General features: G+C 45.8%; 1 protein-coding gene, 1 long non-coding RNA gene and 1 pseudogene across 2 annotated transcripts; 1 reads left to right on the plus strand and 2 right to left on the minus strand.

Moving 5' to 3' along the window:
* The first annotated feature begins 19,413 nt into the window (after nucleotides 1–19,413).
* Nucleotides 19,414–62,065, plus strand: LOC132380987 (uncharacterized). Its single transcript, XR_009507890.1, has 3 exons — nucleotides 19,414–19,565; nucleotides 48,523–48,672; nucleotides 61,255–62,065. It is a non-coding gene; the product is annotated as an uncharacterized LOC132380987 (long non-coding RNA).
* Nucleotides 48,323–65,755, minus strand: fmoda (fibromodulin a). Its single transcript, XM_059950034.1, has 3 exons — nucleotides 65,667–65,755; nucleotides 53,838–54,879; nucleotides 48,323–48,590 (listed from the first exon to the last, which is right to left on the minus strand). Exons 2-3 carry the CDS (start codon nucleotides 54,751–54,753, stop codon nucleotides 48,439–48,441), a joined length of 1,068 nt encoding a protein of 355 aa, XP_059806017.1. The 5' UTR covers nucleotides 54,754–54,879; nucleotides 65,667–65,755; the 3' UTR covers nucleotides 48,323–48,438.
* Nucleotides 65,756–91,892: 26,137 nt separating this feature from the next.
* On the minus strand, nucleotides 91,893–126,953 carry LOC132380881 (decorin-like; annotated as a pseudogene).
* Nucleotides 126,954–144,179: the final 17,226 nt, after the last annotated feature.

Consider the following 144,179-nt stretch of genomic DNA (forward strand, 5'->3'; position numbering starts at 1 on the left):
AGTGATGTTTATTAGTGATGTCATGACCAGAGTGATGTTAGGCTCAGTGGGACTCCTAGATGGGGACAGAATGACTGCCGGGATCGAAGACGAGGAGAAACCTGAGATGAGATATGAACCAATGAGGATTTTGCCCTGTCCTTGCACCCTTGAGGAGGCAGCTAGAGGACCTTGCAAGCCACCTTCCCTTGAGAGCTTTCTTCCACCTTCTTATTCTGGTTCTTCCAACCTCCTTTCCAGTCTTGATGAAGAGTCTTGGCCTGAAACTTTGACTGTTTATTGCCCTCCATAGATGTTGCCTGAACTGGATCAGAATCAAAATCAGGATTAATATCACTAGCATATGTAGTGAAATTTGTTGTTTTGTGGCAGCAGTACATTGTAACATTGAAAATAATAAATTACAAATATAAATTAAATAGGTCATGTAAGAAGAGAGCAAATGAAAAAGTAAGGTAGTGTCCATGCATTGATTCAGTGTACATTCAGAAATCTGATGGTGGAGGAGAGGAAGCCGTTCATAAATCATTGAATGTGTGTCTTAAGGGTCCTGTACCTCCTCCACGATGGTGGTCATGTCCTGTTTGAGGGATCACCTTTAGAACATGTTCTCATTGCTGGGGAGGCTAGTGCCCATGATGGAGCTGGTTGAGTTTGCCAGCTTTCTTGGATCCTGTGCAGTGGGTCATACCAAAGTGTGATGAAACCAGTTAGAATGCTCTCCATGGTACATCTGTAGAGATTTGCTAGAGTCTTTGGTGACATACCAGATCTCCTCAAGCTCCTAATGAAATATAGCCATTGCCATATGTGCCTTCTTTGTAATTGCATCAATATGTTGGGCCCAGGATAAATCTTCAGAGACGTTGAACACCCAGGAACTTGAAACTGCTCACCCTTTCCACTGCTGATCCCTAAATGAGGACTGGGTGTGTCCCCTTGATGTCCCCTTACTGAAGTCCACAATCAATTTGTTGATCTTACTGATAATGACTACAAGACTGATGTTGCAACACCACTCAACCAGCTGGTCTATTTCACTCTTGTATGCCTCCTCATCACTGCCTGAGATTCTGCCAACAACAATGTGTCATCTGCAAATTTATAGATTGTGTTTGAACTGTGCAGGCCACGGGTGTAGAGAGAGTAGAGCAGTGGGCTAAGCCCCCACTCTTTGGGGTGCACCGTTGTTGATTGACCTGCTGAGTTCTGCCAGCGTTTTGTGTCTGTTGCTCAAGACTTCCAGCATCTGTGGTCTCTTTGGTCAATGGAGGGGAGGCAGGTTCCTGTGATTTGCTGAGCAGTGTCCACAACTCTCTGCCGTTTCCTGCGGTCACGGGAGAGCAGCTGCCGTGCCAAGCTGTGATGCATCCAGACAGAATGTTTTCCGTGGTGCATCGGTAAAAATCGGTGAGGTTGAATGGAGCAAGGCAAATTTCTTTAGCCACCTGAGAAAGTAGAGGTTTTGGTGAGTTTCCAAGGGCAGTGTGGTTGGATCAGGATAGCTATTGGTGACGTTCACTCCTGGGAACTTCGAGATCTCAACTATTTCAACCTCAACACCGGTGATGTAGATGGAAGCATATGCACCACACTCTTTCTGAAGTCAAAAACTAGCAGCCCGTTTTTTTCTGTTGTTGTCATTCGGAGGGAAACATTGCAACTTGCTCCATATATCCACCACCTCTATGTGATAGATCTTTTCATTATTTGAAGAATTTTCCAACTGGACCCAGCTGTTAGATTGTGTTCCTTCAACAGTCTTTGCGGTGACTGTGCTGAGCTTCAGTGAATCTATCAGCAGGTACTCCTGCAGCCTGGGATGTGCTAGTCAGCAGCGTTCCCTTACGGACATCTCGATGTGCTCAAAGTTTCGGACAGACCAGGGGGTGTCCTTCATCATGTTGATCTTCCAGCGACATGGTCCATCTCCATGTGAGTCCCTGGGAACAGCTCACTGACCAGAGAGTCTGAGATGAACCAGGACACAGGCCCTTGCCCCCTCTTGGGTCTGGTAAGATGGGCCCTCCCAGTCAGATCTTTCCCGTATGTCATCCCATGACACACTGCCCTTGGCAGAGTTATGCTCAAGGTGTGATGGTCAATCACCTCTTTTGAAGAATGCCATCCAGCATCAATCAGTTCTTCATTAGGAGTTTCGGTACAACACCAAAGACTCTTGCCAGTTTCAGTAGGAGAGTGGCAGAGAGCCTTCCCCAGCTTGGGCAGGAAGCTCCAAAGCACAGGGTCGCGAGAAGCTGTGGGCATCTGTAGACCCCGCCAGCTCCGCCACTGGCACATCTCCCCATTGTCGAGGAATCTTCACGAAGCGGTGCTCCAAGACGACGTCATTTATCACCAAGCGCCCTCCCACTCTGAGACACCTGCTCATGACTGAGTGGGAGGGAGGGGTGGGGCTTGTTTTGCTGCTGTTGTTTTTGTTGCTTGTGTTGCTCTGTGAACACGGCAGGCATGCTAGGCTGGCACCGGAAAAGGTGGCAACATGGGCAGGTTGCCCCCAGCCCATCCTTAGGTTGCGTTGGTTGTTAAAGCAAATGGCATATTTCACTACATGTATTGGTGGACATGTGATAAATAAATGAGACTGTATCTGAACTGGGAGATACCACTGGGTAAGAGGAGGTGGTCGGGCAGCATAGTGGTTAGCGTAATGCTTTACCGTGCCAACTATAAGATTGGGGTTCAACTCCCACTGCTGCCTGTAAGGAATTTTTTATGTCCTCCCCATGATTGCGCCGGCTTTGGGCCACACCCAGCACAATCCTCGGATGGTGTTGGCTGCTGATGCAAACAACTGAGTTCACTGCTTGTTTCAACATATGTGAAACAAATAAAGCTAATCTTTAAGAAGTTTGCATTCCCACACTCGGAGTTTCAGGAGCAGGTTTGTCTACTCTGTTTCTGTTGCCTAATCATGTGGAGTTTAAACCCATCAGTACTCCTGCCATCAGCTCTGGAATTCCCCTTCCTTTCCTTTATAAAGCTCATTCCTTTGTATGAGCTGTAGGTGATTTGCCTCAGTATCTCCTTTTAAGGCCTGTCTTTTGATTGTACTCCTGTGCAGCAGCTTCAGGGGCTTTCTAGTTTCAACGTGTGGTGTAACACAATTGAGACTGGCTTCATCAGTAATCCAGTCCTGAAGAATCTTGGCCCAAAACCTTGGCCCACCATATATAATGCCTGACTTTCTAACTTTCTCCAGGATTTTTTTTTAAATATTATTTAGACACATGGCAAGTTAACAAGCCCTTCTGACCCAATAAACCCATCATGTGACCGATTAACTTCCTAATTCATATGCCTTTGGAATGTGGGCGGACACTGGAGCACCCGGGGAAAACCCATGTGGTCTTGTGGAGCATGTACAAGCTCCTCACAGAGAGTGGTGGAATTCCGCTCGGGACGCTGTCACTGTGATAGTGTTACACAAAATTCCACGCCCCACTCCCCCCATTCTGGTTACTCTCTCACAAGTTGTGTGCCTTGATGAGCCATTTAGTTTAGCCTAAAGATTTGTGCATCCTGTCCTCAGGTTCATGAGGTCCGGATAAGGTTGTCCTGCGTTTATTTGGCTCTTGAAGCAACACTTTTACCGTCTGACTGATTCCTCAATTGTTAGTTCCTCAAGATCACAAGTACAAGAGAGTCTGCTGATTCTGAAAATCCTGCACAACCCACACAGGAGGAAGGTACTTAGGACTCACAGCACCAGGTTCAGGAACAGTTATTACCTCTCAACCAGCAGGCTCTTGATCCGGAGGGGATAACCTCACTTGCTCCATCATTGAAATGTTCCCACAAACAACGGACTCACTTTCAAGGACTTTTCATCTCATGTTCTCGATATTTATTGCTTATTTATTTATTTTTGACGTTTCTTCTTTTTGGATTTGCACAGTTTGGTATCTTCTTGAATGCCTTAGTCGGGTGTTCTTTCATTGATCCTGTTGTGGTTATTATTCTACAGATTTATTGACTATGCCTGCCTGCAAGAAAGTGAATCTCAGGGCTGTATATGGTGACTTATATTTATTTTGATACAGTAATAAATTTACTTTAAGCTTTGAACGTAAAGGCTCCATAGGTCAGGCAGCATCTATGGAGGGAAATGAACAGTTGACACCTTAGATCAAGATCTCTACTGTTGCCTTCCTGTTCCTTTTCTTTGAGTTTCAAAAAAACAGTGCAAAGAGGGTCAAATGGTTTCCAGTACAATGGCTGGAGGTGCCCTTCCATATCCACAGGCAAACTCTCAAATCTATTTCTATTTGCATGTTACCCTACTGGCTCCCTCTGTGCTTTTAAGCCTGGTGTGAAGTGTTCCAAGGTTTCACAGTACGTATTCCGTATAAAACCCTGAGATTAATCATCCCACTGGCAGCCACAGAACAAAGAAACAACATGGAACCTACTCAAGAAAGCTTCAAGCACCCAACACGCGAAGGGAAAGAACAGCCCAGGCAAGCAGCGAGCAAATAACGCACAGAGTATGAAACATAAGACCGTGACTCCCCGAAACAGTCCCACCAAGTCAGTTCAGGTTAGCGCCCCGTCAGTGGCTGCGAGCCTCAGCTGCAGAGCTATTTCTGTGCTGAAGTGCCTCTATCGAATCACGCAAATAGCAAAGCAGGTGTAAGCAGAAACACATGGATCATGGACTGCAGAGTCCTCCAAAAATGGGTCCACAACTGCAGAGCACATTCAGCGTTAAGCAGCAAACCGCAAAGCCCCAAAGAAGTGTCCCAAATCCACAAGCTACAACATGTCAATCCTATTCAACGATTCAGAATTCAGAACGAATTTCTTCCCATACCCTTCTGTGGACAGTCTCTCACTTTCAATTCTGATTCCTGATAAAGGGTCTTGGACTAAAATGTCGACTGCTTTTTTCTCTCTCTGCAGATGCTGAGTTCCTCCAGCATTTTGTGAGTGTTGATTTAAATCTTCTCTCCACCTGTATAAGGGCGGGATATAGATACTGCCTGGATTCGAGGGCGTGTGCTATGAGGAGAAGTGGGACAAACTTGGGTTGTTTTCTCCGGAGAAGAGGAGGCTGAGGCGAGACCTGATAGAGGGTCCAGCTGGCTTAGGACATTCCCATTAATTGATAATCATGTTCTGGGCACCAAGCATTGAGTATTTAAGGAAGACCTGAACGTAGGTTCAGTGTTCAATCGTCTAGCTTTTTTTTTGTGCTCAGTTTCTTGATCCCGTTTGAGACCGTGTCTCGATCCCAGCTTCGGATACTCCAGCATCCGGGTCCAAGCCGTCCCCGTCAAGGAATCTCAACACGAAGAGAGGCTTAGAAAGAGTAGACAACTGGTATTTTTTCCCAGAGTTGCAAAGTCTAATACCAGAGGGCATGCATTAAACGCGAAGAGGATGAGTTCAAAAGAAATGTGCGGGCAAGTTTTTACGCAGAGGGAGATGGGTGCCTGCAAGTTGTGTTGATGGAGACACATAGAAGTGTTTAAGAGGCACATGAATGAGCAGGGAATGGATGGATGTAGACATTGTGTGGGCAGAAGGGATTGGTTTAATTAGGTGTTTAATGGCTAGTTTAATGAGTTGGGCTGAAGGGCCTGGTCCTGTTCTATATCTTAGGTGAAGATGCTAGATGTGAAGCGGCAGAAGGAGGTGAGAGCGTTTTGTTTTTTAGGCTGGGGTTTGTCCCGTGACGGGTGCTACTTCAGACACCGACAACACTCCGAGCAGGTGGGAGGCAAAATTATCCTCATGACGGCATCGTCAAGGTGAGGTTCAGTTTCTGCTGTTGACCCTTGCAGGTGGCTGACACAAAACTGAGCCGCTGTGGTTACCATGGGGAAACAGCTGTTCCCCTCACCAGCCAGCCCAGAGTCACCTCAAGGCCCCCGTCTCTATTGATTTAACTGAATTCACTCGCTTCAACGCTGAATATTGCCTGCAGAGCACTGCCTGGGGAGAAGCTGGAAGCAGATTCAAGAGGCTTTTAGACAGGCACATAAACGAGTTTCTATGTGACTCCTTTGTCTGCGCGTCCCTCCCCACTGGTGCCAACGCCCAGGATCAGAAAAGGCTGCAGAGGGTTGTGGACTCAGCCAGCTCCTTCACGGGCACAAGATGTCCACCATTGAGGACATCTTCATCTATTGTGTCTGGAGCTTCTGATGTGCCCCCCCCCCCTACACTGGCAAGACCTGTCATAAATTGGGGGATTATTTCACAGACCATCTCTGCTCCATTTATCAAATTGGAATTTACCAGTGGCTAAACATTTTAATTCCCATTCCCATTACAGCATGTTGGTCCATGGCCTCCTCTTGTGCCATGATGAGGCCACCCTCAGGATGGAGGAGCAACACTTTATGTTATGTTTGTGCAGCCTCCAACCTCAATGGCATGAATATTGATTTCTCCATCTGGGAAAAGAAACTCCCTCCCTCTCCCCTCTTCTTCTGTTCCCCTCTTACCTCTTCTCACCTGCCTATCACAGCCTCCTGGTGCCCCTCTTCCTTCCCTTTCCCCCATGGTCCACTCTCCACTCCTGTCAGGTTCCTTCTTCTCCAATCCTTGATCTTTCCCACCCACCTGGTTTCACCGATCACCTTCTAATTCTCCTCACCTTTTTATTCTGGCATCTTCTCCTGTCCTGAAGAAGGGTCTTGGCCCAGAATGTCGACTGTTAATTCATTTCCACAGATTCTGCCTGACCTGTTGAGTTCCTCCAGCATTTTGTGTGTGTTGCTTTGGATTTCCAGCATCTGCAGAATTTGTCGTGTTTATGGTCTTCGAAAGGTAATGCCTTAGGAAGGTGACATCCACCATCAGGGACCCTCACCATCTAGGGCTTGCCTACATCTCATTGCTACCATTTGGGAGGAGGTACAGGAGCCTGAATACATAAGACCTTAAGACCATAAGACACAGGAGCAGAAGTAGGCCATTTGGCCCTTTGAGTCTGCTCTGCCATTCAATCATGGGCTGATCCAATTCTTCCAGTCATCCCCACTCCCTTGCTTTCATGCCATACCCTTTGATGCCCTGGTTAATCAAGAACTTGTCTATCTCTACCTTAAATATACCCAATAACTTGGCCTCCACAGCCACTCGTGGCAAAAATTCCACAGATTTGACACCCTCCGACTAAATTAATTTCTCCGCATCTCAGTTCTAAAAAGATGTCCTTCAATCTTGAAGTCATGCCCTCTTGTCCTAGAATCCTCTACCATGTGAAATAACTTAGTCGTATCTAATCTACTCAGGTCTTTTGACATTCAGAATGTTTCTATGAGATCCCCCCTCATTCACCTGAACTCCAGGGAATACAGTCCAAGAGTTGCCAGACATTCCTCATATGGTAGCCCTTTCATTCCTGGAATTATTCTCTTGAATTTTCTCTGAACCCTCTCCAATGTTGGTATATCCTTTCTAAAATAAGGAGCTCAAAACTGCACCCAATACTCCAAGTGTGGTCTCAGAAGTGCCTTACAGAGCCTCAACATCGCATTGCTCTTATACTCTTTACCTCTAGAAATGAATGCCAACATTGCATTCGCCTTCTTCACAACCGACTCAACCTGGAGGTTAACCTTTAGGGTATCTTGCACTAGGATTCTTAAGTCCCTTTGCATCTTTGCATTTTGAATTCTCTCTCCATCTAAATAATAGTCTGCCCGTTTATTTCTTCCACCAAAGTGCATGGATGTACACTTTCCAACATTATGTTTCATTTGCCACTGCTTTGCCCATTCCCCTAAACTATCTGTCTTTCTGCAGGCTCCCTGTTTCCTCAACACTACCCACTCCTCCTCCAATCTTTGTATCATTGGCAAATTTAGTCACAAATCCATTAATACCGTAGTCCAAATCATTGATATACATTGTAAAAAGCTGCAGCCGCAACTCCGACCCCTGTGGAACTTCACTGGTAGCCGGCAGCCAGCCAGAATAGGATTCCTTTATTCCCACTCTCTGTGTTCTGCCGACCAGCCAATGCTGCACCCATGCGAGTAACGGAAGTAATTCCATGGGCTCTTACCTTGCTAAGCAGCCTCATGTGCTGCACCTTGTCAAAGGCCTTCTGAAAATCCAAGTACACCAAGTTTACTGCATCTCCTTTGTCTACCCTGCTTGTAATTTCCTCAAAGAATTGCATTAGGTTAGTCAGGCAGGATTTTCCTTTCAGGAAACCATGCTGGCTTTGACCTATCTTGCCATGTGCCTCCAGGTACCCCCATAATCTCATCCCAAACAATTGATTCCAACAACTTCCCAACCACTGATGTCAAACTAACAGGTCTATAGTTTCCTTTCTGCTGCCTCCCACCCTTCTTAAATAGCGGAGTAACATTTGCAATTTTCCAGTCATCTGGTACAACGCCAGAATCTAATGATCTTGAAAGATCATTGTTAATGCCTCCGCAGTCTCTCCAGCTACTTCCTTCAGAACCCGAGGGTGCATTCCATCAGGTACAGGAGATTTATCCACCCTCAGACCATTAAACTTCCTGAGCACCTTCTCAGTCGTAATTTTCACTGCACAAACTTCACTTCCCTGACACTCTTGAATGTCCAGTAAACTGCAAACATCTTCCACCGTGAAGACTGATGCAAAGTACACATTCAGTTCCTCTGCCATCTCTGATTACAATATCTCCAGCGTCATTTTGTATTGATCCTATATCTACCCTCGACTCTCTTTTACCCTTTATGTACTTAAAAAATCTTCTAGTATCTTTTTTGATATTAGTCACCATCTTCCTCTCATAATTTATCTTTTCCTTCTGAATGACCTTCTTAGTTTCCTTCTGCAAGTTTTTAAAAGTTTCCCAATCCTCTGTCTTCCCACTAGCTCTGGCTCTTTAGCTTTTACTTTGGCTCTGACCTCACTTGTCAGCCACGGTAGTGTCCTTCCCTTTGAAAATTTCTTCTTATTTGGAATATATCTGCCTTGTACTTTCCTCATTTTTCACAGAAACTCCAACCATTGTTGCTCTGCTGTCCTTCCTGCAAATGTCCCTTTCCAGTCAACTTTGGCCAGTTCCCCTCTCATTTCATTGTAATTTCCTTTATTCCACTGAAACACCAACATATTGGATTTTGTTTTTTCCCTGTCAGATTTCAATGTGAACTCAATCACATTGTGATCATTGTTCTCTAAGGATTCATTAACCTTAAGCTCTCTTATCACCTCCGGATCATTGCACAACACCCAATCCAGCACAGCCGATCCCCTAGTGGATTCAACAACAAACTGTTCTGAAAAGATATCCCTTAGACATTCTAGATATTCTCTCTCTTGAGGTCCAGTACTCATGTTAAAGTCAGCAACTATTGTCATGACATTGCCTTTCTGACACGTCTTTTCTATCTCCTGCTGTAATTTGTAATCCACATCCTGGTTGCTGTTTGGAGGCCTGTATACAATTGCCAATAGGGTCCTTTTACCCTTGCCATTTCTTAACTCAACCCATAGAGACTCTACACCTTCCAATCCTACGTCATCACTTTCCAATGATTTAATATTATTCCTTATACACAGAGCCACACCGCCCCCTTTGCCTACTAACCTATCTTTCCAATACACCATACGTCCTTGGACGTTCAGCTCCCAATGGCAGCCGTCCTTTAGCCAAGTTTCAGGGATGGTCACCACACCATTTTTGCCAATCTGTAGTTGAATTTCAAGACCGTCCATTTTATTCCTTATACACACACTTAACATTTCAGGACGGCTTCTTCCCCTCCGCCATCATATTTCTAAACAGACCCATGAACACTACCTCATTATTCTGCTCTCTTTTCCCATTATTTATTTATTTATTTTTATATATTCTTAGTGTAATTTATAGCAACATGCGTATTGCACTGTACTGCAATTGTTCGTGAGTGTTTACTTCAGTCTGGGCTGATCTCCAACAACAGCAGTTCTTTCCTTCCTTTTCACCTTTCATCAAATAAAGGTTTTACGACCTAATTTTTTTCAAGGATAAAAAGCAGCGGAGACAGTTACACCCATCACCTACCCCTCGCCCGTTAAAGGCTCAATTAAAGGCTGAAACCAGAGGTCTCCCGGTTGTTGAGTCATTACAGTGTAGTCTGCTCAGGTGGATGTTTTTCACTTATTTTATTGAGATACAATTCAGAACAGGCCCATCCAACCCTTCAAACCATGCTGCCCAACAATCCCCCAACTTAATCAGGGGACAACTTACAATGATCAATTAACCCACCAATGGTACGTCTTTGGACTGTGGGAGGAAACTGAAGCACCTAGAGGAAACACACACGGCCACATACAAACTCCTTACAGACGTTGGTGCACAGGGCTTTTTAAAGATAACTTGAAAAGAGCAGAGAAATTCTGTCTGTTACTTTGGCCCTGAGTCCACCATGCTGGTGTGAGAGTATCTAGCCATTTTAAAGTTACAGTATTTCAGATTTTCAAATGGGCTTCTTCCCACTTCCTTTCCAGTTCTGATGAAGGGCTTCAGCCCTAAACATTGCACTTCTTATTCCTTTCAGTGGATGCTGCCTGACTTGCTGAGTTCCTCCTGCATTTTGTGTGTGTTGCTCTGGATTGCCACCAGTATCTGCAGAATCTCTTGTGTTCATGTATTTCATAGCTTATCCTGTGTGTCACGGTTGTCAAACGATAGAACCCAGGTGCTGAGGAACGACAGACTCTCATGTTGAGATAAAACCAAGAGTTTATTTATAGGAATTCCAAATGAACATTGGTAGCTTGACAAAATCATCAACAAAACATTTTAGCTTAATTGGACTATTGCAAAGCATCAGCACCATTATGCAATTAAATGTATTATATTTAATATACGTTAATTTGTTGTTTCTCTGAATTCCTACATGATACAAGTCATCTGAAATTGTATTTGTTTTCAGCTTCAAGATCATAAACAAAAAAAAAATTCTGTGGAAGCAACACTTCTGGAAAAATTTGTCCTCCAGTGTTACCAGAACATAGAACAGTACAGTGCAGGAATACGCCCTTTGTGTTGAACTAACGTAAGCTATTGACACCTCATGCCTGACTGCTGAGTTCCTCCAGCATTCTGTGTGTTGTACTGAATCCTTTCTGCCTGAAAAAGGTCTATATCCCTCACTCCCTTCATGAGTTTATCCAAGAACTTCTTAAAGTCCTCCATCATATCAGCCTCTACCACCATTCCTGCTAGCACATTCCAGGCACCCACCTCTAATGTGTAAAAACTTGCCCGTATGTCTCGTCTGAACTTTCCCCTCTTATCTTAAAGGTTTACCCTGTATTTCAGTCCCGGATAAAAGATACCAGCTGTCTACTCTATCTACGCCTCTACTCTATCTATGCCTCTCACTGATAAACTTCTATCAGTATCCATTGATGCAGGTGTCACGGTGAGCGCTGGCAACGACTGAACCCAGGTGCGGAGGAACGACAGATTTCCAGGTAGAGACAGAAGCAAGAGTTTATTCATTGCAAATTCCAACAAAACATGCATGGCTCGACCAGGCGACACAGCGAGACAAATCATTCTCAAAACACAAGGACCCCATGATCAGTGCTAATTGGGAGTCCACTTTAAATAATCAAAGTACACGGAAACCCCGCGCAGACCAAATAAACTTGACAAGATTAAACAGAAGCACAAGGGCTTAGAGGTTCCACAGGGCCACAGGGCTTGACCCTGTGTAAATGGTTACTCAGCTCTACAAAATGTGACAGGTTCAGAACTGCTTCCATCCTGCTGTTGTAACACTACCGAATGGACGTCTTATATGATGAAGCCCAACAAGTCTGAGTCTGCTGCGGAAAACGGCCTGGTTTACGTGGGTGGGTGCAAGGGTTTATTTGTTGTTTGTTGTTTATTTGTTTGTTTGTTGAGATACGATGCAGAATAGGTCCTACTGGCCCTTTGAGACATGCTGGCCAACTTACAGGACAATTTACAATGACCAAGTACATCTTTGGAGTAGCTGGAGGGAACCCACGAGGTCACGAGAGAACGTACAAACTCCTTACAGACAGCGGCGGGAATTGAACCCATGTTGCTGGTGCTGTAAATCATTGTGCTAACCACTATGCTACCATGCCGCCCCTTTCTTTTCTGTTTTTGCCTGTTGTGCTCTGTGTTGTTCTGCTGAGCACTGTTGGCACCAGAACGTGTGGCAACAGTTCGCAGGCTGCTCCCTGCACATCCTTGGGTTTGTTGGTTGTTAATGCAAATGACACATTTCACAGCATGATTTAATGTACATGTGATAAATACACTTGAACCCCAAATCTCGAAATCCTGAAATAAAGATGCACTGTTTTCCTCACAATCTACCTCATCATGGTCCTTGTACCTGCACTGCACTTTCTCTGTCACTGTAATGCTTTATTCTGCATTCTGTTATTACTTTTCCATTGTACTAACTCAAAGGGGCTCCTTAAGGTTGTTATAGCTGGGGGTGGTAGTGGGGATAAGCTCCCACTACCGATTAAATGCTCCCAATGACGTGCATCTCAAACAGCCTCTGACAAGCAAGTCCAGCTCCTGGCCTTCATGTCTGGCTTAGCCCCTAAGCCTGGTGGAACTGTTTCTACTGACAGGAGAAGGAGCAAAGTTGGGCTACTGGTGCCTTAAAACCCGTCGCTTTGTGCAGATGGGGCTCGTCAGCTGTGGTTGGCAGCTCATCAAGGAGAAGGAAAACTCTGATCTCAAACCTCTGCTTCCATGTGGCTGGACCCACTCAAGGGGAAAGGCTTTGGGAGCAAACCCCGAGGGAAAATCCGAAGCTGGGGTGTCTAAGGCAATCTTACACTGAGTTCGATGCTGACCGGCAACTCCTGTGATGCTGCTGGTACCAAGCTGCCCTGCTTTCTGCCATTCCTTTGGGCATGTGGTGAGATCAGATGCCTGGTGAGGGGGGGTGGGGCCTGCTACATGGGCGGGGGGGGGGGGGGTTGCTCTCCAGATTGCTAGCCCTATTTGCTCATGAGTGGCCCACATCCCTCTAAAGCAGGGGTTCCCAACCCTTTTCGTGCATGGGGTCCCAGATTGGGAACCCCTACTCTAAAACTTTCCTCTCCATCTACCTGTGCAAATGGCTTTTAAATATCGTTTTGGTACCCAACTCAGCCACTTCCTCTGGCTGCTTTTTCGATATGCACACCACTCTCTGTGTGACGAAGTTGATATCCCGTCCCCGGATTGCTTTTAAATCTATCCCCTCTCATCTTAAAACTCGCCCTTTACTTTTAGGTTGCATTTTTAGGGGAAAAAGACTGTGTTAATTCACCCTAGTGATTTTATACACTAATCATGTGGGCGTCACAGTAGCCTAGCAGTTAGCGCAATGCTATCACAGTTTGAGGCATTCCGAAGTTCCAGAATTCAATTCCAGTACTTTCTGTAAGGAGTTTATCCGTTTTTCCCCTTGAACTGTGTGGATTTCCTCCAAGTGCTCCTGTTTCCTTGCACACAGTCCAAAGACGCACCAGTTGGTAGGTTAATTAGTCGCTGCGAATTGTCCTTGTCCTTGTGATTCAGCGTGTTGCTGGGTAGTGCAGCTTGTTGGGATGGAAGGATGTGTTCCGAGCTGTATCTCCAAATAAAATAGTTTATTCATAAAATTAAATATAAGGGAAACATCATAGACTGAGTCTTCTTTTACATAAATTGTACCATCAAGTGGTTCAGAGGCTTACAGAATACCAATGACATGTGTGTGAAGTTTTTGAGAGGCTGTTAGAGAGGCTTCAGCTTTTCAAAACTGAACATATTTTGTAATAAAGAATATATGCAGAAAGATCTACTGGTTGTTCCCCAGGACACTGATGGAGACGGACATCGAGTAGCACTGGCAGACCATCAGCTCACTGAATGACTTTCACTCATTACAGGTGTAATGATGAGGTTTTCTAAGGCACTGGTCAGAACACACTTGGAGTATCGTGAGCAGTTTTGAGCCCCTTATCTGAGGAGGGATGTGTTGGCATTTGAGAGGGTTCAGAGGAGGATGGTTCCCAGGATGGAAGGGTTAATTTATGAGGAACGTTTGATTGCTCTGGGCCAGTACTCACGGGAGTTTAGAAGAATGGCGGAGCAGACTCAATAGGCCAAATGGCCTATTTCTGCTTCTATGTCTCAACGGGCTTAGCCTGAAACTTGGAATGCTGTCTGCCAGCTGGCCCATTCCAGAACATACTGAGGGAAGCACTGAAGCCCGGTCCAGCCACCGCAAGGGCTCGGTGGGGAAACACTACAGTTATAGGGTCCTTCTTACTGGAGAGAGAGGGGCTAGGTTGGACGAGGAGGCCCCTCAATTATTGTAGTAGTGTACCACCCCGGGAGGGGGGGACGGGACACGTATGAATGCCAACAGCCCTATTGGTTTTAAGGAGTGTAATAAGATACTACTTGATGCCTTGACTGTAAATATAAAATTGTAAAGCCTTGTAAATAAAATTCGATTATGGATAATGATTATTTTTATTTAAAAATATATACAGAAAGAAAAACAGAGTATGGATTTTTTTACTTAAATTTAACACGTTGCGCCATTGCCACTCAGCTATCTACCTGATGTGACGCACCGCTACCGTCAAGGTGGAAGTACAGGAGCCTGAAGACACACACTCAACGTTTCAGGAGCAGCTTCTTCCCCTCCGCCATCAGATTTCTGGGTGGAGATTGAACCCAACCCATCAACAGTACCTTAATACGGGAGTGACGCTGTTTCGTTTGTCTGTGTTCATGGTTAGTCACGTATAGTTGAATGACAATTAAACTTGATATTTTTCTGCCCTCTTTTTATTCTACTTATTTGATTTATTTAAAAAAATATAATTCTGACAGAAATTTGTGGATTTTTATTATTATGTATAGCAATTTACCGCCGCCTCAAAACAGCACATTTCACAACATAAGCCGGTGATCCCAAACCCGAATCTTGGTCTGATACCGGCCGCCCCCCATACCGCACTCGGGGCACTTCAGCCGGCCTTGACTCAGGTGGAGGCCCTCGAAGCTGGGTGCGTAGTAACCCCCGGCCCCTGCGCTCCGAGACGCGGAGCCCTTCGCCACAGACCGGGGTTCTGCTTTGCATACAGGTGCGGCGGCAATAATAACTGCGCCAGCAGCCTGCCTGCCTGCCTGCCAGCTCCCTCCCTGAATGACTTTGCTGACTGCAGTGGAAAAAATATATAAAAACACTATCAGCTTAAACTGGTAAATGATCAGCCAAATGAAACAGCTTCAAAGTGGTGCACTTGCGCGCTCAGTGTTGGATAGGATAGCGCCCAACAATGGAACCTTTCACCGCTTCCATTTGGCTTCATGAGATCTTACACAGCTTCTTTCACTCTAGCGCCCTTCCCCCCAACACCTGTAGGCTACAGGCAAGAGTTTTAACCGCAACCTGAAGCGGCAGTCCGATTAAATGCTGCAATGACACTGTGGTACTTGGGAATACTTTTTTCCAAAGGACCCTGGCAAGGTTCCCCCTGTAAGCTTCAGCTGAGACAACATTAACCAGCCCACGGAGCTGGCGGTGCTTTCTTTTGTACATTAACAGGTCAGCTACACTTTAAAGCAAGAATCGCGCACGACCGCCGGGATCTCTGAGGGTGCTTGTTTCAGCGCCGAGGTCAGACGCCACTTAATACAAGGTCAAAGTTCAAAGTGAAGTTATGATTGTGTCACCATGCACTGCCTTGACATTCCTTCCTTTGTGGGCATTTACAGGAAAATAAAGAAACACAATTGAAAATATGAAAAACTATACATAAACAAAGACCAACTAAAAACCATTGTGCAAAAGAAGACTAATTGTGCAAATTAAAACTTTAAAAAATTCTGCTGAGGTTGGGTGAGACTACAGCTGGGGTCATGGGTTAAGGGTGAAAGGTGAGATGTTTAAGGGGAGCAAGAGGGGAAACTTCTTCACTCGGGCTGGTGAGAGTGTGTGGAGCGAGCTGCCAGCGCAAATGGTGGATGAAATCTTGATGTCAAAGTTTAAGAGAACTTTGGATAGGTACACGGATGGGAGGGGTGTGGAAGGCTGCCTTATGTGATTAGGCAGTTTGAATGGTTCAGCATGAATTGGATGGGCCGAAGAGCTTGTTTCTGTGCTGTAGTTTTCTATGTCTCTATGACTCTAAATCAATAAATAATACTGAGAATATAAATTGCGGCATCCTTCAAAGTGGGCCACTTTGTTCTGGAGGCATTCGGGTCTGGAGATCAAGACACGCAGGTGTAATCTCTGGAAAACCATCTCTCGGGCTGACTGGAGATTCTGGACTAGACTGGAATCAAAGAAGGTTAATTTACAAGTTGAGTCTGTGGTAAAGAAGGCAAATGCAATGTTGGCATTTAGTTCAATGGATAAAAATATAAAAGCAAGGAGATAATGCTGAGCCTTAATAAGAAACTAGTCAGGTCACTCTTGGAGTATTGTCAACAGTTTTGGGCCCCATGTCTCAGAAAGGATGTGTTGTCATTGGAGAGAGTCCAGAGGAGGTTCACAAGGATGATTCTGGGAATGAAGGGGTTAACATATGAAGAGTGTTTGGCAGCTTTGGGCTTGTACTCACTAGAATTTAGAAAAATGCAGGGGGATCTCATTGAAACCTACCAAATGTTGTAAGGATTAGATAGGGTGGATGTGGAGAGGATGTTTCCTCTGGTGGGGGTATCCAGAACTAGAGGGCACAGCCTCAAAATCAAGAGGCAGTCTTTTAGAACAGGAGTAAGGAGGATTTCTTTAGCCAGAGAGCAGTGAATCTGTGGAATGTTCTGCCACAGACGGTGGTGGAGGCCAAGTCCATGGGTATTTTTAAGGCAGAACTTGACCATTTCTTGATCAGTCAGGGTATTAAAGGATATGGCGAAAAGGCAGGTTTATGGGGTTGAGTGGGATCCAGGATCAGCCGTGATGGAATGGCAGAGCAGACTCGATGGGCTGAGTGGCATAATTCTGCTTCTACGTCTTATAGTCTTATGGTCTTAAAGAGAGATGCCTGACAACTGTGGCAGGGTGTGAATGCTATAACCTCCTATAACATTAAATCTTGTGACATAGGGGACAGCAGATCTTTGCTTCCAGATGAGCCTAATGCCTTCAGTGCTCACTCCCGATGATCCTGTGGTCTCAGTATCTGAAGTTGACATGCCTTCAAGTGAGTGAATCCAAGGAAAGCATCCAGTCTGGATGGAGTTCCTGACCCAGACCTGAAGACCTGTGTCGACCAACTGGCAGGAGTTTTCATGGACATCTTCTACCTCTCGCTCCAGCAGTGTGTGGTACCCGCCTGCTTTGAGCAGGCTTCAAACACACCAGTGCCCAAGAAGAGCATGGTAACCTGTCTGAATGACTATCACCCAGTGGCACTTACATCCACAGTGATGACGTCTTTTGAGAGGCTGGTGTTGAAGCACATCAGCTCCTGTCTGAGTGGTGACTTGGATCCACTCCAATTCATCTACTGAAGCAACAGGTCTACAGCAGATGCTACCTTGTTGGCTCTTCACACAACACTGGAACACCTGGGCAGCAAAGATGCATCCAAAAGAATACTCTTTATTGATTATTGCTGGACATTTAACATCATTATCTCCTCAAAACTAATCTGTTATCTCTAAGACCTGGGCCTCAATACCCCTTTGTGCAACTGGATTTCCCCAGTCAGTTCGGATTGGCAAAAACATCTCCTCAACAATCTCCATCAACACAGGAGCACCGCAGGGATGTGGACTTAGGCCCCTTCTCTACTTGCTTTACTCCCTTGACTGGGTGTAGGGGCAGGTGCAGGTGCAGTTGCACTTGTTCTGCATGCAAGGATAAGTGCTAGGAAAGAGATCAGTGGGGAGAGATGAACGGACAAGGGAGTTACGTAGGGAGTGATCTCTGTGGAAAGCAGAAAGTGGGGGAAGTAAAGATGACCCACCAGCCTCCACATCTAGCACATGATTCTCCTTAACTTCTGCCATCTCCAACGGGATCCCTCCACCAAGCATATCCTCCTCAACCCCCATCACCTCCCTCTGGTGCTCCCTCCCCTTGCCTTTCTTCATGGCCTTCTGTCCTCTCCTATCAGATTCCCCCTTCTCCAACCCTTAGATCCATGTACCACTTCTCTTATTCTCCCCACCTCCAATCACCTACCATCTTGTATTTCTTCCTCCCCCCCCCCCTTCTTACTTATCTTTATTCTCCAGTCCTGATTAAGTGTCTCAGCCTGAAACGTCGACTGTTCGCTCTTTTCCACCGATGCTGCCTGGCCTGCTGACTTTTGTGTGTGTTGTTGAGTACTTATCAAAGTGTTTTTTTAAATGTTGTTATTGTACCTATCTCAACCACTTCCTTTGCAACTTGATTCATTTGCACATCACCCCCTCTGTGAAGACGGCCTTTCATATCCCTTTTAAATCTTTCAGAATCTCATCTTAAATCTCTGCCCTCTAGTTATAAAATGTTCACCATGAAGATCACATGATTAAAGCTGAACCTATTTGCCACATGTACACCGATACCTCAGAACGTATAGAGAAACGTGTAAGCACAAGAGATGATGCAGATGCTGGAAATCCAGAGTTACACAGGTAAAATGCTGGCGGGACTCAGCAGGTCAGGCAGCATCTATGGAGAGGAATAAAGTGGAAAAAAATTGCCGGCTTGTAGTTACCCTAAATACACCCCTCACCGTTGTTCTCTCTAAAGTGCGCGGGGGCACAGTAACTGAAACCACCCCGCGCACATATCCTTTGTTGCAGCGCAGTTTGTACTGGATGTTTACCAAACATTTGTATTTCATTATACCCTTCAATTAATAAATAAAATCAGAAGTATGTGATCTTTAAATGCTCACTCTACATATTCATTGTATGCATATTACAAAAGAAACATCTGGAGTGCGGCACAGTTTAACCCGTGTTAAAATCTCCTGCTCAGGCCAACGTTTGGTCTGCGCAGTTGTAAACAGGAGGGAGTAATGGCCGCCATCATTTTGTATACCTATCAGATCTCCCCTCATTCCCCGACACTCCAGGGAATGAAGTCCTCACCTATTCAACCTTTCCCTATAACTCGGTCCTCAACATGCCGCGTTGTTGCCGTTAGTGTTGGCGAAGGCTGTGGCTACGGTGTCCACTGCTCTCTGGTGTGCTGGACATCAACACGGCCTTACAGTTCTCTGCCTCTTTCTAGAAAACCTACCCTGGTCCCCTCCTCCATTTGATGGAACTGGTCCCCATACTCAACAATTGCTCTTTGCACTTTCACAGGGTGTAGCCATGGGTATCGCCCCCGGCTCCGCCTGCCTTTTCACTGGGTACGGGGAACCGTGTTCCGTACTGGCTTGCCCTCATCCTACAGTGAACTGCGGTCAGTTCAGCAATTACCGTGGTGAGTGTTTTTTTTCATTAACAAACTGCCCACGACTGTATCCGAGAACAAGCTAATTGGAAATGAATGCTCTTGAAGAGTCACGAATTCCCCTAAAGAAAAATCCCCTGCTTCACAGACAGAGATAAGAGTTTAAAGATACACGTCTGGGCCGCACAACAAAAGGATTACAGGTATTTGCAAATCTCAATGTCCCTCGGCTTCTAACAGAGCCTGGGTGATCTCTCACCGGGAAGGATACTGCGACGATAAGATCTAAAATTAGAAGTAAACTTTTTTTCAAAGTACGTTTATATCACCCGAGGTTCTTCTTGCAGGCGTTCAGTGAAAATTGATACACAAAGGTGGAGAAACAGCCGCTGTGCAAAAGGCAAAACGCACACATTTTAAAAAAGTAAATAAATAGTACTGAGATAATATTATCTGAAGTCACGTCACCTCAGAGAGAGAGAGAGAGAGAGAGAGAGAGAGAGAGAGAGAGCAGATGCTTCAGGAACAGTTATTATCCTTCCTGAAGCATCACCAGGCTTCTGAACCAGCGTGGATAACTCAATAACAGGAGTTATTGAAAGCGAGTCCATAGACTTAGAATCGATTCAGTGCTGAGGTGGGTGAAGTTATCCCGCTGGTTCAGGAGCCTGATGATGCTTCAGGAAGGGTAATAGCTGTTCCCGAAGCATCTGCTCTCTCTCTCTCTCTCTCTCTCTCTCTCTCTCTCTCTCTCTCTCTCTCTCTCTCTCTCTCTCTCTCTCTCTCTCTCTCTCTCTCTCTCTCTCTCTCTCTCTCTCTCTCTCTCTCTCTCTCCCTCTCCCTCTCCCTCTCCCTCTCTCTCTCTCTCTCCCTCTCTCCCTCTCTCTCCCTCTCCCTCTCTCCCTCTCCCTCTCCCTCTCCCTCTCCGCGACTTCAGTTGCACAGGAACAGAATAAAATGGCAGGGATAGCGTGGGGTGGAGAGGTTGGGGAGGCGATTCATGCAGCATTCACCGAGGGGGAGTTGTATAAAACCGGCAGATTAGAGAGGTGTGCTGCAGGCAGCGCGCTCAGCTGCTCCTGTGACAGATGTCAGGCGACGTGACCGGTGCTCGGGGACATCAGCTGCTTGGATAAAGATTCACAGACAAAGATTGTTAAAATTCCCTTAAAAAACAAGCGAGGATCCTTGGACCACAGGCAACACACACACACACACACACACTCACTCTCTCACACACACGCACTCTCACACACACTCACACAGACAGACACACACACACTCACTCTCTCACACACACACTCACTCTCACACACGCACTCTCACACACACACACACACACTCACTCTCTCACACACACACCCACACAGACAGACAGACACACACACACTCACTCTCACACACGCACTCTCACACACACACTCACTCTCTCACACACACACACTCACACAGACAGACAGACACACACACACTCACTCTCTCACACACACACTCACTCTCACACACACACACTCACACAGACAGACAGACACACACACACTCACTCTCTCACACACACACTCACTCTCACACACACACACTCACACAGACAGACAGACACACACACACTCACTCTCACACACACACACTCACTCTCTCACACACACACTCACACAGACAGACAGACACACACACTCACTCTCTCACACACACACTCACTCTCACACACACACACTCACACAGACAGACACACACACACTCACTCTCACACACACACACTCACTCTCTCTCACACACACACCCACACAGACAGACAGACACACATTATATATATATTTAGAGAGAGAGAGAGAGAGAGAGAGAGAGAGAGAGAGAGAGAGAGGGAGACAGAGAGGGGGGAGAGAGAGGGAGAGGAGAGATTTAAGAAATTTATAAACTGTAAAGATCGAGTCCTCATTTTCCTCTGCGGGGTAAAAGCTTTTGCCCTATTGTGTTATTTGCAACACACACAAAATGCTGGAGGAACTCGGCAGGTCAGGAAAAGAATAAAGAATCGACATTTCGGGCCGCGTCCCTTCGCCGGGATTCTCTACAGATGGAGCTGAGTTTCTCCAGCGGGTAGTGTGTGTTTCTCGGGATTTCCAGCATGATGTGTTGTTTGTGAGCGCGTTGTTTGATTAAACCGTCAGAGTCAGAAGGCGCGGGGAAATGGTCAGCTCTGGCCTCTTGTCATCACCTAATGTCAAGGGAGCATTGATTCTATATTTGGTGAATTTTGCCAAGAGTACCCACGCTCCTCTGAAAATACAAAGGATGGGGATAAAGAAAGGGCCCACGACGCAACAGATGGTCGATTAGGGAGGTTTGAGAGCGCGTCTCATACACGGCTCTCCGCTCTTCTGTTGTGCTGCTGTCAGCCGGCGCATTCATTAAGGGGGCGAACAGGCGAGCAGCTGGAGGTTGCAGTGGCCCCTCGTGTTGTGGGAACCGGAGGCTCCTTTCCTGCGGGGACGCAACAGTTGCTTCCGTCGCTAGGAGGGTTTTTCGCACCAGGCTCTCTGTTACCAAATTCTTGACCTTCACGGGGATGAAGTGTGTTATTTTCCTTTTGTTCCACTCGGGGAGAGTTGATGTAAAGACAAGAGCTTCTCTCCATTGGCTGGAGGGAAGGCCAATCAGAGTCTTGTTGGTGGGGTTTGGCTGCAGAAGTTCGCTCTGCCTTTTAGCTTCGGGTCGATGCTCCCGCACTGGAAGATTCAAGACTGTTTAACCTGTTTCCAGAAGGCCAGCGGAAAGGAGAACTAAATAATTATTACCCCGGATCCGATGCAGACCCCCCCCCCCATACAATAAATATAAAGCAACTCACACAAAATTCTGGAGCAATAAAAATCAGATTTGATGTAAGACCATAAGATATAGAAGCAGAGTAGGCCGTTCGGCCCGTCGAGTCTGCTCCTCCATTCAATCACGGGCTGATCCAATTCTTCCAGTCACCCCCACTCCCCTGCCTTCACCCCCATAACCTTTGATGCCCTGGCTAATCAAGACCCTATCTATCTCTGCCTTACATACACCCAATGACTTGGCCTCCACAGACACTCGTGGCAACAAATTCCACAGATTTACCACCCTCTGACTAAAGTAATTTCTGCACATCCCAGTTCTAAAACAATGTCCTTCAATCCTGAAGTCGTGCCCTCTTGTCCTAGACTCCCCTACCATGGGAAATAACTTTGCCATTATCTAATCTGTTCAGGCCTTTTAACATTTTATCTCCAGCATATGTCGTGAAATTTGTTGTCTTTGCTGCAACAGTACATTGTAAAACATAATCACAGAAATAAATGAGAATTACAGTAAATATATATGAAGTGTTAAATTAAGTAATTGGTGCAAAGGTTGAAATAAAAAAGTAGTGAGGCAGTGTTCAATGGGTCCATTTAATATCAGAGAGTATGCAACCTGGAATTCTTATTCTTCACAAAGAGTATGAGTATGGGTCCAATGTCCATTCAGAAATTGGATGGCAGAGGGGTGTTCCTGAATCACTGAGTGTGTGCCTTCAGGCTTCTGTACCTCCTCCCTGATGGTAGAAATGAGAACAAGACATGACCTGGGTGGCGTGGTTCTTAATGATGGACACCGCCTTTTTGAGGCGCTGCGCCTCGAAGATACCCTCGATACTATGGAGGCTGGAGCCCGTGATGGAGCTGACTATGTTTACAGCTCTTTGCATTATATTTTGATCCTGTGTGGGAACTCAGCCGTAAGGCAGCGTCTACGAAAATGAATAAACAGTCGTGAAGAAGGGTCTTGGCCCAAAACGGTGACTGCTTGTTCATTTCCAATGGATGCTGCTGACCTGCTGAATTCCTCCAGCATTTGTGTGTGTTGTTCTGGATTTCCAGCATCTTGTGTTTACAGTAACTCTAAGCTTCTATACATAGATTGATTGATTGTATGTACATACCGTGACTCTAGGCACAGGAGTGTCTGTACATATGGTGACTGACAGGAAATGATAAAGTAGAGGTGAAGTAGGGGGAGGGTGAATTGTCTAAATTGTCAGCAAAAAGGCATTGCACTGTTTATCTTTGTAAATAGCATTTTACTGTAAATAAACTTTGTTTTAATAACTCTAAGACACCATTTAACATCAGGGACTAGTTAAATCTCACCACAAATCTGTGCATCAAATCCTTGTAGCCTTCCCTCTACAGTCAATTGGTCTAATTCTGCTCCTGTGTGTTAGGGACTCTGTCTATAGCTGGGCTGCCTCAGTAAAGCAGCCAGCATAATCAAAGACCCCTCACGCCCCAGGCATTCCTTTCTCCACCTCAAATATTTTTTTAACAAAGGTCTATTCACCTACTAAACACTAAACAATAACCAGGGCTTCATAAAGCATGGTTTTTACTGATTACAACACATTCTCCCTACTCCCCTTGACAGAAGACACAAAAGCCTGAAAGCATCAAACACCAGGCTCAAGGACAACTTCTACCCCACTGCTGTAGGACTAACTAAATCGTTCCCTAGTACGATGAGATGGACTCTTGACCTCACAATCTACCTCGTTATGATCTTGTACCTTATTGTCTACCTGCACCGCACTTTCCCTGTAGCCGTTACACTTTATTCTGCGTTGTTATTGTTTTACCCTGTTCTACCTCAATGTGCTGGGTGACGATCCGTACACTATGATTTTATCTTCTATTTATAAACTTTTTCCTTGTTACTGGCACCTTGTGCTTCAACACACTGTCTATCTGATTTGGGTGTTAGGGTGGAGAAACGTCTCTAAGATTGGAGGTAAGGTGCTCCTTCCCTCCACTGGCCCGCGGATCACCCTTGGGCAAGGTGTAGCACCTGCTTAGACCCCGATCAGGGTCATGTGAAGCCATGGGAGCAGGTGGTGGACGGTCGTATGAGCAGCCGGTGCAGATCACAAGTCCTGGTTATGTGACCACTGACACCAGGCAGACAATCTCTGAAGATTGATAATGGCTGGGGTCACCCGTCTTGTAAAGACACTGCCCAGAAGAAGGAAAATGCAAACCATTTCTGTAGAAAAACTTGCCAAGAACAATTATTGTCACGGAAAGACCAGGATCACCCATGTCGTACAACACAGCGCATAGCAAACGAATGGACTGTTCTGTACTCCATGTGAACAGGAAACAAAAGCAGGGCGACTGTGAGGATGAGCTGTAAACAAGGATATCTGGTCAAAGGGTGAAGAGGAGCAGTTTGGGAGTGTGAAATGGAAAATAAATCCGGCATGATGGAATGATAGAACAGACTTGATGGGCCGAATGGCCACATTCTATTCCTACAGCATGTCTTATGTTTTTGTGGTTCAATGGCTGCTCCTGGCTCAAATGACCAATGTGTAAAAGAAGACAAACTTACAAATACATGAATAAATAAAGAAACAAGCCAACTAATAAATAAAATGAAACTCATGTTCTCAGTATTATTTCTTTATTTTTTTACTTGGAGTTTGTTGGTTGTTTGTCATTCTCTGTGAGTAGTTTTTCATTGATTCTATTCCGTTTCTTTGTTCAACAATGAATGCCTGCAAGAAAATAATCTGAATTTCAAAGGTTCATTTCATTGACAAAGTATGCATGTACAACTCCGATATTTGTCTTCGCCATGAAATACAGAAAGACCATGGGCGTTGCTGAAAGAAAAGACAGCAACTTCCCCCCCCCACCCCAACACAAATAAGAAAAGAAACAAAACTTGCAGAACCCAAAATCGGCCCCAATCCCCCGCAGCAAAAAAAAGCGACAATAACAGTCCTCAAGTCCCCTTGCTCGCAGATAAAAACAGTGATGCCTAAGTACTTTGAGATTAAATTTACATTGAACTTTAACGTGTAGAAGCCACAGCCAAGAAAGCTCATTAGGATCTCTGCTTCCTACTTTTCCCTAGAATGCAAGTCTGGGCAGCATCCTTGTAAATCGTTCCAGCTTAAAAACATCTTTCCTGATGTGGCTGTAAACAAGCTTTACAGCTGTTTGTACATTACTTGTGCAGTTGTCAGAAAACTTGACTCTCACGGTGTTGCTTTGACACAGAGCAATGTTGTTGTTGGCCCGGGCCTTCTCTCTCTGAGCAACACCATAGCGTTACGGTTAATGCGATGCGAATACAGCTCGGAGTTCAATTCCAGCACCATCTGTAAGGTGTTTCTACCACCTCGCTGTGAACATGTCGGTTTCCTCCACAAGCTCCAGTTTCCTCCCACATTCCCAAGACTTACTGGTTGGTAGGTTAACTGCACATTGTAAGTTGTCCTGTGATTAGCTAGGATTAAATTGGTGGGTTACGGGCCGTGCGGCCAGTACTTTCAGATTAAGATGACTCTGTTGATGTTGCTTGTTGAAGGTAGGGTTGCAGATGGAGTTGGAGTGAGTGATTTGGAGAGGAGTCGATGGGGAGGGGTTGTGATGCCTGTCCTCCTAACCTGGGTGAGAGGTTGGATCGTTCCAAGCTCTGAGCCGACTTGGTGAGATCGAGAGCGGCTTCGGGCTGGGCAGCAGGTGTGTCACTGCGCCTGGGGCCTGGGTCCTAGAGCGAGGCTCTACCCGTTGCTTGGACACATTAAACGGCAGCTCAGATAGACTAGAAAACCCGAGGGTTGGGACTGGAGGCGGAGGGAGGGTAGGTTGATCTTGCTTGCTCTCCTGTGGTGTTTGTTCCTCTCTCCGTGGTACTGAGGCTGTGGAGTTAGTGGCACTTTGCCCTGATAGTGTGAAGAACTGAGATCAAGGCTTGGGCCTACCCCGGGGACTCAGTCTGGACCACTTGGCTTCTATTGCTTGCAAGTGGTGTGTGTTTTCCCTCTTCGTGCAGTAGTTATGCACTTTCTTTTTTAATTGTGTTCTTTGGGTTTCCTGCTCTGTGGCCGTCTGTAAGCAGACAAATCTCAAGGCGAATAATTTACACATTCTTTGATAATAACTGTACTTTGAATCATTGGGGCAGAAGGGCCTGTCTATCACAAATAAATTAAGACACAAGATGCTGGAGGAACTCAGGCAGCATCGATGGAAGTGAATAAACTGTTGATTTTTTGGGCCGAGACACTTCATCAGGGCCTGGAAGGACCAACTGTTTATTCATTTCCATTGATGCTGCCTGACCTGCTGAGCTCCTCCGGGGTGTGTGAGTGTGTGTGTGTGTGTGTGTGTGTGTGTGTGTGTGTGTGTGTGTGTGTGTGTGTGTGTGTGTGTGTGTGTGTGTGAGTGTGTGTGTGTGTGTGTGTGTGTGTGTGAGTGAGTGAGTGTGTGTGTGTGTGTATGAGTGTGTGTGTGTGAGTGAGAGTGTGTGTGTGTGTGTGTGAGTGTGTGTGTGTGTGAGTGTGTGTGTGTGTGAGTGAGTGAGTGTGTGTGTGTGAGTGTGTGTGTGTGAGTGAGTGTGTGTGTGGGTGAGTGTGTGTGTGTGAGTGAGTGTGTGTGTGAGTGTGTGTGTGTGTCACTGTGTGTGTGTGAGTGAGTGAGTGTGTGAGTGTGTGTGTGTGAGTGAGTGTGTGTGTGGGTGTGTGTGAGTGTGTGTGTGTCACTGTGTGTGTGTGGGTGTGGGTGTGAGTGTGTGTGTGTGGGTGTGTGTGTGAGTGTGTGTGTGTGTGTGGGTGTGTGTGTGAGTGAGTGTGTGTGTGTGAGTGTGTGTGTGGGTGTGTGTGTGAGTGTGTGTGTGTGTGTGAGTGTGTGTGTGTGAGTGAGTGAGTGTGTGTGTGTGTGTGAGTGTGTGTGTGTGTGTGTGAGTGAGAGTGTGCGTGTGTGTGTGTGTGAGAGTGTGTGTGTGAGTGTGTGTGTGTGTGTGAGTGAGTGAGTGTGTGTGTGTGAGTGTGTGTGTGTGTGTGAGTGAGAGTGTGTGTGTGTGAGTGAGTGTGTGTGTGGGTGAGTGTGTGTGTGTGAGTGAGTGTGTGTGTGAGTGTGTGTGTGTCACTGTGTGTGTGTGAGTGAGTGAGTGTGTGTGTGTGAGTGAGTGTGTGTGTGGGTGTGTGTGAGTGTGTGTGTGTCACTGTGTGTGTGTGGGTGTGTGTGTGGGTGTGGGTGTGAGTGTGTGTGTGTGAGTGTGTGTGTGTGAGTGTGTGTGTGTGGGTGTGTGTGTGAGTGAGTGTGTGTGTGTGAGTGTGTGTGTGAGTGTGTGTGTGTGTGTTTGTGTGTGTGAGTGTGTGTGTGTGTGAGTGTGTGTGTGAGTGAGTGTGTGTGTGTGCCACTGTGTGTGTGTGTGTGGGTGTGTGTGTGAGTGTGTGTGTGTGTGTGTGTGTGTGTGTGTGTGTGTGGGTGTGTGTGTGTGAGTAAGTGTGTGTGTGTGAGTGTGTGTGTCACTGTGTGTGTGAGTGTGTGTGTGTGTCACTGTGTGTGTGTGGGTGTGTGTGTGGGTGTGTGTGTGAGTGTGTGTGTGTCTGAGTGTGTGTGTGTGTGAGTGTGTGTGTGAGTGTGTGTGTGTGTCTGAGTGTGTGTGTGTCTGAGTGAGTGAGTGAGTGTGTGTGTGTGTCTGAGTGTGTGTGTGTGTGTGAGTGTGTGTGTGGGTGTGACTGAGTGAGTGTGTGTGTGGGTGTGTGAGTGTGTGTGTGAGTGTGTGTGTGTCTGAGTGTGTGTGTGTGTCTGAGTGAGTGTGTGTGTGTGTCTGAGTGTGTGTGTGTGCGTGTGTGTCTGAGTGAGTGTGTGTGAGTGTGTGTGTGTGTGGGTGTGTCTGAGTGAGTGTGTGTGTGTGTGGGTGTGTGAGTGTGTGTGTGTGTGAGTGTGTGTGTGAGTGTGTGTGTGTGTTTGTATGTGTGTTTGTGACTGTGTGTATGTTTGTGTCTGTGTATGTCTGCACATGTGTGTGTGTGTGTGTGAGTGAGTGTGTGTGAGTGTGTGTGTGTGTGAGTGTGTGTGTGTGAGTGTGGGTGTGTGAGTGTGTGTGTGTCTGAGTGAGTGTGTGTTTGTGACTGTGTGTACGTTTGTGTCTGTGTCTGTGTATGTCTGCACATTTGTGTGTGTGTGTGTGTGAGTGTGGGTGTGTGAGTGTGTGTGTGTCTGAGTGAGTGTGTGTGTGTGAGTGTGTGTGTGAGTGTGTGTGTGTGGGTGGGTGTGTGAGTGTGTGTGTGTCTGAGTGAGTGTGTGTGTGAGTGTGTGAGTGTGAGTGTGGGTGTGTGAGTGTGTGTGTGAGTGTGTGTGTGAGTGTGTGTGTGAGTGAGTGTGTGTGTGAGTGTGTGTGTGTGAGTGAGTGAGTGTGTGAGTGTGTGAGTGTGTGTGTGAGTGTGGGTGTGTGAGTGTGTGTGTGAGTGTGTGTGTGAGTGTGTGTGTGAGTGAGTGTGTGTGTGAGTGTGTGTGTGTGTGAGTGAGTGTGTGTGAGTGAGTGTGTGATTGTGTGTGTGTGTGAGTGTGGGTGTGTGAGTGTGTGTGTGAGTGTGTGTGTGAGTGTGGGTGTGTGAGTGTGTGTGTGTTTGAGTGTGTGTGTGAGTGAGTGAGTGTGTGTGTGAGTGTGTGTGTTTGTGTCTGTGTGTGTGTGAGTGTGTGTGTGTGAGTGTGTGTGTGAGTGTGTGTGAGTGTGTGTGTGTGTGTGTGAGTGTGTGTGTGTGTGTGTGTGTGTGTGAGTGAGTGTGTCTGTCTGTCTCTGGATTTCTAGCATCTGCAGAGTCTCTTCTGTTCATGATGTGCTTGGGCGGCCGGTTACTGTCGCTGCCGGGTCTGATGTTGAGGGGAAACCGGGAGATTGAGACCACAAAGCGTGCTCGCATTTAGAAATGACGTGGGCTGACAAAAACTCAGTCCCCCTCTCTCGCCAAAGCAGTTTTGCAGCTGCTCTAGTCGGCTGTTCTTAACAATTCTCCCCCACCGTCACTGCAGGATTAGAGCTGCCTTTGTTTTCGTCTCAGCTCCACTGTGGAATAAGAAGGGTGACAAAAGGACTCGGGAGCAGAATAAATAGCAGTAGCACTATGCCATCTGTCCTCTCAAGCCTCCTTCACCATTCATCGGGATTGCTGCTAATCTCAGAGCATAAAACACAGAAGGGGTTAACATACGAGGAGTGTTCGATGGCTCTGGGCCTGTATTCGCTGGATAAAGGGGGATCTCATTCAAGCCTATGAAATATTGAAAGGCCTGGATAGAGTGGATGTGGAGAGGACGTTTCCTATAGTGGGAGAGTCCAGGACCAGAGGGCACAGCCTCAGAATAGAAGGACGTCTCTTTAGAACTGTGATAAAGAGGAATTTCTTTTTCCAGAGAGTTGTCTTACAGCACAGCACAGTATGGCCCACGATGTTGTGTCAACCCATTTAAGCCTACTCTACAATCAGTCTAACCCAGCCCTCCCACTGTGGCGCAGTAGCACAGCGCTTGGCCCCGCAGTTCGGAGTGCCAGCAGTCGGGAGATTAGGGTCCGGACCCCGTCACCGTCTGCAGGTCGTTTGCACGTTCCGCCGGGTGCTCCGGGTTCCTCCCGCATTTCAAGGCGTACGGGTTAGGGTCAGTAAGCTCTGGGAAGGCCGGGTTGGCACTGGGAGTGTGGCGACACTTGCCGGCTGCCCCCAGCACGTCCTCGGACAGCTGGTCGTTGGCGCGAAACGACGCATTTCACCGTGTGCTTTGTTGTACGTGTGACAAATAAAGATCATCTTCAGTCTTCGTTCTTTGATCTTTTCACAGCCCGTGCCCCTCTGTTCTTCTTATGTCAGCCTGTCTCCGAGCGTCCGCGGTGTCCCTGTTGTATCAGCCTCTGCCACCAACCCCAACGTTGCTTCAGGCACGTTCCACTCCCTGTGTGAAGAGACAACCTGTGAAATCTCCCCGAAACTTCCCTCCACTCACTTTAATCTGAAGTTCTCTGGCACTGCCGTTGGTTTCCTGGGAGAAAAAGACAATGGCACTCCATCTGTCTATGCCTCTCATAGTCTTACACACCTCTATCAAATCTCCTCTCATCTTCCTCTGCTCCAAAGAGAAAGAAAACCTCAGCTTGCTCAGCCTCTGCTCACGAGACATGCAACGTCCCAGCAACTCTCCTCTGCAGCCTCTCCAAAACGTCCACGTACTCCCTATCCTGAGGCAACCAGACTAGGGCACAACATTCCGGAGTCCCCTTTGCAGTCTTGTTCTGGTTTTTGCCTCCTTCTTTTCCAATCCTGATGAAGGGTTGTGACCGGTAATTCCCCTTCAATAGTTGCTGTCTGACTTGCTCCAGCGTTTCGTCGGTGTTGCTCAAGATTTCCGGTGTCCTCTTGTGCCCACGGAGAGGGAGGCTGGTTTCTGTGATGTGCCGAGTTGTACCCACAGCTCTCGATAACTCCTTGTGGTCACGGGCAGAGCAGCTGGCAGGCCAGCCCATGATGGATTTAAATTTCCCAGCTGCCTTTTAAAAAAATATAAATCAATAACAACAAGGATATTTACCGATAAATGTGGTGCCTTTTCATTCTTACACTCACAGTCAACGCTTTCAGTACTATTCTCTTATGTCCCTGCACATCAGTCGCACTCACGAGTTCCCCAATCCCCCTCAGTGATTGAGGGGCTTCCTCACTCAACCCAACCCCTCCCTCTCCATTGTGTCCCTCCCCGCCGAGCCATTGCGGAGTCTGCTTCGGGCTTCAGTGTGTCCCTCAGCACGTCCTCCTGTGGCGTGGAGCATGGCAGAGTTCCTCCACAGGGTTTATACCCAATGCCCTGGGGCATTTTCTGAGGACCACAGCTGCCAGACCAAGAAGATAACCCCCAGACCCCAACTGAGTCACTGTGACCGCCCTCTAAAGCTCAGAGTAAATTCATTATCAAATACATACACGTCACCAAATACAACTCTGTTAATTATTTTCTTGCAGGCATATTCAGTAAATGCATAATGGAACAGCAACCAGCATAGAATCAATGAAAGACCGCACCAACGTGAGTGTTCAACAAGCGTGCAAAAGACAACAAACTGTGCAAATACAAAGAGAAATAAATAATGATAAATAACTAGGCAGTAAGTGTTGAGGACAGGACAGAAAGGGTCCTTGAGAGTGAGTCCGCAGGTTGTGGGAACATTTCAGTGATGGGGCAAGTGAAGTTGAGTGAAGTTCTCCACTTTGGCTCAAGACCCCGATGACTGAGGGGTAATAACTGTTCCTGAACCTGGTGGTGTGAGTCCCGAGGCTCCTGTACAGGAACAAGAAGAGAGCATGCCAGGGTGGCAGGGATTCCTGATGATGGATGCTGCTTTCCTGCGACAGACCTCCATGTGGATGGAAGCTTCACCCGTGATGGACAGAGCCATAGTTCTTGTAGGATTTTCCATTCAAGGGTATTAGTGTTTCATACCAGGCTGTGACGCAGCCAGTCAATATTCTTTCCACTACACACCTAGAGAAGATTGTCCAAGATTTAGATGTCATGCCAAATCTTTGCAAACTCCTATTCTATGTGTCAAAGTCAAAGTTTGGTAATATTCCTATAACTGACATTGAGATACACACAGTAGTAATTTATTAGGTGCCTCTTGTAACCAATAAAGTGGCCACTGAGTCTATGTTCGTGGTCTTCTGCTGCTGTAGCCCATCCACTCCCAGGTTCGACGTGTTGTGCGTTCAGAGATGCTCTTCCGCACACCGCTGTTGTAACACGTGGTTGTTTGAGTTACTGTCGCCTTCCTGTCAGCTCGAACCAGTCTGGCCGTTCTCCTCCGACCTCTCTCATGATCAACGCACTTTCACCCACTGAACGGCCACTCACTGGATGTTTTTTTTGGCTTTTCACACCACTCTCTGTAGACTCTAGAGAGCGGGAAAGTCCCAGGAGATCAGCAGTTTCTGTGATACTCGAACCACCCCGTCTGGCACCGACGATCACTCCACGGTCAAAGTCACTTCGATCACGTTCTGACGTTTGGTCCGGACAGCAGCTGAACCTCTCGACCACGTCCGCGTACTTTTTTGCATTGAGTTGCTGCCGCGTGATTGGCTGGTCAGATATCTGCAGGCACCCACCCGGCCCATGGACTGTTTGCCCCACTCCCATCAGGGAGGAGGCTACGTAGGCCACGGCAGGACCAGCAAACTCAAGCAGCAAGCAACATCTCGACCCACTAACCCGTCCCTCCACAACACCTCCCCCCCCCACATCACTACTTTATCATTTCCTGTCAGTATCATCTAATGTACAGTCTCTCCTGTCCTGTATGAACACACAATCAATCTACAGATATAAGATAGCTGGTGTTTTATAGTTATTACCTTATATTAAGGTAATAATATAAACCTAATGTTCTCTTTATCTTATTGTGTTTTTTTGGTGTCCAGCATCCGATCTGGAGTCACAATTGTTTCGTCCTCTACACTTGTGCGCTGGCAGTCACGTTAAACAGTCTTGATTCTTGAATGAACGAGCAGGTGTACCTAATAAAGTGGCCACTGAGTACATTCCTGTGTCGAGGGAGGGCTATAAAATCATGCTGTTGCTGGCTTCAGGTCTGGGGGTGTGGGGTGGGCTGAGGGCGGTTCCCCTTCCTGCTCTCAGCAAGGTATAAATGTCACTCCACAACGTTCGGTGGCCTTTGAAGCCGGCAGGGGCACAGACAGGAATCGACAGGGCCCTCCAGTAGCAACAGCAAAGGTGTTTCTCCGGCACGAGGAGGGAGCCAAAGCCTCTGCCTGCTGTCGATGGGAGGCAGCAGCAATAAAACACAGCTTGGCTCTGGAGAAGCCCTTTGAAGAGGGGAGTTTCTTCTAGTGGTTTGTTAGAAGGTGGAGTCCAAAGAATTCAGACTGTCTTGTGATAAGATGTAGGAGCAGAAATGGGCCATTCAGCCCATCGAGTCTGCTCCACCATTCCATCATGGCTGATCCCGGATCCCACTCAACCTTACACCAACCTTCTCGCCATATCCTCTGATTCCCTGACCAATCAGGAAAATATCAAATTTCAACTTTAAGGAAGGGTCTCGGCCCAAAACGTCGACCATACTCTTTTCCATCGATGCTGCCTGTCCTGCTGAGTTCCTCCAGCACTTGGTCTGCATTTCTTAGGGTTTCCAGCATGTGCAGGATCTCTTGTGTTTAAAGAGAATGAGACCGAGGTGTTTGTGAACAGAGCAGGCAGCAGTGCCGTCTAACACACTCTCTCCGATGATAATTGAGGAATAAGGGTTGGTCAGATCCTGGCGATGAATCATCCTGATTTTCTTTGAAGTTTTCCCATTTCGCACATCTGCCTGAGAGCCTTTGGTTTACCTCACAATCGAGCAGAGCACCCCCGTTAGTGTGGCATCCCCTCAGTGGTATCCACATGAAGCTGCACCTTCGGTAACTGGATGTAAATACCATCTGTGGACTCACAGATCTCCTACACACACACAGACACACACACACACATGAACACACACACACACACACACACACACACACATGAACACACACACACACACACACACTCACACATGAACACACACACACTCACACACACACACACACACACACTCACACACATGAACACACACACACTCACACTCACACACACACTCACACACACTCACACTCACACACACACACACTCTCACACACACTCTCACTCACACACACACTCACACTCACACACACTCACACACACAGACACACACATGAACACACACACACACTCACACATGAACACACACACACTCACACACACACACACACTCACACACACACACACTCACACACACACTCACACACACACACACACTCACACACACACTCACACACACACACACTCTCACTCACACACACACTCACACACACACACTCACACACACTCACACACACACTCACACACACACACTCACACACACTCACACACACACACACTCACACACACACACACTCTCACTCACACACACACACTCACACACACACTCACATACACACACACACTCACACATGAACACACACACACACACACTCACACACACGCACACACACACACACACACTCACACATGAACACACACACACACACACACACACACTCACACACACGCACACACACACACACACACACACACACTCACACATGAACACACACACACACACACACACACACACACACTCACACATGAACACACACACACACACACACACACACACACACACACACACACACACACACACACACACACACACACAGAGCGATGAGATGGGTAACTGATCTGAGCTGTGCCTCTGCGGGATTTCCCGGGGGGAGGGTGAACCGGCCGCCCTGCCGGAGCCGTTGCCATCGGCTGGCTGATCTCAGTACTGCCGGGTGTGATCCACCATTAGACGGGACAGTCAAACACCAAACTAACCGCTCTTTAACCCTGAATGACAAGTGGTTTCAGGAGCTGTGAAGGCTGTATTTAGGACCCGGTGTTTCAGTGACGTGTCCTGCCCCGGAGGGCAGAAACCCCAGTCTCACTTCCGCGGTCTGTTTCCAAACATTACACTCAGCGAAGAGACCCTTAAACAGCCTTGGTAACCCCCGGCACTCTCAGACAATAACAGACTTTAACCCGAATCCCTCAGAACACCACCAAACCGCAAGAGTTACAGGCCATTCCGCCCACTGAATCTGTGCTAGCTCTCTGAAAGAGCAAACCCCACCCCAGTCCCTCCCCACAAATCACATAGTCTGACCCTATTATATCGACTAGTCTCCACGTTGCCCATTCACAGACCCAGACGCTCACTGTGCATTTCCTCCTGTCTCGCTTCTCTTACCACTAACTTTCAAGCTCCGTCTCTGCCACTGGGACGACCTGCCTCCGCCCAGCAGTACACACCCTCCCCGGCTTCAAACACGCGGACCTCCACCCATCACAGCACTGGAGGATACAACTTTCCAGCTCTCTGCTGCTTACCAGGAGCACTGCACATGCAGGGTTCTTAGCACAAGCCTCCCATCCACCCAACAGCCTCTTTAAACAATAACCCCCCCCCCCCCCCATCGTCATCAGGCTGAGTGCCACAGGCTGTTAGGATGGGAACTGCTTCTTGCCCCCCACCCCAAGGCTGGGAGACTACTGAACTCCCCACCACCCCCACGTATGAAACACCAGAAGCGTTATTCAGTTCCCTCCTCATCTTGTGTCACAACAACCTTCTGGAATCTTTTTTTAATATCTGTTAATTGATCTGCGGGAACATTACTTTGTGTCTCGTGTGTGAGTTACGTTGTGTGCCTTGGTCCAGAGGAACGTCGTTTCGTTTGGCCAGAGACATGCGTACGGCTGAATGACGATAAACTCGAGCTTGAACCTGCCTTTCATTCACGCTCGGAGCTCAGGGGACCGAGAGGTGATCTCGCGGGGTAGAGAGTCACTGCAGATGCTGGAAGTTCAGAGCTACACACAGACACACACACACAGTGCTGGAGGAACAGCGGCTCAGGCAGCATCTGCAGACGGGAAATAAACAGTTGACGTTTCTGGCCAAGACCCTTTATCGGGACCGGAAAGGAAGGGGGAAGAAGCCAGAATTTAAAAAAAAGTAAAATAGAGACCGTACAGCAACATCAGTACAGGCCCTTTGACCCATAGTGGTGTGCTGACCCTTTAACCTACTCCAAGATCAGTTTAACCCCTTCCCTCCCACATAACCCTCCATTTTTCTACCATCCATGTACCTACAGTATCTAAGAGTCTCTTAAATGTCTCTATTCCATTTGCTTCTACCACCATAACTGACAGTGTGTTCCACACATCCGTTAGTCTCGTGAGTCCATGGATTTGCACCTTGGAAGGTTTCCTGGGCAGGGTTGGCAGACCGGCAGTTGCCCATGCTGGGGGCCTTCCCCTCTCCACATCCCGAGGGAAGGGCACCGGGACCCAAGCAGCTTGGCGCCGGTGTTGTCGCAGAGCAATGTGTTGTTAGGTGCCTTGCTCAAGGACACAATGCACTGCCTCAGCTGAGGCTTGAACCTGTGACCTTCAGACTGATGCCTTATCCACTAGGCCACGCACCAACGCACCACTTTCTGTGTAAAATACCCACACCTGACGTCCCCCCATACTTTCCTCCAATCGCCTCAAATGGGTGTCGGGGTGGAGCTACGTTACCAAAGGAGGTGGAAGGTGCTCCTCCCCTCCGCTAGCCTGCAGGTCACCCTTGGACAAGGGGTAGCACCTGCTTAACCCCCCCGATCAGGGTCACGTGAAACCAGGGGAGCAGGTGGTGGATGGTTGTATGAGCAGCCGGTGCAGATCACAAGTCCTGGTTATGTGACCACTGACCCCATGCAGACAATCTCTGAAGTGTATTGATAATGGCTGGGGTCACCTGTCCCCAGAAGAAGGCAAAGACAAACCACTTCTGCAGAAAAATTTGCCAAGAACAATCATGGTCAATAACCACAATCGCTCACGTCATACGACTCGGTGCATAACGAACGAATGAACCGAGCAAGGACAGAAATTTACTATAAAATAGTGTGAACAAAGGAATAGTGAGGTGCTGTTCGTGTGCTCCCTCCAACCGGACCACAGCCTTCTTGTAGGGTTTGGAGGCTTGTGTGCCTCAATGACCCGGAGAGTTCTGTTGGCCAGAGTCAGGCCTTTATGCTTTGGCTCTTGGTTGGGTCACCCAGGCCGGACAGGTCAAAGGGTAGAGGCCAGACTAAGAGTGGTCCTCCTGTCCTCCGGGTTCGGGGGTTCAGATCAGGGCGAACAACCCCGACTGGTCAAACAAAACTGTTACGAAAACAGCAAAGAAGGTCTGCACCTGAATTCAACGGTATTCCTGAGTCTCCACCCAGGAGAAGTGAAAACTGAGAGGAAGCTACTGACGTGATGACCGTCTCCTGGGAGGGAGCAGAGCTACTGGGACTTGATGTTTCAATCCCGATGATAAAGTCGGCACTCTCGATGTTGGCAGTAGGCTTGGAGTGGTGACGAGGAGGGTAGCTACTTCATCGGGGTCACCAGGTGGGCACCCTCCTTCTTTGACGTTTCGTTGATAAGTCCACAACGTCTCCAGAGGGCTCAACGTGCTACCTGGCATCCCAGATACACCCCCCCCCCCCCCAGTTCTGTACCCTCTTGTCTTCATTTTGCAGCCCAGTTGTTGTCTTTCCTTTTAATCCAAATCCAACTGCTGCTTTCCTCTGCTGCATTTGACAAGGACTTGATTGCTTGTTGGAGGGAGACACTCCTCACCCCCACCTTCTTCAACAGACTGGTCGTAGATGTAGCAACGAATCCCCCCCATCCCACTTCTACAGGGAAAATCTTGGTCTTCCAGTCGTTCTGAGCACCTTCAGTCGCCAGTTCAGAGTACTTGGTCTTTTTCCTCTCATAAGCTTCTTCAACGCCATCTTCCCGTGGTACTGTCAATTCCACAACATATGCCAGCTTGGCTGCTGTGGACTACAGGACCGTGTCTGGCCGGAGCGTTGACCTTCATTGCTGCCTAAAATGCCAGCCGCGTAATGATAAGAAATTCATGGGTTCATAGAAAGTTCAGAGGAAAGTTCACACCCTTGGACTGATGTAATATTTTATAGAGGCTATGCTTTAGTCCGCTGCTCGAAACCTGGAGCTGAGGTGTATTGATTTGTTCGAGCAATTTTGATCTCTGATGAGATGCAGGGACCGGCCTCTTTCCTGATAAGCTGGTCTGTGTCGCCATCCGGTGGCCACATCAGGAATCACCACCAGGCTGATCTCCATTCCTGCAATGATGGAGGAGTCAATTAGTTCACAGCCAGTGCCGGAGTTTATGTATGGACCGAAGCGAGTGAAACTGTTGTGATGAAGTCAAAGTCAAATTCAAATCTGACGTTATTATCACATGCACACTGCATGTCTTACACAAAATCAAAATCAAATCAGGGTTATTATCATTGACTGATATCTGTTGTTCTGTGGCAGCAGAACAGTGCAATACATAAAAAGTTCTCTGATTTACAATAAGAAATAAAAGAAATAAGTAGTGCAAAAAGAGAGAAAATCAGTGAGGAAGTGGGTTCGGATTCAGATTCAGATTTTATCACATCGAAATGCATCACTTTTGTGAACAACTGACACACCCAACGAGACGGACATAACACACCCACAATAGTCAGCAGAAGAAAACAAGACGACAACAGCAACACAAGTTCCTTCCACACACACACACACACACACCCTTTTCTGCCCCAGTACCATTCAGTTATAATGCAGCGATGTGCCGGGGGCAGCTGACAAGTGTCCCCACACATTCTGACACCAACAAAGCATGTCCGCCACGTTCAGCTGATCAACTCGAGGAGCAGCAACAACGACGGACCAAAACAAGGCCACAGCAGCAGGACAAGCCCCTTCCCACCGTAACACACACACCCAGGACCCGGACTCCTAGGCTCCAACCTCCAATCAGGTTCCGGCTGAGTCTGGAAGATCCAGTGGTAAGTGGTCAGCGGGCAGCTGGGCTCAGCTCTGGCCAATCTAACCGCCCACTTAGTGGTGATGCAGGTAGCCAGGGTGGTGAAGAAGCCGCTTGGCATATTTGCCTTCTTTGTCAATCAGGGCACAGAGAATTTTAGAGTGGACGCCATGTCACATCTGTACAAGATGGTCGGCCGGAGTGCTGTGCACAGTGCTTGTCGTCCAGCTCCAGGAAGGGTGTCAATATGTTGGAGAGAGTGCGGAAAATCTGATGTCTTCCGGGGATCTGAATCAAAAGTAGTCGTTGTTGAAGACGCAAGAGACTGCGGATGCAGGCATCTGGAGAATGCCCAAGGCATTGGAGGAACTGGGTCGGTGGGCGGTGTGTACAGGAGGGGGAGGCCAATCAACGTTTGGGGCCGAGACCCTTCACCAGGACTCAAGATGAAGGGCTTGAACCCGAGTTGTCGAATGGCCATTTCCCTCCATAGACGCTGCCCGACCAGCTGGTTTTTTCCCCAGTGCTTTGTGCATTGCCCCAGAAGCTGTTGAATGTAACGGCAGGTCAGGGAGCTCCCGTGGAGACATTCACAGAGCACGGACTTGTTCCTGGCTCTGCATCTCTCAGTGCCTCCTTAAATATACCCAATGACTTGGCCTCCACAGCCACCCATGGCAAGGGATTCCACAGACTCACCACCCTCTGGCTAAATAAATTCCTCCTCATCTCCGTTCTAAACAGACGTCGCTGGCTCAATGGGTTTTAACATCTGCAGAGGCATTCTGAGAGGGCAGTCTCATTCCTGGCTCTCCTCCTTGCACGTGGGAGGGGTGAGGGCGGAGAAGAAAAGCTCTGTTGAAAATCAGATACGTGGTTGGAGACAAAAAGTGAGACTGCGTACTTGGAAAGAGAAGTCTTTCTTTTAGATGTGACAACATTCCTGGCTCAGTACTTAGACCGTAAGACCAATAAGATACAGGAGCAGAGTTTGTCCATCGAGCCTGCTCTGCCATTCCATCATGGCTGATTTATCTTCCCTCTCAATATCCCTTTAATATTCTCGAATACTTGGACTCTATAGCCAACCTGGCAAAGAAATCGGAGATTCGCCTCTCTTTGGCTAAAGGAATTCCTCCTCATCCCTTCTGAGACTGAGTCCTCTGGTCCTAGACTCCCCCACAACAGGAAATATCCTCCCCACATTCCCAGCTCATTGAAAGTGGAGGTTGATAGGTTCTTGATTCATCAGGGTGTCGAATGTTATGGAGAGAAGACGAGAATGGGGTTGAGAGGGACAATAAATCAGGCATGTTGTAATGGCACAGCAGACTCGATGGGCTGAATGGCTTATGGGTCTAAGATCTGAGAGTCACCAGGATGTTTCTGGGACTGGAAGGCTTCAGTTATTTGGAGAGGCTGGGAGTGCTTTTCCTGGAGTGAAGGAGGCCACAGTCTGTTCCTCAGGGTGGAGAAGGTCTGAAACCAGGAGCTTCAAGGTGAGAGGGAAGAGATTTAAGGGACACCTGAGGGACAAATTTTTCACACAGCATGGTGAGCTGTCAGAGGGAGTGGTGGAGACGGGGACAATTGCAACATCCTGACTGTTTCGTGGATAGGAAAGATTTCGAGGATGCAGGCAGATGGGGTTAGAATCTCGGTCTGCATGGATGAGTTGTGCCAAATGGGCTATTTTGTTCTGTATAATTCTGTTGCTACCAGAGGGGAGGTACAGGAGCCTGAAGGCACACACTCGGTGTTTTAGGAACAGCTTCTTCCTTTCTGCCATCAGATTTCTGAACGGTCCATGAACCCATGAACACCACCTCACTGTTCCTCTTCTGCATAGCTTATCGGTCTGTCTGCCTTTTATATGATAACAGGAGTAAGATATGCCAACTAGTGGAGTGGTACTGCAGCAACAACCCGGCACTCAACGTCAGTAAGACGGAAGAGCTGATTGTGGACTTCAGGGTAAGATGAAGGAACACATACCGATCCTCATAGAGGGATCAGAAGTGGAGAGAGTGAGCAGCTTCAAGTACCTGGGTGTCAAGGTCTCTGAGGATCTAACCTGGTCCCAACATATCAATGTAGTTATAAAGAAGGCAAGACAGCGGCTATACTTCATTAGGAGTTTGAAGAGATTTGGCATGTCAACAGATACACTCAAAAACTTCTATAGTTGTTCTGTGGAGAGCATTCTCACAGGCTGCATCACTGTCTGGTATGGAGGGGCTACTGCACAGGACTGAAAGAAGCTGCAGAGGGTTGTAAATCTAGTCAGCTCCATCTTGGACACTAGCCTACAAAGTACCAAGGACATCTTTAGGCAACGGTGTCTCAGAAAGACAGTGTCTATTATTAAGGATCTCCAGCACCCAGGGCATGCCCTTTTCTCAGTTACCATCAGGTAGGTATACAGAAGCCTAAAGGCACACACTTGGCGATTCAGGAACAGCTTCTTCCCCTCTGCCATCCGATTCCTAAATGGACATTGAACCCGTGAACACTACCTCACTTTTTTAATATATAGCATTTCTGGTTTTTACACATTTTAAAATCTATTCAATATGCATATACAGTAATTGATCTAGTTATTCATTTATTATTATTATTATTATTATTTCATTTTGTGTTTTATTTCTTCTATACTCTGTATTGCATTGAACTGCTGCTGCTGCTAAGTTAACAAATTTCAATACACATGCCAGTGATAATAAACCTGATTCTTCTTTTTCTCTCCCTCTCCCCTCCCTCTCTCCCTCCCCCCCACCTATCTGTGTCTGTCTATTTGTCTCTCTGTCTCTCTCTCTGTCTATCTATCTATTTTTATGATTTATAGATATTTTTCTTTTGCACTGCACGGCTGCCGCAAAACAACACTGTTCACGACGTTTGCCGGTGACTCTGACACACTTGCCGCAGCAACAGTGTCACATCTTCACCAGCAGGGGGCGACAGAGTTCAGGTTGTCGGCCCGAGGAACGAGACCTTCTTCAGACCTGGAATTTTTAATAGTATTTTTGCATTTTAGTCACATGAGTGAAGGGCTTGAAAATTGGGTTCCATATTTCATTTACTTTGGAACCAAATTTTGCAGAATGCCTCAGGAGAGACACACTGAGCTGGGGTCAGTACAGGATGACTCACTGGCTGACCCTCATTGGAGGAAGGAGAGAGGGAGAGGTGATTTGTCTTCTTTTACACATCTGCTGCTTGTGAGTCTTTATGTATAGTTTCCATAAATTCTATTGTATTTCTTTATTTTCCTGTAAGTGCCTGAAAGAAAATGAATCTCAGGGTAGTTTATGGTGGCAGTCAGTGGCCACTTTATTAGGTATACCTATACGCCTGCTCGTTAATGCAAATATCTAACCAGCCAATCATGTGGCAGCAACTCAGTGCACAAAAGCATGCAGGCATGGTCAAGAGGTTCAGTTGTTGTTCAGACCGAACGTCAGAATGGGGAAGAGATGTGATCTTTGACAGTGGAATGATTGTTGGTGCCAGGCGGGGTGGGGAGAGGGTAGTTCAGTGACTCAGTAACTGCTGATCTCTTGGGATTTTCATGCACAGAGTTTGCAGAGAATGGTGCGAAGAAAAAGCAGCCGTTCTGTGGGGGAAAACGCCTTGTTAACGAGAGAGGTCGGAGGAAAATGGGCAGACTGGTTCAAGCTGACAGGAAGGTGACAGTAAATCGAATAACCACGTGTTACAACAGTGGTGTGCAGAAGAGCATCTCTGAAAGCACAACATGATGAAGCTTGACGTGGCTGGGCTACAACAGCAGAAGGCCACAGCGGGTTCCACTCCCAAACTTATAAAGTGGCCACTGACTGAATTGGATGGTTGAGGTGGAGATACATCTCTACTAAAACTGTTGTGAGGCATTCCTTCCCTCTGCCAGCCTACGGTCACCCTGGGGCAAGGTGTATCACCTGCTTAGCCCCCCGATCAGGGTCACGTGAAGCCAAGGGAGCAGGTGGTGGGTGGTCGTATGAACAGCTGGTGCAGATCACAAGTCCTGGTTATGTGACCACTGAGCCAGGCAGACAATCTCTGAAGGGTATTGATAATGGCTGAGATCACCCGTCTTGTAAAGACACTGCCCCAGAAGAAGGCAATGGCAAACCATTTCTGTAGAAAAATTTGCCAAGATCAATCATGGTCAAGAGACCGTGATCACCCACATCATACAACACGGCACATAATGATGATGTCATATGACACGGCACACAATGATGATGTCATATGACATGGCACAAAATGAACCAACGAACTGGCTATATACGTACTTTAGCAGTAAATTTACTTTGACTTTGAGCAGGATCTGTGGGGGTTAGAAAATCATTCACATTTCAGGTTGACTCTCTGCATGAGGACTGCGAGTGGAAAGGGGAGATGGCCAGTTCAGAGAGGACAGGAGCCCAAGGAGATTGGTGCACTGAGGAGGGGTAGATGGTTTCTAGTTTATTATTATTGGATCATTACTGTCACATGTACCAAGTCACAGTGAAAAGCTTGTCTTGCATAATGTTCATAAAGATTTGGTCAGTACGCAATGTGCAGAGGTAGAACAAGATCAAACAGCTATGTAGAATGAGTGAGCTAGTGAAGCCTCTGTTGGTCAGGGTCGGCCGAGGACGTCGCATCCCAGCTGTCTACGTGATACGCAAGCCCAGGCAGTACAATATGGAGAGCAGGCTGTTGTCCATGCAGCAGGCTCCCCCTCTCCACGCACTGATGAGTCCAAAGGACCGGCAGAGACTGATACAGTTTGGCACCAGAAGCGTTGCAGGAGTTCCCAGTCAGAGTTGAACTACCTTAGGGACTCCAGGGGTTTGCTCCTGAAATCCTTCCCCATGAGTGGGTACAGCAGCAAGGCAGTGGAGGTTTGAGATCAGAGTTTCCCTTTCCTAGATGAGCTTTCGGCATCGGCTGACCAGCCCCACCTGCCCGAAGCGACTGGTGCTAAGGTGCCGGTAACCAGCCTTTGCCCCTTCTCCTGTCACTAGAAACGGTTCCGGCGGGCTCGGTAGCTAAGCCAAGGGTGAAGGCCGGGAGCTGGACTTGGTTGTCAGAGGCTGTGGAGACGCACACCATTGGGAGAGGTTAATAGGCAGTGAGAGCTTCTCTCTATTACCACCCCCGCCCTGCTAGAACACTCTGAAGGAACCAATGTAAAATAAACACCAAAGATTCTGCAGATGCTGGAGATCTTGAGCAACAGACACAAAATGCAGGAGGAACTCAGCTGGTCGGGCAGCATCTACGTAGGGGAATAAATGGTCAATGTTTTCCCTTCGTCTGGAATTGACAGTGACAGTTTCCTTCTCCCAATGGATGCTGAGTTCCTCCAACATTTCGCGTGCATTACACAAGAAAGCTCAAAATAAACTTATTATGAAAGTCTGTCACCACACACTACCCCGAGATTCTCCTTCTTGTGGCCATTTACACTAGAAATAGAATAGACTCAATGAAAACAACACAACAACAAAGATGGACAAATAATCAATGTGTGAAAGAAGGTCAAAAAGCAAATTGATAGCACTGAGAACGTGGGTGGTAGGGTCATTGAAAGTGAGTCCATAGGTTCTGGATAAATGTCGATTGAATTATGCGGGCTGCAGAGAATTTGCCATGCGGGTGACAGGTAGGGGAGTGGAGCTGGGAGTCTGGCATGGAGAGTGGAGATAGAGAAAACACTGTTGAGGGAGTGAGGTAGAGGAGGGCAGTGTGTGTCTGCACCACAGCCACAAGGGTTAATGGTCTAAGCTCACATAGACGGCTCCTGCTGTCAGTTCCGACGGTCCTGTTGTCCCAATTCCATGAGCCATCATATCCCGAGCACCTCGAGGGACTGACAGAGGGTGACCCTTCCCGAATAAAACCAACTGTGCGGATTTAACCACTTATCGCTGAGTAAATGATCAGATGTACCAGCAAGTGAATAACTGCACATTTGTGGTTTACGTGCCCTGTGTGTGATATACGCTCTGTGGCCGGAGGAACATTGTTTCGTTTGGTTGTATGCGTGTAGATGACAATAAACTTGAACTTGAATGTTATTGCATCTGAACCCCGATCATGGAGTCAGGCATCCTGCTTCGTTCTGAGGGAGAGGCCGGGTCAGCTGGTTACTCACCAGTCTTCCATTCATTTCTAATTCGTCTTGAATTTATAAATGCCAGGCTTGAGCTTTGACCGGAGACCAGGTTGGGCGCGGTGGTACCTTGGGTTGTGAGTTCCAGGGAGGTGTGGTCCACTGTTAGATACGTGATTTATACAGAGACATCGAGTGCTGAGCGGGGGTCTGGATGAAGGGCTGGAGTCTGTCTGTCTGGGTGGAGTGTAACTTGGTGGGAAACCTGCAGGGAAAGGGTGTTTCACTTCCCTCTCTTTGGTAGAAATGGACTTGTTACGTTTACATTTACATTGTTACCGGGACTTGTTACATTTCGTTGAAGGGTTTGTGGATTCGGCTCAGATAAGCAGAAAGACACAAATTACAAGTAGAAGTACAAAACGCGGTTTATTTGAACAGAGCAAGCATTACAATACTTAACGATGTATACACGCCCCCACCCAGTTGTGCGCAATCTGAGCTCAAGCCTCTGACTGTCCATCCAACCTTTCCGCTGATAGGAAACGCTGCAGTAACTGGATCAATACACTCGCCACAGCTCAACCCGCCGAACCAGAACCGTTCGTAACTTCTCGAATCCTGCCCCACCTGACCTCCATCGGAGTCGCCTCTGCTCTCAACCGCCTGGAGACACACGTTTAATTCACAACGCGAGGAAATCTGCAGCTGCCGGAAATTCAAACAACACAATTCACAACCCCCGACATGGGTCGGGTTCACTTTAAGGCGCTGGTCTGATTAATGTTGTGAATTTTATTTTACCGCGCTTTATGTCCTGTGTTTGGTTGACAATAAATGAGTTGATACGGTTTCCCTTAAATGTAAGACTAACAGCTAACTCCGTTTTATTTGCGAAAACCTACACGCTAAAGGCAACCGTGGAGCTAAGGCATTCGACAAGCAATAGATTAACCCTTTACAATACGGTGCTGTTGATGGTAAACTGTTTCCGTACATCCCGTATCCACAGGTTGTAGACACTGTGTGTGTGTGTGTGTGTGTGTGCGTGTGTTTGTGAGTGTGTGTTTGATGTGAGTGTGTGTGATTGTTGAGTGTGTTTGTGAGTATCTGTGTGTGTCTGAGTGTGAGTGTATGTGTGTCTTTGTGTTTGTGTGAGCGTGTGTGTCTGTGTTTGTGTCTGAGTGTGAGTGCGAGAGAATGCATGTTGTGTGTGTGTGTGTTTATAGTGGGGGGGGGGGTGTAGAGGTGCGATGTGCTGCTGCTGCAAAACAACAAATTTCTCGGCACATGCTGGTGATATTAAACCTGATTCTGATTCTGAATTATTTTGAAATGCTTCTTGCCCTGCTTCTGGCTGCTGTGCCCTCAGACGTTGCCTCTTGGCATTTTTTAACATCACCACTCTTGGCGAGGTACGGTTGTGTGGCACAGAGAGAAAGGGGAGTGGGAGAGGGCCATTCAGCCCCTCAGACCCCGTCTGACATTCACAGAAATCATAGGCAACCTTTCTCCATTGCCTCATCCTCCCCACCCCACGGCTGTTAGTACCTCGTTAACTGACAGGTATCAATCTTGGATTTAAACAGAGGGGTTCACCTGGTTTAAATCTCTTCTAGATTGTGTGTGTGTGTGTGTGAGAGAGAGAGAGACAGAGAGTGGTGTGTGTGTGTGTGTGTGTGTGTGTGTGTGTGTGTGTGTCTGTCTCTGTGCACATATGATCATGTTGTAGACTCACTTTGGAAACCTGGACTCTGAATTTTGAGCCACTCTCTCCGCGACCATCACGAATCGTCCATCCTGTCCGCTCACCAGGACAGATTCACAAAGCGCGGATACAGGCCCTTCTGACCACGGGGCCTGCATGGCTAGTCCCAATTTCCTGCACTTGGCCCATATCCCTCAAGGAACCCCTATCCACGTACCTATCCAAATGCTTCTTAAATGATACGATTGTGCCACCCCCTCCGGCAGCTTAGTCCACGTGCACTTGATTCCACTCAGTAATACTTTAAGAAGTGTTGTGAAGTCATGCTTGACTTCCTAATGTCTAGGAATACAACCACAGATGCTCTCTGTAATCTTTGAGTGACGCTTGGGTAAAGATCATGCAACTGGGTGCCACTGTGGCGCAGTTCTAGAGCTACTGTCTTACAGCGCCAGAGTCCTGAGTTCGATCCTGACCTTGGGCACTGTCTGTGCGGAGTTTGTGCGTTCCCCCCTGAGAGTTTCCCCAGGTGAACTGCTTCCCACTCACATCACAATGACAGTGTGTGTCAGAGGGGTAGAGAATTGATGGGAATGTGGGGAGAACAGGTGGCATGGTACGTAGTGGTTAGCACAGCATCTTGCAGTACAGGGGACCCGGGTTCAATTCCTGTCACTGTCTCTGTATGTTCTGCCCGTGACTCCGGGTGTTCTGGTTTCCTCCCACAGTCCAAAGATGTACCAGTTGGTAGGTTAATTGGTCAGTGTAAATTGTCCTGTGAGTAGGCTAGGATTAATTCGGGGTTCACTGGGTGGCACAGCTTGAGGGCTGGAAGGGCCTATTCCGTGCTGTATCTCAATTAATAATTACAAAGTAAAAACAGGATTCGTGTAGGATCAGTGTAAATGGATGGTTGATGGTCAACATGAACTCAATCGGCTAAACGACCTGTTCCTATATCTCCTTGCTGACAATGGGCATTTTTTGCCCTGCTAATATGGTGAACTGAGATGGCTAATATGAGCAGGCTTGGGCCTACTCCAGGGAGCGGAGCGGAGCCAGGGACTCTGGTTCAGAATGATGTCGTTTGTTTCTATTGTTTCTGTGATTGGTGTTTTTCCCCCTCTCTCATGGTCTTTTTTTAAAATCAAGTTCTTTGGTTTGTGTCTGCCTGTAAGCAAACAAATCTCAAGGTGTATAATTTACACATTCTTTGATAATAAAGGTACTTGAATCAGTGACTCCATTCTGGCAATAATGAGACAGGGAGGCATAAAAGTTCTATCGACACGTACAAACAAGCTGGATGAACTCAGCAGGTCGGGCAGCATCGGTTGAAAGGAGTGGTCAATGTTTCGGGCTGAGACCCTTCATCAGGACTAGAAACGGAGGGGGCAGGGGCCCTATAAAGAAGGTGGGGGGAGGGTGGAAAACCAATCAGAGGAAAGATCAAGGGGTGGGGGAGGGGAAGCAGGGAGCGGATAGGCCGGAGAGGTGAAGAAGGAATGTAAGGGGAAAGCACTAAGGGTAGTGGAAGAAGGCAGAGCCATGAGAGAGGTGATGGGCAGCTGGAAGAGGTGGGATGGGGGAAGCGAGAGGGAGGGAATTACCGGAGGATGGAGAATTCAAAGTTCTGTCCACGTCAGCCAGAGGTCCTGGTGATCAAGGGGAATGTGATGGGATGGTTTTCTCAGACCTTTGCTCAGCTATACATCACACATTGCTAGGGGCAAGAGAGTCTCCGTGAGCCAGGTAACATTTTATAAAATTGTTCCAGATCTGGAATTAACTGAGAGGATGCACAGAAAACTAAGTTTTATTTCTTGTATCAGACCCCATGCTACAGGAATAACAGACAAGCTAGCTAGCCATTATGCACTTGTCTACAGAGGAGAGATTACACAGGGAACTAAGCGAACATATGCTAAATGTCTATAATTCTTGCTTGCCGGAGACAGTGATGGATTTCCTCTGGTAATCTCTCTTGTCTGATGCTGTTCCCATCCAGGCGAAGCACCCTTATCCTGGAGAAGTTCATGATTCCCATGGTTCCACAGAAGCTGTCCATCTTGATCTCTGCAAACACCACACAAGCACAAAGATCAGAGGCACCCATACCCCGCGGGGAGGATCAAGTGCTGGACCAAAATGTACACAGGTTTGTTTTTCAGAACGTGTCCTTCTAGCCGAGGCCGATGTTTATTCCCTAAATAGCCTTAAAACCAAGTGGCTTGTTGGGCTTTTGAATCAAGGTTATCGGTAGTTCAGGAGTCACAAGATCCAGCTAATGGCTGCTCCGTCTGAAGGGTACCAACCGTCCACCCCTGATCACCCACCTTTATTTTTGCTTTTCCCCTGTGATTGTGGCCCTCTCATCCCGTCTCTCTCTGTCATGACTTGCCAATCTCCTCCCTCTGGTACTCCTCCTCCTTCCCTTTCACCAAATGGTCCACTCTCCTCTCCTATCGGATTCCTTCTTCTTCAGTCAATAGTAACAGAATAGTAACAGGGATATCGAGGAGCAGATAGGGAAACAGATCCTGGAAAGGTGTAATAATAACAGGGTTGTCATGGTGGGAGATTTTAATTTCCCAGATATTGATTGTCATATCCCTAGAGCAAGGGGTTTAGATGGGATGGAGTTTGTTAGGTGTGTTCAGGAAGGTTTCTTGACACAGTACGTAGATAAGTCTACAAGAGGAGAGGCTGTACTTGATTTGGTATTGGGAAATGAACCTGGTCTGGTGTCAGATCTCTCAGTGGGAGAGCACTTTGGACATAGTGATCTCAATTCTATCTCCTTCACCATAGCATTGGAGAGGGATAGGAACAGACAAGTTAGGAAAGCGTTTAATTGGAGTAAGGGGAAATATGAAGTTATCAGGTAGGAACTTGGAAGCATAAATTGGGAGCAGATGTTCCCAGGGAGATGTATGGCAGAAATGTGGCAAATTTTCACGGGATATTTGTGTTCTGCATAGGTACATTCTGATGAGATAGGGAAAATATGGTAGGGTACAGGAACTGTGGGGTACAAAAGCTATTGAAAATCTAGTCAAGAAGAAAAGGAAAGCTTATGAAAGGTTCAAAAAACCTGGTAATGATAGAGATCCAGAAGAATATAAGGCTAGCAGGAAGGAGTTTAAGAATGAAATTAGGAGAGCCAGAAAGGGCCATGAGAAGACCTTGGTGAGCAGGATTGAGGAAAACCCCAAGGCATTCTCCAAGAATGTGAAGAACAAGAGGATAAGATGTGAGAGAATAGGACCAATCAAGTGTGACAGTGGAAAACTGTGTCTGGAACCAGAGGAGATGGTAGAGGTACTTTATGAATACTTTGCTTCAGTATTCACTATGGAAAAGGTTCTTGGTGATTGTAGGGATGACTTACAGCAGACTGAAAAGCTTGGGCATATAGACATTAAAGAAGAGGATGTGCTGGAGCTTTTGGAAAGCATCAAGTTGGATAAGTCCTTGGGACCAGACAAGATGCACCCCAGGCTACTGTGGGAGGAAAGGGAAAAGATGGCTGAGCCTCTGGCAATGATCTTTGCATCAGCAAAGGGGACTGGAGAGGTTCTGGAGGATTGGAGGGTTGCAAATATTGTTCTCTTATTCAAGAGATAGCCCAGGAAATTATAGACCAGCGAGTCTTACTTCAGTGGTTGGTAAGTTGATGGAGAAGATCCTGAGAGGCAGGATTTATGAACATTTGGAGAGGCATATATGATTAGGAATAGTCAGCATGGCCTTGTCAAAGGCAGGTCGTGCCTTATGAGCCTGATTGAATTTTTTGAGGATGTGACTAAACACATTGATGAAGGTAGAGCAGTAGATGTAGTGTATATGGATTTCAGCAAGGCATTTGATAAGGTACCCCATGCAAGGCTTATTGAGAAAATAAGGAGGCATGGGATCCAAGGGGACCTTGCTTTGTGGATCCAGAATTGGCTTGCCCGCAGAAGGCAAAGAGTGGTTGTAGATGGGTCATATTCTACATGGAGGTTGGTGACCAGTGATGTGCCTCAGGGATCTGTTCTGGGACCCCTGCTCTTCGCGATTTTTATAAATGACCTGGATGAGGAAGTGGAGGGATGGGTTAGTAAATTTGTTGATGACACAAAGGTTGGGGGTGTTGTGTATAGTGTGGAGGGCTGTCAGAGGTTACAGTGGGACATCAATAGGATGAAAAACTGGGCTGAGAAGTGGCAGATGGAGTTCAACCCAAATAAGTGTGAGGTGGTTCATTTTGGTAGGTCAAATATGATGGCAGGATTAACGGTAAGACTCTTGGCAGTGTGGAGGATCAGAGGGATCTTGGGGTCCGAATCCATAGGACACTCAAGGCTGCTGTGCAGGTTGACTCTGTTGTTAAGAAAGCATACGGTGCATTGGCCTTCATCAACTGTGGGATTGAGTTTAAGAGCCGAGAGGTAATGTTGCAGCTATATAGGACCCTGGTCAGACCCCACTTGGAGTACTGTGCTCAGTTCTGGTCGCCTCACTACAGGAAGGATGTGGAAACCATTGAAAGGGTGCAGAGGAGATTTACAAGGATGTTGCCTGGATTGGAGAGCATGCTTTATGAGAATAGGTTGAACTTGGCCTTTTCTCTTTGTAGCGTCAGAGGATGAGAGGTGAACTGATGGAGGTGTATAAGATGATGAGGGGCATTGATCGTGTGGATAGTCAGAGGCTTTTTCCCAGAGGTGAAATGGCCAGCATGAGAGAGCACAGTTTTAAGGTGCTGGGGAGTAGGTACAGGGGAGATGTCAGGAGTAAGTTTTTTACACAGAGAGTGGTGAGTGCGTGGGATGGGCTGCTGGTGACAGTGCTGGAGGTGGATACGATAGGGTCTTTTAAGAGACTCCTGGATAGGTACATGGAGCTTAGAAAAATAGAGGGCTATGGGTAACCCTGGATAATTTCTAAAGTAAGTACTTGTTCAGCACAGCATTGTGGGCTGAAGGGCCTGTATTGTGCAGTAAGTTTTCTGTGTTTCTATGTAATTACATGACAGGAACGAACGTACCTTTGCAATATTTTGACATGTAGAAATGCTGCTCTGGTCACTTTCTTTATGCAGGGTTTAAAATTCTAATCTGAATCAGGGATAACAACCAGGTAGTTACATCTGATTTTACAAGGGGAGCCATGTTTCCAAGTTTATCAAGAAGTTTATCGCTTTTGGCTTTGGGTCAAACCAAAAATATTTCAATTATATTACCTGTGGAACCAAAGAAGCCAACACACTTGGCGACTGTTACACCACCACTTCGAACGCTTACCGTGCTATCCCGCGCACACACTTTGGAAAGTCCAATCATCTGGCTGAACTTCTGTGTATCTGCAGAGATTAAAGACTGCAGCACCAATGGTGAGGACCAGGAAGTTATGATCGACACAAGTGGAGGAAAACTTGCAGGACTACTTTGAGTTGGTGGAACGGACAATATCCAAGGTTTCATCTCTGATTCTGAATGACTGCGCCACAGTTGTCATCAACTTCATCAAGACTTGTACAGATGAGTGTGTACCTTCAAGAAAATACCGGACATACCCTAACCAAAAGCTATGGATGAACCAGGAAATTCATAGTCTCCTGAGGGCTCGATCCATGGCATTTAAGATTGGTGATCAGAACTATACAAGGAAGCCCATTATAAGAGTGAAAAAAAAACACTTCCTATTGAGGTTAGGGGCAGAATTGGATGCTCATCAGCTCTGGCAAAGGTTGCAGGCCATTACTTCCCCCAAAGCAAATCCTAACATCATGAATGGCTGTGATGCTAATCTGGATTAGCTCAATGCCTTTCAGGCACACGTTGAAAAGGAGAATAAAACCACACTTGTACAAATCCCTGCAGCAACTGCTGACTCTGTGATCATGTCTTAGAGGCCAATATTAGATCACCTTTCAAGAGGGTGAACCCTTGCCAGGCGCCAGGCCCTGACGGTGGACCTGGTAGGGCAATAAAACCTGTGCCATCCAACTGGGAGGGGTTTTCAAGGACTTATTCAATCTCTCACTGCTGCAGTCGGAGTTTCCCACCTGCCTCAAATGGGTGACAAGTCTACCAGTGCCCAAGAAGAACAGGGTGAGCTGCCTCAATGACTGTCGCCCGGTGGTACTCGTATCTACTGTGGTACAGTGCTTTGAGAGGTTGGGCATGTTTTGAATTAACTTCTGCTTAAGCAAGTATCCGGACCCGCTGCAATTTGCCTATCACCCAATCAGTCTACAGATGCAATCTCACTGCCTCTCCACTCACCTCCACAATAATAATACCCTTGTCAGATTGCTGTGTATTGATTACAGCTCAGCACTAAACACAATCATATCCTCAGTTCTAATCAACAAGCTCCAAAACCTGGGCCTCTGTGACTGGATCCTTGACCTCCCCACCAGTTGACCAGTGTGGATTGGAAATAGCATCTTTTCCTCACTGACAATCGACGCTAGTGCACCTCGAGGATGCATGCTTAGCCCACTGTGTGGCTGGGCACAGCTCAAACACCATCTATAAAACTGCCTTTGACACAGCTATTGTTGACAGAATCTCAGGTGATGACGAGGAGGTGTACAGGTAGATCAGCTGATTGAGTGGTGCCGTAGCAACAACCTTGCACTCAACGTCAGTAAGACCAAGGAACTGGTTGTGGATTTTAGGAAGGGGAACACATGTCAGCCCTCATTGAGAGATCAGAAATGGAAAAGGGAGAGCAGTTTGAAGTTCCTGGGCGTTAATATCTCTGAAGATCTAACCTGGGCCCAACATATCGATGCAATTACCAAGAAGGCAAGACAGTGGCTATACTTCATTAGGAGTTTGAGAAGATTTGGTATATCATCAAAAACACTTGCAAATTTCTACAAGTGCACCATGCAGAGCGTTCTAACTGGTTGCGTCACCATGTGGTACGGAGGGGCGACTGCACAGGATCGGAAAAAGCTGCAGAAAGCTGCAGATTCAGCCAGCTCCTTCATGGCCACTAGACTCCCCAGCATCAAGGACAACTTCAGAAGGCGATGCCTCAAGAAGGTGGCATTGATTATTAAGAACCCCCATCACCCAAGTGAAGTCCTCTTCCCTTTGCTACCCTCAAACAGGAGCTGCACACTACAAGTTTTATGAACAATAAAGCAATGGAAATAATTGTGATAAATCAGGCTTGTGGATTCAGTGAGTGTGACAGAAGACACTCACTACCGATGAGTAGGTTAACTATTTACTTACAGGACAGGGAAGACACTAAACATTCAGTCAGCTCTTCAGGTTACAGATGTGCGAGAGTTTTGTGGTGGAGTCAGATCTCACTCACCGTTGATCCTGTTAGCATGGAGGTAGAGGTTTTCCAGATTCTCACTCACTGAGGGGACGGTCTTCAGTTTGTTGTGGGAAAGATCCAGCTCAATTAAGCTGGACACATTAAAGGCATTCAAAGGAATGCCCTGGTCTGTCAGCTCATTGTTGGAGATCCGTGCGTACTGAAGTTTGAGAAACTGCTTGAAGTATTCGCTGGGAATGGTGCTGATGTGATTGAAGTCCAGGTAAAGCTGGTGGACGGTGTCTGGAAGTACCTGAGGGACCTTCTTCAGATGATTGTTGCTAAGATCCAGGATAGACAGAGATTTGAGATCCTTGAGAGAGCTACCAACATCTTCCAGCTGGTTGTCATTCAGAAGCAGCGTGGTCAAGTTGTCAAGGCCTTCTAAGCTGTTGGTTTGGACCTTGGAAATCTTGTTGCCGGCAATCCTCAACTCCCTCAGTGATCTCGGCAAGGGATGGGGGATGCTGGTCAAGTTGTTATGGCCCAAGTACAACCTTTCGAGGTTCTTCAGCTTGGAAAAGACCTGATTGCTCATCTTTTCATTGGAGATCTTATTCCTGTGCAGGACGATCCACACCAAGCTTGTGGCGTTGTCAAAGGCACCGTCAGGGACAGCTTCGATCTGGTTGTCCTGCAGGTAAACATACTTCATGCGTGCAGGGATACTGGGGATGTATTTTAACCTGCGTGTGTCACAGTACATGGCCGTGGGCAGGATGGGAGGGCACGTACACTCCACGGGGCAGTCCGCCGCCATCGGAGTGACAGGGTCACCCCCACCGTAGTACGGTTGTCGTGACCGAGAATATCCCAGAATGCGTGCCAGCCAGTTGAAATATCCGTGGGTGTACTGACTGGCCGTACCCTCCAGGAGGGCCGCGAGCAGCAGCAGGCCGATGAGCTTCATTTCCGGGGTGGAAGAGTGCAAAGACAGTCTCGGAGAGGAGTAAGCGGCGAGCGGTGTGTAGATGAAGCTGCTGTGTCAATAGCCAGTGACTGTCTGCTTCACCCTGGAGCGTGGACTGAAAAAGAACTTAGAGAGAGAGAAAAAAAAAACCCTGGTAAATATTAGCACAGTCTTACCAGCCCGTCTATAAACACGTTCAGATTCTGTAACAGAAATTCTCAGGGGATGAGTTAATGGTTATGATCTATTAGAAGGCTGGAGACTCTCACAACCATCTGAGCTATACCTCCTCCCATTCTGCTTCCTGATTCCATTCCCTCAGTTTCTCCAGCTCTGTCATACCTGTTTTGATGAGAGACTACAGTACCAGTGTGTCTGAGAAGCCTTTGCTTCAGTCATTCCTTCCCCTCCTGTCTAACTGACGGGGTTCCAGCTGTTCGAAAATCCTTTAGTGTACTGGCAAATCGCAAACTATGAGGGATATAGAGAGGGTAAATGCAAGCAGGCTTGTTCCACTGAGGTTGGGTGAGACTCAACTAGAGGTCAGGGGTTAAGGGTGAAAGGTGAAATGTTTAAGGGGAGGCTTCTTCACTCAGAGGGTGGTGGGAGTGTGGAGTGAGCTGCCAGTGGATATGGTGGACTGGGGTTCGACTGTAACACTTAGGAGAAGTTTGGATAGGTACAAGGATGGGAGGGGTATGAAGGGCTATGGTCCCAGTGCAGGTCGATGGGACTAGGCCTGGGGTAAATGGGCTGAGCAGACTGTTTGTGTATTTTAGTTGCTCTATGACTCTAAGTGTCTGTTGTATTTCCTGCATGATAAACGCTCACGGCTGTCCGGGCAGATCCTGCCCTAACTCCAGCCACACGTTTGCAGATGACATGATCACAGTGGGTCAGGTCTCCAATGACAACGATTTGGATATGGGAGGGAGACAGAGAAGCTAGTGACGTGGTGTCATGACAACGACTTTTCCCAGCACAACTAAAGAGTCAGTCATTGACCTCAGGGAGAAGGGGCAGCGCACATAATCAAAGACTATCCCCCACCCCCGACCCTGGGCATTCTCTCTTCCAGAAGATACAAAAGCCCGAAAGCGTGTAACACCAGGCTCAAGGACAGCTTGTGCCTGCACTGTTATAAGAGCGTTGAGCAGTCCCCTAGTGGGATACGATGGACCTTATGGCCTTAGACCTTGTTGTCTGCCTGCACTGCACTCTCTCTGTCTCTGTAACACTTTGTTCTGCATCCTGTTACTGTCTCACCCTGCGCTACCTCGACGCACTGATGTGACGAAACGACCTGTATGGACTGCAAGCGAAACAAAGATTTCCATTCGACCTCGGTGCATGAGACAACAGAGACACAGGAGATTCTGCAGATGTTGGAAATTTTCAGCAACACACACAAAATGTTGGGGGGGGGGATATCAGTAGGTTAGGCAGCAACTGTGGGAGGGAATAAGCTGTCGATCTGTTGGGCCAAGACCCTCCATCAGGATGGGGGGGCGTGTGGGGGAAGAAGCCATAATAAAGAGGTGGGGAGGGAGGGGGAAAATACATACTGGTAGGTGATAGGTGCCCAGGTGGGTGGGTGAGGAGGAGGAAGTGAGAAGCTGGGAGGTGATAGGTGGAATTTTACTAATCGGAAAGCAATTCACCATGTTACCAATTTTCCACTTCTTATCACACCAACTCTTTTCCCAGCAGGAACTGGAATAGGGTTCCTCTTGTCCCCACCCTCCACCTGACTAGCTTCCACATTCAATGGATCATAACCCATCATTTCTATCAGACTCTACAGGATTCCACCACTGGACTCATCTCCCCACCACTGCTCCCCCGATCAGCATTCTGAAGGGACTATTCCTTCTGCACCTCCCTGCTCTCCCCTTCCACTGTTCCAAACAATCTCCTTCTCCCGACAAATTCCCAGACAGCCACCGGAGAAACAACACCTCTCCTGCCACTCCTTCCCTTCCCACCTCCTCTCCGGCCGGGAGAAGCAGCGATTCAGAAAGAGGTGAGGGGGAACGGGTAAAGAAGGATCCCACAACCCATTGGACTTAATGACACAACAAGCAACAAACTGACAATGGCAAAACAAGCCTCTCTCCCCACCCACATGCACATGTGGACAGTCCTCCATCTCCAGGGCAGGCCTCTGGGCCTCCAGTCAGACACAAGAGAATGTGCCAGTGCTGGAAAACCAGAGTAACACACACAAAATGTTGGAGGAACTCAGCAGGTCAGGCAGCATCTATAGAGGAGAATGAACAGTCAATTTATTGGTCTCAGACCACAAGACAGAGGATCAGAATAAGGTCATTCAGCCCATCAAGTCTGCTCCGCCATTCCATCGTGGCTGATTTATTATCCCTCTCAACTCCATTCTCCTGCCTTCTGCCTTTGACATTCTTACTAATCAAGAACCTATCAACCCCATAACCATCTGTAGCCACAAATTCCATAAACTCGCCACCCTCTGGCTAAAAAAGTAGCTCTGCTCTCTGTTCTAAAGGAGTGTCCTTCTGTACTGAGGCTGTGCTCTCTGATCCTAGACTCCTCCATCTTCTCCATGTCCAGCTTATCTAGGCCTTTCAATATTTGACAGATTTCAGTGAGATCTCCTCCCATTGACCTTGTCTCCCAACACTATGTGTGTGTTGCTCAGTGAACATTGGAATTTACAGTTTCTAGTGACTCCCCCCACCCCCCACCACCAGTGATCCTTTCCCACTCCTTCTGGTCCACTCAGGGTTTTGTCTTTGTTCAACTTTTCTTTTCCTCTCCTCTATTATCTATAAGTATTTTTCATAGTCTTCATCATCCTCATCACCATTCCCCCTACCTGTTCCCATCTGCCATTCATTTGCACACCCATCCACCTGTGTTTCTTCTCCCTATCCTATCCTCCTCCACCTGGCTCCATCCCTCCCTAGTCTAGTTCTGCCTATCAACTTCCAGACTCTGTCTTTGCCTCCACCCTCCCTACGCCCCCATCCGGCTCCATCTTCCCATCATTCCTATCTACATCTTCCGCTTTCATGTACCGACAATCCTCTGCATGAAAATGTTGCCCCTCAAGTTCCTACTTAAATCCCCTTCCCACTCACCTTAAGTGTCTGCCTTTTAATTCTTGATTTCCCAGCCCTGGGAAAAAGAATTGAATGCATTCACTCTATCTATGATGTTACATTGTTCTGTAAAAACGTGCACCTCATTCTCCTATGTTCCAATGAATGAGACCCATCCTGTTCAACCTCTCTCCCTAACTCAGTCCCTGGAGTCTCAGCAACTTCTCTTGTAAATCTCTCCTGCATCCTTTCTGGTGTCTTTTCAAAAACCAGCTGACCAAAACTGAACATGACATTCCAAATGAGACCTCACCGTTATTTCACAGGGCCTCGTGTGGGAGAGCCATAATCTCACACGTTAACAAAAGTACTCAGCAGAGAATGTGCCTCTTGCATCACTTGGTGAAATCCCATCTTTCCCCGAATTTACTGGTACAATTCTACATTGCCTTCATAGAGAGCGTCCTCACACCAGGCATTACTGTCTGGTTTGGTGCAGCTTCCAGCAAACTGTCGGGACAGCAGAAAAAGTCACTGGCTGCACTCCACCATCACTGCAATAATGTGTACAGGACAAAGAAGCAGGTGTGAAATCATTGCGGATACTACCGACCCAGTAAAGTACCTTTTCCAAAAAGCTCCCTTCTGGAAAGCACCACGGGGCTACTAAAACAAAGAACTTCACGCCATTGTAAAAGTTTCTTCCCCCAGACAGTTCATCTGATCAACCGTTCTAGTTCACCCCCACCCCCTCTATCTATGACCTGAGTCACTACACAGTACTGTACACACTCTGAACTACATTTATAATGCTGTTTACATTGTAAATACATAGTGATATTTATGGCCATTTCATTCCGTATTCGTACTTCAATCTCTAAGTTTATCTTTTATATGCTTTATAATTGTTGAATGATGTTGCTTTTAGTTGCATGTTGCGCCAAAACACCACAGCGAATTCCTAATACATGTAAATATACATGGTGAATAAAGTTAGTCATTGAGACTTTACCAATATCTGCTACAAGTTCATCCGTGTTGTTTTTGGAGAAGTTAGCACCAGATCCCTCCTCTGAAGCCAATAGTTTCATGATCCCATTACTGACACTGATAAACAGAAGATGCCGGAAATCCAGAGTAATGCATACACAATACCAGAGGAACTTTGCAGGTTGGGCAGCATCTACAGAGAGGAATGAACCTGATGAGAGGTCTCAGCTGGAATTAACTCCATAGATGCTGGAAGGGAAGGCCAGAGAGGTGCAGAAGGGACGGTCCCTATCCCATCTTTGCACTCTCCCATGCACTCAAAATAAGCCGAGTGCAGGCATACCATCCAGCTGCACGCCCGCAGAACCCATTGCAAATTAAAGTATTAACAACAGTCCTGAAACGTCGACTCTTTATTCCTCTCCATAGATGCTGCTTGACCTGCTGAGTTCTTCCAACATTTTCTGGATGCTATGGTCAGCATCGACCAGCCGGGCTGAAGGGCCAGCTTCCGCATTGTAGTACCTCGTGTTCTTATGACAAGAAAGCATTGGTGCAGTCTGTGTACTTAATCCAAAAGTCCTTAGTTTGGGTAGAGTTTAACTGCAGTGCTCTAACATTATCATACAGAACCGACATTACTGGCTGAGACCACCCATCAGACCCTTTCCCTGACTGATTTCAGGATCTGTCTTTGCTTTCTGAATTAAATAGAAACAATAATGAGTTCGGCACGGACTAGGAGGGCCGAGATGGCCTGTTTCCGTGCTGTGACTGTTATATAATAACATTTCCAAAAGCTTATGGGATGTTAGCTTTCATAAGTTGAGGGATTGAGTTTAAGAGTCGTGAGGTAATGATGCAGCTCGAAAAAACTCTGGTTTGGCCACACTTGGGAGTACTGTGTCCAGTTCTGGTCACCTCACTATAGGAAGGATGTGGAAGCACTGGAAAGGGTACAGAGGAGATTTACCAGGATGCTGCCTGGTTTAGAGAGTATGAATTATGATCAGAGATTAAGGGAGCTAGAGCCTTACTCTTTGGAGAGGAGGAGGATGAGAGGAGACATGATAGAGGTGTACAAGAAATTAAGAGGAATAGACAGAGTGGACAGCTAGTGTCTCTGCCCCAGGGCACCACTGCTCAACACAAGAGGACACGGCTTTAAGGTAAGGGGTGGGATGGCAAGGGGGATATTAGAGGAAGGTTTTTTACTCAGAGAGTGGTTGGTGTGTGGAATGCACTGCCTGAGTCAGTGGTGGAGGCAGATACACTGGTGAAGTTTAAGAGACTACAAGACAGGTATATGGAGGAATTTAAGGTGGGGGGATATATGGGAGGCAGGGTTTAAGGGTTGGCACAACATTGTGGGCCGAGGGGCCTGTACTGTGCTGTACTATCCTATGTTCTATGCTCTAAACCCTACACTCAGTGGCCACTTTATTAGGTACACCTCTACACCTGCTTGTTAATGGAAATTTCTAATCAGCCAATCATGTGGCAGCAACTCAATGCATAAAAGCATGCAGACAGGGTCAAGAGGTTCAGCTGTTCAGACCAAACAACAGAGTGGGATAGAAATGTGATCTAAATGATTTTGACTGTGGAATGATTGTTGGTGCCAGATGGGGTGGTTTGAGTATCTCAGAAAAGCTCTGTGGGTGAAAATGCCTTGTTAATGAGTGAGAATGGCCAGATTGGTTCAAGCTGACAGGAAGGTGTCAGTAACTCAAATATCCATGTATTACAGCAGTTGTGTGCAGAAGAACATCTCTGAATGCACAACACGTCGAACCTTGAAGTGAATGTGTTTCCACAGCAGTAAGCACAGACTTTGGTTCAGTGGCCAGTTTATTAGGCACAGGAGTTCCCTAATAAACTGGCCACTAGTGTACAAAGACCTTGTTCTTTGTTCCTGAGCTGTTGTAGTAATTCTCTTCATTAACAAGTGCTTCATTAGTGGAATTACCAAATGAATCTGGTATTCAGGTACAGGCTTCTGTCTTTTCATTAGTCAGGGAACAGTGCCAGTGGGGGAGAAAGGACAATTAAATATTTGTCCTGAGCCAGTCACAGCTTTCTGTTTCTCCTGTGTGTGTATTTTGGCTTTAAAAAAAAACTTGACAAGAGGTTTCTTAAAAAATCCAAAAATGTGAAACATACTGAGGCATTCACTGTAGGTTTATTGAGGGAAACCCACAGACATAATGACTCCTTTAATCAGCAAGGAAGTACAAACATTTGGCAGCTGCAGTTTCACTTTAGCCGCTGAATGCTGCACTTTGAGTGAAACACAAAATGAAGTTTCCACCACTCGCTGATGGGAATTTCCTTCACAAGATTCACTGAGTTATAGAAAATGCAGCAGGGAAACAGGCCCCTCGGCCCATCGAGTCCGTGCTGACCTTAAACCACCTCCAGTAATCCCTCACAGGTTCCAACTCTCCCCAGACTCTACCCCTTGCATCAGCTGCTCCACACTGATCCGCCAAGTTCCTCCAGCCGCAAACAGGTGGCTGGAGATGAAATGACTGGCACTTTGAGCCTTAGTTTGGAGTTACGACTGGGTCTGTACTGGAAGACAACGTCTCGGCCTCTGCAGGCTGGCGAGCTGGAGTCGGTGCTCACTCGCAGACTGGCCTCTATCTGAGGAGAATGGGTTGGTTGGGTATGGTTGGCTCTTCGGATTCGACAAGCTGAACCACCATGCGAGCAGGCCTTTATGTCTAAGATCACATCTGGCAGGTGACAATGTGTCTCCAGTTCAAGGCTGAGATGATTTTATTGCCATTCCATCGTATACACGTACACCACCAAATGAAACAGCGTCCCAAGGTGCACAACACCGTATTTACCACTCACACACACAACACATAAAGTCATATTGCCACAAATAATTAACAAGCAGTAAAGTGCATTTATTACACAAGTTAAAAAGTAAACAGTGTGACACTGCCACCGTTCCATAGGTGATGAGACCTGGGAGGAGGCAGGGAGTTCAGTCTTGCGGCCCAGGGGAAGAACCTGTTTCCCAGCCTGACACTTCTTGTCTTAATGCCAACCTAAGTCTTAATTTCTGGGATGAAGGAAATAAAGACGTGTCTCTGGTGTCTCAAATTAAGGACATGAGACCTTCAACATGGTGTGAATTTTTAATTTATTCTTAATTCCCACCAATTTATCCCAAAGCTTCGATCTGTCTGTTGACCAGGGTTCACAACTTTTTTCACAACTGGACTTTGAACATTATCCTGGGGGTGGGGTCTGTAATCTCTGGTTTGGGAACCCCTGCTCTAGGCAAACTTAAAATTAAAATGTCATAAAGTGTATGGGGTTGAATGGGATCCAGGATAGGATAGCAGAGCAGACTTGATGGGCTGAATGGCCTGAATCTGCTTCTATGCCTTATGGTCTAAACCAACTATAAAGTAAATACACTCTGTCTGATTTTTAAAGTAGGTGCAGTGTGAATTTAATACTTACAGGAAGATTTGGGATTTTGTTATTTTTGAAATGAGACCCAGTAGGAGGAAAACTCAGTCCTTTCATAGCAAGAGTGAGCCTGACTCAGGCTTCTGGGGAGCTTGAAAACCTCCCTTTGATTATTCCAAGGAAGAGAATTTTAACCATGGATATTTAAACCCTTTTATAGGAAGGCTTCCTAACCCTTTTTATGCCATGGTCCGATACCATTAAGCGAGGGGTCTGTGGACCCCAGATAGTGAAACCCTGTTCTAGAGAAACACACACAAAACGCTGGAGGAGCTCAGCAGGTCAGGCAGCATCTATGGAGAGGAATGACCAGACAGGATTTCAGGCTGACTCCTCACTCGCTCAGATCCTCCTGCAATTTGTGTGTGTTACTCTGGATTTCCATCATCAGCAGAAATTCTGAAATTCTCAGAATCAGAATCAAGTTTAATATCACTGGTGTACGTCGTGAAATTTGTTACCTTTTTGCCAGCAGTCCATAATAATATAATAATAATATAGAAAAAATAATAAGTAGGTCAATTAGAGTAGGTATATATATATATAAAATAGTTAAATTAAAAATAGTGCAAAAACAGAAATAATAAATAAGTAGTGAGGTAGTGTTTACGGGTTCAATGTCCATTCAGAAATCAGATGGCAGAGAGAAGAAGTGTTTCTGAATCGCAGAGTGTGTGCCTTCCGGCTTCTGTACCTCCTTCCTGACGGTCTATTCCTGTTTTGGACAAATTGCTCTCATTGTGAGGACTTGCCAATGTGAAGAAGGTCTAATACACCTGTCAGAGACTCTGCTGTGCAGCACTGACCTGCAGGTCTCGTATTAATGACAGGTCACATTTTCAAAAGGTTTTCTTCACCCAGGCCGCGCCCGATTTAGCTGGAATAGCTTTGGGCAGTACAGGGCTAGAGCTGGTAGAGATACTGCCTCATGGTGTCACAGTCCCGGGTTCAATCCTGACCTTGGCAACACTTGCGGGCTGTCCCCAGCACGTCGTTGGACTGTGTTGGTCGCTGTTGCAAAAGATGCATTTCATTGTATGATTGTATGATTCGATATTTCATTGCATGTGTGACAAAACAGAGCTAATCTTTAATAAATGGGAGCTGTCTGCGTGGAGTTTGCTTGTTCCCCTGTGACCGTGCAGATTCCCCTTGGGTATCCCACTTCGGTCCCACATCCCAAAGACGTGCTAGTTGGTGGCCGTAAGTCGCCCCTAGTGTGGAGGTTAGTGAACAACTCTGGGAGGAATTGATGAGCAGTTTCGGGCTCCTTATCTGAGAAAGAATGTGACGGCTTTGGAGAAGGTCCAGAGGAGGTTCGAGAGAATGGCCCTGGTAATGAAACAATTAATGTATGAGGAGTGTTCGATGGCTTGCTGGAGTTTAGCGGAATGGGGGTGGGGAGGATCTTCTTGAAATCAAATGAATACTGAAAGGCCTAGGCAGATTGGATGTGGAGAGGATGTTTCCAGTAGTGGGTGAGTTTAAGACCAGAGAGCACAGCCTCAGATTAAAACACCATTCCTTTAGAACAGAGACAAGGAGGAATTTCTTTAGCCAGAGGAGGGTGAATCTGTGGAATTCATTGCCACGGACAGCTGTGGAGGCCAAGTCAGTGGATATGTTTAGAAAGAAGGTTAAGAGTTTCTTGATTAGTAAGGATGTCAAAGGTTACTGGGAGAAGGCACGAAAATAGGGTTGAAAGCAGGGACAATAAATCAGTCATGACAGATTGGCCTAATTCTGCTCCTATGTCTCATGGTTTAATGGACTAGTGGGGAGAATGAAAGGGGAATAGTGTAAATGTGTGATTGATGATTAGCAGAAAGCCAGCAGGTCAAAGGGCATGTTTCTGTTCTGTAACTCTCTGTGGCTCTATGTCTTTAAAAATTCTACAACCAAATTCTAGTATGAAGCATCTACCTCACCCAGAACCCTGTCTGCTAAGCCTTGGACATAATCAATAAGAAGTGATCTCATTGTCAAAGAATTCATGCCTTGTGCCTCAGTGAAGGAACACTTGTCTATTCATTCAGTTTTTAAGTAACTTTCCAAATCCTCCCTTCTAAGGGAAAGCGTACATTCTAGTTATAGTGGACTCAAGCTGCAGAGCTTATGGAAAAATGCCCTGAAACCATTGTAATATCAGTGTTTAATCACCAGGTGATTCAAACCACACCAGGTTTACGGGCCAGTTGGTCCATCTAGTTAGTACTTTTGTATTTGCTTATTTATTGAGAGAAAGTGCGGAATAGGCCCTTCTGGCCCTATGAGCGGTGCTGCCCCAGCAACCCCTCAATGTAACCCTGGCCTAATCATGGGACAATTTACAATGACCGATTGACCTACCAACCGGCACGTCTTCGGACTGTGGGAGTAAACCGCGGAACCTGGAGGAAACCCACGTGGTTGTGGGGAGGACATAGAAACCCCGTACAGACAGCGGTGCGAACTGAACCCAGGTTGTCGGTACTGTAAAGGATTGTGCTAATCACTGCGTTACCGTACCGCCTCACTTGACTCCGCCCATAGCAAATGCAAATCCTACTTTCTGTCCCAATTCAAGGAAAGCTTTGCCATTTTTGAGAAACCTAGCATATAGAACAGTACAGCACAGTACAGGCCCTTCAGCCCACAATGTTGTGCTGACCTGTTAACCCATGACCAGTCTAATCCTTCCCTTCCACTTAGCTCCCCATGTTTTCCGCCACCCACAGAGCAGCTTGACCATTTATTTCTAAGGAGGGCAGAGGAGTTTGTTATGAAGTTACTGGGCTTCAAGCGGGATTTGCGCAAATGCTCCAAGTCCAGTAGCAGAACAACACATGCAAAATGCTGGAGGAGTTCAGCAGATCAGGCAACGTCTGTGGAAATGAATAAACAGTTGAAGTTTGAGGCTGAAATCCTTCATCAGGCCAGAATTGTCGACTGTTTATTCCTTTCCTTAGAAGCTGCCTGACCTGCTGAATTCCTCCAGCATTTTGTGCGTGTTTCTCTGGACCTCCAGCATCTGCAGAATTCCTTGTGTTTGGAGCAGTAGATAAAGCATCAAATACCAAATGTCCCCTAGGCAAGGCTCGTGATGTGTAAAATAAATCATTTTTTGCTCTCTGTGCCACCAACTGAGGTTCCTTTCTCCCTGCAGCTCCACAGATGCGACCCTACTGAGAAATACGAAGTGCACCCAAATTGATTTAAAAAATATATGCCCACAAAACTTAAAGATCTATAATAGTATATTTAGCAGAAAGCGAGCAATTTCCCCAGTATTCAGGCATTAATCCATCCAATCATCCGGATATTCCCAATGAGTAAATATAAATGCAAGTTACACTGATAATCTGCAGTACCTACCTGATAATCCCGATAAAATTGCTAACTTCTTGGTGATTTAACTAAGGTGCTTCATTTGCAGGAGGTGCTTCAAGTTCGACCAGTTTGGGAATGAATTCACGCCAGTGACAGTGAAAGGTCGACCGCTGGAGAGTTTCCAGCTCAAATAAACAATTGTCCCCTTGTGTCAACTTTGTGCGGCAGGAATGTGAGCTGTCTGCAGAAAGGGGATTATTAGTTTTGTGCCTTATTTTGCATGATTAACCCTCTCCCCTCATTAGAAACAAGGCAGGCAATCAAACACACGGGGAAGTTCCATGCTGATTTATGCCTTTGCCATGGAAGGAAAACAACTGCATAAGGCAATGATGAATCCTGTCTGCTGCCTGTGAGGCCACGCACAGGTTGGAGGAGCAACACCTCATACTCTGTCTGTGTAGCCTTCAACCTGACGGCCTCTCTTTTCCCGTTCCCTGTTCTGGCTCCTTCCCTTACCGGGTCTGCTCTTCTCACCTACACATCACCCCTCTCTGGTCCCCACCTCCTTCCCTTTCTCCCACGGTTGATTCCCCTCTCCTGTCAGATTCCTTCTTCTTTGGCCCTTTACTTTTCCCACCTCTCACCTCCCAGCTTCTCACTTCATCCCCTCCACATCCCCCATCCAACCAGCTCCTCCCTCACCTGGCCTCACCCATCACCTACTGGCTGTTAACCCTTCCCTTCCCCCCCACCCCACTTTCTTATTCTGGCATCTGTCCCCATCCTTTCCAATCCTGACGAAGGGTCTCAGCACAAAATTCCTCCATAGAAGCTACCTGACCTGCTGAGTCCCTCCGCTACTGTGTGTATCTGCATCTAGAAATATAAAATACAGAAACGTTGTGAACTCAACACCGTAATTTCCCTCCGTTATAAGAGGAACCCCCAGCACAAAGACAAGGTACAGTTACAGTGCACACATACAATAACAAACTTTGTCATCCACACACTGGACCCTAAAAAAGGCTTACGCACATGTAAAAAAAATTCAGTAAAACCAAGATGCATTCAAAAGTAATGAAATGCGTTTCTTCATATAAAAAAAATTACTCTGAAGAACAGTAATCAGTAAAACAAACTAAATCAAATCAATATCTGGCGAGACCATCCTTTGCCTTTAAAATTGCAGCAATTCTCTGCCGTGCAGTTTTATAAGAAAATCGACTAGAAGCTTGTTCCAAGCATTTTGGAGAAGTTGCCACAGTTCTTCTGCTGTCTTGTTTATTTCTGTCTCTCCAGGTGATCCCAGACAGCCTCGATGGTGTTGAGATCAGGCCTTATAATCTGAAACCATGTAAAAAACCTAGGGTGGCTGACGTTTGCACGGTGGTGTGGATCACGATATCACGGCTGAGGTCGTACTAGGGAAAAGCAGTAAGAGGATGCAGAATGAAGTGTCACAGCCAGAAAAAGTGAAGTGCAGGCAGACAATAAGGAGCAAGGGCCATGACAGTGAAGTCAAGAGCCAATCTCTTGTCCTGTAGGGAGAGTCCTTATCCTGAGATTGTCACCCTTGGGTGAGGATCGATGGAGTGATCGATCACGGAACTGTGGGCTATGAGGAGCTAACATAGAAGAGGAAATAAGACTTGGGGTAGATCAGCCATGTTTATACAGGAACAGGCTTGAGGGCTGACTGGCCTACTCCCTCTCCTCCTTTCTTGTGTTCTCCTGTGATTCAACATCAGTAGAGAGGGATGGCATCAAACGACATCGTGAAAATGATGTCTCAGCATGTTGTTGCAGGTGTTGATCGTGGTCAGGACAAAGCCATGAATAGAAGGCAGGAGAACTGGGTTGAGAGGAAAATGGATCAGCCATGATCAAATGGCAGAACAATGATGGGTTCCCAGCTCACAAAATCACCCTGCATTTACAGAAGTACAACAATAGAACACAGGTCTGTTTGAAAATTCAGCCCAAGGAGGGAACAGTCTGGGTCGCCTCCTTTAATCTCTGGGGCTTTATGGTAGGTTTATTGGTTACAGAGGCTATCAAAGTTTGCCTTTCTGATCTGTTGGCGTCTGCTTCCAGCTTTTTAACCACGCAGTCAGGCCCTGCCCCAGTGGGAATGTGTTCCTGAATTTAATTTGAACACATCCCTCAGGTGTCCATGGTGAAATATGGCCAGCACATGTTCAAGGTGCTTTTGATTAGTTGCTTGTTGCCGAATGCTAAACAGCAAGAGGTTACCTGCAGTTTATGCTGACAGATCTGCTTAGGGGCGGTCAAATACAGACCCATGTTCCCAGTCAAACCCTGGCCGCATCTTTTCCTGACCCACGCCAGTTCCCAAGAGAAACGGGGAAAGGTGACGCAAGAATAAACAAGTAGAACTGGCGGAAAAACAACATCTTATTCACGGTTTGCTTTTTATAGCAGCATTAACTTGGGTAAAGTTCCCAAAGAACTTGCACCATGAGATATCATGGAACTTGATTGTCTTTGGCTGGCTGTATACACTCAGTGGCCACTTAATAAGTACACCTACTGTATACACCTGCTCATTAATGCAAATACCTAATTAGCCAGTCATGTGGCAGCAACACAATGTATAAAAACATGCAGACATGGTCAGGAGATTCAGCTGCTGTTCAGACCAAACATCAGAATGGGGGAAGAAATGTGATCTAAGTGACTTTGACCAGTCAATGACTGTTGGTGTTGTTACGTACTCTGTAACTGGGTCACTTACCAGCAAAGATAGAGAGGTCCGTTGAAGTCTGATGTTTAACAGTATTTATTGATAAAAAAGCACGAAAATAATATTAATGCAAATGTACAGATAATATACGTCGTCAATACTAAATCTAAAAGCGCAGGTATAATAATAATCAATAAGGAATAGCTCTATCGTTGTCTAGGGGATAATGTATTGTCCGATGGAAATATAAAAGTCACTTCAGTTCATTCAGGCTGCAGCTTTTGGTTGGAGAGAGAGACGGATTTTTAGAACTTGCCCATTTTCCTTTTTATGAAGTCGATCCTTCAAAATGTCGTTGGTGTCCTTTTCCTTTTAGCTAAGCCGTTCTTCCATGGTCAGTCCCGCCAATCCCAGGCAACGGGAAAGGACGTACTCGGGCCCCACAAGCTGCCGCTATTAAACGCTGTCACGGGATTTCTAGCATTTCTCCTGGTGCGTCTAAAGGGGTTGTTCCCCAGACCCTCTTTTATCCTTACACACGGGGTCTCAGATGTTATTCAGATTGGGATGGTGCCATCCCTCAACCCAGCCCACTCTGGTCATTCCCTGAGGGCTTCAAATAAATAGTACAGTACTCAATACACAATTCCGTCTCCAAGAGACAATAACCGTTTCCCGTGGCTTTGTATCGCTGAGGGGCCAGGACATTCCAAACCCCTTGTGGATTCTGCGTGTCTTTCTCTCATTTCCTGGGTCTCCTGACCTGAATTAATAGCGATCTTGCAATTCTCAAAAAGGAGGGGGCTACTTTGTACCCTTCGGCCTCTCAGAGTTGTGGCACATTCGTAACAGTGTCAGATGGGGTGGTTTGCATATCTCAGAAACTGCTGATGTCCTGGGATTTTCATGCACAACAGTTTCTAAAGTTTACAGAGAATGGTGTGAAAAACAAAAAACATCCAGAAAGCGCCAGTTCTGTGGGTGAAAACAGCTCCTCAATGTGACGGGTCAGAGGAGAATGACCAGATTGGTTCAAGCTGACAGGAAGGTGACAGTAACTCAAATAGCCATGCGTTACAACAGTGGTGTGCAGAAGAGCATCTCTGAACGCACAAAATGTCGAACCTTGAAGTAGATGTGCTACAGCAGCAGAAGACCATGAACATACACTTGGTGGCCACTTTGTTTGGTACCTATAGGAAGGATGTGATTGCACTGGAGGAGGTGTAAAAGATGTCAAAATCATGCTTAACATCAGTATCAGAATCAGGTTTATCATCACTGGCATAACGTTATGAAATTTGTTAACTTAGCAGCAGCAGTTCAATGCAATATATAATATAGAAGAAAAAATAAGTAAATCAATTACAGTTTACGTATATTTAATAGGTCAAAAATTGTGCAAAAACAGAAATAAGATATATTAAAAATGAGGTAGTGTTCACTGGCATATGTCATGAAATTTTTGTTGTTTTTTTGGCAGTGGTACATTGAAATACATAATATTAAAAGGTCTATAAATTACGATAAGAAGGATATATAACAAATAAATAGGTAGTGCCATAAGAGAGGAAAGAATAGTGAGGCAGTGTTCATGGATTCATTGTCCATTCAGCTATCTGATGAAGCTTTTCCTGAAATATGTGTGTGTCTTCAAGTTTCTTATGCCTTTTCCTTGGTGGTAGGTCACCAGAATAGGGAAGAAATGTGATGTGAGTGACTTTAACCATGGAATGATTGTTGGTGCCAGTCAGGGTGGTTTGAGTACCTCAGAAACTGCTGATCTCCTGGGATTTTCACGCACCACTGTTATTGTCCTTAACTCCAAAACATAAAACTAATTGAAAGGAGAGTTAAACTAATTGACAGGAATCTGAAATGTGAGTATAACTTTGCTTTTTTCACTTTAAGCATGGTGCACACGTGTCATGTGGTGGCGTGATGACGAATGCCATTTGCATATTTTTACTTATTGAGTAATATTACTCAAATATTACTGAAATATTAAATACATAACAATAGAAGAGGGTTCAATTGCAACATTTAAGAGAAGTTTAGATAGAATGGGAGGGGTTTGGAGGGATACGGTCCGGCTGCACATAGATGGGACTGGGCAGAATACCAGGTTGCATGGACTAAATGGGCTGAAGGGCATGTTTCTGTGCTGTAGTGCCCTATGACTCTATGGCTCCTTGAGAGGGTGGTGGGTAGGTGGAATGACCTTCCAAAGGAGGTGGCAGAGGCAGGTACAATTACAATGTTTAAAAGGCATTTGGATAGGCGCATGGATAGGAAAAGCATAGAGGAGTAGGGGTCAAATGAAGGGACCCCAACCATTTTCATGCCATGGATCCCTACCATTACTACAGATAAATTAACTAATAATAAAATATACACTATTCCAGAAGATTGATATCTAACGTAAGGAGCGTCTTTGGCATAAGCTAAAACAAACTGTATAACACCACGGACGCTACATACACGATGAGATCTGGTTGGTGACAGGGCGTTCAGTAGTCTCATGGCCTGGGAGAAGAAACTGTTTCCCATCACAACAATCCTTGTCCTAACTGGGTGAGGGTGACATCTGGCTGCTCACCTCCCCTGGGGCGAGGGGGCATCGCCAGAAATCTTGGTACAAATTGGCACCAATGACCTAGGTAGACACGGTGAGGAGATCCTGAAGAGAAAGTTAGAGGGCTTGGTAGAAAGCTGAAAAACAGGACCTCCAAGGTAGTAATCTCTGGATTGCCTCCTATGCCACGTGCCAGTGAGGGTAGGAATAGGATGATTTGGCAGATGAATGCGTGGCTGGAACAGGTGAAAGGTTTCAGATTTCTGGATCATTGAGATCTCTTCTGGGGAAGGTATGACCTGTACAAAAGGGATGGGTTTCACCTGAAGTGAAGTGAAGTTTGTTGTCTTTTAACTATATACACGCACTGTATATAACCCATAGAACATAATGCATATAGAAATGAGACACCATTTCTTCCAACCAGGCTGTAAAGCACAGTAGTACTCATAACACACGATAATTTATGAAAGTAAGGATGAAATCTACAGATGAATCACACATAAACAAAAAACTAAAATGCATTAATATTAAATATTGTGAAGTACAGAACCGATTGTCCAGTGACACTTCAAATGTGATACGGCAGGAAGTTCAGAAGCCTGATGGTCTGAGGGAAGAAACTGTTGCTCATCCTGACCATTCTTGTCTTTATGGATCAGAGTCTCCTACCTGATGGTAGGATGTCAAAGAGGATGCTGGATGGATGGGTGGGATCCTTAATAATACTAAGGTCCTGCGTGTGTAGCACTCTTGGTAAATGTCCCCGATGAATGGTAGGGAGACCCCTATGATCCTCTCATAGGGATTTCCGATCCGATGCTCGGCTGCTCCCGTACCAGATGGAGATGCAACTTGTCAGGACGCTCTCAATGGTACTCCTGTAAAACGCAGTTAAGATGGGAGGTAGGAGCTTGCTTGCCTCAATCTCCTTAGGGTTCTGCTGTGCCTTCTTGTTCAGGGTGGTGATATTAAGGTACCAGGAGATACCATTGTGATGTGAACTCCCAGGAACATGGTGCATTTAACTCTCTGTGGAGAAGCTCTGTATTTGCAGAGGGGGATGGTTCATCCGCTCCTTCCTGAAGTCCACAATGGTTTCCTTTGTCTACTCCATTCAAGCTTAGGTTGTTCTGACACCAATCCACCAGCCTCTCCACTTCCCCTCGATACTCTGTCTCATCGTCATTCTTCATAAGGCCAGCCACTGTTGTGTCATCTGTAAACCTGACGACAGGGTTTGAACTGAAGTCACATGTCAGCAGCGTGAACAGCAGTGGACTGAGCACAAAGCCCTGGGGAGCGCCAGTGCTCAGCATAATGGGACGGGAGATCCTGCTGCCCACGTGGACTAACTGTGGCCTCCTGTTAAGAAGCCAAGGGGGAGGGGGTGAATATCCTTGCAGACAGGGTTTCCTGAACTGTTGGAGAGGGTGTGGTAAATTATGTACACCTGTCTGGACCTGCCCCTCTGCTGACTGCTCCTGTGGCTCCTCCCACAGACCCCTGTATAAAGGCGATTGGAGGCAGTGCTCCTCCCTCAGTCTCCGAGATGTCGTGCTCCCTTTTCACTGTTAATAAAAGCCTATCGTTCACTTCCAGTCTCCGAGAGTTATTGATGGGGCATCAGAGGGTTTAAGCTAATTTGGCAGAGGGATGGAAACTGAGGATGGGGCGGTTGGTATACAAGCAGAGGTTGTATGTGGTGAGATTGTCAGGAAGGACAGGCTGAGAAAAGGGCAAAATTGCAGACAGTGGGATGAGTGGCATTGTAACAAGGAGCCAAAATTGAGAAGTGTGATGAATACAGGACAGAAGGTGTTATATTTGAATGTACACAGTATACATAATGACGAAGATTATCTTGTAGCGTGGTTAGAGATTGGCAGGTATGACGTTGTGGGCATCATTGAGTTGAGGCTGAAAGAAGATCAAAGTGAGAGCTAAACATCCTTGGGTACACTTTGTATCGAAAGAGAGGGCAGGAAGTCAGAGGGGTGGTGTGGCTCCTTTAGTTAAAAAAAAATCAAATCAAATCCTTAGAAAGAGATGACATACAATCGAAGATGTACAATCGTTGTGGGCCGAATTAAGGAACTGCAAGGGTAAAAAGACCTGATGGGACGGCAGAGTAGTGTAGTGATTAGCACAATTCTTTACAGTACCAGCAACCCCGGCTCAGTACCCACTGCTGTCTGTAAGGCGTTTGAACACACTCCCCGTGATCGCGTGGGTTTCCTCCGGGTGCTCCAATTTCCTCTCACAGTCCAAAGAGGTACCAGTTGGTAGGTTAATAGGTTATTGTAAATTGTCCCGTGATTAGTCTAGGGTTAAATTTGGGAATTCCTGGGTGGCAAATTTATCAGTATTACAGTGGGATAAAGGGAATTACAGGGGCATGAGAGAGGAGCTGGGCAAAGTTGATTGGAAGGGAACACCAGCAGGGATGACGGCAGAGCAGCAATGGCTGGAGTTTGTGGAGAAATTAGGAAGGTGCAACATAGATACATTCCAACGAAGAAGTATTCAAAAGGCAGGATGACGCCATTGTCACTCACAAGGGAAGTCAAAGCCAACGTAAAAGCAAAATTGAGGGCGTATAATAGAGTAAAGATTAATGGGAAGTTAGAGGATTGGGAAGCTGTTAAAAGCCAACAGAAAGCAACTAAAAAGCTGTAAGGAGGGGAAAGATGAGATATGAAGATAAGCTAGACAATAATATTAAAGTTTTTTCAGATATATAAAGAGTAAAAAAGAGGCAAGAGTGGATATCAAATCACTAGAAAGTGATGCTGGAGAGGTAGTAATGGGGTCAGGGAAATGAAGGATGAACTGAATTAGTATTTTGTGTCAGTCTTCACTGTGGAAGAAACTAGTATCATGCCAGAAGTTTGATAGGGTCAGGGGACAGAAGTGAGTGTGGTTGCTATTACTAAGGAGAAGGTGCTTGGGAAGCTGTAAGTCACCTGGAACAGGCAAATTCACCCCAGTTTTCTGAAAGAGGTAGCTGAAGAAGTTGTGGGGGCATTAGTAATGATCTTTTAATATCAATGGATTCTGGCATGGCTTCAAAGGACTGGAAAATTTCAAATATTCAAAGAGCAAAATCTTTGTTGTCCCATACTATTAAATGAATGATCCCTTAGTATGATAAAGATGGACTCCTGACCTCATAATCTACCTTGTCATGGGCCTTGCACTTTATTGTCTCCCTGCACTGCCTTTTCTCTGTAACTGTAACACTTCATTCTATATTCTATTATCGGTTTCCCTCTGTACTAACTTGATGTTGTTCTGTTTGCAATGATACGTCTGGATGGTATGCAAAACTTAGTCCAGACATTTGGCCCTAACTTGGGACATTGACCCAACAGCTTCTGACCCAGGGATCTCCATGTCCCCCACTAAAGCATGCAGTGACTCAATGCCTGAGCAACAGCTTCCTCCAGGGACGATGGTTTAGGAAGCTTGTTTATCTTAAAGTTGCAAAATGTGGCATGAAGCCATGTCCGTTATTGCAAGCGCTGCTTCTGAAAGGTACTGCAGGGTCACTGTGCCAAGCACAGGGCCCAGTCCCCATCTGGAAGTTGTTTCTGTGGAAACATTTTTTCCAGTTAAATTCACACATGCTTCTCTGCTTCAAACTCTCACTGGTCTGTGCCCAGAAATATTTAAAAATGTTACGGGAGTTGCCAAGCACATGCGGAGCATTATGAAAGAGGGTCCTGTTAAAGGGACAGCTCCCCAGCAGATCATGTTTACCGCTAGGGCAGGTAGTGGGGCCTGATTGGAGTTCTGGCTTCTGACTGGGACAGTGAGTTAAAGACATCCCCTGAAATGAATAACACACACGCACACACATATCACCCGAGAGATCAAGCAGCATCTATGAAGAGGACTAAACAGTCCTGATGAAGGGTCTCAGCCCAAAACATCGACTCTTCATTCCTTTCTCTAGATGCATGCCCTTCCTTGTGACCAATATGACCACGTGGGAATTACACCCGTTTGATAAATTCCTAAATCATATGTATCTTTGAAATGTGGGAGAAGACTGAAGCACCCAGAGGAATTCCACCAGGACACAAGGAGAAAGTACAGCGAAAATTGAACCCAGATCACCAGCATGATAACTGCTACTCTTAGCAAGGACAGCAAAGCTTATGGGGAGAAGGCAGGAAAATGGGGTTGAGAAGGAAAGTAAATCAGCCAAGATCAAATGGCGGAGTGGGCTCAATGAGCCTAATTCTGCCCCTTTGTCTTATGGTCTTGCCTTCCCTTTCTCTGGTCAATGAGATCTCCAGTCACTGGGCCCTGACCTGTGTAGGGAAGCCCGGCTGATACTATGATTGTCTGGAGACGCAGGAGGCCACAGATGCTGAGTCTATGTCTTGACCCCAAACATCAGCGATTCGTTGCCCCCACAGATGCTGCTCGACCCGTTGTGTCCTTCCAGCAGGTTGATGGTTGCTGTCATTATCTGAAATGCCGATGCTGTCCTCCACTGGTTCGAGATTGTTCTGCCTGAGACAGAGGCCATTCTGCCCACTGAGTCTGTGCTGGCCTCTGTCCAGACAAGGAAGTCATTTGTAAACATTTCACAGTTCTCTTCACGCATTTGGAAAATCAAGGGCCTGCTCAGTTCTTTCCGAAGGCCAGATAGACCATAGATTCAGAGTCATCAAGTCATACAGCATGACACCAGGGCCTTCGTTCCAACTGGTCCATGCCAAACAAGATTTCCATTTAAGCAAGTCTCATTTGTCCACATTTGGCCTATATTCGACTAAACCAGGGATTCTTAACCTTTTTTATGCGATGGACCCTTTGTCAGTCCGGTGAAGCCTATGGGACCCTTGTCAGTCTGGTGAAGCCTATGGGCCCATTTGTCAGTCTGGTGAAGCCTATGGACCCCTTTGTCAGTCTGGTGAAGTCTATGGGCCCATTTGTCAGTCTGGTGAAGCCTATGGACCCCTTTGTCAGTCTGGTGAAGCCTATGGGCCTCTTTGTCAGTCTGGTGAAGCCTATGGGCCCATTTGTCAGTCTGGTGAAGCCTATGGACCCCTTTGTCAGTCTGGTGAAACCTATGGATCCCTTTGTCAGTCTGGTGAAGCCTATGGGCCTCTTTGTCAGTCTGGTGAAGCCTATGGGCCCATTTGTCAGTCTGGTGAAGCCTATGTGCCTCTTTGTCAGTCTGGTGAAGCCTGTGGACCTCTTTGTCAGTCCGATGAAGCCTATGGGCCTCTTTGTCAGTCCGGTGAAGCCTATGGGACCCTTGTCAGTCCGGTGAAGCCTATGGACCCCTTTGTCAGTCCGGTGAAGCCTATGGGCCTCTTTGTCAGTCTGGTGAAGCCTATGGACCCTTTGTCAGTCCGGTGAAGCCTATGGGCCTCTTTGTCAGTCCGGTGAAGCCTATGGGCCTCTTTGTCAGTCTGGTGAAGCCTATGGACCCTTTGTCAGTCTGGTGAAGCCTATGGGCCCCTTTGTCAGTCCGGTGAAGCCTGTGGACCCCTTTGTCAGTCCGATGAAGCCTATGGGCCTCTTTGTCAGTCCGGTGAAGCCTATGGGACCCTTGTCAGTCCGGTGAAGCCTATGGGCCTCTTTGTCAGTCCGGTGAAGCCTGTGGACCCCTTTGTCAGTCCGGTGAAGCCTATGGGCCTTTTTGTCAGTCTGGTGAAGCCTATGGACCCTTTGTCAGTCCGGTGAAGCCTATGGGCCTCTTTGTCAGTCCGATGAAGCCTATGGGCCTCTTTGTCAGTCCGGTGAAGCCTATGGGCCTCTTTGTCAGTCTGGTGAAGCCTATGGACCCTTTGTCAGTCTGGTAAAGCCTATGGGCCCCTTTGTCAGTCCGGTGAAGCCTGTGGACCCCTTTGTCAGTCCGATGAAGCCTATGGGCCTCTTTGTCAGTCCGGTGAAGCCTATGGGCCTCTTTGTCAGTCCGGTGAAGCCTATGGGACCCTTGTCAGTCCGGTGAAGCCTATGGGCCTCTTTGTCAGTCCGGTGAAGCCTGTGGACCCCTTTGTCAGTCCGGTGAAGCCTATGGGCCTCTTTGTCAGACTGGTGAAGCCTATGGACCCTTTGTCAGTCTGGTGAAGCCTATGGGCCCCTTTGTCAGTCCGGTGAAGCCTGTGGAGCCCTTTGTCAGGCCGGTGAAGCCTGTGGACCCCTTTGTCAGTCCGGTGAAGCCTATGGACCCCTTTGTCAGTCCAGTGAAGCCTATGGGCCTCTTTGTCAGTCGGGTGTAGCCTGTAGACCCCTTTGTCAGTCCGGTGAAGCCTATGGGCCTCTTTGTCAGTCCGGTGAAGCCTGTGGACCCCTTTGTCAGTCCGGTGAAGCCTATGGACCCCTTTGTCAGTCCGGTGAAGCCTATGCACCCCTTTGTCAGTCTGGTGAAGCCTATGGGCCTCTTTGTCAGTCCGGTGTAGCCTGTAGACCCCTTTGTCAGTCCGGTGAAGCCTGTGGACCCCTTTGTCAGGCCGGTGAAGCCTGTGGACCCCTTTGTCAGTCCGGTGAAGCCTATGGACCCCTTTGTCAGTCCAGTGAAGCCTATGGGCCTCTTTGTCAGTTGGGTGTAGCCTGTAGACCCCTTTGTCAGTCCGGTGAAGCCTATGGGCCTCTTTGTCAGTCCGGTGAAGCCTGTAGACCCCTTTGTCAGTCTGGTGAAGCCTATGGACCCCTTTGTCAGTCCAGTGAAGCCTATGGGCCTCTTTGTCAGTCTGGTGAAAACTATGGACCCCTTTGTCAGACTGGTGAAGCCTATTGTGGTGAACTATGTGCCTGTCGGGACACGCCCCTGCTGACTGCTCCTGTGGCTCCTCCCACAGGCCCCCTGTATAAAGGAGACCTGCGGCCTGAAGATCGGCCTCAGTCTCCAGGACCTTGTATGATAGACACTCACTCCTGGTTCCTTCTTCCAGTCAATAAAAGCCGATATCTCGCCTACGTCTCAGTGTGAGTTATTGATGGTGCATCACCTATGGGCCTCTTTGTCAGTCCGGTGTAGCCTGTAGACCCCTTTGTCAGTCTGGTGAAGCCTGTAGACCCCTTTGTCAGTCTGGCGAAGCCTATGGGCCTCTTTGTCAGGCCGGTGTAGCCTGTAGACCCCTTTGTCAGTCTGGTGAAACCTGTAGACCCCTTTGTCAGTCTGGCGAAGCCTATGGGCCTCTTTGTCAGGCCGGTGTAGCCTATGGGACCCTTTGTCAGTTCAGTGAAGCCTATGGACCCCTTTCTCAGAATAACGCATTTCAATATATAAAATAAAATAGCTAGGATTACAAAAGAAACTGATTATATTGAAATGCAGTTATCAAAATGTTAAAAAAATTGTGATCTAGTAATGTATCTGCTTCTTTATTAACACATTAAAGAACAAGATTATATATTTAAATATAGGCAAATTCAAATTAAATTTTATTTTGTAAAGACATATCAGTGTGAAGGCTGTTGTTGAAAACTACTTCACTACTTTTTATTTCCATTTTTCTACTACTTATTTAATTTAACTATTTAATATATATTATTACAGCAATTCATGTTTTTTTCTGTTATTATGTTTTGAATTGAACTGCTTCTGCATAGTCAACAAATTTCACAACATGCCGGTGATATTAAACCTGATTCTGATTCTGCTCAGCTTAAATAAGATCATTAAACTGTGGGGTGATCTTTGACAAAGCAACACGCATGTCATGTTGGACGTCCAATTGATTTTGACTTTTTGTTTCAATGGTTACAAGTATTGTAACCCCTGATTCGTAAAGTTATGTTGTTGCCTACATTCATAATTGAAGGGAATGCTAAATTTCAGTAACAGGTTAGTGAAAACAAAGATGTATTTTTTCCCCATCCAGATGCACAGACCCCCTGAAATTTATCCATAGATCTCCAAAGGGTCTGTGGATCCTAGGTTAAGAACCCCTGCTTTAAACGTTTCCTGTTCAACCACCTTTTGAATGTTGTTAATGTACCTGCCTCAACCACCTCCTCATCCCCCCATACACATTCTGACATGCTCTAGGTGACAAGATTACCCCTCAGTTTCCTACTAAATCTCTCCCTGTGATCTTAAAGTTATATCCTGTAGTTCTTGATTCCCTAACCCTGATACAAAGACTCTACACTTCCACCCTATCCCTGCCCCTCATAATTTTATACTCTTCTATAAAGTCGTCTGTCATTCTCCAATGCAACAACGAAAGTAAGTCCCAATTTGCCCAAACTTTCTCCATGCTCACCCGCTTGAGTCCCGGCAATCACCTCGTAAATCTCCTCTTCACTCTTTCCTATAGCAGGGTACCAAAACTGAACACAATAGTCCAAATGCGGCCCCACCAACATCTTGTACAACTGCAACATAACATCCCAACTTCTCCCGAGTGATGAACGCCAAACACCTTCCTCACCACCCACCTTGTCTACTGACGTGCCACTTTCAGGGGACTATGTACTTGTATTTCTCGGTTCCTCTATTCAACACCACTTCCCACGGCCCTGCTGTTCATCGTGAAAATCCTACCCTCATTGGTCTTCCCAAAATACAACACCTCACAGCTAACCAAATAAGACTTCATTTGTCATTCCTCAGTCCACTCACCCAGCTGAGCAAAATCCCTCAGTAAGTCCTGATAACCATTAGATTGTTGACAATGACACCTACTTCAGTGTCTTCTGTGAACTTGCTTACGTCTTGTACGTTGTCATGCAAGTTGTAGGGAAGACTGACGGCAATGGACCTAACACCATCTCCTGGAGATCACCTCCAATCCAAGAAAAAATCTTCCATCACCTTCTGATTTTTATCATCAAGACAATTCTGCATTCAAACACAAAGTACACTGCAGATGCTGTGGTCAGTTGGAGGAGCAACACCTCATATACCGTCTGAGTAGTCTCCAGCCCCTTGGTATGAACATCAAATTCTCCAACTTCCGGTAATTCCCTCCCTCCCCCTTCCCCCATCCTACTTTCACTCTGCCTCCTCTTCCAGCTGCCTAGCACCTCTCATGATCCTGCCTTCTTCTACTACCCATAGTGCTTTCCCCTTACATTCCTTCTTCACCTCTCTTGCCTATCCCCTCCCTGCTTCCCCTCCCCCACCCCTTGGTCTTTCCTCTGATTGGTTTTTCACCCTCCCCCAACCTTCTTTATAGGGCTCCTGCACCCTCCCTCTTCAGTCCTGATGAAGGGTCTCGGCCCGAAACGTTGACTGTTCGTTTCCACGGATGCTGCCCAACCTGCTGAGTTCCTCCAGCTTGTTTGTACCTGTTGAATTCTGCATTCAAGCCTGGATCCCATGAGGTGCCATGTGGAACCATGTGGTTCATTTGACCAGGACTTTAAACTTGTCTTTAATCAGAATCAAAAAGAGAATCAGTGACATACTGTATGTCATGAAATCAGTGGTTTTGCGGCAGCATTTCAGTATTATACATAAATATTACCGTAAGTTACAACAAGAGGTAAAAACGTGCAAAAAGAGCCAAGATAGTCTGGTAGTATTCATGGGTTCGGGAGAGGGGAAGCTGTTCCCAAAATATCGCGTGTGTTCCTTCAGGCTCCTTGACCTTCTCCCTGACTGTAGTAATGAGAAGGGGACATGTCATGGATGGTGGTGTTCCTTAACAACGAATGCCACCCATTGCAGCATTTCCTTTTGAACGTGACCTTGATGGTGGGAAGGTTGGTGTCCTTGGTAGAGCTGGCTCAGTCTACGACCCTCGGTAGCTGTTTCTGACCGTGTGCGTTGGAGCCTGCCAACCAGACTGGTGATGCAACCAGTCAGAGTGTTTTCTATGGACATCGGTAAATTTGCCAGACTCCCCTCCTGCTCCATGCCTTCTTTGTAATTGCATCAATATCTTGGGCCCAGAATAGATCCTCTGAGATATTGATGCCCAAGAACTTGAAGCTGCTGACCCCTGAATGAGGACTGGTGTGTGTTCTCCTGACTTCCCCTTCCTGAAGTCTACAATCGATTCTTCTTTTACACCCTCTCCAGGACCTTCACGCCAGATAACAATTACAGCACGGAAACAGGCCATCTCGGCCCTTCTAGTCCGTGCTGAACACTTAATCTCACCTAGTCCCACCAACCTGCACACAACCCATAAACCTCCATTCCTTTCCTGTCCATATACCTATCCAATTTTTTTTTTAATGACAATATCAAACCTGCCTCTACCACTTCTACTGGAAGCTCGTTCCACACACCTACCACTCTCTGAGTAAAGAGGTTCCCCCTCGTGTTACCCCTAAACTTTTGCCCCTTAACTCTCAACTCATGTCCTCTTGTTTGAATCTCCCCTACTCTCAATGGAAAAAGCCTATCTACGTCAACTCCATCTATCTCACTCATAATTTTAAATACCTCTATCAAGTCCCCCCTCAACCTTCTCCACTCCAATGAATAAAGACATAACTTGTTCAACCTTTGTAACTTAGAAAAACCCTTCCAAATATACTTCATTTGACTATACAGGTTGTTTTGTAGTCTCTGCCACTAGTTACAGACTCCAGACTCTCACATGCATCTGTCAGTTACCCTGGCCACTTGAAGCAGTTATACACACCAATATTCAGCTCCTTTTGCCTCTGTACACATCATATTTCCTGCCAAAACATATCACTTTACTTTTCAAAGACAAAATGTGCTGTTTACTCAAAATCTCATTCTTGTCTCTTTGAGTTCCGAATGTGTGGTGGATGTTTTGATTGAAAACGATTCCCTGCTTTAGCCAAACCTTTCGATAGTGCTCCACCTCACTGTGGACTCTTGAATGAAAAATCAATCTGGCAGAAGCTTCCAGAAACAATGCTGTACATCATTGCAGAGAAACAGAAATTCAGATCAATCATCTCCAGCTAATGAGGATCCCTGAGTGCTTAAAGACGGCTTTGGCTTCTGTGAGAAAGTTTTGAGTTAGGGAGTAATTTTTAAGAGTATATCCTTAACTTATTACTGTAATATAAAGTATAGAGGAAACCCAGTCTTCACTGTTATAATGTTTGCTTAGAAAACGGAGAAGGAAAAAGAAATATCAGTCCCTGTCGTTAAATCGTATGTAAAATGTGATTTCTGTATGCTTTGCATGTGTTAATGGCAGTTCCATCGTGTGATGATGTCTTCAATGTGCCTGGCATTTTTTCTCCCCCCTCCCATTAGGGCAGCATGGTGGCGTAGTGGTTAACATAGCACTATTAAGCACCCTCCAAGAGGATCACAACCTTGTCGCTGGTATTGGAGGCTTTGTGTGCCTCAGTGACCAGAGGGCTCTGTTGGCTGGAGTCCGGACTTTATACTTTGGCTCTTGGTAGGGTCACCCATGCCAAACAGGTCAAAGGGTAGAGGCCAGACTAAGAGTGGTCCATTGGTCCTCCAAGTTCAGGGGTTCAGCTCAGGGCTAACAACCCTGACTGGTCAAGCAAAATTGTTGAGGAAACAGCGATGAAGAATCCTACATCTGAGTGTGACGGTATTCCTGAGTCTCCACCCGGGACTTGCATAACTGAAAACTGAAAGGAAGCTACTGACATGATGAACACCACCAGAGTTAGAGGACCTTTACTGCTGCCTGGAACACCAGTGGCGTAATGGGCAGTAAGTAAGCGTTACAGTGCCAGCAATTCCTGCCACTGTCTGTAAGGAGTTTGTACATTCTCCCCATGGCTGCAGAGGCTGTTAGACATGTGAATATACAGGGAATAGAGGAATGTGGTTCATATACAGGCAAAAGTAAGTTAGTTTAATCTAGCATAGTGTTCAGCACAGACGTTGTGGGCTGAAGGGTTGTACTGTTCTTTGTCTGTGGCGACTGACCTAGATTTGACTTTGTCTGCACAACGTTCTTAGACCCTTGCCCCAATGGTCACTTTGATTACAGTGCCTGGGCCAGTGTACCCTTACAGGCTGGCAAGCGCAATCATCATTGATTTGACTTGACACAAACGATGCATTTCATAATGTTTTGGTATACGTGAGGCAAATAAAGAAAATCTAATCAAATCTAACAACCAAAGAGCTCTGTATGTTGAGGGGATATGTTCATGGGTCTGTGCTGGGTGATTCCATATTCCCCTCGCTCTCTCTGTTCCAAGCTCACAGCCCCACTCCCCTCCCGCATCTAGCCACTACATTTGACCACGGAGAGGGAACTTTAACAGTGCTAGACTAGCACAGGGTTAAATCCAAAACTGGGCAGGATTCAAGGTGCAGTTCTTCTCCAAAATTTCATGGAACACCTAGTCCCAGAGTGTGCAGCCAATACAAACTGCTTCTCTGTGTCTCTGAAATAACTGTGTACCCAATGACTTTAGTTCCTCAGGAAGCAAAAGAAATTTTGTATGTATCCTTTGACTTGTCGTTCCTCTTCATGCCTTATGACACATCAGATGACAACCTTGCTGTTTCATTAGCATTTGTCTGTTTTTTACGGGGCCGATTTGCTAGTTTGACGCTCACCCCAGCACGAGTGGAAAGTGTACAAGGAGCCGGCCGGATTCGAACCCGGCACCACTGGCCTTGAAGTCCAGTGCGGATGCCACTGCACCACCGGCCAGCTACCCTTTGACTTACCAAAGGTTGATGTATGAGGAGTGTTTGATGGCTTTGGCCTGTATTTGAAAGAGTTTAGAAGAATGTGGAGATCTATTAAATATTGAAAGGCCAAGATAGAGTGGACATGGAGAGGATATTTCCAAGAGTGGATACTTGGACAATAGATTGTAATGGTCTTGCACTTATTATCCACCTGCATTACTCTTTCTCTGTAATAGTAATATTATATTCTGTAGTACCACACACAAAATGGTGGAGGAACTCAGCAGGTAAGGCAGCATCTACAGAAACAAATAAACAGTCGATGTTTTGCGCTGAGACCCTTCTTCAGGATGGGAAAAGAAGGGGGAACATGCTAGAACAAAAATGGTGAGGGAAGGGAAGGAGGACAGCTAGGAGGCGATAGGTGAAGACAGGAGGGTGGGAAAGGTAAAGGGCTGGAGAGGAAGGAGTCTGATAGGGGACGAGAGTGGACCACAAGTGAATGAGAAGTGGACCCAAGGGAGGTGATAGGCAGGTAGAAAAGTTAAGAGGCCAGAGTGGGAAATTGAAGAATTGAGGAGGGGGAGGGATATTCTGTATTCTGTTCTTATTTTTCCCTTGTTCTACTTTGACATACTGATGAAATTATCTCTATGATGGCAAGCAACAAAAAGCCTTTTATTGTACCCCATCACATGTGACAATAATAAAGCAATTTACTAAATTTACAACCAAACCAACATCGGAATCATCCTCAATTCAGAGTCTCAATGCCTTGTCCAAACAAAGGTTCCTTGTAGTGCAGGTAGACAATAAAATGCAAGACCATTACAAAGTTCAGTGTTCAAAGTATATTATCAGAGTACATGTATGTCACCAGATACAAATGAGATTCATTTTCTTGCGTGCAACCACAGGCAATACAAGAGGCACGACAGAATCGATGAAAGACCACATCGAACAGGACAGACAACAACCAATGTGCAAAAGAGAACAAACTGTGCAAATACAAAAAGAAAGAGAAAAAAAATAAATAATAATATTAATAATAATAATAAATAAACAATAAAAATAGGGAACATGAGATGAAGAGTCCTTGGAAGTGAGTCTAGTTCAGTGGGAACAGTTCAATCATGGGGCAAGTGAAGTTGAGTGAAGTTAGACCCTCTGGTTCAAGAGCCCGATGGTTGAGGGGTGATAGCTGTTCCTGAACATGGTGGTGCAGGTCCCGAGTCTCCTGTACCTTCTACCTGATGGCAGCAGTGATACGAGAGCATGGCCTGGGTGGTGGGGGTCCTGCTTTCCTGAGACAGCGTTCCATTGCAGATGTGCACATTGGTGAGGAGGGTTTTACCCGTTACAGACTCCGCTGTATCCACTACTTTCTGTAGGCTTTTCCATTTAACTTGTTTCCTTACCAGGCTGTGATGTAACCAGTCAATATACTCTCCACCACTCTTCTATAGAAGTTCGTCAAAGTTTTAGATGACATGCTGGATCTTTGCAAATTTCTATGAAAGTAGAGACACTGTTGTGCTTTCTTCATAATGGCACTTACGTGCTGAACCCAGGAGAGATCCTCTGAAATGGTGAAGTTGGACAGTTCAAAGTTGCTGACTCTTTCCACCTCTGATCCCCCGATGAGAACCGGCTCATGGACCTCTGGTTTCCTCCTGAAGCCAATAATCAGCTCCTTGGTCTTACTGACTTTGAGCGAGAGGCTGTTGTGGCACTGCTCAGTCAGATTTTCAATCTCCCTTCTATGTGCTGATTAATTATGAGGTTGGCTATGGGGTCAAAGTTCAATCTAATCATGCAATAGGTCGGTTCAAGCATTCTATAACAGTGGGATAGAAGCTGTCCTTCAGCCCAGTGGCTCTTGTTTTCAGGTTTTTGTATCTTCTGTATAATGGGAGGGGGGAGAAAATAAACTATCTGGGGTGGCTGGGGTCTTGAACTATGCTGGTTACTTTACCAAGGCAATGTAGATAGAGTCTGTGGAGGGGAGGTTGGTTTCTGTGACAGAACATAGAATGGCACAGCACAGTACGGGTCCTTCGGCACACGATGCAGTACCAAACTTTAAACTTTTCCTCCTAAATAGCCCACAACTTTCCATTTTTCTTTTCTCCATGTTGTCCTCTAAGAGTCCCTTAAATGTCCTATCTGTGACCACAACTCTGCAGTTTCCTGCAGTCATGGATGGAGCAGGCTATCCCAGGCTTTCAGGAAATCCGTGTGGTGACTGAGATTTCAACTTTTCAACTATCTTCTCCTTCTCTCTGCACACTTGTGTTGATGGTCACGCCTACTCTGGACATTGAGGACATCTTCAAAAGGCGATGCCTCGGAGAAGTGGCACCCATCACTAAGAATCCACATCACCAGGACATGTTGTCTTCTCAATGCTACAATTGGGGGAAGGCACAGGAGCCTGAAGACACACACTCAACATTTTAGGAACAGCTTCTTCCCCCTGCCACCACATTTCTGAACCAGAATCAGAATCGGAATCACTTTATCGCCAGCCCGTGAAACGTCCCAGAATTGATTGTGGTTCAGTGCTGAACCAGGACAATCATAGACACAAGAGATTCTGCAGATGCTGGAAATCCAAAGCAATGCACAGAAAATGCTGGAGAAACTCAGCAGGTCAGGCGGCATCAATGGAGCGGAATAAACAGTTGATGTTTCGGGCTGAGACTGACGGAGGATGAGAGGTGACCTGATAAGGGTGTATAAGATGATGAGAGGCATTGATCGTGTTGATAGCCAGAGGCTTTTTCCCAGGGCTGAAATGGCTAACTCGAGGGGGCACAGTTTTGAGGTGCTTGGAAGTCAATACAAGGGGGATGTCAGAGGTAAGTTTTTCACACAGAGTGGTGGGTGTGTGGAATGGACTGCCAGCAAAAGTGGTGGAGGCGGATACAATAGGATCTTTTGAGGGACTTAGATAGGTACATGGAGCTTAGGAAAATAGAGGGCTGTGCGGTAGGATAATTCTAGGCAGTTTCTAGATTAGGTTACATGGTCGGCACAAGATTGTGGGTTGAAGGGACAGTAAAGTGATGTACTTTTCTATGTTTCTAATACCATAACAGCCAACACAATAGCAGCAACGATTTACAAGACAACAGTGCAAACAGCCACCAGCAATCAACAACTAGCAGAACAGTCTCATGCACAAACGTCAAAAATCAAACTTAAATAAATGTGAACACATGAACAGACTCAATAATTATCAACAAAACAAGGAGAGCAGGAAAGGCCAGGTAATGGATGTTTTGAAGGGACAGTTAGGGTATTACCTGAGTGAGGCTTAATGAGAAGAAGCTTCGGAGATGAAGTTTAGCCCCAGTGGTGATGGACTTGTAGCATCTCCCTGATGGCAGTTTGGTGAATTGGTGACTGCTAGTTGTATGGGATCAGCAGTAATTTTTTTCAGCTCTTGTTTTTCACTCTGGCGATAAATGGACAATGAGCCAACCCCTGAACACTGCCTTACTGTTTTTGCACTACTTATTTAATTTAAAGTTTTAGTATATATACCGTATATTTCTTACTGTGATTTATAGTTTTTGATGTTTCACTGTATTGTTCCTGCAAAGCAACAAATTTCACGACAAAAGCCGATGATATTAAACTTGATTCTGATTCTGGTTCCCCTGAAGTATCTCTGAACTTGTAAGCACCACACGTTGTGAGCAAAGAGTTCACTTGTTCTGCATGGCTTCACATGACATTGCCTTTCTGTTTAAAAGGAGGTTTTATACAGGTTTAATGACTTTTCATCCTTTGAAGATATGGCCCTGATATTTAATAAGATATTGAGAAGTAACACACGAGGCACCTGAGAATCTGCTGGGGTTGTCTATTGTGGCCGGCGCTCCCGATGCGGCCTCCTCTACATGAGTGAGACCCGTCGTAAAATGGGGGACCGCCTCGTCGAGCACCTCTGCTCCACCCACCAAAAACGGAACTTCCCCGTGGCCGAAAGTTTTAAATCCGATTCCCATTCTCATTCTGATGTGTAAGTCCAAGATGAGGCCATCCTCAGGGTGGAGAAGCAACACCTTATACTGCTTCTGGGTAGCCTCCTAACTTGATGGCATAAATATTGATTTCTCCTTCCAGTACAAAAACCATTTCCTTTCCCTCCCCTCTTCTTCTATTCCCTACTCTGGCCTCTTACCTCTTCTCACCCACCTATCACCTCTCCCTCCTTCTTCCCTTTCTCCTCTCCTATCTGATTTTTTCTTCTCCAGCCCTTTACCTTTCCTGACGCCTGACTTCATCTATCACCTTCTAACTATCCTCTTTCCCCTCCCCTAAGTTTTTATTCTGGCCTCTTCCCCCAATCCTTTCCAGTCCTAAAGGAGGGTCCCGGCCTGAATCATTTCTGTGGATGCTGTCTGATCTGCTGAGTTCCTCCAGCATTTTGTGTGCTTTGGACTTCCAGCATCTGCAGAATTTATTGTGTTTAGACATTAATGGGGTTTCTGTCTGAATGGATGTCCTCCAGAGTAGATGCAAGCCATGTCAAAATCGGAATCAGAGCCAGATCTTTTATCGCTGACTTATATGTTGTGAAATCTGTTGTTCATGGCTGCTGTACTAAGAGACATAAAATTACTATAAAATACAAAAATAAATGCAACATCCAATAAAAATATCAGATCTTTCCAAAATGGGTTTTTAGATGATTTTGTTTGGGATAAAACGGGGCTACGGGAGATTCAAGCATTCTTTCTGTATAAGACACACACAAATGCTGGAGGAACTCAGCAGTCCGGCAGCGTCATCTATGGAGGGGAATAAATTGTTAATATTTCGGGCCAAGACCCTTTATCAGGACTGGAAAGGAAAGGGGGGGGGGGTTCAGAATCCAGAATAAGAGGGTGGGAGGAGGGGAAGGAGTACAAACTGGCAGGTGACAGGTGAGATTAGGTGAGGGGGAAGGTGGGTGGCTGGGGGAGGGGACGTGAAGTAAGAAGCTGGGAGGTGATAGGTGGAAGAGGTGACTGGCTGAAGAACGAGGAATCTGATAGGAGAGGAGAGGGGACCATGAAATGAAAATGGAAGGGAACCAGATGGAGGTGATGTACAGGTGAGAAGGAGAGTAGGGAAAAGAGGGAAGTCAGCATGTTGTAGTTGTGTCTATTTTATGGTGTACAACTGGCATTATTCAGGAGCAGGGGATACTTTGTCGTGTCAGCCTTATCAGGGACTTGGGTGTATTGAGAAAAGAAAGGTATTGACTACAGAGGAAGTTTGACTCATTAGGTAGTGAAGGGCTGAGAGGCTCTTCCTCTGGTTAGTGAGCCCAGAACCAAAGGAATTAGGCTCCTTGTTTTTAATTTTCTTGGAGAAAACGCTTCCTATCGCAGTAATAAATTGAGTGAATCTTCACTATAGTGTTTCCATTGCAGTTTTATTTTTCCATCCTTAGAGAGACAGGACAATATAAACCAGGTTCCAAATTTGATATCAAACACTATAGGTGCCTTGAAGTTCTTGCACAAGTTGCTCAGGTAATTAAGAAGGCATTTGTCGTGTTGGTCTTCATTTGTAGGGGGACTGGTTTAAAAGCAATGAGGCTGCACCTCTATAAAACTGTTTAGACTACTTTGGAGTATTGTGTTCAGCTCTGGTCACCCCATTATAGGAAGGATGTGGAAGCTTCAGAGACAATGCAGAGAAGATTTACCAGGACGTGCCTAGATCAGAGAGCATGTCTCATGAGGATAGGTCGAGAAAGGTAGGGCTTTTTGGAGCGATGGACGATGAGAGGTGACTCGGTAGAAGTGCATAGGATGATAAGAGGCACAGATGGAGTGGACAGAACGGTCAGCTCGTTTTCTCTCACAGCCGTAATGGCCGATAACAGAGGGCATCCATTAAGGAGAGTGGGAGGAAGTTGTGGGAAGATCTCAGGGGTGGGTGCATGGAACACCCTGCTGAGGGTGACGGTCGAGACTGATACATTAGAAACGTTTAAGAGACTCATGAATAGGCACATGAGTGGAAGAAAACTGGAAGGTTATGGACTACCTAGGAGGGAAGGGTTTGATTGATAGTGGAGTAGGCTTATATACACAGGTCAGCACAACTTCATGGTACAACGGGCCTGCATTGTTCTATGTTCTATTGCACCTGAATCACCCACTTCACCTGCACAGACTCGCCATCCTCTGTGTGAAAACGTGAGGCTGCCGTAAGCCGGGGAGGACCTAAAGTGAACAGCAGAGGACGCTCGAGGGACTGAACTCCTCACTCCTGCTATTGTTCAAGTACATCAAGCAGCAAATCAGCAGCATCTGTGGAGGAGAATAACATCCCCTACCCACCTTCTCATACCGACTTTCCCCACCCCGCCTCCCTTCCTTCCCAGTCCTGATGAAGGGTCTCAGCCCAAAGCGTCGACTGTTTAGTCCCCTCTTGGCCTGCTGAGTTCCTCCAGCATTTTGCGTAAAATTACTGTGTTAATTTTTAAAATTATTCTTTTAGATTTATTGCATGGTAATAAGCCTGGGCCATTTTGTTACACCCCTGTGACCAATTGACCCAGTAACGTGTCTGTCTTTGGAACAAGACTTGTCTGGTGCACCCAGGGAAAGTCCACATGGTCACGGGGAGAACGTACAAACTCCTTCCAGACAGCGGCTAGATTTAAGCCTGGTTTTCTGCCACTACTCTAACCAGTACGTTACCATGCCTCCCAAATAATTGAGCTAAAAGAAGATGTGAGGGGCAGGTATTTTACCCAGACAGTGGTGAGTGTCTAGAAGGTGCTGCCTGGGGAGGCGGTGGATACGGGATGTTTAGATAGGGACGTGAATGAGAGCGGGTGTTCAGTGCCGCCTGCCTGGGTATGACTGATCTCTCTCTCTCCCGCTGTCTCGCTGCTGCCGGAGGATGTTGCCAGAGGCCTGGGTCTTGGGCAAGGTTTAATCCACGCGGTTTGTGGATTGCACTCCGTCGTTCATGTTATGAAGTGCTTCTGGTTTCTGGTTCTCCTTTTCCGATTGCTATTTAGTGTGATTCTGCTTGGGGCAGACCGGCTCTGCAGCCTGCTGTCAATGCACAACACAGCGCTGAACTGAACCACACTATACAGAACGTTCCTGGCCTGTGGTTTGATGTTTTATATTCTGTGTGTGCATTTTTTTTGGCTCGTTTTTTGCCGTTTGCACAATTTGGTTTTTTTTGCGTGTTGGGCGTTTGACATTTTCTTTGAATGGGTTCCATGGTTTTTCTTTGTTTCGTGGCTGTCTGTGGGGAAGTTGGATTTCAGGGTTGTATACTGCGTATATACTCTGATGAAAATGTACTTTGAATCTTTGGATATGTATAGGCATAAGGGATTATTATAGTTGGCCATTTGATTACTAATTTAATTGGCTTGGCATAACATTGTGGGCTGAAGGGCCTGTTTCTGTGCTGTACTGGTCTAATTTCGACACCCAGCCCTCCAGATGCGGCCTCTACGTTGGTGAGACCCGTTGTAAATTGGGGAACTGCTTCATCGAGCACCTCTGCACCATTCACCACAAGCACATCTTCCTGTTGGCCAAACATTTTAATTCCAATCCCATTCCCATTCTAATGCATCGGTCCGTGATCTCCTCTTGTGCCAAGGTTTTCCACTCTGACTTTTCACTTCTTCTCACCTGCCTGTTACTTCCCCCTGGGTCCCCTCCTCTTTCCCTTTCCCTTCTCCCCTTTCCCTTTCTCCTTCCCCTTTCCCTTCTCTCCTTTCCCCTTTCCCTTCTCCCCTTTCCCCTTTCCCTTCTCCCCTTTCCCTTTCCCCTTCCCCTTTCCCTTCTCCCCTTTCCCCTTCCCTTTCCCCTTTCCCTTCTCCCCTTTCCCCTTTCCCTTCTCCCCTTTCCCCTTTCCCTTCTCCCCTTTCCTCTTTCCCTTCTCCTATTGTCCACTCTCCTCTTTTATCAGATTCTTTCATCTCCTGCCCTTGAATTTTCCCACCCACCTGGTCTCATCTTCCAGTTAACTTCTTTCTCCTCCTTCCACCTTTTCAATCCGGCATCTTCCCCCTCCCTTTTCAGTCCTGAAGAAGGGCCTCGGCCCAAAACGTCGACTGTTTATTCAATTTTACAGATGCTGCCTGACCTGCTGAGATGTTCCAGCACTTGTGTGTGCATTCTAATAGCTTGCTACCAAAAAAAAAGTTAAATATGATTGTCGCGTTGCATTTTTATTTTGCAGTTTGCAACAGAAAGCTTGATCGTTGCACGTTGCTGTGTGGACACCAGGAATGGAAGGGTGATGACAAAACACTGGGAAGTTGGAGGCGGAGTGAACGTGAATGTGTTTTTTATCTTTTCTATTCACTCAGCAAGCATACTTGGACGTTGGTAGTCTGTTTGTGGAGGCCAGCTCTACAGATGGAACGAATCAGCTTGGTGTTTGGGCTCGGGACACCGACCTTGTGTGTTTTCAGTTGGGCTGATCCATTTGGATGAAAATCTAGTCCAACGCGCAGCGGAAGACTTCTGGCTCGATCTCCTAGTTTGGAAAAAGGTTCCCGTACAGGCCGGTCCTGCTGTATGGACTCTTTGTTGTGTCGTCACCCTGTGGGCAGAAATCACTGCTCCTTATGTAAGCTATCAGGTTGTCGTTGAGGTAGACGGCCTGAAATTGGAAAGATCAAGAAAGTAAAAGCATAAACACAAAAGGTTCTGCAGATAATAAACATGAAAAAATTTCTCCTTTCTGTAATTTTTTTTCCCTTTCCCATCCCCTCTACTTCTACTCCCCACTCTGGCCTTTTACGTCTTCTCAACTGCCCTATCATGCCCCCCTGGTGACTCTCCTCCTTCCGTTTTTCCCATGGTCCACTCTCCTTTCCTATCAGATACCTCGGCTCCAGCCCTTGACCTTTCCCACCCATCTGGCATCAACTATCACCTTCTAGCTAAGTTCCTTCCCCTCCCCTCACCTTTTCACTCTGGCATCTTCCCCCTTCCTTTCCAGTCCTGAAGAAGGGCCTTGGCCCAAAACGTCGACTGCTTATTCATTTCTGTAGCTGCGGCCTGCCCTGCTGAGTCCCCACAGCATTTTGTGTGCGTTGCTCTGGGTTTCCAGCATCTGTAGACTTCCTCGTGTTTAAAGTCTGCAGGTGCTGGAAATCCAGAGCCACACACAAAATGTATGTTTCAAGCAATGCTCCCACTGGGCAGAAGGTGCAGAAGCCTGAAGTCCCACATCACTGGGCTCAGGAACAGCTACTTCCCTTCAACTACTGGGCTCTTAAACCAATCAGCATCGCACTAATCGCTACCTCTGTACAGTTTACGAAGACCACTTCCATCATTTAAGATAGATTTATTTCGTTTGGTTCTTTCTTGTAAAAATTGTAATAATTTTACATTTCTTTCTTTCTTGTGAATGTGGCTTATCTGATGCTCTGTGCCTGTGGTGCTGCTCCAAGTGTTTTTCATTGCACCTGTGTATGCATGGATTTGTGCAGATAAACTTGACTTTGATCTGTCCGGGGATGGCACACAAATGAAAGCGTTCCACTGAATATCGGAATATGAGACAAAAGTAGTTTACCAACCTTCTAGTTTCACTCTCTGGTCATGCTAAATGTCCCCGTGTACTCTTGTGGGTGTGGTGGGTCATCTCGACTGAAGACGTGAGTCTGGGAGGGGTAGGTGAGGGAGGGAAGCGAGTGAGGCCTGGGCAACCAGGTCCATTGAGAAGAAAAATCTGCGTGTGGCTCAGACTGCGAGAATCAACCCTACCTGCAGGAGGCTTGACACCATACAGGACCCAGCAGCCCACTTGACCATTCTCACTCCACTACTGACCCACAGTGGCAGCAGTATATACAATCCACATGCACGTCAAAACATACAGTGAAACGACCAACGCACCCCGAAGATGTGCTGGGGGCAGCCCGCAAGTGACGCCACGCATTGAAGTGCCAACAACTTACAAACCCTACCCCATACGGCTTTGGACTGTGGGAGGAAACCGGAGCACCCGGAGGAAACCCATGCAGTCATAGTGAGAAAGTACAAACTCCTTACAGACAGCAGCAGGAATTGAATCCCGATACTCTGCCTGCTGGCTCTCTAAAGCTGCAAAGGGTTACACTGCCGTGTCACGCCATCAGCTGCAGCACCCACACCTGCCCACTCAGCCGGTCTCAGACCCACCCCTCACACGCTGACTCCTGCAGTTCGCCTCCTTACTGTGATGTTCTTGTGCTGGGCAAACGTCCTGTTGTTGTCCAAGTGGAGGTCCCTTAGGTTCAGCACGCGGCTGAGAGTCCTGTTGGCAAAGACGTAACCTGTGAAGAGTTAATGGAAGCTGTGAAGAGCTCTGAACACTCAAGTGGCCAGTTAACCTACTTACCGGCCCGTCGTTTGAACCTGGGATGACCGGAGCACCAGGAGGAAACCCACGTGGTCACTCCTGTCAGACAGTGGTGGGAATTGAACCAAGATCGCTGGTGCTGTAATAGCTTCACGCTAACTGCTGAACTACATAATTTTCTTTGCATTATTAGATGTTATATAGTTTATTTATTTATTGAGATACTGCGCAGAATTGTCCCTTCCGACCCTTCAATCCCCACTGCTCGCCAACCCCTTGATTTACCCTAGCCGAATCACGGGACAACTTGCAATGATCAATTAATCTACCAACTGGTTTGTCTTTGGACTATGGGAGGAAACTGGAGCACCCAGAGTAAACCCACATGGTCATGGGGAGAACGTACAGACTCCTCACAGACAGCAGCAGGAATTGAATCCAGGTCACTGGTACAGTAACGCGTTGTGGTAACCATTATGTCACCGTGCTGCCCTGTCTAATATCACTAATGTATAATCATGATTATACAGTATTAGGAATTGTTACTCCTTATCATTATTCTTACACCTAGCATTATGCCCTTCTCATATTGTTTCCTGTTTTTAATGAAATGTACGCCCTCTGGTATTAGACATTTCAACACTGGGGACCAGATACCAACTGTCTACTCTGTGTTTGCCTCACAGACTCTTATAAATTGTGTGGGGAGAGGGAGAGGGGAGAGCAGGTTAGAGTTGTCTCAGCTAGGGTAGGATTTGCCCCCAAATGGTCTGATGCAAGGTCTCAGCCTGAAACCTCGACCGTCCTCTATACCTCCACAAATATTGTTTGTCTTGCTGAGTCTCACTGACAGTTTGTTCATCGGCCTGTAATATTCCTCTGCTGTTTGCACAATTTGTATTTTTTTCCTCACTCTATGCAATGGGTGTTTGACCCTCTTCTCTTATCTTAATGCGTCTGCCTGTAAGGACACGAATCTCGAGGTTGTATAATGTATACTTGCTTCGACAATAAGTGCACTTTGAACTTTGAACTGTTTCTCTTACCACCATCACCAGCCCTGGCCAACTCCATTCTACCAGTCAGATTTCAGAGATGATTTGGAAAGATGTACCTGATCAAAATGCAGAGGTTATTGAAGTCATCCATTTCCACTTTAAAAATTCTGTTGTGGTCAAGATGTAACTCAGATATCAAACTTGGTAGGTCTTGAAAACAACATCAAAATAACTGAGAGCGTATCAATGTTTAAGTAATGGGAACAGTGATTATATGAAAAGATCTATAAATATAGAAAAGTTAATTCCACTCAGTGATTGGAGACAGATTAGTTTATTGATCATTCTTTGACTTAAAGAAGTGCTTTTCACAGGAAATTCCGAGCTTACCACATCGTTAGAGGTTTAAAATCAAACTGGCCTGAGTGACTAAGGATGCCAAATTTCATTCCATGAACCAAAAGCGGTTTTGTTTGATTGTGCGGAATTAGGTTTTCTAGATATTCCAGATTTGATTTCAGTGCTCCAGGATAACCCGCCCCCCCATACAACTGTTGTAATGTGATATAGACCAACTGTTTCCAGGTCTATCCAGTGGTTTAACCTCTGTGTGGAATTATTGTTGACTCTATAGTTCCCACTGATTGGGAACACAGCCAACATGCTCATGGACCCCTCCATCCCTGGTCATTCTCACTTCTACCCCTGCCATAGGGGAGGAGATACATAGCTTTGAAAACAGTTAAGACAGCTTCTATCCCACTGTTATCAGAATCTAATGTATGCTAAAGGTGAACTCTTGCACCTTACTGTCTAGCTGTGGTGGACTTCCCTGTAACTGTAACAGTATGTTCAGCTTCTACCTTTCTCGTTGCTACCTCGATGTGCCTTTGCGAGGAATGGTCTGTCTGATGGCACACAAGCAAAAACAATTTCACTCTGTCTTAGCATGCTTCTTCTGTGCCATGAAGTACTTCTGTGACTGTGACTGTTCTTGGTAAATTTTTTCTACAGAAGTGGTTTGCCATTGCCTTCTTCTGGGCAGTGTCTTTACGAGATGGGTGACCCCAGCCATTATCAATACTCTTCAGAGATTGTCTACCTGGTGTCAGTGGTCGCATAACCAGGATCTGTGATCTGCACCGGCTGCTCATACGACCGTCCACCACCTGCTCCCATGGCTTCCCGTGACCCTGATCAGGGGGCTAAACAGGTGCTACACCTTGCCCAAGGGTGACCTGCAGGCTAGCGGAGGGAAGGAGTGCCTTGCCCCTCCTTTGGTAGAAACATATCTTCACCACACCACCCTCTGTCTCAGTACATGAGACAATAATAAGACCATAAGACATGGAAGCAGCATTAGGCCATTCAGCCCATCACATCTGCTCCACACTTACTTCATGGCTGATTTCTAATCCCTCTCAACCCCATTCTCCTGCCTTCTCCCTATAACTTTTGACACCCTTACTAATCAAGAATCTATAAACCTCTGCCTTAAGTATGCCCGATGACCTGGCCTCCACAGTCACCTGTGGCAATGAATACCACACATACACCATCCTCTGGCTAAAGAAATTCCTCCTCATCTTTGTTCTAAAGTGATGTCCCTCTATTCTGAGTCTCTGCCCTCTGGTCTGAGACTCATCCACTGTAGGAAACAACCTCTCCACATTCACTATCTAGGCCGGGGGTCGGCAACCCGCGGCTCCGGAGCCACATGTGGCTCTTTTACGTCTGTGCTGCGGCTCCCTGTTGCTTTGGGAAATAATTGGTTGTGGCGACCCTTTTCCTGGCACATCCGAATGGACTCACAATTAGATAGCCTACGGGGGTTTGTGAGCACAGAGCTTTGGAGCCTCTGCGCCATGGGGGCAGGTTGAGGGAGGCTTAAAAGTGAGGCTGAAGATTTCAAATAAAGTTTTTTCCTTCGACTGCAGTTACCGACTCCGTGTCGTAATTTTAGCGCTGCGTGTAGCACACCGCTACATGGTCAGTATTTAATTAAAATGTATTTTATGTTAGTTTGTTAGTTTTTGAAATGTAAATCTAAATTTGAAGATTATGGTGATCTTGTACAATCTAAATAAGACGTTGTGGCGACCCATTTCCTGACACATCTGAACCGGCTCACAATTAGCCAGCGTTCAGGCTAAGGGAGATAGCCTACGGGGGTTTGTGAGTACGTGTCTTTTGGAGCATCCGCGCCCATGGGGGGCGGGTTGAGGGAGGCTTAAAAGCAAGGCTGTTTAGTTCGAATAAAGCTATCTTTGACTGCTGTTTACTGACTGCGTGTAGCACACCGCTACAACGTGTTTTTATCGCTGGCTGTCCAGAGGGGAGGTGCTGAAACGCTTTGTCGCGTGTCTGGAAGAAGTGAAAACTTTCCTGGGCAGCAAAGGACTCACCTTTCCTGAGCTGGAACAGCCAGAGTGGCTGGAAAAACTACACTTCATGGTAGACATGACAGCGCACCTGAACACGCTGAACACAGCTCTTCAGGGGTAAGGACGTACAGCCCTGCACATGTTGGAGGATGTTTTGGCATTCGAGCGCAAGTTGACGTTGCTTGCCAGAGATTTACAGAAAGGCACTTTGTCTCACTTCCCCAATTTGAGAGAGTTCAAACAAGGTCACGACATGATAAATTCGGGGTCTTTACATTCTGCAATCTTCACAATGCAAACATCGTTTGGGAAACGCTTCTGTGAGTTCAGAGAGGAAAAAAACACATTATCCTTCCCGGTCACTCCCCTAAGCATCGATCCATCCCTACTGAATACGACTGCATTGTCAGGTGTGAGTCAACCTGAACAAGTATGATAAATATTTTAATTGTCTATTATTTTACGTATATTCATATGTTTCCATTGTTCAGTGAAATAGTCCTTTTATTTTTCAGGTTGACAGCTGGCTGACGTTATTTTTGGTTTGCTGCTGGCGGCAAATTTAAGTTTGGCGTTTTTCATAAATACAAGAAGGACTCAAATAGACGTTGAGTATTTTACTTAAAAGTAACCTTCAACCCAACGTCTTTTTTTCGGAGTTCAAAATGTTTTTGTTGCATGCAGAAATGTAATTTCGTTTTCTCTGCAGGAGTTCATCAATTTCATAAATGCAACACATTATAGTTTGTTTATACATAGCATAAAGGCAACACAAAACGTTGTATGCAGTGTTATTTCATTTTAAATGTCAAACGGGTTCTGCGGCTCCCAGTGTTTTCTTTTCTGTGGGAAACGGGTCCAAGTGGCTCTTTCAGTGGTAAAGGTTGCTGACCCCTGATTCTAGGCCTTTCGATATTCGATAGGTTTCACTGAGGTCTCCCCTCCTTCTTCTAAATTCCCATGAGTACAGTCCCAGAGCCGTCAAGAGCTCCTTATATATTAACCCTTTCATTCCTGGGGTGATTTTTGTGAACCCCCTCTGAATCCTCCCCAGTGTCAACACATCCTTTCTAAGATAAGGGGCCCAAAACTGCTCACCATATTCCAAGTCTGGTCTGATTAGGCAAATTTCTGTGTTAGGCAATCACCAGAGTTCACTTTTGGAATTTCAGCAAGCCCTGACTCGGTAATACAGAGATTTCAGCCCGTTGAAGGCTCCTTTGGCAATCCCTTTTGGCAGCAATGGATTTCTGCTTAATTCTGCAGGGGTTAGAGAGATTTGTTTAGACAGAAAAACCTATTCATTCGAATTTTCTCTTTAAACATTTTGAAAAGATTTCAAGAACCACTTAGAATTTTAGTAATACCCTTGTGGCCCACTTTACCTTTCCTTAACCAGCTAGGATTATAAGACTATTAAGACATGCAGAAACAGCTTAAGACTGCTTTGCATTCAATAAGGCCATGGTCAATCCTTTATTGCTAGAATCATAGAATTGTACAGCACAGTAACAGGGCCTTCGACCCACTTCACCCATGCTGATTCAGATGTCTATCTATCCAGGGGATCCCAACCTGGGAGCTCTTGGTTAATGGTAGGGATCCGTGGCATGAAAAAGGTTGGATTCCCCTGCATTTGACTCCTACTCCTCTATGTCTTTCCTATCCATAAGCCTGTCCAAATGCCCATTAAACATTGTAATTGTACCTGCCTCTGCCACCTCCTTTGGAAGGTCATTCCACCTACCCACCACCCTCTCAAGGAGCCATAGAGTCATAGGGCACTACAGCACAGAAACAGTCCCTTCAGCCCATTTAGTCCATGCAACCTGGTATTCTGCCTAGTCCCATCTACTTGCAGCCAGACTGTATCCCTCCAAATCCCTCCCATTCTATCTAAACTTCTCTTAAATGTTGCAATTGAACCCTCTTCTATTGTTACGCATTTAATATTTCAGTAATATTTTCAGTGATATTCTAAATACATTTTTCAATTAAGCTTTCTTTGTTGTTTATGTGGGTTATATGCAAAAGTATGCAAATAGCATGTGTCATCACACCCCCCACATGATAGATGTGCACCTTGCTTAAAGTAAAAAAGCAAAGTTAGACTCTCATTTCAGACTGCTGCCAATTAGTTTTCTGTTTTGGAGGTACAAAGCATAACTGTGGTGGAGAGGAGGCTTTAAGCGAACGTAAGACAGCTTTCTACCAGCATAGTGAGGCGATTGGGTTTAAAAAAAATCGCGGCAAGAAACTGTCGAAAAGAAACAGTGCAGCAATTTTTTTTCCCTTTGGAGCAGCAGATTTTCTTTGCAAAAGGAAAGCCAATCACGTAAAAAGAAAGGCAAGAAATGGACGGATTCATGGGTTTATAAGCAGTGATATCTGTGTTGGGGCCACTACTTTTTAAGTTATATGTCAATGATTTGGATGATGAAATTGATGGCTTTGTGGCCAAGTTTGTAGATGATACAAAGACGGATGAAGAGACAGGTAGTGTTGAGGAGGCAGAGAGGCAGCAGAAGGACATAGATTAGGAGAACGGCGAAGAGGTGGCAGATGGAATACTGTGTTGGGAAGCACTATCGTAGAAGGAATAAAGAGTAGACTATTTTCTAAATGGGGAGAAAATTCAAAATTTCCAGGTGCAAAGAGACTGGAATGCCTTGTGCTGGATTCCTTAAAGGTTAATTTGCAGATTGAGGTGATGGTGAGGAAGGCAAATTCAATGTTAGCTTTCATTTCAAGAGGACTAGAATATAAGAGCAAGGATGTAATATCCAGGCTTTTAAAAGCACGGGCAGTTTTGGGTCTCTTATCTTAGAAAGTTGTGCTGACATGGAGAGGGTTCAGAGGAGGTTCACAAGAATGATTCCAGAAATAAAAGAGTTAACACATGAGGAGCTATTGATGGCTCTGGGCCTTTACTCACTGGAATTCAGAAGAATTTAGTTTTTTTTGGGGGGGTGGGTTCTGATTGAAACCTGTCAAATGTTGAAAGGCCTAGACTGAGTGGATGTGGAGAAGATGTTTCCCACGGTGAAAGAGTCTAGGTCCAGAAAGCACAGCCTCGCAATACTTGGACATCTATCTAGAACGGAGATGAGGAGGAATTTCTTTAGCCAGAGGGCAGAGAATCTGTAGAATTTGTTGTCATAGGCAGCTATGGAGGCCAGTTCACTGGGTTATTTAAGGTGGAGAATGATAAGTTCTTGTTTAATTAGGGTGTGAAAGGTTATGGGGAAAAGGCAGGAGAGTAGGATTGAGAGGGAAATGTACTGCATCAATTTACTGATGTGATGAAATGATCTGTGTGAACGGCATGCAGGACAAAGATTTTCATGGTCTGTGTACACTGTGTATGTGACAATATTAAACCAATCACCAAAGAAGCAGTAAAAGCCCAAACAGTATTCTATCTCCTAACTCTGCCTCCTATTCCATAATGACAGAGGGGCCCTTGATTGCGTTGGCAGCTTTTCGGAGGCAACGGGAAGTGTAGATAGACTGGCAGGTTTTTACAGTCTTGGGCAGAGCAGTTGCCGTACCAAATGCTTTATTAAAATGCATTGACTGGGGCTTTCTTTTATGGGATACCGTACAAAATGGCTTTGGAGAATGCCTCAGAGAAAATCCGTGGGCAGGCCATTGGTGAGTTTTAACAAACTAATTGCAGAAGGGAAAGGAGTGAACGGGAATCCACAATTCTATAGGAGGCTGGATGCTGAAGACAGCTTGTTCTGGAGTTAGCGGACTGTGTGGGTGTTTGGAGGAAAGGGGCTTGTCCCGATGTTTCTGCTTTGCTGCGTACTGTGGTCTGTGATGTTCTGCCAAGTATGGTGGGCATGCTGTGTTGGCACCGGAACGTGTGGTGACACCTGAGGACAGCCCCCAGCGCACCCTTGCATTTCATTGTAAGCTTTGGTGTACACGTGCTAAATAAATCTGAATCTGAATTTACATTTACCCCCCTCACACTGCCCTGACAGAGTTCACTCAGCAGAAGGTTCTCCAGGTTTTGGAAGTCTTTTTCCTTCAGCTCTCTGATCTTGTTATTCTGGAGATCCAGCAGACTGGTATCAGGCAGGATGTATGCAGGGACCTTGGTGAGACCTAAAGCCGACAATCCATTAACTTAGCAGTTTCTTTGCTCATCCTTGGGTAATGAAAGGCTTAACATACAAGGAGCACTTGATATCTCTGGACCTGTACTTGATAGGGTGCAGATGGATGAGGTGGGAGGAGTCTCATTTGTCTCATACTGGGAAAAAACAGACACTGGCTCTTCACTCTGTCTGTGCCCCTTATTATCTTAAACACCTCTACCAAGTCGCATCTCTTCCTCCTTCATTCCAAAGAGAGAGGCCCTAGCTCACACAACATACCTTTATAAGACTTCTCTCTAACCCAGGCACCGTCCCAGTAATATAGAGATGCAATATTACTTTGCAGCTCTTCAAGTCAATGTCCCTATTAATGAAGGCCATGCACCTTTCCAACCACCCTATCAACTTGTGCTCCAGCTTTGAAGGATCAATGGACTTGGATCCCTCGCGCTGTTCAGAACCCGGCCATTAATCCTGTACTCTGCCTTCAAGTTCAACTTTCCAAAGTGAATCAGTTCACACCTTTCTGAATTGAACTACATCTGCTACTGCTCAGCCCAGCTCTTGCATCCCATCATAACCTACGGCAGCCTTCTACACTGTCCACAACACCACCAACCTTCATCTGAGCTGCAAACTTATAAACCTAACCTTCCACTTCCTCATCTAAATCATTTATAAATATCACAAAGGGCAGGGATCCCAGGACATATCCCTGTAGAACACCACTGGTCACAGACCTCCAGGCAGAATACACTCCATCTACTAACACCTTCTTCCTTCTATGGGCAAGCCAATTCTAAACCATGTAGCCAAGCTTCCCTGCATCCCATCTCAAGCCTCCTGGCTTTCTGAATGAGCTGACCATGGGGAACCTTGTCGAATGCCTTACTAGAATTCATATACACCACATCCACCACTCCCCTTCATCAATTTGTTTGTCACTTTTGTCTTATATTTGTAAAACGGATACTCTGGGGCTCCATTCACAACTCATATTGTTTCAATAATACTTTTTGCAAGTGAACACCTATGTCAAGATGCTGTTCATTGACTGTGGTGGTGGCATCCATCTGTCTCAAGAGACCATGGATCTTCGCCTGGAGTTTCCAGGGCGCAGGCCTGGGCAGGGTTGTACGGGAGACCGGCAGTTGGCCATGCTGCAGGCCTTCCCCTCTCCACGCCACCGATGTTGTCCAAGGGAAGGGCACTAGGACCCATGCAGCTTGGCACCGGTGACGTCGCAGAGCAATGTGTTGTTAAGTGCCTTGCTCAAGGACACAAACACGCTGCCTCAGCTCAGGCTCGAACCAGTGACCTTCAGATTACTAGTCTGATGCCTTGCCCACTACCAACACAATGTTCATTGACTATAGCTCAGCATTTATCACCGTCATTCTCACAGTCCTGATCAATAAGCTACAGAACCTGGGCCTCTGTACTTCCCTCTGCAACTGGATCCTTGACTTCCTAACTGGAAGACCAGAATCTGTGTGGATATGGGGTGTGTGCTTAGCCCACTGCTCAACTCTCTAAATACCCTTGACTGTGTCGCTAGGCATAGCTCAAATTCCATCTGTAAATTTGCTGACAATACAACCGTTGTTGCTAGAATCTCAGGTGGTGACGAGAGGGTGTACAGGAGTGAGATAGACCAGCTAGTTGAATGGTGCCACAGCAACAACCTTGCACTCCATGTCAGTAAGATAAAAGAGCTGATTGTGGACATCAGGAAGGGTAAGACGAAGGAACACATACATATCCTCATCGAGGGATCAGATGTAGAAGGAGTGAGCAACTTCAGATTCCTGGGTGTTAAAGATCTCTGAGGATTTAACCTGGTCCCAACGTATCAATATAGTTGCAAAGAAGGCAAGACAACGACTATACTTCATTAGGAGTTTGAGGAGATTTGGTATGTCACTCAAAAACTTCTACAGATGTACCATGGAGAGCATTCTGACAGACTGTATCACTATCTGGTAAAGGAGGGGCTACTGCACAGGATTGAAAGAAGCTGCAGAGGGTTGTAAAATTAGTCAGCTCCATCTTGGGTACTAACCTCCAGAGTATCCAATTCACCTTCAAGGAGCAGTGCTTCAGAAAGGCAGCGTCCATTATGGACCTCCAGCACCCTGGGCATGCCCTTTTCTCACTGTTACCATCAGGTGGGAGATACAGAAGCCTGAAGGCACAAACTCAGCGATTCACAAACAGATTCTTCTCCTCTGCCATTCAATTTCTCACTTTTATTTTATTATTTATGTCTTTGCACTATTTAATTTAACTATTTAATATAAAGTACACATATATACTGTGATCGATTTTATTTTTTTCACATGACCATGTGTTGCATTGTATTGCTGCTGCTAAGGAGTAGCTGGTTTGAGGGATCTGCCTCTGTGCTGTACTTCTCTATGCCTCTATGCCCACTGTGCACAGAAGTTCTCCTTCCAGAAAGGGCCCATAGCTGTCAATGAATGCCACAGACTGCTTCCATGCTAGAGTGAGTCAGAAGGTCACAAGATACTCAGTGGTCCCACCAGGGAGCTGTTGCGATTCCAGACCACACATTACATCCTGCACAAAGAAACTTAATCCTGAAAATCATAAAAAGCTGTGGACGCTGGAAATCCAAAATTAAAAACAGATAGTGCCAGAAATACTCAGCAGGTCAGGCAGATTGAGTCACTGGAGCAGAAAGTAGGCCACACGGTCCATTGAGTCTGCTCCACCATTCCGTCATGGTTGATTATTATCTCTCTCAGCCCCATTCTCCTGCCTTATCCCTTTAACCTTTGAGGCCCTGACTAACCAAGAATCTGTCAACCTCCGCTTTAAATATACTCAATGTCTTGGCCTCCACAGCTGTCCGTGACAATGAATTCCACAGATTCACCACTCTCTGGCTGAAGAAATTCCTCCTCATCTCTATTCTAAATAGATGTCCCTCTATTCTGAGGCTGTACCTTCTCGACCTAGAGTCACCCCCTAAAGGAAACACCCTCTCCATATCCACTCTGTATAGGCCTTTCAGTATTCAATAGGTTTCAATGAGATTCCCCCTCATTCTTCTAATCTCCAGCGAGTAAATGCCAAGAACCATCAAAAGCTCCTCATATGTTAATTTTTTCAATCTCATGAACCTCCTCTGGACCCGCTCCAGTTTCAGCACATTTTTTCAAAGATAATGGTCTAAAGCTGCTCACTATACTCCAAGTGAGGCCTCACCAGTACCAGAACCTCAACATTAAACCCTTGCTCTTGTATTCTAGTTCTCTTGAAACGAATGGTAACATTTCACTTGCCTTCCACCAACTCCACCAACAAATTAACCTTTAAGGACCATTGCTCAAGGACTTGGGTTCCTAGGTCCCTTTGCACCTCTGATTTTTGAATTTTCTTTCCATTGACAAAATAGTCTACACCTTTACTCCTTCTATCAAAGTGCAGGACCATGCACTTCACTGCACTATATTCCATCTGCCACTTCTTTGCCCTTTCTCCCAAAATATCCAAATGCTTCTGTAGCCTCCCCATTTCCTCAACACTACCTGCCCCTCCCCCCCTTGTATCATCTGTAAACGTAGTCACAAAGCCAACAATTCTGTCATCCAAATCATTCACCTATAACGTGAAAAGTAGTCCCAACACTGACCCCTGCGACACACCATTAGTCACCGATAGTCAACCAGAAAAGGTTCCCTTTATTCCTACTCTTTGCTTCCTGCCAGTCAGACAATTTTCTACCCTCGCTAGTATATCTTCTGTAATACTATGGGTTCTTATCTTGTTAAGCAGCCTCACTTGCGGCACCTTATCAAAGGCCTTCTGAAAATCTAAGTGGACAACATCCGCTGACTCTCCTTTGTCTATCCTACCTGATATTTTCTCAAAGGATCCCAACAGATTTTTCAGTCAAGATTTTCTCCTAAGGAAACTATACTGACTTTGGTCGATGTTAGCAGGTGCCTCCAGGTACCCTGAAGCCTCATCCTTAATAATGGACTCCTACACTCACTAAAGTCAGGCTAGCCGGCCTGGATGAAAAAAAATAGAGGACTATCTGGACTATCAAGTGTTAGCTTGTTCTTGCAGTGGGTTAAAAGGCTGGCACAACGTTGTGGGTGAAGGGCCTTTACAGCTTTATACTCTTCACTTTACAACTCATGCCTTTATTGTTAATTTAGTTTATGTAAATTTGCACAATTTGACTTCTTTTGCTCATTTGTTGTTTGTCATTCTTTGTTTATGGATAGTTTTTTATAAATTATATTATTTTTTTCCTGTAAATGCCAGAAGGCACTATATGGTAACACATATGTACTTTGATAATAAATTTTACTCTTTTGGCACTACTTATTTTTATATATATAAATATATATATATACATACACACACACATACACACACATAATACTGTAGTGCTCCTGTTGGGCGGGGTGGGGGGGGTGCATGGTTGACAGCCCACCCCAGCATTCCTAATGACCAGCATTATTTATTATCCTTGTTTTCAAATGGGATTATGGTGGGAAGTTCAAGTTTCACAACATGCTGTATGTCAGTGATAATAATTCTGATTCTAATTCTGTCACGGTCTGGTCCGTGAGATCCGCATTCCAGTTTACAGTCTGGTTCGTGGACTCCAGGCTCCGGGTCTTCTGGCTGTCCCTGGTTTCAGTTGGGTTTAATCATAGGCACCTGATTCTCGTCTAGGGACTGGGAATTTAAGTGGCCCTGGGGTCAAGTGTGGGTGTTGGTTTGTCTTGTCGGTATCCTCTTGGAGTAACCTGCCTGTGGAAGGCTAGAGCAGTCATTCGTGATCTCTAGGCCTGGTTGTCTCTAGTCGGAGCAGCCATCGGGATATGGATTTGGCCGTTTCCAGGCCGGCTGAGTAGCCGTTTGCCACTCCGAGCTAGACATGGATTCGGCTGTTTCCGTAGCCAGCCAAGGTTGCTGGCTGCCCCAAGACTTGGAGCCACCCTGGACTGAGCTCCCTTCCTGTCCTTGCTTCTGTGGGGTAAGTCAGGCAGTCCTTGCTGTTACCATGCGGTTGAATCTGCCCCTTCCTGTCCTTGCCTCTGTTGGGTAAGTCAGGCTGTCATTGCTGTTACCCTGAGGCTGGTCTGTTCCCTTCCCCTCTCCATCTGAATCCCTGACAGTTTCCTTGGTGGTTTACCTTGGCAGTCATCCCGGTCCTGGCGCCCTAGAAAGGGGTCCTGGCCCTGTGTTCCAAGAAGGAGTATCTCGTCCTGCCTAGAAAAGCCTCGAAGAATCCAAGCCTTGTCCAGTCCTGTAGCCATGTCATGTCTTCACCTAGATATGGAGTCCAAGCCCAAGTCAAGACCCAGATTCTGGGTCCTTGCCCAGTCTCTGCCTTGGAGTCCATACCCTAGCCTTGAAGAACTCTAGCCTCGTCGTGTCCTCGCCTAGATCTGGGGTCCGAGTCCGAGTCAAGACCCAGGTTCTGGGTCCTTGTCCAGTCTCTGGCTCGGAGTCCAAGCCCAGGCTCCTAGTCTGTGTTCAGTCCCGTCCCTACTCTAGTCCAGTCCGGTTCCCAGTACTTCAGTGTCTGTGTCTTGCATTTGGGTCTGTTTCCAACACCACCACCCCCATGAAAAATTCTGATTTTGTTCTGTGTTCTACCTGTATCGACACTTTTCTAGGAATGGTGTGCATATACCCCTCGGTCCCTTAGTTCTACAACACTCCCTAGAGTTCCTACCATTGACTGTAAGTCCTGCCCTGGTTTGTCCCTGCCCCTACAGGACAGGAGGAGGTTATTCAATCAGGAATAGAACAACTTTTCCAGTAGCAGCTGTGGAAGTTGCACTAAGACAAGGGTTAAGGTAATACCTAGGTGAGGCTGGTGAGCAGAGACTGCCCAGGCAAAGGAAAGTCTATGAAGAGCACAGCTGCCCTTTGCACAGCAGAGGACTGCATCCATTTGGCAGACAAAGACAAGACAAGAATGCAACAGAAAGTTGCAAAATAGTGGAGATTACTTCACTAACTTCAAAGTATCATTGGTTGTTAGCTTGTAGATTCCGTTGACTTTTATCACCTGCATCATGAATGGGGAATAATCTTGCAAAGAAGGAATCGACACTTCAGCTGCTGTTTGTGTGTGAGGGGAGGGCGGAGGGGCTTTGGGGTTCTGATATTACTATTATTCATTCTGTGGGGTTTCTTGTTTGATGGATGTCTGCGAAGAGTAAGAATTTCAGGTTGTATAATGTATACATTCTCTGATATTAAATTGGGCCATGTGATCCATTTGAAATTAAGTATACTCAATGGCCAGTATCTGTAACTGCTAGTCAATTCTATATAGAATGGTAATTCCTCTGTTCAGACTTCAGAACAGTGAGCCATGCTGTCCTCCTTGTGCTGAGGAACAAGCGTGCGTTTTCAGGGTCCGGTTAGTTGGTTACGACTCAGCGACATGGGTTGCAATTTCCCTTACTGAGGTTGGAACACTGAACCACCATCATGTGGCTCCGCACCTGCGAGGGCAGGACTACTGACAAAGTGGAGGATGCGTCGGAACCGATCCGGGATTCTCTGTGAGTTCCGGGAGGCCGAACAGCTTGAAGGGCTTGGCCTGGCAGAGCAGGAAAGCCAGCAGGCAGGAGAAGAGGACCTGGGGAGCTGCATTCGTGGTGGCTGCAGGAACAGGAAGTCAATATCTCACCATCTCTCAGACACTGAGGTTCACACCAACACAGCACCCATCTCATAAGGTGAAAGAAGCAGCAACCTACACCAGTGTTCAGTATGATTACACACCTGCTGAAGGAACTCAGCAGTCATAGGACAGTACAGCACAGAAACAGGCCCTTTGGTCCTTCTAGTTCATGTTGAACTACTTAAACTGTCCACTGCCATTGACCTCCACCCAGACTACAGTCCTCCATACCCCTACCATCCATTTCCCTATCCAAACTTCTCCTGAATGTTGAAAATGATCTTGCTTGCACCTCTTGTGCTGGAAGCTCGTTCCACCCTCTCGACCCTCTGAATGAAGAAGTTCCCCCCCACCATGCTCCCCATAAATGTTTATCCTTTCACCCTTAAGTATGACCTCTGTTTCTAGTCCCTCCCCTCAACCTCAGTGGAAAAAGCCACTGTTTGCACTTACCCTGTCTATACCCCTTATAATTCTGTATACCTGTATCAAATCTCCTCCCAATCTTCTACATTCCAAGGGATAAAGTCCTCACCTATTCAGTCTTTTCTTTTAACTCCAGACCTGGCAACGTCCTTGTAAATTTTCTCAGTACTCTTTCAACCTTTCCTGTAGGTATGTGACCATTGCCTCATCAATGTCTTACATAACTTCAACATAACATCCCATCTCCTGTACTCAATACTTTGATTTATGAAGGCCAACACAACACATGTCTCACATGGCAAAAGGATCAGGAACCCCTGATGCTCCAGTTTCCTCCCACAGAAGAAAGCCACACAGGTTAATTAGGGTTAGTGAGTTGTGGGCATTCCATGTTGGCACTGGAAGCATGGTGACACTTGCGGGCAGCCCCCAGCGCATCCTCAGACTGTGTTGGCTATTGACGCCAATGAGGCAGATCACTATGTATCGATGCACTTGTAACAAATAAAGCAAACCTTTAAAACGAGAGATTCTGCAAATGCTGGAAATCCAGAACAACACGCACAAAATACAGGAGGATCTCGGCAGATCAGGCAGTGTCTATGGAAATTAATAAACAGTCGACGTTTCAGGCCAAGACCCTTCATCAGGATTGATGAAGCTAATGAGAGCTAATTTTTAATCTTTGAGTGTCAGGGGCACCTCAAGACAGCCTGGTGCCTATTTGGAAAGAATTGTCAGAATTAGTGGTTGAGGTGGTTGCATTAAGAATATTTAAAGACCATCTGGATAAGCAAAGGGACAGGAGAGGTTTAGTGGGCAATGGACCAAACACTGGCAGATGGAACAAGCTCACTGGGCAATATGGACAGTATGGATGATTGGGGCCAAAGGGCCTGTTTCCTGCTGTATGATTCTATAACACAGATGCTGCTCAATCCACTGAGTTCCTCCAGCAGCTTGTGTGTTACTCCAGGCTCCAGCATCTGTAGTCGCTTGTGTCTCTCATAAGGTCACAGGTAACCATATAACCATATAACAATCACAGCACGGAAACAAGCCATCTTGGCCCTCCTAGTCCGTGCCGAACCCTTAATCTCACCTAGTCCCACCTACCCGCACTCAGCCCATAACCCTCCACTCCTTTCCTGTCCATATACCTATCCAATTTTACCTTAAATGACACAACTGAACTGGCCTCTACTACTTCTACAGGAAGCTCATTCCACACAGCTATCACTCTTTGAGTAAAGAAATACCCCCTCGTGTTTCCCTTAAACTTCTGCCCCCTAACTCTCAAATCATGTCCTCTAGTTTGAATCTCCCCTACTCTCAATGGAAACAGCCTGTTCACGTCAACTCTATCTATCCCTCTCAAAATTTTAAATACCTCAATCAAATCCCCCCTCAACCTTCTATGCTCCAATGAATAGAGACCTAACTTGTTCAACCTTTCTCTGTAACTTAATTGCTGAAACCCAGGTAACATCCTAGTAAATCGTCTCTGCACTCTCTCTAATTTGTTGATATCTTTCCTATAATTCGGTGACCAGAACTGCACACAATATTCCAAATTTGGCCTTACCAATGCCTCGTACAACTTTAGCATTACATCCCAACTTCTGTACTCAATGCTTTGATTTATAAAGGCCAGCGTTCCAAAAGCCCTCTTCACCACCCTATCTACATGAGACTCCACTTTCAGGGAACTATGCACAGTTATTCCTAGATCTCTCTGTTCCTCTGCATTCCTCAATGCCCTACCATTTACCCTGTATGTTCTATTTGGATTATTCCTGCCAAAATGTAGAACCTCACACTTCTCAGCATTAAACTCCATCTGCCAACGTTCAGCCCATTCTTCTAACCGGCATAAATCTCCCTGCAAGCTTTGAAAACCCACCTCATTATCCACAACACCTCCTACCTTAGTATCATCGGCATACTTACTAATCCAATTTACCACCCCATCATCCAGATCATTTATGTATATTACAAACAACATTGGGCCATTGAGTCTTGTATCTTAGTGAAGCGGGCACAGTCGAGGTTCTTAGGGTCTTGAAAGAAAGCTATTAACCAGGAGAATTTTTCCAGTGGCAAGGGGTGGAGAGTAGACCCCAGCCTTTGGAGAGAGAGAGGCAACAAACTGCAGATGATGAAAATCTGAAATAAAAACTGCAAATGCTGGTATTACTCAGTAGGTCAGGGTGGTGGGGTGGAGATATGTCTCTACAAAAGGAGGTGTAAGGCTCTCCTTCCCTCCACTGGCCTGCAGGTCACCCTTGGACAAGGTGCAACATCTGCTTAGCCCCCCCCCCCCGATGAATTCTCAGCAGGTCAGGCAGCATCCGTGAAGAGAAATAATCAGATCAATATTTTAGCTCAATGTTAACCTGAGAAAGTGGAGAATATAAAAGTAAAATGAGTGAAAGTGGATGGTTGATAGCACAGATTTGGTGGGCCGAAGGGCCTATTTATGAGCTGTATCTCTTCAGGACTCTATGACAACAACATTGAGGAAGGAAAATTGTCAGGAGAAGCAAAATCAAGGTTTGAAAAGAACTTGAAACTAGTGAGAAATAATCACCTTTAATGGTGTTATTGCAGAGCAGGGGTTCCCAGCCTTTTTGATGCCATGGACCCCTACCGTTAACCGAGGGGTCCGTGGACCCCCCCTCTCCTGGGGGCAGGTGCGCCCGTTTCCTCATCAGGAGCTTAGTCAATGAAGAGCAATGTTGCATCTAGGAAGAGGCTCCCCTCTGCTGGGCACATGGTTAATTACACAAGGCAGAGATTAACAGGCTCGAAATACAAAGCAACACACACGAAATGCTGGAGGAGCTCAGCAGGGCAGGCCGAATCTAAAGAAATGAACAAACAGTTGATGTTTCAGGCTGAGACCATTTATCAGGACTGGAAAGGAGGAGGAGAAGTCAGCGTACGAAGGTGGGGGGAGGGGGAGGAAGAATTACAAGGTGGGGCAGGGAGGTTGAGAGGTGAAAGATGCTAGAGAAGGAAGAACTGGTCCTCACCCTCAATAGTTCCCCCTCCGGCTCTCGTCGCCTATGTTCAAGTCAAGTCAAGTCACTTTTTATTGTCATTTCAACCATAACTGCTGGTATAGTGCATAGTAAAAATGAGACAATGTTTTTCAGGACCATGGTGTTACATGAAACAATATTAAAACTACACTGAACTACATAAAACAACACAAAAACTACACTAGACTACAGTCCTACCCAGGACTGCATAAAGTGCACAAAACAGTGCAGGCATCACAATAAATAATAAACAGGACAATAGGCACAGTAGAGGGCAGTAAGTTGTTGTCAGTCCAGTCTCTGGGTATTGAGGAGTCTGATGGCTTGGGGGAAGAAACTGTTACATAGTCTGGTTGTGAGAGCCCGAATGCTTCGATGCCTTTTCCCAGATGGCAGGAGGGAGAAGCCTACACCGGTATCATTCCCCAACTATTCCTACACTGCATTGTTTGCATCAAATCAAGCCAGTGAGGATATGCAGGGGGCAGCCCGCGAGTGTCACCACGTTTCCGGTGCCAACATAGCATGCCCACAACTCACCAACCCTAACCCATACATCCTTGGAATGTGGGAGGAAACCAGAGGACTCGGAGTCACGGGGCAAATGAACAAACTCCTCACGGGCGGCAGCAGGAGTCGAAATCCAGTCATTGACTGATGCCACTGTAAAGTGATCGTGCTAACTGCCATATTACCATGCCTGTCCTCTGCGACCACATCTCCAGCACCTCCCTCCTCATCGAGTTCCACCTATCGCCTGCCAGTCCCTTGTATTTATCCTCCCTCCCACCTTCTCTCCAACACTCTCCTGATACAACGTCTCCACCCAAATTCTTGGCCATCCTTGTATCTCCAAAGAAGGTGGGGGGGGGGGAGAAGAGAGAGGGAAGGAGAATGGGAAAAGGAGAGAGGGAGAAAGAGGGGAGAGAAAGAAAGGGGGAAGAGAAAGACAGATTGAGAGAGAGGGAGAGAGAAAAGGAGAAAGAGATAGGGGAGAGGAAGAAAGAGAAAAGCAGAGAAGGCAAGGGAGAGAGAGAGGGAAGTAAAGGGAGGAGGGACAGAAATGGAGATAGAGAGAGAGAAGAAGGAAAAGGAAACAGGGGAGACAGATAAAGGGAGAGAAAGAGAGAGGGAGAAAGACAGGAGAGAGAGGGAAAGGGAGAAAGAGGACAGAGAGAGAAAGGGAGAGAGAGAGAGGAGAGAGGGAGAGAGAGGAAGAAAGGGAGAAAGAGAAAAGGAGCAAGAAAGAAAAAGAGGTAAAGGGAGCAAGAGTAGAGGCACAGAGAGGGAGAGTGAAGGAGAGAAGAGGCAGAAAGGGAAAGAGAGGGTGAGAGACATAGATACAGAGTGAGAGAAGGAAAGAGGAAGAGAGATTGAGGAGAGAGAGAGAGGGTGAGACAGACAGACAGAAAGAAAGAGAGAAAGAAAGAGACAGAGAGGGAAAAGGTGAAATGGAGAGAAAGTGATAGAAAGAGGGAAAGGAGAGAGAGAGGTGGGGGAGAGAAGGAGAGAGAGAGGGAGAGAATGAGAGAGAAAGCGAGTGAAAGGCAGAAAGATAGATGGGAGTAATCACTGCTAGAGGGCGACTGAGAGTGAAAGAGAAAAACTGAGATGCAGAAAGACAGTGTAGGAGAAACAGATCGTGAGGGAAGACGTGTCTGTGAGACAGAGAAAGACAGATTAAGAGGGAGGGAGAGAGTGAGGAGGACGAGAGAGATGTTTTCATCTCCTTAGCTTTGAACCAGGTGCTTTTAATTTGGTTTTCCATAACATGAGATGTCATTTTCCTTGCTGCTATTGATTATGAATATTATTTGTCTTTTATCGGGACCAAAACAAACTTCACCCCCAGTCTGTTGATTACGGTGTCCCCGTGTAGCCCAGGCACACATGGGACACACTGTTCTTAGTTTAGAATAATGGGCATGCGAGGGACATAAATTATGATGAGCTAGAACTGAAAATGCCAGCATTTGTTAAAAGTAAAGCTCTCACATAACCAAGCTCGCTGATGATGACTTGATACACAGCAACTGAGTCAATTATATTTCAGTTTAATATCCACTGCTGTGTGTTGGACCAAGAAATGGGAGAAATTTCTCTCTTGGTAGCAACACAAAACTAGGTTGAGAGATATCTGTTTCATAATACTGTCAAAATGAAGGTATAGACAGCAGTTCTCTGTGAAATCTGCTCTCTGGTCTGTGACTCATTCTGAACTACACTCTGTGGCCTCTTGTTTTAGATACATCCTGTACCTCACAAAGTGGCCACTGAGTGTATGTCCGTAGTCTGCTGCTGCTGTAGCCCATCCCTTTTGAGGTTTGATGCTTTGTTGTTCGCACCATTCTCTGTAAACTCTAGAGATTGTTGTGTGTGAAAATTCCAGGAGATCAGTAGTTTCTGAAATACTCAAGCCACCCTGTCTTGCACTAACAATCGTTCCACAGTCAAAGTGGCTCAGATTCCACTTCTTCCCCATTCTGGTGTTTGTTCTGAGCAACAAGTGAACCTCTTGACCATGGTTGATGGTTGATTAGATATTTACATTAACAAGCAGGGGTGCCTAATAAAGTGGCCTCTGAGCTTATACTTATTGACTTGGAGAAACAGTTTGAAATATTTTTGAAGTGACTGAAGACCCAAGCCTTTCTCTGAATGTCAGCCTAACAAAAGAACTGTTTGTGGAGTTCAGGGAGGGGAGGAGGCCCGTGCACATGCTCTATCTGCATCAATGGTGTTGAGGTGGACATGGTTGAGAGCCTGAAGTTCCTGGGAGTGAACATCACCAGCAGCCTGCCCTTGTCCAGCCATGTAGATGCCAAGGCCAAGAAGGCACTCTAATGCCTCTACTTCCTCAGGAAGCTAATGAAATTTGACATGTCCCCTTTGACCCCCATTGATTTTATCAATGCACCATAAAAATCATACATCACCGTCTGACACTGCTCTGCCTAAGACCTCAGGAAACTGCAGAGAGTTGTGGTCACAGCTGAGCACATCATAGAAACCGGCGTCCCCTCTCAGTGCCATGGTAAAGCAGACAGCAGAGTCAAAGACTCCACCCACCATGAACATTCTCTCTTCTCCCTACTCCCAGTGGGCAGAAGATAGAAAAGCCTGAAAGCACATCCCACTCAGGCTCAAGCACAGCTTCAATCCTACTGTTGTCAGACTTCTTGTACGATAAGATGTACTCTTGACCTCAGCATCTACCTTGTCATGAACCTATTGTCTGTCTGCTCTGCACCTCCTCTGTAACTGTATCACTTCACTCTGCAGTCTCATTGCTTTTGTTTGTACAACCTCAATGAACTGGTGTGGCAAAGTGACCTCAATAGATAACTTACAAGGCAAAGCTTCTCACTGTGGCTCCGTACACGTGAAAATAACAGACCAGGTTACCAACTCTGGCAAGACTCTCCTGCACACCACAATAATTCTGGAACTATTCCCAGCACAGAACAATCGTGTGGCTGTATTTTAGAGTACTCTGCTCCTGTGCTCTGTGTCAGTTTGTGGTTTTATACTGTTCCTAGTTCCAGCCAGAGAGGAAACATGAGATGATTATCTATCAGGATGTCTTTGAGCGGCATTTGAACACCTCGGGAAAACTGCCTGGGGTGTTTGAGTTTGGAGTTCAATTCCAACGCTGTCTGTAAGGAGTCTGTACGTTCTTCGTGTGACCACATGGGTTTCCTCCCACAGTCCAGAGACGTACCGGCCAGTAGGTTAATTAGTCATTGTAACTTGTCCTGTGATGAGGCTAGTATGATTTGTTCTGTGACATGGCTAGTGTTAAGTACGAGGGTTACTGGGCGACGCAGCTCATTGGGACGGAAACGCCTGTTCCCTGCTGTATCTCTAAATAAGTGAAAGAGGAACTAGCCACTTGAATGTATGTAATATATTGAAAACTGGTGCCAGTGGAACTTACCTCACAGAATGGTTGATGTGAAAAGGGTTCAGGCGTGAATTGGAGAAAAACGAGAACAATCACTTCAACTGCTAACCTGACCCGCACCCAGCTTTATAGATATACAATAGATGTATATCATATGCATATTGTATATAGATATACAATAGATGAAATCCCACCAAAACACAGAATCCCACCGAACGACAGAAACCCACCTAAATACATCAAAGCTTGGTATGACAATGGCTCTGCCCAAGACTAGACCAGACCCAATTGCAGAGAGTCATGGACATAACCCAGTACATTACTGAAACCAGCCTCACCCCTGTGGACTCTATCTGCTTGTTGCCTCAGTAAAGCAGTCAACATAATCAAAGTTCCCACCCACTCTGGAATTTTCTCTCGTTCCCTCCCATTGGGTAGATGGTTTTAAAGCTTCAGAACAAATACCAATAGGCTCAAGTCTTCTATCCCATTGTTATCAGATTCTTGAGTGGACCTCTGGTATGTCAAAGGTGAACTCTCAATCTCTCAGTCTACCCCATCGTGACCTCTGGTATGTCAAAGATGAACTCTCGATCTCTCAGTCTACCCCATCATGACCTCTGGTATGACAAAGATGAACTCTCGATCTCTCAGTCTACCCCATCATGACCATTGTACTTCATCTGTTTACTTGTACTGCACCCTCTCTGTAAAACGATATTCTACATTTTGATTTTTGTGACCATTTTAATTCCTATCACCTTTCCCATTCCGACACGTCGGTCCATGATGAGGGCACTTACAGGTTGGAGGAGCAACACCTTATTTTCTGTCTGGGTAGCCTCCAACCTGATGGTGTGAACATCTATTTCTCCAACTTCTGGTAATTTTTCCTCTCCTCTTCCATCTTCCTCAATTCCCCACTCTGGCCTCTTGCCTCTTCTCCTCACCCACCTATCACCTTCCTCTGGTGCCCCTCTCCCTTCCCTTTCTCCCATTGGCTACTCTCCTCTCCTATCAGATTCCTTCTTCTCCAGCCCTTTACCTCTTCCACCTATCTCCTCCCAGTTTATTACTTCATCCCCCTCTCTCCTCCACCCACCTGATTCCACCCATCACCTTCTGGCTGTCCTCCTCCCCCTCCCCCACCTTCTTATTCTGGTTTCTTCCCTTTTCCTTATCAGTCCTGAAGAAGGGTCTCGGCCCAAAACGTTGACTGTTTATTCATTTCCACAGCTGCTGCCTGACCTGCTGAGTTCCTCCAGCATTTTGTGTGTGTTGCTCTGATTTCCAGCATCTGCAGAATCTCTTCTGTTCCTGACATTTTTTTCCCTCTGTACTACCTCTATGAACTTAAAGATAAAGACTAGCTTTATTTGTCACATGTACATCGGAACATTGAAGCATTTAAGGAATATTCCATTTGCATCAACGCCCACCGAGCCCGTGCTGGGGGAGGCCCCCAAGTGTCGTCACACTTCTGACACTGATATGGCATGGCCGTAACTCACCAACCCTAACCCGTAAGTTTCTGGTGAGTGGGAGGAAACCTGAGCACCCGGAGGAAACCCACGCGGTCATGAGAAGAACTTACAAACTCCTTATGGAAAGCGGCAAAAGTGAACTCTGACCTTACAGCTGGCATGGTTTGGCATTGCGTTAGCCACTACGCTACTGTGCCACTCACATATGGAATGATCTGTGTAGAAGGTAAGCAAATAAGAGCTTTTAATTTATCTGGATTCGAGTGGCAATAAACCAATCACCATCTGGGCCATTCAGCTGCTGGAATCTGTTCCTGCGTCCCCACTTCCCCATGCTGTAAGCCAGGGGTTCCCATCCTGCTTGCCTAATGGCATCGGTCCACAGCTTACAAAGGGTTGGGACTCCCTTGCTGGAGACCCACAGAGACAGGGTGAGGAGGAATAATGTGTGACAAGACTCAACAAGCATTCAGTTGTTCACAGTGAACGTTCTTCTGTTTTCTGTAAAACATGTCTGGCTTGTAGCTAACCCTCAAATTAACACTGGAGTCTTTAAATTATAGCATAGGAAACCACAATTGTAGGCCATCTGCACCAGGGGCTGAGTGCGGATGAGCATTTAATCTACACAAAGAATACCACAATTGACACTGTGACCAATCTCACCGACAACTGTAATTTCCCAACTGTGACCCTATAGTTTTGGCGTTGCTTCGCACTCAGTCGCAGGAGCAGACTGGGTGGAGGCTCTTTCCTCAGACCGAGAGTCTCAAGGAAGGAGCCAGTGTCTCAGGGTGAGTAGCCGGACCTTGAGGCCTGTGATGGGGAGGATTCATAAAAGAGTAGAGCATAGGAAAAGGCCCTTCACCTCACAACGTTTGTGATGAACACGCCAAAACTAGAGCGATACAAGAGCTGAGGAAGGATCTCGGCCTGAAATGCTGACAATTTATTCCCCTCCATAGACCTGCTGAGTTCCTCCAGCATTTTGTGTGTGTTGCCCTGGATTTCCACAAGAACATGACATATTGGAGCAGAATTAGGCCATTTGGTCCATCAAATTCTGCTCTGCCATTTCATCATGGCTGATCCATTTCCCTCTCAGCCCCAATCTCCTCATATCCCTTCATGCCCTGACTAATCAAGAATCTTTCAGACTCTCCTTTAAAGATACCAAATGACTTGGCTTCCTCAGCCACCTGATTCAGCACCCTCTGGCTAAAGAAATTCCTCATCATCTCAGTTCTAAATGGACGTCCCTCTACTCTGAGGCTGTGTCCCCTGGTCTTAGACTTCCCCACCACAGGAAACATCCTCTCCACATCCACTCTACTGAGGCCTCTCAACACTTGATAAGTTTCAGTGAGATCCCCCTCATTCTTCTGAATTCCAGTGAGTACAGGCTCAGCCATCAAACGCTCTGCAGAATCTCTTGTTATTATGATTGGCTGCAGATGCTGGAATCTGGAGCAACAAACAATCTTCTGGAGGAGCTCAGCATCTCGAGCAGCCTCTGGGCGGTGCAGAGAGAATTGTCAACCCTCTGGGTATAGGTAGAAATCCCGCATCAGGACTGAATGGATTTAAGGCTATTTTACTGAAGTAGGTACACAGTGCACACTGAAAGAAATATACCAAAGAGACATTGCAACACAGAAGGAGACCATTTGACCTATTGAGTTCCTGCTAGTTTTCTTCAGAGCTATTTATTCATTCTATTCCATTCCCTCACTCGATCCCCAAAGATATTCAAGTGCAAATCAGTGACCTCAAATACCATCTATAAGTTTGCTGATAATACAACTGTTGTTGGCAGAATCTCAGATGTTGATGAGAGGGTGTACAGGAGTGGGATATACCAACTAACTGAGTGGTGTCACAGCAACAACCCTGCCCTGAACGTCAGTAAGACCAAAGAGCTGATTGTGGTCTTCCAAAAGGGTAAGACTAGTGAAAATGAACCAACCCTCACAGAAAGATTCTGTAACTCCCAGACGGTTCATTTACAGGTCGACTCTGTGGTAAAGAAGGCAAATGAAATCTGGGCATTTATTTCGAGGGAATAGAATATAAAAACAAGGAGGTAATACTGTGTCTTTATAAGAAACTAGTCAAGCTACACTTGGAGTATTGTCAACAGTTTTGGGCCCTCTATCTCAGAAAAGATGTGTTGTCATTGGAGAGAATCCAGAGGAGGTTCACAGAGATGATTCTAGGAATGAAGGGGTTAATATATGAGGAGCGTTTGGCAGCTTTGGACCTGTACTCACTGGAATTTAGAAGAATACATGGGGGATCTCATTGAAATCTACCGAACGTTGAAAGTTCTAGATAGGGTGGATGTGGAGAGGATGTTTCCTACAGCGGGGGTATCCAGAACTAGAGGACACAACCTCAAAATTGAGGGGTGACCCTTTAGAACAGAGGTAAGGAGGAATTGTTTTAGCCAGAGAGTAGTGAATCTGTGGAAACCTCTGCCACAGACTGCGGTGGAGGCCAAGTCCATGGGTATATTTAAGGTGGAAGTTGATAGTTTCCTGATCAGTCAGGGCATCAAAAGATATGGGAGAAGGCAGATATAAATGGTTGTGTCAGATCCTGGATCAGCCATGATGGAATGGCTGTTCCTGTGTCTTATGGTCTTATTATCTAAGAAGTGGAGAGAGTGAGCAATTTCAAGTTCCTGAGTGTCAATATCTCTGAGGATCTATCCCTGGCCCAACATATAAATACAGCTATAAAGGAGGCAAGACAACTGCTATATCTCATTAGGAGTTTGAGGAGATTTGGTATGTCACCAAAAACACTTGCAAATTTCTACAGATGTACCATGGAAAGCATTCTGACTGGCTGCATCACCGTCTGGTACGTGCGGGGGGTGGGGGGGGAGGGTGATGGTGGTGCTGCTGCACAGGCTCAAAGCAAGCCGCAGGGAGTTGTAAAATTATTCAGCTCCATCATGAGTACTCGCCTCCGTAGCATCCAGGACATCGAGTGCCTCAGAAAGGTGGTATCCATTATTAAGGGCCCCCATCACTCAGGACATGCCCTCTTCTCATTGTTACCATCAGGGAGGAGGTACAGAAGAGTGAAGGCCCACACTCAATGATTCAAGAGCAGCTTCTTCCTCTCTGCCATCTGATTTCTGAATGGACATTGAACCCCTGAACACTACCTCACTACTTAAAATATTATTTCTGTTTCTGCATTATTTTTAATTTAACATATATATGTACTTATCTATATTTTATATGAATGTATTTATTTATTTTATTTCTATGATTGTACTGCTGCCGCTAAGTTAACAGATTTCATGACATATGCTGGCGATATTAAACCTGATTCTGATTCTGTTCTGACTTCTCTGAGGATAATCCATTCCTCTGCCTTTGATTTCTGTGACAGGCAACCTGTTGGTCTGCCGTTTAGCTAATGGGAATTGCATTTAGAAGCAGCTGGTGCACATCACAAGTCCTGGTTATGCAATCACTGACGCCAGGCAGATAATCTCTGATGAGTATTGGCAATGGCCAAGGTCACTCCTCTTGTCAAGCCACTTCCAGAAGCAGGCAATGGAAAACCAATTCTATATAAAAATTTGCCAAGAACAATCAGGGTCATGGAAAGACCTTGATCACCAAAGTCATACAACATGGCAGGTAACGATCTATGTTTTGGAAATCCTTTGTAATTTGTAAATATTTTGTAAGATACATGTGAGTTTTGAATGTTTTAAGAGCTTTATCTAAATTTAAACATGTATCATTAAATATAAATGAACTCTGTTTAAACTTACATCACATATAATTTCACAATGTGTGCCCGTGATATTAAAGCTGAAACTTCCCTCTTTCTCCTCTGTCCTGAATTGGGGTCTCGCCCAAAACATCAAGTATTAACTCTAAACTACATCGTTTGCTGGAAGTACCTCCTTTGTGGTAAGGAGGAAGGACCCGCCCCTCCATCAGTGGGTATTGGCAGCTAAACCAACTATGGAGGATAAACAGGGAGATGATCTAGCATTTGAAGAACTGGTGGCCGCAGTCTAACTTCCTTTATTCAGGATATCCAGAACTATCTATATCAGATAGGGCTTATGATCTTTGATCGAGTCTAGTAGTTTGCAGGCAGCAAACCCAATACCTTAGTGTGATCTGAGTTCCTTCAGCAGGTTGTTGCTCCAAACTAAACTGAATTTGTTCTGCCAGTACACGATTCATATCCCTGCATATTCATCATCAGTTTAACAACCTATTAAACACTACTGTCCCCATCTGCCTCTATAACCTCCCCAGATATTCTACATAATTCAGGTAATCTATATAACTTTTTAGGTACACCTGTACACCTGCTTGTTGTATGCAAATATCTAATCAGCCAATCATCTGGCAGCAACTCGATGCATAAAAAAATGCAGACATAGTCAAGAGGTTCAGATGACATTGTGACATCAGAATGGGGAAGAAACGTGATCTAAGTGATTGACCTTGGAATGTTTGTTGGTGCCAGATGGGGTGGTTTGAGTATCTCAGAAACTGCTGACCTCCTGGGATTTTCACATACAATTATGTCTAGAATTTACAGAGAGTGGTGTGAGAAAGAAAGAGCATCCAGTGAGTGGCACTTCTGAGGACAAAGATGCCTTGTAAATGAGAAAGGTCCGAGGAGAATGGCCAGACTGATTCAAGCCGACAGGAAGGCTCCAATAACCATGTGTTACAACAGTGGTGTGCACGTTGAACCTTGAAGTGGGTGGGCTACAGCAGCAGAAGATCATGAACACACACTCAGTAGCCACTTCATTAGTTACAGGAGGTACATAATAAACTGGCCAGGAGTGTAGTTGCCTCAAAATTGTTTACTCCCCAAGGGCCTAACATTCATTGTGAAAGTTTTTCCCGCACTTGTATTCTCAATATCAACACCTGGCACTTATCTGAATCAAATTTTATTTACCAGTCCTCTGCCCAATTGATCGTGGTCCCCCCCCCTAATTCCTGAAAACCATCTTCTCTGTCTATTGATTTCTTTCAGCATGTTCAGCTTTCCCTGTTGCCACTTCTTGTCTTTTCTCAAGTGCCCATGAAGATTGAAGATCCAAGATTATTTACCACATGTACATTGAAAGACAGAGTGAAATGGGTCATTTGTGTAAACAACCAACTGGGGCAGTTGGTTGTGCTGGGGGCAGCCCGCAAGTGTCACCACACATTCTGGCGCCAACACAGTGTGCCCACGATGCTTGGCGGGGCAACAGAGAACACAACAAGCGGCAATGCAACAGCAGCAAGACAAGGCCCATTCCTCCCTCCCAACCCATGCAAATACACAATAACACTAAGATGCCATCTCCTTCGGCCTCCATCCTCCAATATCCAACTTGGATTCAGACTCAGATGTGCAGATGTTGAGCCTTTGACTACCCCTGGAACTTGCAGAGATTCTCAGTGCCAGGGCTCCGGCTATCGTGCCTCTACTTCCAAATTTCCAATTTGGCCCTTGGGCCTTGATCTACATCGACCATGGGACCCACCAGTTACAAACACCGGGCCCAACACTCCATCAAACCCTCTTTTAGAAATGCACCCTTTTTCTTGACGCTGCTTCAATCTCCACGGACGTGCTGGGTATACCTGTTTTATTTACAGATAACTTGCTTCGTAAAGGTTTAGAAAGCTACCGGCTAAATGTGGGTAAATAGGATATGCTTAGATGGGACATTTCGGCCAGCATGGATCCTTTGGGCTGAAGGGCCTGTTTCCCTTGTGTGTGAATCGATGAACTCTATAAGAAGAAGAAAGCCTTTGATAAGTAATTTAACATTTTATCTTCAGACATACTGCCTGTCCTGTTGAGTATTTACAGCAATTCCTGTTTGTATTTCAGATTTCCAGAAACCACAATATTGTGGTTTTGTCTTGAGGTTTGTCTTTTTGGAAGTGGCTCAGATATTTATTAAATCAACTACCTGAGGCTTAGGGAAAGCCAGAACAAACACATAAAATTCTAAAACATTTGGATATTTCATAACTCGTATAAACAGCTCCTTGAGTTTTATGAATATGCATAATCCCCGGCAGATTAATTTATGGTAGAACAGAGGAGCTGAGGTCTTTTAGAGAAAGAAGAAATTGTTTGTATTTGCATGTCTTATTTCCAAGATGTGTGTACCACCAAGAGCCGAGGTGAATCAAGCACCCGGGATAATGACTGCTGCCATCATCAAACAAGAAACACCCCGACACATTTCAAATCATAGTCAAGAACCTTAATTAGGGCTGTTTAAAGAAACTTCTCCCAAATTATCATCAGTAGACCAACTGTGGCACCAATGGTCCCAACACACTAGACAACTGCTATACTACGAGAAGAAATGCCTACCGTTCCATGCCTAGACTGTACTTTGGGAAATCTGATCACTTGGCTGTCCCTTCTCCCACCTGCACACAGGCAGAGGGTAAGGAGCAAGGACAGCAAAGAGGTGGTCATGGAGGAAGAGGACCAGCTCCAGGTTTGCTCGAGTCAGTGGACAGGACCACGTTCAAGGACTCATCAAGGGATCAGAATGAATACTCCATGGATGTCACAGACCTTATAGAATCAATGGTAATGAGTGTGTCCCCACAAAGTCACACAGTTGTCCCCCTGGATGAACCATGAGATCCACAATCTGCTGAGGACCAGATCAGAGGCATTCAGGCCTGGCAACCACGTAAGTTACAAGAGGTCCAGGTACAATCTCCAGAAAGCCATCTCTTGGGTGAAGTGGTAATTCCGGACCTAATTAGTATGCTCGACAGCAGTGGCAGGGTTTGAATGCCAATACCTCTTACAAAGTGAAATCAAGTGCCAGAGGTGACAACAGGGCTGCCCTCCTAGGTGAGCTCAATGCCTTCAATGCTCGTTTTAATCGTCAAAGCATGGAGGAACTTTCACAGACTTCCATGGCCCCTGACGGCCCAGTGGTTTCAGTCTCTGAGACCAATGCGAGTGCATCCTTCAGTAGGGTGAACCCACAGAAAGTATACAACCAGTACTAAAGATCTGTGCTGATCAACTGACTGGAGTGTTCACCAATATCTTTAACCTCTCGTTCTGGCAGTCTGAGGTACTCACATGCTTCAAGCAGGCTTCAATTTTATCAGTGCCTAAGAAGAACGTGGTAACCTGCCTCTATAACCATCATCCAGTAGCACTTACGTCTATCCACTGTAATGAAGTTTTTTGAGAGGTTGGTGATGAAACATACTAATTCCCACCTGAGAAATGACTTGAATTTGCTCTGATTTTCCCACCAGCACGACAGGTCCACAGCAGATGTCATTTCATTGGCTCTTCACTCAACAGCAAAAATGCACCCATCAGGATGCTCTTCATTGACTATGGCTCAGCATTCAATACTATCATCCCCTCAAAACGAATCAATAAGCTTCAAGACCTTGGCCTCAGAATCTCCTTGGGCAAATGGATTCTCGATTCCCTTCTTTGCAGACCCCAGTCAGTTTGGATTGGCAACAGCACCTCCTCCACAATCTCCATCAGCACAGATGAACCACAAGGCTCTGTGCTAAGACTCCTGCCCTACTCACTTTACACTTATGACCGTGAGACTAAGCACAGGCCCACTGCCATACTTAAGTCTGCTAATGATACCACTATTGTTGACTGAATCAAAGTCAGTGACAAATCAGCGTATAGGATTGAAAATCTGGCCGAGCGTTGCTACAACAACCTCTCACTCAAAGTCAGTAAGACCAAGGAGCTGATGCTAAGTTTACTTTGAACTTTTCAATTGTCAGGGCAGCAAGACAGAGCAGTGATTAGCTGGTTTGGAAAGGCACGTGAGCTGCTTCCCTTACTGGACAACGCACACAGAGCAGGGAGCTGTTTTCCAAGTTAGTTAAGCCCCAGCTTGAGAGGTGGGCATAGTTCTAGTTACTGAGTGAAAGAAAAGACATCATTGTGCTGGAGAGAGTGCAGAGCTTTAAGAGAACATGGAGAACCATAAATCTAGAGAAAGACTGGGAAGGCTGTGATTACTTTCATTGGGACGGATGAAGTCAGGGAGAGGCTAAATTGCCTTATTAATCCAAGGGTTTAGATAGAGCTTCCTATTTTCCTTGGCAGCGGCTCAAACCCCAAATGTGGAGATTTGAAGTAATCAGAAGGAAGATTAGAGGAGAGACGAAGAGAGGCGCTTGTGCCAGAGGGTGACGAGGGTGTAGAATTCACTGCTCAAGAGGCTGGAAGAACCAGTTACCCTCACCACATTGGGACAATACCTGGTACGCACCAAAGGAGCTATCAACTGTCCAGGTTGGGCTGGAAATAACTTTTGCAACCCACAGTGTGATGGGTCAAGTGTACTCCTTATATTGAACATAGAACAGTATACGGGCATTGGCCCAAGATGTTGTGCTGACCCTTTAACATGTTCTAAGATCAATCTAACCCTTCCCTCCTACATAGCCCTCTATTCTTCTATCATCCAAATAGAAAACATAGAAAACCTACAGCACAATACAGTGCCGAACATGTCCCTAGCTCAGAAGTTACTTATAGCCCTCTATTTTTCTATACTCCATGTACCTATCCAAAAGTCTCTTAAAAGACCCTATCGTATCTGCCTCTGCCTCCGAGTCTCTTAAATATCCCTTCAATGATATATGTACTCTGTAATGATATCTGTCATTCCATTCTATATCCATTTCCCAATTTTTTTCGGATGTATCAATCTGGACACACCCTGGCTTGGTGCAACAACAGTTCTGCCCGTGACCGGAAGAAACTGTGGAGATTTGTGAACACACCGCAGCTTGCCAGGGAAACGAGCCTCCCCTCCATAAACACTGTCTACACTTCCCACTGCCTCTGTAAAGCAGCCAGCATAATCACATTCTCTCTTCTCCCCTCTCCCATCGGGCAGAAGATACAAAACCTTCACCACACGTACTACCAAGCTCAAGGACAGCTTCTTTCCCCCTGAACAGACCACACATATGCTAAAAGATGAACTCTTGATCTCCCAGTCTTCCTCATCCTGTCCCCTGAACATTATTTGTCTGCCTGCACTGCACTTTCTCTGTAAGTGTAGAACTATATTCTGCCTCTCCCAACCATTGAGCACTTCTACATGAAAAGCTGTCGTAGGAAAGCAGCATCCATCATCAGAGATCCCTACCCAGACCATCCTCTCTTCTCACTGCCGCCATCAGGTAGAAGGTACAGGAGCCTCAGGACTCACACCACCAGGTTCAAGAACAGTTACAAGCCCTCAACCATCAGGCCCTTGAACAAATGGGGATAACCACACTCACTTGCCCATCCATTGAGATGTTCCCACAACCAATGATCTCACTTTAAGGACTCTTTATCTCATGTTCTTGTTATTTTTTTGCTATTAACTTATATTTGCATTTGTTATCTTCTGCACTCTGGCTGATCTTTCATTGATCCTGTTATAGTTACTGTTCTACAGATTTGCTGAGTCTGCCCACAGGACAATGAATCTCAGGGTTTTATATGGTGACATGTACATGTGTACTTTGATAATAAATTTACTTTTAACTTTATACTGTCTCAGTGTATGTGTGGAATGATATGTCTGGATGGTACAGAAACAAATGGTTTTTATTGCTTCTCGAAGGGGCAGCTTAGAGAAAGGGCAGCTCTAATGAAGTTATTTTATATTTGATCCTTTCTCAGCAATCTGCTCAGAAACCGAGCTTGTGCACCAAAATAAAACAAACTACAAGAAATAAAGTCATCTTTCCCAGGGCAAAGACAACCATGGGAAAACACATTAATTTGACAGAATTAATTACATCGCAGGATGCATTCCTTCTGAGACTATATCCTGTATCTCATCTGCTGTGGAAAGTTCAAAATCTAAACTGCGTCCTGAACTCACTTGAGTTACAAGAGCTTTAATGTTGTAAATTCAACAGCTATAAACATGATTTGCTATAGTACCATACTTTTGTGGATTATGGTAATTGGGGACTTGGGATAATTTGATCCTTCTGAAGCAAAGAAAGGTTTTTCTCTGTTCGGCAGACTTTCATTAATGGGATCCAGATGTGAAACATGTTCCTGACGCTCAGCCTGAAGGCACCACTAGCCGCTTACCTGAGACATCGATACACAGTAGCTGATACATGGGAACAGGAGAAGGAGCAGGGGTATCACATCACCAGTCACATATCCCCTCCATCCCCATTGGGACTGTTTTTGTAGGGTTGGCTTGGCTAAATAGGTGTTCCCTCCTTTGGATTATCGGCAGATCCCCGCCACTGCCTGTGAGCAGTTTGCTCGTTCTCCTCGTGATTGCATGTGTTTCTCCGGGTGCTCCGGTCTCCTCCCACAGTCCAAAAATGTACAAGTTTGTAAGTTAATTGGTCATTGTAAGTTGTCCTGTGATTAGGCTAGGGTTAAATTGGGGGATTTCCGGGCAGCGTGACTCAAAGAGCTGGAAGGGCCTGTTATAACCATATAACAATTACAGCACGGAAACAGGCCATCTCGGCCCTTCTAGTCTGTGCCGAACGCTTACTCTCACCTAGTCCCACCGACCTGCACTCAGCCCACAACCCTCCATTCCTTTCCTGTCCATACACCTATCCAATTTTTTTTAAATGACAATATCGAACCTGCCTCTACCAATTCTACTGGAAGCTCGTTCCACACAGCTACCACTCTCTGAGTAATGAAGTTCCCCCTCGTGTTACCCTAAACTTTTGCCCCTAACTCTCAACTCATGTCCTCTTGTTTGAATCTCCCCTACTCTCAATGGAAAAAGCCTATCCACATCAACTCTATCTATCCCCCTCATAATTTTAAATACCTCTATCAAGTCCCCCCTCAACCTTCTATTCTCCAAAGAATAAAGACATAACTTGTTCAATCTTTCTCTGTAACTTAGGTGCCGAAACCCAGGTAACATTCTAGTAAATCTCCTCTGTACTCTCTCTTTTGTTACATCTTTCCTATAATTTGGTGACCAGAACTGTACATAATACTCCAAATTTGGCCTTACCAATGCCTTTTTCTGTGCTGTATCTCAATAAGTAAATAGATAATTAAATCTTCAGATTCCCTCACTAAGAATTTGGAAGCAATTGTCACACCATCGGCAGAAATTATTTACAACATCTAATATTCTGTCCGAGAACGGGCTGCCTCATGGGTGAAGATTTGTGAATGGGACTGGATATTGTGCAATCATCAGGGAAATTTTGTTTATTTAATTTTAGAGTTGAACAGAGCAGAATAGACCCTTCCAGCCCTTCAAACTACACCGACCAGCAACCTCAATTTAACCCAAACCTAATCATGGGACAATTTATAATGACCAATTAACCTACCTACTTAAACAGTTGGTTGGACTGGTACATGGTTAGGAGTGGCTTGGAGGGATACAGGCCAATGGCACTAATTTAGATGAGAGTATTCCTTGTGGGCTGAAGGGCCTGTTTCTTTGTTGTATGACATCATGACTCTATGACAACGTAGATTAATCTCCCCCAACAACATTCCATATGGAGCATCTTGCAGGGAGGGTTATCGCTCGGTGTGGGAATGATATGAAAGACATGGCAGTGTAGATGTTAGCATAGCACTTTACAGCACTGGTGATCGGGGGTTCAATTCCTCCTACTATCTGCAAGGAGTTTGTAAATTCGCCCTGTAACCACATGGGTTTCCTTTGGGTGAACCGGTTTCCTCCCACATTCCAAAGATGTTCGGGTTAGGGTTGGTAAGTTGTGGGCATGTTGTGTAGGTGCAAGAAATGTGGTGACACTTCTTGTTCCCAATCCTCCTTACCTTTCTTCCATGGTCAACTGCCCTATCCAATCAGATTCCATCTTGTTCAGCCCTTTACCTCTTCCACCTATCAACTCTTAGATTCTCACTTCACCTGCCCACCCACCTTCCCCCTCACTTGGTCTCACCTGCCAGCTCGTACTCTTTTCCCCTACCCCTACCTTTTCATTCTGGCATCTTCCCCCTTCCTTTCCAGTCCTGATGAAGAGGCTCAGCCAGAAACATCAACTATTTATTGCTCTCCATAAGTGCTGCCTGACCCGTTGAGTTCCTCCAACATTTTGTGTTCGTTGCTGAGGATCAAAGTTCAAAGTAAATTTATTATCAAAGTGCATATGGATTTCAGGCATCTGTAGAATCTCTTGTGTTTATGATTTGTGACACCCAGCACATCCTTGAACTGTGCTGGCTGTTGATGAAACAATATATTTTTATGTACGTTTTGATGTTTCGATGAACATATGAGAAATAAATTTAATCTCTTTAAAATCTTTGGAAGAGATACTCAAAACAGGAAGTGTCTGGCTGATTTTCCAGTTGCGGAGCCAATTTCACTCTGACTAATTTCACTGAGGTACTGCTGAAACAGACACTGCATTGCAATTGAATTTCAAGGTCAAGGTACAGTTTAATAAATAAAGTTTTGGTGTTTTAAATTTTTTGGTATCGTGACTGCAAGACTGATGGGAAAGCTGGCCACCTGAAATTCAAAGTAAATTTATTATCAAAGTACACATGTATATGTCACATATATGTATATGTCGTGTTACCCCTAAACTTTTGCCCCCTAACTCTCAACTCAGCCCTGAGATTCGTTTCCTTGCAGGCATACACAATAAATCCAAGAAACAGAATAGAATCAACGAAAGACCACACCAAACACGATGGACAAACGACCAACTTGCAAAGGGCAATAAATCATGCAAATACAAAAGGGAGAAAAAAAAGCTATAAATATCAAGAACATGAGATGAAGAGTCCTTGAAGGTGAGCCCATAGGTTGTGCGAACAGTTCAGTGATGGGGCAAGTGAAGTTATCCCCTCTGGTTGAAGAGCCAGATGGTTGAGGGGTAATAACTGTTCCTGACCTGGTGGTGTGAGTCCTGAGGCTCTGAAGGCAGTGAGAAGAGAGTATGGACTGGATGTTGGTGTCCCTTGATACTGAAATCACTGGATCATTGGGGCCGTGGAAGTTTGTGAAGGTTCCATGTTTTGACAGTGAAAGTGAGCATTAAAGGCATTGAGCTCATCTGGGAGTGAAGCCTTATTGACGCGTACAGTATGTTGCCCGATTTCACTTTGTAACATTCAAGCCCTGTCACAACTGTTGAGCATCCTTCAGTGATTAAAGTTTGGTTCAGAATTGCAGGTGAGATGGCTGTTTGGAGACTGTGTCTGGACCTCTTGGACTTTACTCGGTCACCAGACATGAATGCCTCTGATCTGGTCCTCAGCAGATTGCAGATCTCATGGTTCCTCCGGGGCTTCTGGTTGGGGAAGACACTGAATGATTTTGTGAGGACATACTTGTCCACGACTGTTTGATTAGAGTCCTTGACAACTGTGGTGTATTCATTCAGGTCTTCTGAAGAGTCCATGAACAGAGCCCAATCCACCAACTTGAAGCAGTCCCACAGTTGCCTCTATGCCTCCCGTAAACCACCTTTTTGTTGTCCTTATCTCTGGAGCCTTGTTGGGGTAGGAGGAGGACAGCGAAGTGATCAGGTTTCCTGAAATGTGGTTTAGACGTGGAATGGAGGGCATTACTTATCAGAGTGTAGCAGTGCTGTAGTGCGTTGGGACCTCTGGTGCTGCATATTATATGCTGATGATAATTGTGCAGCGATTTCTTCAATCAAGCCTGACTGAAGGCCCCGACTAATGATTTGAAATGCGTTGGGGTGGGCAGCTTTTTGTTTGCCCTGGGAGAGGGTCCACTGCTAATGTAATGGTCTTTCTGTAGCAGCAGTGTTTGGGTTATGGTTAGAGTTAATGAGGGCTTTGAGCCATCCAATGAGGGGAGTGTTTTTTTCTTGTTGTGTGCCTGAGACTGAGGTGATCTGTTTGGTGGAGGATGAAGAGAGAAGATGCCAGAAAGGAGAGGTTGTAGACACAAGAAAGGAGTGGACTTGGAGTGGGGCCGGGAGTCGATGAAGCCCGGGGAAATTGATGGAGGACCAGCGGACCTTGGGCCCCAACTTGTGCACATTAGATTGTTTCATTAAAATGAGGCCTTTTCTTTTTGTTTTACTTGACTCATATAAAGCTTGAATTATAAGGCTAAATCGTTTAATTGCATATTGTGTACTGTCTGTTATTTCGTGGTACTGATCTGTAATGAGGTAACACATCACGCAGCATCCACACAAACAGGAGGTTTTGCACCTCAATCTCATACATTTGGAGGGGCCAGAGATTGTCTTCTGTAGACTTACGCAGCTGCCAGAATCTGCGGGTTACATTTGTTTATGGCAGCATTCAATATCTCGAGTGCCTGGGTAACACTGGCTTTTGATGGTGTGTAAATTGTGGTCAGGATGACGGAGGAGAACTCCCTGGGTGAGTAGATCTGAAGTGAGAGCTGTGGCCATGGGTTCTACAGTAGTCTCTTCAGTAGACGAAATCATAATTTTAAGGGGAACATTGATCCTGACAGTTCACTTGAATTCATTAGAGTTCAAAGTAAAAAACATATTTATTATTATCAAAGTACATATTGTGTATGTCACCATAGTGGGCAAACTCAATAAACCCATAAAAAAAACCATGACAGAATCAATGAAAGACTATGCCCCCTGGGTGTTCAACTGGAGTGCAAAAGACAATGAACTGTGAAAATACAAAGAGAAGGAAATAATAATAATAATAATAATAATAAATAAATGAACAATAACTATTGAGAACATGAGATGAAGAGTCCTTGAAAGTGCATTCATTGGTTGGAATCTCCATAGAGAACATTTCACAGTGATGGCACAAGTGAAGTTTTTGCCTTTTAATTCATGAGCCTGACGGTTGAGGGTAGGAACGGTTTCCTGAACCCAGTGGTGTGAGTCCAGAGGCTCTTATACCTTCTTCCTGATGGCAGCAATGAGAAGAGAGCATGACCTGGGTGGTGGGGGTCCCTGGTGATGGATGTTGCTTTCCTGTGACGATGCTCCAAATAAATGAGCTCAGTAGGGTGAGGGCTTTACCCGTGATGGATTGGGCCACATACAATACTTTTTGTAGGATATTCCACTCAAGGGCATTGGTGTTTCCGAACCAGGTCATGATGCAACCAGTCAAAGTTTTAGATGCCAAGCCGAATTGTCACAAACTTCTAAATAGGGACCCTGATGTGCTTCCTTTATAATCACTTATGTGTTGTGTCCAGGACAAGCCCTCTGAAATGATAACGCCGAGGAATTTAAAGCTGCTGAGCCTCTCCACCTCTAATCCCTCAGTGAGTACTGGCTCATGGACCTCTGGTTACCTCCTCCTGAAGTCTATAATGCATTCCTCAGCTTGCTCACCACTTAAACTCCTATGCTCCAATAAATAAAGTCCAAACTCCCCCTTGAATCCCGGAAATATCTTGCCCCAACCCCAAATGATTTCCTACCTAATGCCCTCCCAACCATCACAATCCTTCCCTCTCACAATCAAAATGTCATCTTTAACCCTCTCCTGCTCTTCCTCATTGTGCCGACACTAACTCTGACCTTTGATCTCACCCTCACCTCCTACTTTTTCACTCTTCCCCGTCTGCCCCAACCCTAGCAGCAGCTCTGGTCACAGGTCTCCTTCCACCAACCCATCACCATCCTCCCATGACCAGGACTTGGATTTGCTTGAGTCAGAAGAGTCTGCAGATGCTGTGGGCAGTTGGGGTCCCAGAGGGGGGGGGGGTGGGTCCCATGTGGAGGGGTTCCGGGAGTTCATTATGTCCAGAAAGGTCCAGTCCCTGGATTGCAAGGCCTTCCTGTTTGCAAGATCAGTGACAGAAAGGAAGGGAGGTCGCACAGCTTTGAGGGAAGAGCCGTACAAACTGAGCTGTACACAAGGCTTCTTCCAGTCTTAAAAACCACTCAGGGCTTGGAGGAGCAGGAGGAAGTCTGCTTGTTAAACAGAGTAAGTAATGCTCTGAACATATTTCACAACCCCCGGATTCACTTTTAAGAGCTCTACAATTCACTTTCTCAGTATTTATCAATCTGTCTGTATTTATTACACAGTTTGTCTTCTTTGGCACTTTGGCTGTTTGTCAGTTTTTGTTTATGTGTAGCTTTTCATCGATTATTTTGTATTTATCTGTTCTACTGTGAATGCCCACAAGAAATGAATCTCAGGGTAGTACACGGTGACATATATGCACTCGATAATAAATTTACTTGGAGTTTACTTTGAATTTTGAAGTAACTGGCTGGTTATATACTCTTCATTTGAGGCAGAACTGAGAAAGTGTGAAAAAAATTGTGGCTGAAACTCACCATTTCTGTCCAGACAGCACACTTGATTAATACTCAGAACTTCAACTAAATTGTCAGAACAGCAGTCATTTGGGACAAAGAAGGGAACATGTATTGGATGCACAAACCAAACTGAAGGGAGACCTCTTACATGCTTGTAAGTTTATAGGAGACATGGATAGACAATTTGGATCTTTCTCCCTGGGGTTAAAAAATCTAAAACTAGAGGGCATGCATTTAGGGTGAGAGGGTGGTTAAAGTTGAAAGAAGACATGCAAAGCAAGTTATTTACACAGAGAATGGCGGGTGCCTGGAATGGGCTGCCAGGAATGGTAGTGGATAGGAAAGGCGTGCTTAAGAGATTCTTAGATGTGCAGAGGATGGAGGGATAGGGACATTATGTAGGCTGAAAGGATTGGTTTAGGGCAGGAGTTCCAAACCTAGGCTCCATGGCATAAAAAAGGTTGGGATCCCCGGTTTAAGAAATTTAATTACTACTTTGCGACACACACAAAATGCTGAAGGAACTCAGCAGGCCAGGCAGCCTCAATGGAGAAATAATACAGTTGAGGTTTCAGGCCGAGACCTTAATTACTACTTTAATCAGCTCAATCATCATAGAAATGTAGAAACATAGAAAATAGGTGCAGGAGTAGGCCATTCGGCCCTTCGAGCCTGTACCGCCATTCAGTATGATCATGGCTGATCATCCAATTTAGAACCCTGTACCTGCTTTCTCTCCATACCCCCTGATCCCTTTAGCCACAAGGGCCATATCTAACTTGCTCTTAAATATAGCCAATGAACCGGCCTCAACTGTTTCCTGTGGCAGAGAATTCCACAGATTCACCACTCTCTGTGTGAAGAAGTTTTTCCTCATCTCTGTCCTAAAAGGCTTCCCCATTATCCTTAAACTGTGACCCCTCATGGAACATAAAGCATGCACCTGTTTTGTACGGTTCTGTGTTCTATGTTCTATGTTCAAATATTGGAACTTCTCATAAGTAGATCAACAAAGGCTTGTTTAACCTCAATGACTCCCCACCTCTCTGGGTTTTGTCTTCAAAATGTCACTCCTTTTCCCCGCACAAGGCATACCTGCCACAGGACTGGCCTCACATGATCAATGTGTCAGAAGGCCATTCCTACCCAAGTGTTGTCATGGAGATGCAAGAGGAGAAAGCCAGGACAAGGGCAGTTGGAGAAGGCATATGGTGACAATGTTCTTCAGGAGGATCTCCGCTGCCCTGACCTGGTCTGGTCTACATGTGACTCCAGTTCCACTTCAATGTCAAGTGGCCTCTGATGACTAAACAGGACAGTTTATCACCAGGCCCATGGGCCATGCCCGACACTGGGGACCTCAGGAGTGGTGACCGGCATGTAACGAGAGCAATTGACCTTTTTGACCTCCAGGTGGTCCACAGCAGGGGTGATTGGTAAGTTTGTTGACTAAGGTTGAAGGAGATGAGTTATATAGCTCTCGTTACATGCACATGCAGTTCAACTCTTTGAGTGAAAATGCAGAAAGTTTGAAGTTAAGAACTCATCTCCTTTTACCCCAGGACACAAACTTATCAATCACCCATGCTGTGGACCACTTCTGGAGGTCCAAGACACCGACTTCTACAAAGAAGGGATCCGTATGCTCCATGACCCCTGGACTAAGTGTGTAAATGTAGGAAAAATAAATGTGCAAGGTTTTCTAAAATTGATTCCTTCTACCTTGGGGCACAAACTTATCAATCACCCCTCGTATACATATATCACAGACAGCACATAAAACAAAATATTACTGCCAATAAGTTAATAAAATATGATTCAAATGCATGTAATGTGCAGCAGAGGTAAACAGCAAACTGTAAACAGCTCATTATCCTCGGTGGTTGGCAGGGTATTCATTACCCTCACAGCCTGAGGGAAGAAGTTGTTGTTCCATCTGGCAGTTCTACTCCTCAAAGTACATATATGCTACCTTGAGATCAATCTTCTTGCAACATTTACAGGAAAATAAAGAAACACAGCAGGATTTATGAAAAACTATACATAAACATAAACTGACAAACAACCAATCTGCTAAAGAAGACGAACTGTGGAAAAATAAAAAATATAAATAATATTGAGAACATGCAGTGTAGAATCCTTGAAAGTGAGCTTGTAGGTTGTGGTATCAGCTCAAAGTTGTGGCACTTGGCTCAGGAGCCTGAAGGTTATGGAGCAATAACTGTTCCTCAACATGGTGGTGAGGCACCTAAAGCTTCTGTATCTCCTGCCCAATGGTAGCAGTGAGAAGAGAGCATGGCCTGGACGGTGGGGGTCCTTGATGATGGATACTGCTTTCTTGAGACAGCGCCCCTTGTAGATGTGCTCCATGATGGGGAGGGCTTTGCCCTGAGTTGGACTGGGCTGAATCCACCGCATCTGACCAGATAATATAATCAGAATCAGGTTCAATATCACTGGGGGGGGACACGTCACGTGATGACGTAGGATCGAGGTTTAATATCACTGACATATGCCATGAAGTTTGTAATGCTTCTGGCATCAGTACAATACGTTATATAGTGTCGGAAGGTGTTGAATTGGCTTGGATGGAGCTAAGGAAAAAGAACCTGATGAGAGTTGTATACAGACCCCCAAACAGTAATAAGGATGTGGTCCACATTACATTGGGAGATAGAAAATGTAGGCCAAAAGGACAATACTACTATAGTCATGGAGGATTTCAATATGCAGGTAGATTGGGAAAATCGGGTTGGTACAAGATCCCAAGGGGGGCAGTTTCTAGAATACTTGTGATATGGCTTCTAGAACACCTAGGGGATGAGCTCAGCTGAGGACTGGATGTTGTGCATTGAACCGGAATTGATTAGAGAGCTTGAGATAAAAGAACCCTTAGGGCAGGTGATCATAATGTGATCAAATTCACCCTAAAATTTGAGATGGAGAAGCTAAAGTCAGATGTATCAGTATTTCAGTGGAGTAAAGGAAATTACAGATGCATGAGAGAGGAGTTGGCCAGAATTGATTGTTAAAGAACACTGGCAGGGATGATGGCAGAACAGCAATGGCTGGAATTCTGGAAGCATTTCAGAAGACAAAGTATATATACATCCCAAAGAGGAAGAAGCATTCTAAAGGAAAGGTGACACAACCATGGCTAACAAGGGAAGTCAAATCAAATATAAAAACCAAAGAGAGGGCATATGATAGAGCAAAAATTAGTGGGAAGGTAAGGGATTGGGAAGCTTTTAAATACCAAAAAAGGCAACTAAAAAATCATTAAGAAGGTAAAGATCAAATACAAAAGTAAGCTAGTCAATAATATTAAAGAGTATACCAAAGTTTCTTTGAAGACATAAAGTGTAAGCAAGAGATGAGAATGGATTTCAGACCACTGGAAAATGATGCTGGAGAGGCAGTAATGAGGGCTAAGAAAAAGGTAGATGAACTGAATAAGTATTTTGCATCTGTTGTCACTGTGGAAGCCACTGGCGGTTTGGTGGAAGTTCCAGATGTTGGGGGTCATGAAGTGTGTGAAGTTACCATTACTAGAGAGAAGAAGAAACGGATACAGAAAGGTCTGAAGGTAGATAAGTCACTAGGATCACACGGTGAACACACTGGAGTTCTGAAATAGGTAGATGAAGAGATTGTGGAGGCATTAGTAATGATCTTTCAAGAATCAATTGATTCTGGAATAGTTCCGGACAACAGGAAAATTGCAAATATCACTCCACTCTTCAAGAAGGGAGAGAGGCAGAAGAAAGGTAATTGAACTCTGTGGTTGGGAAAATGTTGGAGTCCATTGTTAAGGATGTGGTTTTGGGGTACTTGGAGGCACGTGATAAAATAGGCCAAAGTCAGCATGGTTTCCTCAAGGGAAAATCTTGCCTGACAAATCTGTTGGAATTCCTTGAAGAAATATCAAGCAGAATAGACAAAGGAGAATCAGTTGATGTTGTGTACTTGGATTTTCAGAAGGCCTTTGACAAGGTGCCACAACAAGAGGCTGTATAACAACCTACAAGCCCATGGTATTACAGTAAAGATTCTGGCATGGATAAAGCAGTGGCTGACTGGCAGGAACAAAGAGTGGGAATATAAGTAGCCTTTTGTTTTTGGCAGCCGGTGACTACTGGTGTTGGGACTGATTCTTTTCAATGATTTGGATGATGGAGTTGCAAAGTTTGCAGATGATACAAAGCTAAGTGGAGGGAAAGGTAGTTTTGAGGAAATAGGGAGGATACAGAAGGACTTAGACAGATTAGAAGAATGGGCAAAGAAGTGGCAGATGGAATACAGTGTTGGGAAGTGTACGGTCATGCATTTTGGCAGAAGAAATGAAAGGGTTGACTATTTTCTAAATGGAGAGAAAATACAAAAATCTGGGGTGGAAAGGGATGGGAGTCCTTGTGCAGGATTCTCTAAAGGTTAATTTGTAAGTTGAGTCTGTGGTGAGGAAGGCAAATGCAATGTTAGCATTCATTTCGAGACGACTAGAATATAAAAGCAAGGATGTAATGGTGGAACTTTATAAAGCACTGGTGAGGCCCCACTTGGAGTATTGTGAGCTCTTTTGGCCCCTTATCTTAGAAAGGATGTGCAGACACTGGAGAGGGTTCAAAGGAGGTTCACGAAAATGATTCCAGGACTAAATGGCCTGCCATATGAAATGGGTTTGGTGACTCTGGGCCGGAATTCACTGGAATTTAGCTGAATGAGTGGTGACCTAATTAAGGCCTAATGGCGAAAGGCCTTGATACAGTGGACATGGAGAGGATGTTTCCTATGTTGGGAGTGTCTAAGATCAGAGGACGCAGCGTCAAAATAGAGGGGGGTGTTTAGAGAGATGAGGAGGAACTTCTTTCAGAGAGTGGTGAATCTGTGGAATTCATTGCCACAGGCAGCTGTGGAGGCCCGGTCATTGGGCTATTTAAGGCAGAGATTGATAGATTCTTGACTGGTCAGGGCATGAAGGATTATGGGGAGAATGCAGGAGACTGGGACTGAGAGGAAAAATGGATCAGCTATGATGAAATGGTGGTGTAGACTTGATAGGCCAAATGGCCTAATTCTACTCTTGTATCTTATGGTCTTATAAAAAACTATAAGATACAATAAATATATAAATTAAATAAGTACTGTAAAAAGAGAACAAAAGTATGGAGGTAGTGGTTCATTGTCCATTCAGAAATTTAATGGCAGAGGGGAAGAAGCTGTTCCTAAAACATTGAGTGTGTGTCTTCAGGCTCCTGTACCTCCTCCCTGATGGTAGCGATGAGAAGAGGATGTGTTCTGGGCGATCAGATTTGATTTGGGCACCAGGTGTCACTACGGTATTAACCTTGGCGTGTCCACGCAGGGTTTGGAAGTCCCCATTTGATCTAGATCTCCAAAAGTGTGCATCACTCCCTGAGATTGGAACTCGGGACAGAGCCTCACTCTCTGTGCACCATCCCTGGCGAAGATCTCGAACCCACATCCTTCCGGCTGAGAGGTGCAGGTGTGGTCAAACCAGCCCTGGTAATAGCCAGATGTAAATAAATTCCTTGTATTCAGCAATTAAGATCTTACCATGCATCATGCAATAAAACCAGAAATACATCTATAAAGGAGCTGAGTTGTGCTTTTTTAATAAACCACTGGGGAATTCCTTGCCCACATTAGGAATTGGCCCAACCATAAGTTAACTAGCTCCTCACCTTCCATGGTTAATTGCAACTCAACCAGGTAAGACTGAATGAAGTGGAAAGAAAAGATGAAGACTTTTTTTCCTTTTAGCATATGAACATCTGGTTATTTGGTGGACATCTGGCAAGTTATAACAGGACACATCTGGCTAATACACCTGGAATTTTGGCATTTTATCTACTCACTCTCTCTCTCTTTCTAGGTTTCTTACTGTTGTTATAGCTGGGGGTGGTAATGGGGATAAGCTTGCACTGCCAATAGCATGCGAAGTCCAGCTCCTGGCCTTCAGAAGTGGAACCGTTCCTACTGAGAGGAGGAGGGGCAAAGGTGGGTTACTGGTGCCTTAAAATAAGCCTGCTTGGGCAGATGGGGCTCGTCAGTCGTGTTTGGAAGCTCTTCAAGGAGAAGGAAAAATCCGATCTCAAGCCTCTGTTGTCTTGTGGCTTTACCCTCTCACGGGGAAGATTTTGGGAGTAAATCCCGAGGAAAAATCTAGAGCTGGAGTTGCTAAGGCAGTCCTATGTTGAATTCAGTGATGACGCTGGTGCCAAGCTGCATCGGTCTCTGCCATTCCTTTGAATTGAATTGACTTTATTTCGTACATCGTTTGTGTGGGGAGGGGGAGTCAGCTACATGAGCTCTCTATATTGAAATGTCCTGGCCTGTGTGCTGGCTTGCATATCACATAGACAGCTGAGGCACAACATCCATGGTCAACCTTGACCAACGGAGGTCTTCTCTAAAATCTACACTCTCAGTTTGCCATTGACTTCGTTTAGTTGTTTCGTGTTGGTGAACCTGAGGGATTAGTTGCCACAGATGGTGGTGGGGGCCAAGTCGTTGGGTATATTTAAAGTGGAGATTGATCGGTTCTTGATTATTAAGGTCATCAAAGATTATGGGGATAAGGCAGAAGAATAGGGTTGAGAAAGACAATAAATAAACCTTGATGGAATGGTGGAACAGACTTGATGGCCCAAATGGCCTAATTCTGCACCTGTGTCTTGTTATCTAATAGTCTATTCTGCCCATTATCTGTCTGCTATCTCCATTGAAATTATTAATAAGTTAGTCCTATTTCTCTGACTTCTCCTTTTGGCACTTTAGCCCTTTGATTGGAAGCAGTTCTCCAATCCTCTTTTCAAAGTTTTGATTTCATCTATTTTAATTGCCTTTCTCCCTAGTTTTCTTCCTAGTTAATGAGTGGAACGTAACTTTGATTATAAGTACCAATAAATGATAAAAAGTATTCAGTAGTAAAACTAGGCAGCAAACAGTCGCAAAGAGATATTTGTGTTCATTTGACTTTATACACCATTCCCAGTCTTTGATATATTACTGTAAATGCAGTTGTTGAACGTTTGTGCAAGTGGTTCAACCTCCATTTGATGAATTCATTAATGATGCTCCCTACCTGCCTTTCAGGGGCTGGACCTTCAAAAGATGAGATAATTGGATTGTTGGGAGTCAACTCCATGAATTCAGTCCATTTAGGAGACCAAAACTCTACTCAGGTAAGAAGAAAACTAACCTTTCCTCCCACCACCTCAACTTGTACGGAGCTGACTTGCTAAATATCACACAAAATAACTGTATTCAGATGGAAGTGATGAGTGCTGTACCAAAGCCAAAGCCAAAGGCAGGTTTTATTGCCGAGGTTGCTACTTAAATATTCAGCCCTGGGGTCTGCTGGGAAGGAAATCCCCTGCAATTCCCCTTCTCTCCTAAAATTTCTGCAATTTTGTGCTTTTTTAAAATTTAGGCATCCATTAATCTATTGATGCTAGCTTCTTTAAGGAGGGTTATTCTACCTGATCTGGAAAGGAGGGTGGCCAATCTCCAACGCCACACAATGCGTCTCATGAGAAAAAAAACAACCACTCACCATGTGCCAAAACAACTCAGTAAAATATTCCGCTGAAATCCTACAATTTAATTATATGCAGTCGTTCTCTGAAAGTGATGTGTGTGTCTCATAAAACAAAGCTGTTAGTATTAGAGGGGAGAAATAAACATTCTTGTAAATGTGGTAGAACTATTGGCGATGGATTGGTGGTAAAGAGTGAGTCGGACTGTGGAAATAATTAAACTATGAGCATATTTCTCAGGTTATCACCATAAAATGGAGGAGACACATGAGATGCTGCTTCCCTACTCCTTGTCTACACATCACCTCCCTCGGGTCCCCCTCCTATGTCAGATCCTATCAGATTCCTTCATCTTCGGCCCTTTACTTCTTCCCCTTGTCACCTTCCAGCTTCTTACTTCATCCCCCCTCTCCTCCACCAACCCACCTTCGCCCTCATCTGGTCTCACCTATCACCTGCCAGCTTGTACTCCCCCCACCCAGCATCCCCACATCTTCTTATTCTGACCTCTGCCCCCTTCCTTTCCAGCCCAGTCTCAACCCAAAAAGTTGACTGCTTATTCCCCTGACCCACTGAGTTCTTCCAGCATTATGTGTGTGTGTGTTGCCTTAAGATTTCTACAGGAGAGAAAATATCTGCTTCTGAAACCATCTATCTGATATAAATCCAGACACACTAGCAGAATTAACTTGTAACTTACTTCAGTTACAAATAAGGATTGCATTGCTGTCATGTCCTTTACCTGTGAATGATTAAAGGGAAATGTTTGGAACCTGAATCAGGCTCAATATCACTGGCATATGTCACATAATTTATTGTTTTTCAGTACATTAAAAACTATAAATTACAATAAGAAATATATATAAATTAAATTAGTTAAGGAGTGGAAAAAATACTGAGATGTTGTGACCTGATGAAAAGTCTTAGCCCAAAATGTCGACTGTTTATTCATCTCTATAGATGCTGCCTGACTTGCTGAGTTACTTCAGAATTTTGTGTGTGGATTTCCAGCATCTGCAGAATCTCTTGTGTTTATAGTTCGTGGGTTGGTTCATTGTCCATTCAGAAATCTGACAGTGGAGGGGAAGATTCTGTTCCTAAAACATTGAGTTTGTGTCTTCAGACTCCTATACCTCCTCCCTTATGGTAGAAATGAGAAGAGGGCATGTCTTAGGTAATGGAAGTCCTTAATGATGGCTGCTGTCTTTTTGAGGCAGTGCCTTTTGAAGATGCTCTCGATGCTGGGGAGGCTGATGCCTATAATGGAGGTGGCTCAATTTGCAACATTTTCTGATCCTGTGCAGTGGCCTCCCCATACCTGACGGTAATGCAACCAATTTGAATGCTCCCCACCGTACATCTGTAGAAAACTGCTAGAGTCTTTGGTAACATACCAAATCTCCTCAAACTCCTAATGAAATATAGTCGATCATGTGCCTCCTTCGTAATTGTATCAATATGTTTGGCCCAGGATAGACCTTCAGAGCTGTTGACACCCAGGAATTTGAAACTGCTCACTCTTCCCACTGCTGATCCCTTGCTGAGCTGGGATTGGACTGGACCAAGACTAGCTGGACCACATTACGGTGTATTCTGGAGTTAGGGTATGTAGCAAATATTAGCTTCAACAACCAATTTTCAGGCCTATGTATGGATTGTGGGTTGAATTCAAAATGCAGCTTGGAACAGTAAATTGCAGACCAGGAAACACCCTCTTAACTGATAAAAATCTGCATAGATGTGAATATAACATCAACACCCCATTGCATGAATACAACTTAGAGACCACAGTAACTAACATTTATTTCGGGTGTGCTGGTGGGAAGATCCAGGCACTTGAAAACTACACCGAACTCAAAGGAAGTATTATAAGTAAATTACAGTAATAGTCCTGTTACCTTCGTTCTTTAATGTATAAAAATGTGCTGTAATGTTAGCTTGGGGAGTCTCTTCCCCCCAGTCCCCACTCTCTCTCTGACTCTGTCAGCTTGTGTGTGAGTGTATCACGACTAAAAGACTGTATATTTCTGGTGACTTCGTTCACGACACGACGACCTTCCCAACGTAAAACTCAACCCTGTGGGAGTGCTTCAGTAATGCTTGGGAGTAGGTACAGAGGAGATGTCGAGGTAAGTTTTTTATGCAGACAGTGGTGAGTGCATGGAATGGGCTACCGGCACCGGTGGTGGAAGTGGATACAAAAAGGTCTTTTAACCGACTCCTGGACAGGTACATGGAGCTTAGAAAAATAGAGGGCTATGGGTAACCTTAGGTAACTTGTAAGTAAGCACACGTTCGGCACAGCATTGTGGGCCGAAGGGCCTGTATTGTGCTGTAGGTTTTCTAGGTTTCTATGAATTGCTGAATTGAAATCGGAAGACAGAAGCCATTCTGATTTGTAAACTGGAAAACTGCTCACTGTTCTTATTCCTCCAATACTTATCCCAAAACTAGGTACGGATGAAATGCCAGAAACAGACATGTTGCCAACTAACACTTTTCATAATGACTGTGATATTGTTCTGTCGGAGCTCTGTCTTTCCTTGAGGGTCCAAATAAAATGTTTCAGTTTCCTGGACTCCGGAATTCAGGGAATTTCCAATTAAGATGTGGAGGTAGGGACTGGGCAACCTCTACGCATGGAACCGTCCAGACTATCTGCCTGACCATAAACAGTTGAAGGTTGTGCAAGACACTCAACGAAACCAGTCGAATTGTGTTGCTGCGTTGGAGTCACTGTCAGCACTGGTTGGGTATGGAAAAGGGCCTAGTCCATCACAGGCAAAGCCCTCCCCATCAGAATGAGAATCAGATTTAAGATCATCAGCGCGTGTCTAGAGATTTGTTGACTTTGTGGCAGTGGTACAATGCGGTACATGATAATAGGGAGAAAGAGCACTGGGAATTACAGTAAGTGTATAATTGTGTGTAAGATAGTTAAATTAAATAAAGAAATACAAATATAGTGAGGTAGTGCTCCACTCAATCCTAACTTCACCATCAAACCCGCAGATAAAGGGAGTGCTGTAGCAAGTAGTCTGGCAGACTGACTTCTGCCTTGCCGAGCCCGGAGACAACTCTCAGGCACCTCCTCTTACTTACCTCTCGAGCAGGACCCTTTCTAAGGAGCACCAGACCACTGCCTCCCACATCATCACTGACTCCCTGCCCTCTATTGTGGACCTGTACTCTTCCAGGTTGAAGAAGAGGGTGGGGAACATCATAAAGGACTCCTCCCATCCTGCGCACGGACTGTTTGAACTGCTTCCGTCTGGTAGGCGCTTCAGATCCCTCCAGACTAAGACTAATAGGCACTGGAGAAGTTTTTTCCCTACTGCGGTCACTTTGCTGAACAGTTAACTGCCGGTTAACTGTCGGCTAACTATTACTTGGATTGCACTACTAGTATGTATAATCTATATTTTCATTTATATTTATCATCTGTTTTGAGCAAAGAGACAACATCTGCCGGAAGTAAATTCCTTGTATGTGTACAGGTACTTGGCGATTAAAGTCTGATTCTGATT

The sequence above is a fragment of the Hypanus sabinus genome, chromosome 25 (genome assembly GCF_030144855.1).
Source record: "Hypanus sabinus isolate sHypSab1 chromosome 25, sHypSab1.hap1, whole genome shotgun sequence".
In the NCBI taxonomy this organism is placed as follows: Eukaryota; Metazoa; Chordata; class Chondrichthyes; order Myliobatiformes; family Dasyatidae; genus Hypanus; species Hypanus sabinus.

What these genes read in the sequence shown, in the direction of transcription:
- fmoda (XM_059950034.1), bottom strand. Translation starts at nt 54,753, where the DNA reads ATGAAGCTCATCGGCCTGCTGCTGCTCGCGGCCCTCCTGGAGGGTACG. An exon ending in CCATGCTAACAGGATCAACG is followed by an intron (nt 48,591 to 53,837) that starts GTGAGTGAGATC and finishes TGGTGTTTGCAG; the next exon opens with AGATCAAGATGGACAGCTTC.